The sequence below is a fragment of the Aythya fuligula genome, chromosome 3, assembly GCF_009819795.1.
Source record: "Aythya fuligula isolate bAytFul2 chromosome 3, bAytFul2.pri, whole genome shotgun sequence".
NCBI lineage: Eukaryota > Metazoa > Chordata > Aves > Anseriformes > Anatidae > Aythya > Aythya fuligula.
The window spans coordinates 38,347,358-38,470,999 of NC_045561.1; the positions used below are offsets into that span (position 1 = coordinate 38,347,358).

The following is a 123,642-nucleotide window of genomic DNA, read 5'->3' on the forward strand; positions in this document are numbered from 1 at the left end:
CTGAGTGATGGGGTGACATCCCGAGAAAGCCAGCTGTTTGCACACTGTGTTGAAGGTATCACAGGTAATATTTTAATTTCTAAGAACTTCCAAGGATTGTACATAGAAAAGGTAGTATGTGTTTTTCAGGCATAATCAAAACACAATTTGAGCAAGATTTCACAATACTGTGGTCTGGAAAGCATCTCGAGATCATCAATGCCAATGCAATTAAACCAGACCTTGAACTCTGAGACCTCACCTCATAAATGGGCATTCAGCCCAGAGGAGCGATTAGAGCTAGTCAAAGGAACCTCCCTGAAACTCATCTTGCGTGGACATTGGATCTTTAGCTCCATCCATTTTGCTCTTTAAACCCGATACTCTTCTGCCATACTAGTTCCTAACATAGACCACTTTGCCTAGGGGTTATTGAAATTATGGATTTTTCATTCAATGATCAAATCGAGAAATGTCTTAAAATATATATATATATTTTTATTTGGATCAAACCAACATGAAAAATGTATTTCTAATCCCCCAGTATAAAAATAATAGATGGTGGAGATAGAATAGAGGAGGAAATGTCAATTGAAAATAGTTATGCATCCAATTTCTCCTCTTTTGATGAATTACCATTTGCTTAAAAATGTTACTATTCTTAGTACTCTACTATTTTCATTTGATTCTGCTTTAATTTCACTATTATTTCAGTGATATTTTCTTTCCACACAAAAGGATATTTTGAAAAAAATCAAACGCTATAGAAAGAAGCAGGCTTTGGAAGGATCACAGGACAGAGATTTCAAAACAACTAGGCTGGCCCAGCTGTGCTCTGTAACATCACCTACCTTTGTTTTATTTTAAAACTGCAGGGAAAAAGAGATCAAAATCTGCAGGTGCTTATGCAACCCAAAGACATGCAGAACTGGCTGTGATCCTGAGGCTAAGCGTGCCATCTAGTGTTGGATATTGTTTGTCGAAAGGGAAGGATTAATTAATCTCCTCACCGTTTACAATAATTGTAATATATCCTTCATCACTTACTGGACAGGCTACTGCTACCACACATGTATTAAATGCAAAGCTATCCACTAGCAGTAATTTTGGACCTCCACCATATTTAAGCAGTATGTGTGAAGTTTGTGAACGACTTGTGTTTGAAAGCTGCTGATCAACACCCAGTAACAAGCACATGCAAAGAATAATGAGCCTTCTGTACTAAGACACGGTACATTTCAATGAATACAGTTGCCCAAATTTACAGGATCTTGGATACCTGATCTTGTAGACCTTGCATTGATCGCTTAGTTTAGGAAATTGCTGGAACCGTTGTTGCTGTGCAACAAATTGTAACACCATAGTTTTCCTGAAACTCTGGAAAGGAGGACTATATAACCCAATTACCACCTTCACACAATAGTGAAAAGGGTGATGAAAGTTGAATAGGTGCAGACTGCTATTTTTTGTTCTTTTGATTCTTGTCAGCTACTCCATAATCACTGATGAGACAGCAGGAGTGGCAGAGATGCTGACAGCCAAACCCATTGCGCCCCTTTCATTCTGGAAGTTCTCTTAGCACAAATATTCTCTTATTGCTGAAGACCAAAAACTTCTAACGCTTGTTACCATAAAGTCCCCCTAAACAATTGCTGGAACCTCTCATGGCACAGTAAGGTCAAGTGTGAATGCAGCTTATCACCCCTCAAATGTAATGCATTCCCACAAATATGAAAGAGGGGTAAGGTGTCATTTGTCAATTGGGGTTGTCAATTGTCAATTGGGGAACGAGGGGTAAGGTGTCAATTTGTCATTGTCATTTGGGATAAGGTGTCGTTGTTTCTTTAGTTGTTCCATTTTGGGCACCTCAAATAAAGATGCCAGAAATCGTGCCTGAGCAGGGCTGGAGGCAAGAAGTTGAGTGGCAGTCAGAGAGATGTTAAAAAGACTGCCTGTAAAAATCTATGGAAACAATTATTTAAGCACCTTTCATTTTCTTGATGTATTGATAAAATGAAGGCTGGTGTGAATGCAGACCCCACACTGGAAAGCAGAATAAGGAGAGAAAAAGGAGGGGAATTTGAGGCATTTAGTCACATTTCCCTGTTTGTTTAGTGTGATAAAACAGCACTATTATTATCTGCAAAGTGATTTCACATTACATCTTATCCTCTGTAAGTCAGGCTGCTGCCAAAAAAAAGTCATTCAGATTGCTCTCCTGTGGTGCTGTGCTCTCACCACTTTCCTCATGTCGGATCTAGTGATCCTGCAACATCAGATTTTGCCAGGTCAGTGAGTTGATCCAATGAAAAACTAACTGGGGGGAAAAAAAGTTTTTGATCAGATAGCCACCAAACCCAACATCCTGCGGCCCTGCTGTATCACTGTATCAGGTGCTGGGGCAGGACGAGCAGCACATCATTCAAGGAAAATCACCCCTTTTAGCAGCAGCCCACATTCAACTGGTTTAAGAACAAATGAAACTACACCAAAGAACATGCTACTACATGCAGAACAAAGTATTCACGAATGGATGTGAGGTATGTCCTTTCAAGAAGCAAAAACTACCAACACAGGGGAGTAATTTTTTTTTTTGGGGGGGGGCACATAAGTATTGAAATTAGAACTATTTGTAATACAGAGAAAGTGATATTTGTGGATATTTAAGCTGCATCCTTTGAAGGAAAAAAAAAATGCTTCTTAATCAAATTAAAAAGATAAAATGTGTTTCTTTTCAACACACTTTTTTTTCCCATTTCATTAAGATTTTCTTGGTCATAAAAATATGACCAAGAATATAAATATAAAGAATATATATTTAGAATATAAATATAAAAATATGACCAAGAATATGACAGAATATTAAAAAGAAGGAAAATAAAATTTCTTCACTGGGGAACATCAGTCTTGTTATCTTCAGTACAGCATTGTTTTTAATCACCCAAGATTCTGAAGCTGAAAGCAATTGGAAACATTAGGAGATACTGAATTTGCAGTGATCTTCTCTGGATTTAAAGAAAACATATCTTTGTGGGTAGGAGAGCACCCTAGCAGCAGTGCTCAGCCCGACTGTCCTTCAGGAACATGCAGAGCACCCAAATCAGTCCCTGACTTGGTCAGAAGCTTCTGTGCATGCTCTTCCCAGCAGTGATCCAGTTCAGCTACTTGCAGTGAGCCTGAATGGCAAGGTCAAGCAGGCAATGCACAGCAATTTGTCATGTCCCTCACAGCAAATACTTCTGGAGCGTGTTAGAGCAGGACAAGCGTAGGAAGCACTATTTCAGACTTTGATGTAAAGATACAGGAGAACCATCATATCCTTTCTCAATTTCATTACCAGTGATCACAGTAGTAATTCAAAGACCAAACTGAGGACTCATTTGCACTGAATATTAATACAGGTGTAATAGATAAAAGCTGGCAGGAGTAGTTTTCAGAACAATGCACCTGCCAGCAACAATCTTTGAAACAAATCCAAGTCTACTTGAGCAGCTTCTTTCCCTTTCTTGACAAAGTGACTCACTATGTTCAGCTACATCTTTTCAAAATAAAACATTTGGACTCCTTTATTTTATAGACTTTGATCTAATGTCAGAATGGTAGTGATTTCAGTGGAGGTAAGCTCTTAAATAAGACTCGGGCATTTAACCATCTTTCAAGATAAGGCTTTAGTGAAGGAACTTACTTGACAGTTTGAAGATGAAAACCTCCTTTCATGCCAAAAATAGAAAGAATGCACCATTTTGGAACTGCCTTGCCTACTTGCCTTACTATTAGGTTGCAGAAATCGCCTTGACTTTTACAAAGAAGCTATTTCCCATGTCATTTGGCTCCTCATCTCCATTAAAAGGGGTAGTACAGGTGCTTAAAATATAGCAGGGGACTTCAGTTCTGATGTCTGCTGGACAGAAAACAGACTAGTGAACAGTTCGTTAAATACCAACAGTCACCATCAGTTCATAACCAGAGCCTGCACAGATGTAGCTCCATTGAAATAAACGGAGTTCTGCAAGCAGAACACTTGACCTAAGGACTGATTCGGAAGCAGTCTGATATCAGTCCTCTGAGACATTCAATCTACCTACAAAAAATTGCTCTTAACCTGAAAAAAATTATGGAATCCAACTTGCTTGACATTTTAATTTTCGTTTAAAAACACGTTCAAAACCTGCACATTCAAACATGCAATTTTGATAGTAAAATACTGAGAATTAAATTGCCCTTTTTCTACATGAATCCTTTAAGATTATCCTGTCACAAACTCAGGATACCTTTTCCCATCAATATCCTGAAGCACCCTTTCCCTCACTTGTTATACTTTGGTAAAAGAATACTTCATGTCCTCTCCATTACTTTCATGCTTAATGGCATTGCAATGAAAGAAATGACACCTTACAGAATTAGGACCCAGACTAGCATCCCTTGGAGGCTGAGTTTCAGATCATTATTTCTGCTGACACCGTGCAGCTGTTGCAGAGATTTTTTTTTCTAGGAGCAACTTCGATTTTTTTTTTCATCTTTTTTTTTTTTTTTTTGCCACAGAAGTCTTTAGCGGGAAGAGGAAGGCACGGCTTGTTGGATCAGTGATGTAACAGCAGCTGACAGGTGGGTTTCAGGGAACTCTCTGGGGCCATGGCCTCTTTAGTGGTTTTACCACTCTAAACTCAATTACAGCGGAGTTTCACGCTCCACAGCAAACTCCAGTCCTTTTTTGATAAAAACTCTACAAAGTAAATAAGTCATGATGATGATATGGGTCTACCATTTAATATTCATTGAAGTACATATGTTTGAAAATTGGAAGCAGAGTTTAATCCATTTTCATATTTATATCAACATGAAGCTTTAAAAAGGATATCTTTCCTTTTCTCTGAGAATCCTGACAATTTCTGGTCTGACAAGATAAATAAAGATGTACAAAATTCACTTTGAATATAAGGAGAAGACCCACAGAGATTTAAAATGCAAACCTTGAAGTATATATCTTGAACCTATTCACTTTCAAGAGAGAACACGTCTCCCTTCTGTTTGATTTTCTGTTTGATAGAAATGACATAAAATACTTTAAAGGATCCAGGATTCTTGATGCTGTGTGCGTAATTTGATCACAATCTCCTTATATCTTACTGCAAAGTGCACTGATGGTGTAGCATAGCAGGTTAATAGATTTTATAAAAGGACTTTAAAATTTATGACCAATTTCTACTCTCATTTAGACATATGAGCTAGCACTAACTTTTCTGTCTTTGATACACTTGAAGTTAAAGCACTCATCAGAATTCAGTTGTGTACAGCTATGACAGTTAAATCAAAACACACAAAATGAGTAGTCTGTATGAGAACTACAAATAAAACTGACAAAATAAACAAAGCATCAGTCTCCGCTTCGGAATCCCTAATTTAGAAAAAAAACCACCTCATATAGCATTAAGTTTAATCATTATAATATCAATCCATTTTTCCTGCCCATGTTCATGGATTTTCAAAAATCATCAAAAAATAAAAATTGAAAAGAAGGTGTAGAAAAATTTGCTTTGTCTTCACGTTTTATTTCAGAACTCTAAAAGATAAATGAACCTGGAGAAAAAAGAGTTAACATAATGATGTCGTCTTTTATTTGACTGAATGTTTAAGCATGGTGCTACGGCTGATGGCACCTTGTTTAATAATGCAGTACATCACTTCCTAAGGGGACAGGGCTTGATTTGAAAACTGAATATGGTGCACTCTAAATTCTCTTCCCTGAGGAAGGCTGACTAACTGATAAGTGCCATGAGCTAGCGCAGGGACTGATTCTGTCAAATCAAGCTCAAATGGAAGGCACAATGTAGACTCTTCTCAAGTCTTAGTGAAGTAATTTGAGCAGACGTTTGTGACATTAGACAGTGCATCAACTATGGAATGCTGTAAAAGTTCACTGTCTTACTACAAGGTGGTCTTTAGATGACAGGATAAAGAAATCAGTGCAAATTTGTTAATGTAACAACTTGGAAAAGCATGCTAAAAATGTCACTCTATTGGGATATGTGATAAAATGTATAGGGAAGTGACTGCCAATTGGGTTTCCTTGAGTCCTTTATTAGAACTCATGTAAAAGGCAGAAAAATAAAGAAACGCAATAAACACACAATATATATTAGTTGCTATCAATCACTTAGATTTTTGGTTTTCCTGAACTAGAAAACAATTCCAATAGACAGCTTAAATCTTTGAACATCTTGTCTAAACGAGGACTGAAGAATAAAAATCTTTCAAGTCAGGAAGAAACTCACACAGGTTGAGAAGGGGATAAAATCTGTTAATCAGACATAAATAACGTGACAGCATGAAAGGACTGACTTTCAACAAACCTGCAAGAAACTGGAAATGAATGGAAATACCTCAATAAATAGAAGAGAAAATGGGAGAAAACAATAATTTATCCCTGGCCAGTCATTCTTGCCTGATCTCATGTTTTTCTTCATGTAAGTAATTGGTTTCTGATAGTATGAAATGAGGAAAAATTCTGCCTGGCTTCCAGTAAAAAAATTAACAAATTGCTACCTGGGAAAGTTAAAGATGAAATTAGTGAAGAATAACATGGTAGATTAGGAACTGATCAAAGAGGATATAATAGCAAACAATGTTGAAAATCAGCATTTCTACTTAGAGCAAGTATGCGTCTTAGAGCAGTGTGTGTCTTCCAGGATATTTTTGAAAACAAACTTTATTAGAAGTTCTGTGACCTTAACAGAGAAGTAAAAGGGTACTGCTGAGATGGGTAGGTAATGCCCAGCTAAAAGGGGGAAAACTGGGAAGAAATGGTATATCACCAAATGCAAGACTGTGCATCTGGACACTAATAATATATATATACATATATACATATATATATATATGTTTTTTTGTGAGCTTAAAATTCATCATCTTGGTAAAGACTGGTGTAACAAGTGATCAGAGGAGGAGTGGCAATGTCAATCCGATGCCAGTGTGAGAAAGGCATCTGATGCCAAGCTGGTACCAGATGAGGTTTTTCTGTCAGAGCACTATTAATATAACGGTGCAACACAGCTGGTGATACCCTACCTGGAATGATACCCTACCTGGAATTCAGACCCATATTCCAAAGGCTCCATTTCAATAGTTTTAGGTATATTTTATTAAATAACAACTCTTCACGTCTGTTTTGCAAAGCTACCGGCTCCTTGGAGGTGTCACAGAGAAATGAGTGATCCTTTGTATTTGATCCTTTCCACTCTGCAGGATCAGACTCTTAAAGTGACTTTTCCTTGAACCAGACGGATGTCCTGTCCTCAGTGCTATTTATGACAGGACAAATTGTGATTGCTTCAGGAATGGAAATACTGTAATACTAACAAGCTTTATTTTATCTCCACCACAAAGAAAATATTTTGTAGAGGAATGATGAAGTGTATATGCTTTCTTTCATTTTCTTTCTTTCTTTCTTTTTCTTTCTTTCTTTCTTTCTTTCTTTCTTTCTTTCTTTCTTTCTTTCTTTCTTTCTTTCTTTCTTTCTTTCATTTTCTTTCTTTCTTTCATTTTCTTTCTTTCCTTCTTTCTTTCTTTCTTTCTTTCTTTCTTTCTTTCTTTCTTTCTTTCTTTCTTTCTTTTTCTTTCTTTCCTTCTTTCTTTCTTTCTTTCTTTCTTTCTTTCTTTCTTTCTTTCTTTCTTTCTTTCTTTCTTTCTTTCTTTCTTCCTTTCTTCCTTTATTACTTTCTTCCTTTCTTCCTTTCTCCTTTCTTCCTTTCTTCCTTTCTTCCTTTCTTCCTTCCTTTCTTTCTTTCTTTCTTTCTTTCTTTCTTTCTTTCTTTCTTTCTTTCTTTCTTTCTTTCTTTCTTTCTCTCTCTCTCTTTCTTTCTTTCTTTCTTTCTATCTTTCTTTCTTTCTTTCTTTCTTTCTTTCTTTCTTTCTTTCTTTCTTTCTTTCTTTCTTTCTTTCTTTCTTTCTACTGGGGCTGTACAGAGCTCTATAACACCACTTTCATGAGCAGCGTGCTCAAAGGAACAATTTAGGCCAGTATCTGAGAAATGTCTTCAGCCCAAAGTACTGGTAATACACAAGTAAATACATTAATAATCTTGTATTAATGGACCACAGAGAGAATTTTCAAAGGCATTCAGCATTTGTAGAACTTGACAACCAGTGATATTAATGGCATTAAATTAAGAATTTGGAAGAGGGAACATCAGCCACCTTATGCTGCAGAGATGGAGTAAAGATGCAAATGTACATGTACTTTCAGTGCAGGTGATACTGAGAAGTTTTGCAACAAACTCATACTCAAGTTTTAATGATTGGAATTCTGCTTCTTTACAGTGCACAAATGTGTGTTGTTCACCACCCTAGTGATCCTAACCCTTTTTAATCCAGGCAAGAGTCAGGAAACCATACAACTTATTATGAACAAGACAGACCTGGCGGTGAGGTACACGTACAGGTTGCCCAGAGAAGCTGTGGATGCCCCATCCCTGGAGGTGTTCAAGGCCAGGCTGGATGGGGCTTTGAGCAGCCTGGTCTGGTGGGAGGTGTCCCTGCCCATGGCAAGGGGGTTGGAATTATATGATCTTTAAGGTCCCTTCCAACCCAAACCATTCTGTGATTCTGTGTGAGACCTGTGCTAAACCAGGCCCTTCCGGTTATAGTACATATTACCTCACTCCATAGGTACACAAACCACTGAAAGGCAGTGAGAATGAGGGAGGGAGGCAGGCATGGACAGTCCCCTGGTGGAGTCTAATTGTTGAAGGTCTCACACAGAGAATCCACAGTACTGAGGCTCATAAACACTAAGCTGGAATACTGTGAGTAATCGACATTAAAAATTAATTTTTTTTTTTTTTTTTAAATCTCTGTCCTTTAAAGATAATAGAAAGGATTTTCTAAAATGTGTGTCTGGAAAATTCAGAGTGTATTTATCATTAAAATATCAAATGTCACCAGTTATTTTTTGATAACCTTCTATGACAGGACGACTAGCTGGGTAGATGAGGGGACAATGATGGATGTGGTCTACCTTGACTTCAGCAAGGCTTTTCACACTATCTCCCTGAACATCCTCACAGACAAGCTTCGGAAGTGCAGCCCAGATGAGTGGACAGTGAGGTGGGTTGGCAATCGGCTGTACGGCAGAGCTCAGAGGGTTGTGCTTGGTGGTGCTTGGTGGTGTGGAATCTAGTTGGAGGCCTATAGCTAGTGCTGTCCCCCAGGGGTCAGTACGGTGTCCAGTCTTATTCTACTTATTCATCAGTGACCTGGACAACAGAACAGCGCACACCCTCGGCAAGTTTGCTGATGACCCAAAGCTGGGAGGAGTGGCTGATGCCCCAGAGGGCTGTGCTGCCATTTAGAGGAACCTCGACATGCTGAATGGTTGGGCCAAGAGGAACCTCATGAAGTTCAACAAGGGCAAATGCAGGGCCTGCACCTAGGGAGGAATGACCCTAAGCGCCTGTACAGGCTGGGGGTGACCTGCTGGAGATTAGCTCTGCAGAGAGGGACCTGGGAGTCCTGGCAGACAAGCAGGCTGACCATGAGCCAGCACTGTGCCCTTGTGGCCAAGAATGCCAATGGTATCCTAGGGTGCATTTGGAAAAGTGCTTCCAGCAGGTCAAGGGAGATGATCCTGCCCCTCTACTCAACCCTGATGAGGCCACACCTGAAGTGTTGTGTCCAGTTCTGGGGTCCCCATTAAAAGAGGGACATGGAGCTACTGGATTGAGTCAAGAGGAGGGCTACAATGATAAGACTGGAGCACCTGTCATACAAGGACATGCTGAGAGAGCTGGGCCTGTTTAGCCTGGAAAAGAGAAGACTGAGGGGAGACCTCATTAATATATATAAATATCTGAGAGGAGGGTGTCAAGAGGATGGAGCTGGTCTCTTTTCAGTTGTGTCTAGTGACAGGATGAGAGGCATCGAGCACAAACTGAAGCACGGGAGGTTCTGGCTCAAGAGGGGGCACTACTGTACTGAGAGGGTGACTGAGCACTGGGACAGGCTGCCCAGAGAGGCTGCAGAGTCTTCTTCTCTGGAGATGCTCAAAACCTGCTTGGGTGCCATCCTGTGCAATGTGCTCTAGGTGATCCTGATTGCCAGGGGGGTTGGACTAGATGATCTTCAGAGGTCCCTGCCAACCTTGGCCATTTTGTGATTCTGTTTTAGAAAGCCATTTAAAAATTATATTTGCATGTGACTGGACGTTATTACAAATCATAAGGGTCATAATATTTAATATGGTATATTATGCAAAAAATCTGATAATATTCATAACAGCCCTTTCCAGCCAGTCTGAAGTGATTTTCTTTGAAATCCTGAACATCTTCCTAGACTGCCACTCATTTTGCAAAGAAAAACAGAATAGAGAAGTGACAATGGCATCATAAAACTTCTTCCTTGCACTTTCACGAGTTTGATAATGTAGTGTAGTTGCACACAGAAAGAAAATGGAAGCATCCCCAGATAATGCCAGTGGCTACCCTTGAAGCATTTTGCTTTAATATCTCTATGCCTCAGTTTTCCTATTTTTAAGGTGTTGATAATATTCACACCAGCAGGCTGCTGTAAAGCTAAATTTATTATTGTTTGTAAAATGCTTTTAGAGCATCCAAGTGGATGAATGATAGATATGCAAAACAGAACCTCTTGTAGCTATTATTCTCAGACAATTTCTGTTGAATTTATATAAAAAGAATACTGATTATTCTCAGTTAAATATTCTCAAACAACTTATGTTGATTTTTTTTTCCCAATAAAATGGAATACAGTTTTTTGTTTGTTTGTTTGTTTTGTTTTGTTTTGTTTTGGCTGGTTGCTTATTTTTTGTTTGTTTGTTTGTTTATAACATTATAAATAAAACTGCTTTGGCCATTAGTCGTTAAAAAAGTACAATGTCCTTTCTTTGTTTGCTTGTTTCCTCAAATAAACAATAATAAATTGAAAATACATCAGATGCACTCAGCCTCTGTCAAGATATACAGGCACTGAACATCTACGTCATGTTGACATCTGTTTCATGAGCATGGGCTCACAGTCATCATTGCCTCTTCTTGTCAGTAAAATTTTTAAAGCTTTCCAAGCACGTATTTGCTTTTGATGTGTAACTTTCAGCAAGAGAAACATGCAGAAAAAGACAGTGACCATTACCTTCCATTAATTTTTTTAAAAAAAAAAAACAAACTTCTGGTACTCGTCTAGTACTATTCAATCCTGTTGAATTCACACATTAAAAAGAGTGTTTTAGCATATTCTTCAGAGTATAAGACCCTCACTTACTCATTCCAGTCATGTTCAAATAAAATAAAAAGAGGCAAGATATGCTCTGATATGCAGGACTGGAAGTCAACAGAAGTCTGTGTTTAGCTCTGCCATCCATTCGCTTTGCAAATTGAAGTTCAGTCATAAAACTCTCAATTTTCATTCTAATGAACATAAATGGGCTGCTGCAGTTCCCACAGGACAGCCTGACCTCCTCCCACACAGAGTAAGAACCAACCCCTCCCTTCGAGCGTTGGCATTTAGGGCACAGTGAACCATCCAGTGCCCGGGTTCTGCTCCTCATCACTTGCACTGCACTGCCCACCCTCATCTCTCCTGAGCCCCTCTGGGCACAGCACCAGGACCGTCTGCCCTGAGGTGGATCCTCTGCCATGCTCCCGCCCAGCTCAGTGCAGCCCCACTGCTGAGCCCAGGCTCCAAAGCCCCCAGCCCCTCCTGCCACCGTCTGCCTTTGCCATGAGGCCATCCCACATGCGCTGGCTGACCACTGCTCTAATCCATCAGACAGCCATCTTATAAGGGACAGAGAACTACTGGAGTGAGTCCAGAGGAGGGCTACAAAGATAATTAGAGGACTGGAGCACATGTCATACGAGTACAGGCTGAGAGAGCTGGTCCTGTTTAGCCTGGAAAAGAGAAGACTGAGGGGAGACCTCATTAATGTGTACAAATATCTGAGGGGAGGGTGTTGAGAGGAGGTTCCAGCGCGATGAGGGGACACTTCTTTACTGTGAGGTGACAGAGCACTGGGACAGGCTGCCCAGAGAGGTTGTGGGGTCTCCTTCTCTGGAGATACCCAAAGCCCGCCTGGATGCCATCCTGTACAGTGTGCTCTTGGTGATCCTGCTCGGCAGGGAGGTTGGACTGGGTGATCTTCAAAGGTCCTGCCAACCCCGGCCATTCTGAGATTTTGTAAAGGAACAGTTGATGGTGTCTTGCCCTTTGCAACCATGCCATGATGTAACCTACAGTAAAACCAGCAGTAACAAATTCCCACCTATGGCCAGTCATACCTTCTGGGCATAAGCCTGAGCCACTGCACACCTCCATTTAATAGAGTCAAGGAAAAAAGACTTCTGGAGCCCCTATGGATATGTGCAAAATACACATTTGTTCCCTGCACTGAGTAAAATGCCCCAAACTGAATGATTGACAAATTGTATGAATATTTGCTATATTTTCTCTCAATTGACCCATCTAAACCCGTAATTTTTATGTGTCTAGTTCTGTACACTCCCAGAACAGTTGTTGTTTGAGATTTATATGTAAGCTTTTCATTCCTTCTAGGCCAATCTGCAATAAAAACTAATACAGACACACAGAAAACACATGAACTTCATTTAAGGTCTTACCTGGGTCAGGCCCACTCACTGCTACTTTAACATACAAGACCAATGGGCAATGCCCAGAATGAATATACGAGCTCAGAAAATTTGTTGCTCGAGAACATAAGGACTTGTGACACACCCAGAAATCTGTGTTTAGAAACATCTGTATAGCCTACATCTATGCATAAATGTAATAATTAATAAAAACTGAGTGAACAGGATTATTATTTTTTAATTGATATACCATGATCACCCTACCTGCTGGAACTCTTCACACCCACAGAGTATGAGATCCAGTGCTATAAAGTAGCAAATCAACTGGGCAGCAGTAATTACAATGTGATCCAGGATTATCCTTTCTGTTCCGGCGCTTAGAGTAAGCCATAACCAGGCTGGGTAGAATAATCTGCACATGTGAACACACATGCAAGTAAACATGCCTGCAGATTGCTCTGGTCTCCTTTCTGAAAGTCTGGTTTCTGACACTGGCAGCAGAAGTACAGACTCTCTCTGCTTGGAGCGGAAAAGGAGACATGAAGAGTTCTTAACTGCAGGAAGTTTAGGGGGAAACCAATAATGTGGCAGAAGGAAACTAAGAGAAAAACAGGTTTCTCATTCTCCAGTGATTCTCCACATTTATACAGTGAAGATAGGCAGTGAAGGCTGTGAAACCTTATGGTCTAATCCCAGGCACTATTGACTTGGCACCATACTGCTTAGTTTTCCCTCAGATCAAATGAAATGCCTAAAAATAGCAACACTTGCCAAAACATTTGTGTTTTTAGCTTTGCTCAGTTGTCTTAACATTCATACCTCTTTTCTTTCTCTATTCTACCTTCTGATTAGATTACACTTCTCTTAGTTGTGGGACCTAGGATTATGACTGAGCTGGAACTGGAGGGAATACAGCAAAGTACTCAGAAAGGGAAGGGGGAATATTTCTGACATTCCTACCAGTAAGAGCAAGTAGCAATTGACCAAACATGCTGTATGTCTATAGCCAGCTGTTACACACTGGGTGAATGGCCCTTGATCTCTCCACGCTGCCTTATTGCATTTCCCGCATGGCATTACCTTTGCTGACAGATTCCACCCTCCTCGTCAATTAGGGTTGTCATCTTGTCCCTCAGGCTGCTCTCTGGGCTTCTTCAACTGATCTTTGTTTTACTTTTATTTCTGGATGCCATGTTATCGCTGTCGCCAGAATTTTGTATGTGCAGTTGAGTCTTTATATAAGCCTAAACCATAGCTCCTCTGTTAAAAAAAAAAAAAAAAATAGACATTGGAAACAAAATCAGACTGTATAAATTCTCTGGCTTTACTTTTGATCACGCCTCATGTTTTTAAATGATACATCTTATTCTTTACATTTTTTACCCCTTCCCAGTTGCTCTGAATGACTTCCAACCTCGGTGCCAACCACTGCAAAAAGAATAAATCAGGTAGCAACTGGTTTCAGCCCAAGTCTACAGTGATTCTTACTGGCATTGCAAAGCTTACTTGAATTCACAAGGGGCTTAAAAAGCACTGAGATGGCAGAGATTGTTGTGGCAGAAGCAACTGGAAAATGTCCTGAGATTGAAACACAGACATATTAACATCACCCTTGTGGACGCTAATGACTTGCACTTTAAAATGCCAGAGGCTTATACTGCCAGCTAAAACAAAGAAAAAACACATTTTTAGTCTCCAAAGACTTTAGATCTTTCCAAACTCTGAGGGCAAATTCAGCCATAATGTATTTTTGCAGTAGAGCTGGGCAGCTCATGCATGCCACTGGGGGAATCATTGCCTGGAGTTGCTGTAGGCAGTGTAGTCGGTATAGCTAAATAAAACAGCAGCTGAAAACCTTTGAGAGGTTAAACCAGTAATGAAGCATTCTATAATGCAATGCAATCAAACCTAAACAGTCTGAAGGCATATCTTACTGACACTCACAACCCCCGTCACTCTCGCTGAAATATATTTAAGAAAGAAAAACACCAAAAAAAAAGCATTTCTACAGGAACTTTACAATTTAAATTGACGCATAATTAAAAAAATATTTTAATGTTTTGATGAAGTAACAATGTCCTACATAGACATTTCTAGATGGAGAATTCTTTTAAGAGCTTAGTAGTAATGGCAGATTGGAAACTTTCGGAAACTGTAAATGTTTAAAGAGCTCTACTCAAAGAAACAGAAAGGTAACAGGAAAGAAAGGAAAATAGATGCTGAGAATAGAAAACGCTAAGAAAAGACTTATAAGCAAACACATGGAATAAAAATTTAGTGATTCAGTGGAAAAATAAGTGTAGGATAGTAAAAATACATAGGCCAAATTAATCCTCAGTGTAAATGTAATGACAAACTAAGTCCAAGAAACTTCAAGCAGACTCGGAAAAAGTGCAATTCCTTCTTTTTTAAATCTTTTTAATATGCAAGAGGAAAAAAAAAACAAAAAACAAAAAAAAACAACACATTTTCTTTGTTTACATTTGAAATGAAAGCCATGTGTACTTTTATCTTCACAGATTCCATGAATGGCTAAACAACTGGCAGGGTAAGATGTGTGCTATATGGACTGCATTAAACCTGAGTTACTGAGAAAGTAATTTATACCTTGCCTAACTGAAAATACATTTTCTTCTTAAGAATGAAAATACCTAACTCATGTTTTAGAGTTTCCTTAGGGAACTACTCCTACCCCTAAAATTAAACACAGCATTGCCTTCTATAAATTTTATGACAAAACAAATGAATTAAAATAGAATTGCTTTCTTTTACTTCCAAATTACATTTCAAGTAATAGTATTTCTCACAATAGAAAGAGAATTCTCAAAAAAAGAATGTGTTGTCAAAGTCAAGTGAGAAAGTATTAGAAAAAAAGGCAAAAAAATCACATAAAAATACAGAAGAAGAACTTCATATGGTCTTTCCTGTATATAAAAATTCTCACAATTGAATTCAGTGGTGGTAAGTGAAAAGTATTTGCTTAATTAACTTCTGGGTCTATGCCCCACAAATGCTTAGGCACATCTCATGGCTCATGTACATCTCGGTAACAAGCTGCAGGTACAGTTAAATCTGGAGTTGTCAAGTCAGTGGTCTAAAGGTGAAACATTAAAATCTTTGTGGAGTTCCTCTTACTCTGTAAAAAAAATGTTTTTCTTCTCAGTTTAAGATTTATATATATTTAAAGGAATTCTCATTCCAGTAGCACAGGCACCTGGGTCATAGCCATCTAGCAGAGAGCTCCTTCTGCTCCCTAGCTGAGAGCCAGGGAGTTGTGCGTGGCCTGACTTGGATCAGACAACCACCAGTGTTAGCACTGATTTCAGTACTGCTCAATGAGAATCTACACTTAAATAAGGACCAACACCTGGCTAGATCACATTTGAAGTATTGAATTTAATGTTTAATTGTAATTTCATGAGCACTTTAAGACAAGATAAAATAGCGTTATTGCTAAACACGACATCTAGTTGCCATCAGCCTCTTTGCTTCCCATTTCTGCATAAGCCCACTCCCTTTCATCACCTTGTGTCGGCACAAGCATTCGTGTGGCCGTGCAGTGTAAAGTTAGCTTACAACTAACCCAGACCGATACACCCACCTGGTTCGTTGAGCAGCTATGTAAACACTTGTGCCAGACCAAAAGGATGTGGTGGATGAGGACTCTGAGGCAAAATGCATGTAGAGGGAAACATTTTTAGTATGTCCTTCCTGCCAGTTACCTCAGACTATGTTCACGCAATAGCCTCGATTTATGATACATAGCCCATTGCCTCAAACAGGACAACCACTTCCCACTGTATGAAGCTTATTTATTCTATTTATCAAAATTCTTTCAACCTTTTATATAATTTCCCTGACTGCAGCTCTGTCCTTGCCTTTTTCCTTTCTGGATTTCTCCAGGAATACTGGAGGCTAGCATTCATTAAGCGTGTGTAAGGATTTAAAGCATGCTGGGGATGGATGTGGCGCGGCCTTGTCCTAACACGCTCTCAACGCAAGGAGCCAGCAGGCCACAACCACCCCACCTCAGGGTCCTCTCCCTGCTCACAGGGAGCAGCCACAGGCAGGTCCCAAGGGGGTAACTGAGTCTCGGGACAGCCCTCTTCCAGCAACCCTTTCCTCATTCCAACGTACCCAAATGTACCTATGCTGAAGTAGCATGGCTGCTGTCCCTCTCTACCAGCTGACAAGACCCAAATCTTTATGTACAAATGAGCCATTTCCACCACTTATTGCTCCGTGTTTTCTTCTAATTTAGTCAGTGACTTCTTCTTTAGGTTTTAAGTACTAAGCTGAGAACCGCCTCTGAGGAACCTCTCAGTAGATTATAATTTATTTTGCTGGCTCCTCCTAGCAAACACACTTTGTGCCAGATAACCACCCTGAATTTACTGCTGATGAGTAGCAACCATTCCCAAATTGGTGTCACTAAGCCACATGCCTCACGGAAGTGTTCCAACACAGTTGTCACCTTTATCAACTGCGCTGGTCGTCCTGTCAGAACAATACCAAATTCATCTGACCAGGCCTAATTCCTGTGAAATCAAGCTGCTTAACACTAACTGTACTTAATACACAGCTTTTAATTCTCTGGAGATGAAGTCAGCCATCAGTTGACCTGCTACTTCCTTCAGGCTCCTTGCCTACAAAGCTGTCTTGTATTGCATTTCCCCAGTCACCCATCTCATCGCTTACAACCACGGCAGATCATTCTCCCAATTCTCTGCAACTTTTCACATTTTCATTTAAAATCAACATCATTAGTCCAGACAAGTTCATTAAAAAACTCTTGGTATGATTTGTTTCAGCCTGATTACATAAAGATGGTAATGCTAAAAAGCAGGCCTTGTATGCTCCTCACTGTAGGTCAAAATTTTTTTGTTGTTCTTATATATGGACACATTGAGCTTTGTTATGAATTATAACTGTGACGTTATTAAATACTTTTACATCTTCTGCACTGCAGAAGAAACACACCTTTTACTAACAAAATTCCTCCTTTTTCATACACATTTTTGAGAATCTGTGCTTAAACCTGACAGCTATGTTGCTAATTAGATAGTAATAAATATATATATATATTTTTTTCAAATGGTGACTACAGAGTACCCACCTAATGTAAAGAGTTACACTAGGTAGTGTCCACAGAGGAGTTCTGAATAACTGACGATTACACAGCACCTAACCCTCAAAGAGGATGCAAGGCCATTTAAGATACCATTTAAGAACTGCTTATTTTGTTTTTTCCTTGCTAACATTTATTCCACTCATTAGAAATTATGTGGGAAGAAATTCTTACTGCAAAGGATGCAATATGCTCTCCCCTCTGGAAACAAGCAACTTTTACTGGTACTTTCTGAAGAACAGCAATAATCAAGAAACAAAACAGATGAGGACAAAGCTCTTCGCTAAATTTTATTTTAAGGCCAATATTCAAAGTCACTGATTCAGTAAAATAATCACGAAGTATTTCATGCCTTCATTGGAACATGTATTTGCCAACAATAAGCAGAGGATTTTGAAGAGTGAGCCCACATTTGTAATAATTCTTTCCACACTGCTAAAAATACCACCTCTTTTGCATGTTTTTGATTAGCCACACAAGCCTACAGAAATACAAAAATAATTTTATGCCACAAGAAGTCAAGTATTTAAAGTGGTTTATTAGACAAACTAGGGAAAAGTAAAAGGGTTTTTCCCCCCTTTTTTTCCTCCTTTGCAGGGATCACTTGTGATGCACATTGGATATCCCAATAAATTTGACTGCTATTTTATCTTGATTTATCCAGACAGTATCTGCCCTATGGGAAATACTTGAACTTTTCAGCCTTCACACATTGTAGCACTGGGAAAATATCAGCAACACAACCCATGTTGCTGAAACAGGTTATTCTCTCCAGTTGAATGATACCCACTCCAGCCAGCCTAACTGACACTTACAAAAAAAATCTGTTTGATAAAGTCTGCAATATTTTATGATAAACATTTGAATAACACAAACAGTAAGCAGTTAGGAAAATATAAGATACTCAGAATGACAAAGAGATATCAAGCTGAATTCACACTTGGATTTCACCTTCATTAAGTGAAAATTTTCACTTGAGCTGATATTTTGTCCCTAACACACTGTGTGCACACAGGTCTGGCTAGAAAGATGTTTTACCATAGATGTGCACTTCTGGAGAAAAAAATAACTCTCTCTCTCTCTCTCTCTCTCTCTCTATATATATATATATATATTTTTTTTTTGATGATGCAACAAAAAAGTAAATAAAAACCAATGCAAGGAGCTACAGTAACATGAAAAAAGCCACCACTTACCCCTACTTATGGTAAAAATACCTATTTATTTTTTAAACTCAGCAGCTCTGGAGTAAAGGAGAAAAAGCTTTCAAAAACAGAGTCAGGGGAACAATACCAAATTCCCCCTAATTTAATCTATCAAAAATCCGCCTCTTTACAGAGAATGTCTACCAAGTTATCCGATTTGTAGAAATTTTCTACATAATTGACTTGACTTATAATTTTTTCTTGTAACACAACCAGTACTTGAGCTTTGAAAGAAAAAGTAGAAAAATAAAATTGCTTCTGCCATGCCTTTACAATTGGAAACATTATCCTTCAGGTAGAGCACTGCTGTACCAACATTTAATTTGTCATTTGAGTTTACAGGTGGGGTACAAATACCTAGAAAGGATGATGGAAAAATTAGCAAGAGAAGAATATCTCAAAGCAGATAAGCTGTGAAAAGAACTCAAAACTTTTTCCATCAGTGGCTGATTTGTGATCAGATTCTTGTGCTGTGCCCTTCCAGATGTTATTTACACCTCTCCTGGTATTTCTATCTTCTCAGTTTGTCGCTTCAGTCCAAGGGAAGGGAAACCAGACCAAAAGACAGTAGGTAGCTCTTACCACAATGAAAGCTAATTTGGTTACAAAGGTAATAACCCAGCTACCGCTTTTGATACCCACACTTGAATGACCTGACTGAAACTAAATAAAGTGTTTTTTAGACAAGCGAGTTGTATAAACGTATAGCAACATCTGTGCTGCATGTGTCTCTGGCATGTATATCACTGCAGTAGACATGCATGAGGTGTACATATACCATATGCTTACACCAGGAGATTTAACACTTATTTGGAATGTTTGTGGGTTAGGTTTTGCAAACTCAAATTTCTGCCCAATTTCTGAAAAAAATAAAATAAAATAAAATAAAAACTCAGTAGCCATTAAGATAAATCAGCGTATCTGTAAGAAAATCTCAAATATTTCTAACCAAAGCAGGAGCCTAGATTTTAGATGCTCTCACTAGATCTGTCTTACATCCAGAACTCTAAAAACTTGTCATTGTTTGGGATAGGAGGAGACTTGGCAGAAAGAATCTGCCAGTGTGCCCACTGATATACAACAGTATAAGGATTCTTATCTAAAATTAATGCTGCAAGTTTATGAATCATACTGCATTCTGTTTCCCAGTCCAGCTAGCAATCTCTGTGATCTCTGAATCATTCCACTCATTTCTCACCAAAACATGAAGCATGCATCAGAATCCAAAAATGATTTGACTTACTGCAGCTGAAATAGTTTTACCTAGTACCCTACCTATTATTTTTACCTAAAGCCTGTCTTACCACTTTCTCCCCTCCAGCCCTCAAAATAGCCAAACTCTGGGACGTGATATTCTTTGCAGTACAGCACGCCCACAGTTAAACATGTAAAACAATGGCAGTGAAAGAAGAATCACAATGTGATGCACATGCATCTGCATCTTAATTCTCACTTTGTTTTTATTTAAAAGCAATAGATTAAATGCTGAAGGACTACTAATCACATACAGATTTATGACTGTTTTGCAGTCTTCAGTAACAGTACAATATGCAAATCCCTCAACTATGATTCACGGCAGCTCTAAATATACCTTCTGACAAAAGCAGCTACCTCAACTTCTCATTTTATGCAGCTTATAGAAAAATTTCAGATGTGACCCAGTTATGTCACAACCATTTTCAAATTGTGATCCTTTGAAAACTAACTGTACAAAAAAAGCACCTTCTTACTCATCAGATCTACTCCCCATAGATAGCCAGGATAAGATCTGCTGACTTGGTTACAAAGATAAAGGCTCTACTACTTATTAAAATTTCTACTAGCCTTGCAAAACTAACAGAGCTGAGGAGAGGAGGGAGCTAAATTCTTTTGCATTTGGACATAATTATTCTACAGTGCAGCACAGCTCTAACTCCTGAGAACCACATTGAAGATCTGGGGTATGATCAAGTAACAGCAAAAACATAAAAAGGACTTTTGCCTGCAGAAACATTTTAACTAACACGTATATATGATCAGCAGGGAATTTAGCTCCTTTGTTAGGGATTAAGTCACCACTGGGAAGGCACTGGTTTACATGAAAGCCAAGCAGACTTTATAGGCAAATCAACAGGACCCTCGAGCAGCAATTTTCCATTCAAAATTGCCTAGGATCCATCTCTCTCCAGTTCCCAGGCTTGCCTTCTTATTTGTCATTTCAACATGAAACTTAGGTATTAGCCTACATTCTCTAAGACTTGGTGCTTTGATTTTTTCCTTGCTACCTAATTCCTGCCCCAGTACCTCAGCTTCATTTTGTCACTCTGCCAGACCCAGAACAAAGCAAAACATTCTGCTGTACTGTCAGAGCTCAGGCTTCCTTAAACCCCCAAACTGGCTTAAACTTAGGCACTCTTACAGCATGGATGAGGGCAGCTTTTTTGTGTGTATGTGTGAGGGGTAGCAGTTGATACTTGAGAGACCAACAGCCACAGGCATCCCAGCAATAAAACTTAAACGTCCATGAAATAAAAGCATGGATCTTCCCACTGTTTTCTCACAAGTGAGCTGTGCTTGCTTTCATCTTGTTTCTGTGAGGTGAAACAGCAATTCTTTTTCCATCCATAGTTAGCACCCATAACAGTTGTTTAGTTACTCTCATCTCACATATTCGTCCTTCCTTTCTATCTCTTCCTTTTACCTTAAATCAACAATTCTGGTGCCACCCTTCTCTACTTCCCTTCTAAACACATCACTTGTACCACCTCCATCTCATTTCAATAGCTCTTGAGCTTCTTCACTGTCATCCTCTTGAAATAAAGTCTGACTGGTTGTGAAAACATGTTGACTTCAATACTATTTGCAGCCAGCGATTTTTCATGGAGAAGCTGCTTTGCAATATATGTTAAGTAACTCTGGCCAAATTACAAGACTTGAAAGACACTGAAATAAAAGCTGGAGGCTATGCAGGATGCTGGAAAATACTGCTAGCCCTAAGGCACTAAGCAACTTGAACTCTAAAAAGTCATAAATTTGTTTTAAAGCAATTACAGATTTTTTTTTCTCTAAATTCTTTGGACATGGTTAGGTTATGTTGTAAGTATTCTGCAAATTAAACTGAAAAATGCACTTTCACAAGATACCAGAAATATCAAGAGATTGGACAGAAAAATGTGAGGTTTTGCAGTAGCATTCCTGAGAGCACTTTGAAGTTGATCCCAATTTCTCCTCTCAGACCAAAGTGAAAACAAGGCATTAAAAGCATACAAAAACCTCAGCAAGTGTGAATTTAGACTAAGATTTTCTTCACTTGTGCAGAAGAACATCTGTACATACACATACCTATATCTAGATAGATATAAGCACACTGAGAACCACTTTCATCACGATCCTTCTGACCCTCACTGCCTTAAAAACAATCTCTTTCAGAGGCCCTATTGCTTCAGCCTGAATTACATGAGTGAGATGAGGCAGGAAGCTTAAATCAACACATTTGGTCAGTTTTGGAGAATAAGATATATAAGAAAGGTCACTTTTTGATTTCTTCATCATATTCCCTCAATATGTATTAAGACTGCATGTTCTTCAAGCCAGGATTTCCATGTGTTGTCTAAAATCTAAGGTTATCCTTACTCAGACATCAGAAATAAAACCTATATTGACCCTAACAATACAAACATAAATGTATCTCATCATCTCCTCGATTCTGTGACCTACCTTCCCTCAAACACTCGGGTAAATCCCAAATTACTCCCTCCATGGCAAACTTTACTGCTAGCCCATTTCCCACGATGAACGAAGCCATCACAGGTGTGTTGGAAACTCTGCTGCCTCTCCCCAGTGCACAGCAGAGGCCACGCACCACACTGAGCTGTGACCGTGGTGGGAGGACGGCTGCTCCTACCTCGCTGCGCTGGTGTTGCCCACACAGAGCTGCCTCTGGATGCTGGCCCCGTAAGGTTAGGGGGCGAGAGAGAACAGGCAAAAGTATCAGGACATTCCCCACTGCTGACACCGCCACGTTTTGTGCCCATGTGAACCCAGTTGTTCCATGGGAATTCAACTATTCTGCCAGACAGCTCAGACTGGTGGAGGACACCTCCAAGTCCTGGAGGGAAATGTGGAAATAACCTGGGCCCCATCACACAGCTTGCAAATGGAGACCGTGTTTCATTTTTTTCAGAGGTCAACATCTCAGAACCCTCTTAATGTGATAAATGCTTTCAGCCATGGTCCTTGATATCCTTTTACCCTCTGACACGCAGCAGTCACATCCCAACTGCCTAAAGGCAGTGAACAGTCCTAGGCCAATGCTGATTCTCTTCACTTTATGTTACAGTTATGCAAACACGTTAGAGCTGCTGGATGTCCTCTTATGTTTCTTCCACCATTTCAAAGGCATTTTGACAAAGCCTGAGCCATTCACTCCAAGAGTTTTTAGTGCTCAGATTCCAGGGATGCATTTATAGTATATTTTTAACTTTGTCTTTTTTAGATTTTTCTAAAGCCACCTGTGGAATAAGCCACTGTTTAAAGCTGTTTTGTACATATGGACTTCTATTTCAAAGTATGAGGAGTGAGTGAAAGGAGCTCTAACTACTGCATGTTATTGTAAATAACATGCTTTGAAAATTCCACTTCAGTTAAGTCTTTGACTAACCAAGGTACACCACATTTTCAATTAATTCCTCAGGACCTCCTTTCCTTTTCACACCAAGCAGCTGTCCCACCTTCTGCAGTGGGGTCACATCTACGACCTCTCAATTGGCAGTGAAAAGACTCTCAGAGAAGCCTGTCACTTCGGATCCTGTTACCCACTTACTGGATTTTCAAACAAACACCTTTACATGTTGTCCTCTAGAGGGAATCCTTGTCAGAGTCTGCCCCCTTGTTCTCCTTCCAAACCTTTCTTAAAATTGTTCTTTATTGATTCAGTAGCAGTGAAATCTCTGCAACAAGAATCTATTTATTATGCTGATCAAGGTCTTCTCATTCAAGGTTGAACTCAATGATCTTGATGTCTCTTCCAACCCAGACAATTCTGTGATTCTGTGATTGTTTGCCTTTACTCTTCTATTCACTTGCTCCATCTTTTCCTGTCCTTCTTGGAAACACCTCTGACATCCTTGTACAGTCCTTACAGCAAGCTCCCAACACAATGGGGCTCTATTCTTTAATCCACAATCAAGTTTGATGAGCACATCCAGAAGACAACCTAAGGATTACCATGTACATATGCTACTAGGTTGGTACTTGGGTTAAAAGATTCCTCCATTTCTTCCTTATTAAGACTGAACTCTGCCTTCTGTGAAATAACAGATACAGCAGCAGACATGGTAATTTCTAATATCACAAGTACCATCTTACTAGCTTTAATTCATGCCTTAAAGCTTGACTGTGAGAAGTGCTGACAATCCAGGGCTTACTTATAAATAGCAGAAGTGGGTTTTTGTAACTTGAAACAACTGGGCCCTTTGCCTCTTGGTGAGACTTTTACACCTCTTAGCAAGTGTAACAGAAAACAGATGATTAATTACACAGGTTGTAGTTGACTTTATAAAAATCAACGTTCTGATGCCAGTTCTGCTCCTGGCATATTTACAATCTGTGGCAAAAAGGTGTTTTTTTTTTTTGTTTTGTTTTTTTCTTTTTTTATGTGTGTGTGTGTGAAAAGACGCACTTAATTTGTGAACATCCACCTAGTGCACTGTTTTGTAATTGTTTTAGGAACCAGCTCTAATGCGCGTGCCAAAGTATCAATGCAGATGGCACCTGCTTGAAGTCAACAGGCTCAGGCAGAGAACTACAATTAAAAAAAAAACTTTAATGCAGATCCTTCCCCCAGCCCCTCAGCCCCCTTTTCCCCTGAGGGAAGCGGCGGGCGACACTTCAGGGGCTCCCCCCTCACTCTCACGGAGGCAGCGCCCGGCGCGGAGCCGCGCTCCCCGCCCCAGCCCTCCCGCCTAACCGGCGTGCGCGCGCCCGCTAACGGCTGCCAACAGCCCTCCCCCAGGCGCGCGCACGTGCGAGAGGTGACCCCCGGGCTCCGCGCTCCCCCCCACCCCCCCACGTGACTTCCTCCTGCCTGGCGAGGCGGGCGGCTCCCTCCCACCAGCGCCGTAGCCAGGGGGGGGAGCGGAAGGCGTGGCCGCGCTTCGCCAGGGCTCCTCCGCCAGCGCTGCCCGCGCCTCCCCCCTGCGCGAGGAAATGGTTTCTCCCCCCGCCCCCGGCACGCAGGTCCGGAGCGCCGGCTGCCCGGCGGCGCGCATGCGCAGCGGCCGTCCCCGCAGCTCACGTGCTCCTCCGGCGCGCGGCGGGGCCATGGCTGCGCTGCTCAGCTCCGCCGGGCGCCTGCGGACGCTGTGCGCGCGCCTCCGGCCCCTGCTGCCCCCGCGCGCGCCCGGCCCCGCCCTCAGGTGAGGCCCCGGGGGGGGGGGGAACCGGCACGAGCGCGGCCCGGGCGCGGGGGGCGCGGGGCCTGAGGCGGCCTCGGGTGTGTGGGGCAGGGGGGGGCGGCCTCGGCAGCGCCTTCAGGCGGTCTGGGAGCCTGGCAGGGCTCGTCCCCGTGCAGAGTGGGAGCGTGTAGTTCGCTTTCTTTCCGGGGGTTAAACCGCAGCCGCTCCCGCAGCGCTGCAGGCCGTGGGAAGCCTGGGGCAGGCCTGCAGGGGGGGACGCAGCAGGACCGCAGGGCTCGTGAGTGGCGAATCGGGAATAAAACTCCCTAGGGGGTGTCATTGGGTGTCATTCAGCTGGTCTTTGTGCTCACCAGCTGGAAGCTAGCTTCCTGAAACAGCTCGTTGCAGGGTGCAGTGCTCACAGGGCTTCGTACGTGCCTTGGTGCAGGTCTGAAAGGACTTGCTTTTAGGAACTGGGGTTCTGTAAGGAACTTGAAGCGCACTTTGTACAGTGAGATTTTGGGTCTAGCAGCCAGGCGTTGTCACAAATGCTACCTTAGGCTTGCTCCAAACGATGCTCCTCTCTATCCCTAAGAATGAATGGGGTCACCTGTGGGATGGTTTAGGGATCTTGCGGAAACACCTTTAAATTCTTTGTTAGATTTTATTAAGTACGAAGGAAATGTGCTAGGTAGAGAACATGTTCACACAAAACAGCTGTGATGTTGATTTATGTTTCAGTCTAAGCTGTGAATTTTATTGCAGTAAGACTGGGGAACAGACCTACCATTTTGCATTTTTTCTGTCCGGTGATTTCATTCCAGAGATGATATTTTTACACAAAATCTTTGTCTTACTATCGCTTTAAGGTGTGGGTTTAGGTATCGTGATGTACAGGTGATGCTCAAACACCAAAGTGCAAAGAGGTAATGCATCTGAGCGGAAATTACACGTACAAGCGTATAATTTCGGTTTGTTTTATAGTGTAAGTAACTGTTCATTGTTGTGTTTTTCTACCTAAGCCTTAACTTCTGGAATCGGATGCCTTTTGAAGAACTAGAGTGACTTGAGCGTATGGACCACATTTAGACTTCTCTGCTTGCTGCTGAGGACTCAATTAAAAGTGAAATGCAGCCCATTACAGTAAATTACAGAGAACACCGATGAAGCTATAGCTGTTATAGCAGGAGTAAGGGGAACTGGCGTAAGAGTGAATAAATAAAAAGGAATAACTCAGCATTTGCCACGAGAACTGGGTATATGATGGGCTCTGCACGTTTACCTGTTCTTGGTTCAGTTGCTTTAGCACTGAACACAGTGAAGTCAGTTCAGATGCAATTTCAGGACTTTGATTACAGACGTGATTACAGAAAAGTTGCAGGTCCATTTATTGCTTTGAAGATGTGAAACAGCAGCTACTCCCATTCAGGCAAGGGTTTTAATTAAAACATCAAACTGCTCTTGGATTTTCCACGGCAGTCCGAACTACCACCCGCAGCCCACAGAGTACAGGAGTGGTGGCTGGACTCTGGGTTGTGCCCGTACAATTCTCAGAGACCCCCAGGGCACTTTGCTTATCTGCTCAGAGCCAGGGTGACAGGCACTGGAGAGAGAGGCAGCTTGTAATGTAAGTAAGGCTTCAAATTCCATGTCAGGACTTTGAAGTGCATCTGCGTCTATAGTAGAGTGAGGAAGATAAATTTTAGTTGTTCTCTTCTGATGCCCTCTGTTCCAGGAAGCAGTTCCTGCTTTACTGAAGAGGGAAAGGAAGCTGCAGGGTGACCTTTGGTGGCTGTCAGAAATGGACTGTAAATGGCCTAGACGCATTGTCCTGAGAGTACAATAGCCAAAGTACAAAGTCCGGCAGTCTTTACTGGCAAAGAAAATAACATACAGAGTACCAAAAGTACTATCTGTACGTTGCTAGGTAGAATGCACCCATGTAAGCCTGGCAGGGATGCCTGGTATGAGCTTGGAGCCATAGTGGAGAGGCGCAGATAGATGCTCAGCCACAGCAGAACTCTCAAGTGACGTGCTGTTAGCTCTCTCTGTAAGTTTAAACAGTTCAGTCAGACGTAAATGTAGATGCTCCATAGAACGGGTAATGGCAAATAACTTCTGTCCTGTTTGCTGGATAAGCAGCAGGTGAATTTTTGTCAATAGCAGACCTGCAGTAAAAGAAAAAAAAAGATCTAATTCTGTTAGCCATGTGCACAGGGCTGACAGTCAACTGAAGTTTCTCAGAAGCATGGCGAGGGTATCTGCTGTAAGTAAGCAGCTATGCAGGATGTCAGAGGACTAGTTGTGTAGTTATCAGGGTCTGTTATTGAGACTTCATAACCTGCAGTCAGATTGCTGGTGTTTCTCACGACATTACATTAAGTTAGCAGTTGACCATACTCTTTTCTCAGTTTTAATACTTTGCGTAGGGCCTTGGATATACCAAGGTGGTGTCCTTCTGTGACCCTATCTATACCATTTCTTGCTGGCTGTAAGAATCTGTACATGGAAGAAAAAGAAGAAATAGGACTGTACACCTTGACTACGGGATTGCACTTTGGTCCTCTGCATGAGAATTTGAATTAAGGGACAGATCAGGGGAATGGAAGCGATACTGGGTGTACAGTCAGAATGCAGTGCTAAATGTATCTCTGAAAGATGGTTTTTCTGGCATTGTCTGTGCATTTTGCTTCTCCGACAGAGCCAGCTGGGATTGCATTTGGACGGAATGGATGTGCTGCTTTCAGGTGGTCCTCCTGCAGTGACTGATGGCTCCTGGTGCTCTGCTGCGTGCTGCCACGCTACAGCTGAGCCAAGGGAATAAACTCTGGGAGTATTTCCCATCTAATTTTGTGTCGATTTAACCTGAACTGACAATAGATGGATATCCAGTTGCATTGAGTGGTTGAGGAGCAAAAGCCTCAGATAAAATCTAAAGGAAACGCACTGTTTCACTTGTCTGCCTGTAGTATTAAGTGTGAGATACACTGAGCCGTGCAACATCGTTGTCACATTATGAGACTATGAGATGAATGAGCTGTGACAAACCAATGCAGCATACTTCAGATCTATGACAGTAAACTGTAGTAAACATTATTTCCAGAAGAAATCCTTTTCTGGAACTTTGTTCGTGGAAGTTTCACGATGGGAAGAAATGTTAAAAGTGCAGCCCGATGTGCAGCAGTTAAGAACGCTGCAACAAACAATTCATCTGATGAGTGTTCAGAGGATTTTGAGTTAAGTTTATGTTTTGGGGAGTTCATTTTACGTGCTCCAGGTGATTGCCATGATTCAATGATACAGCTTGCTGCTACAGGAGACTAAGTGTTGGGGGAAGTGTACCAGCTCCACCCTTCCCAGGCTGCCACCTCCCCCTTGCCAGCCAACTTGTCCTTGCTCTGGAACAGGGTGCTCCTTGGACCTGTCATGGGGTGATTGCATTTGCTGGGGTGCAAGGAAAAGAGTTTTTGGGCTGCACTGGATCAGTTAAGGATCTTATGAGCCCCAAAAGGGTGGAACTGTGGGCCAAGGGAAAAGAGGGACTGGAACTGGTGCTGCTGGTGACTGTGTTAGATCAGTCCAGGTGTGTTGCTGCACTGCACTTTGAGGTGTTACTGCTAGGGTATTCCTCCTGAGATTGGACCCCCTAAAGTGAGGACAGTTAGGCTCCTGAGGTATGGATCATAATAGTACTGCTGAGAAAAAAATCTATATGCAAGTGTCTTACTTTGTGTCTTTGGCCTTGCTGTCACTTCTTTAGTTTAAAATTCTCATCTTTCAGGTCAGATGGCAGTTTCCATGACTCTGTGGAACAGAGCAAACCGTTCTGCTTGCTAATTTCCCTGAAAAGCAAACTGTTCTGGAGTAAAAACTCCTGCTTTTTCTTTGTTGTTGTTGCTGGTAAAGTTGCTAAGAGTACCACAGGCACTGCTGTTGAAGTTGTCCTTGCCAGGCCTGTTGGTTGTTGATACGTTGCAGTGAGCTTGTACGGGACTGGGGCGTGCTGGCGAGATGGGAAGGAGAACACCTTTTTAAAGAATCCTGGTTTAGATCCGGGGGACTTGATTTGAGTTTTGGATAAGCTGCAGTTTAAAAACCCAAATGACTCATGGTTTGCTGCATGTTACAATTTTAACTTGTGAATTAGTTATGCAGAGTTCTTAGATACTTTCCAGGAACCGTGTCATTTCTCAGTCTACATGAAAAAACATAAAATCTTCTCTCTTTCCACAGGATCCTGCTGTGTGGCCCTGAAACAAGAATGCAGTGGCCTAAACACTGGCCTTGTATGTGACCATAGCTGAGTCAGAGGAAGCACTGAACTTAAAAAAAAATTCAAAAAAGGATTGCACAGCCACCATATGGATATTTGCCTCTCTCTATTAGAGCTGCAACTAAGTATTTGCTATGCCACATAAAAATACTGAATATTCAAGTTCTTTATAAATTAAAGAAGTTAAAAGTATAGGAACTAGTTTTCAGAATACAAGCCATGCTCAAAGTAAAATAACGGAAAACCTAAAAGGGTTAAAATTCATCACTGTATGTAAAAACATTCCAGTCATTGATTAAATTTAATAGAGTCAAGAGTATATGTACTGAGTGAGACCCCAGCACGATCCCCTATGGTGGCTGTGCAATCCTTTTTTGAATTTTTGGAATCCAGGCTTTACAGAAAGTAAACTTTCTTCTGTTGCCAGGCAGACCACTGGAACCACCACTTTTATTTATTATTATTGAGTTTTGGGAAAGACAGGATGCTTTTTACTCAGGCTGCTGTTTAAGATCTCCGTTGTTTCAGAGAATCAAACGCACTATGTTTAGACTGCTCCAGAAATACGGAATACAAGTACATCAGTGCAGTGCTGGGATTCTCACTAAACCCTTGCAAACATAAAAAATAAAATAAAATAAAATTAAATTAAATATTACTAATTAAATATAAATTCCCAATGGCTACTTCATCTCTGCATGAGTTATTCACTAGTTTAGCTACAACTTTTTTCCAAAAAACTATAAACCACAGTGGAAGGGAAAAGTTACTGTTGAAAAGTGAAAGTTGTATGTTGGGTTTATGGGCGTATAATTGGTTGATCTTGCCCACACAGGAAAGGTTTATGTATTTAGTCCTCATAATTGTAGAAACAAAGCTGATAATGATATAAAGGTACAATTATGTAGAGGCTCCAACATGGGAAGGCTACTTGTAGTCTTGCAGTAGTGGCAGTAGGAGAGAATTCACCTCATAGAGTTTAATCTATTCTTTAGAGCTTCTCTTTGTAGGTACAAAGAAACACAATTCTGAAGCATGCTGAAGAGAAAGTAAACATTTGAGGAAGAATGCTAATCGAAACAGATCTGAAATTTGTCATGTAGCTCTGTATGTTTGCAAGTGAAATGTTTCACATGGAAAGGATCTTAAAAGGCTGTTTAAAGGCAACTGCTGAAATACTTACACCTGTTTCAGCCCTTGGAGTGCTGTCATGCATTTTGTTGGGTAGCATAACATTTAGTTCTGAACACAGTCAATTAATGTAATAGAAAAAATACGGCTATACCTTAAGATTATGTAATCTAACATCTAGCACTGAGGCAGGAACAGGAATGTCAACGTCATACATGATAGATTTTATCCCCCTCATCTTTTTCACAAGCTTCCAGATGAGAGTTTGTTTGTCAAAGTATCCTGTTCTAATATTTCCTAACAGTTAATATTATTAATATGATGCCTAATGGATTATGTATAGTTGTGTCCATCCTTGCGTAGAGATGTTCAAACCAGGCTTCCTGTGAGTAACCATACCATGACAAGCAGAGTTATTTCCCCGTGTCTTATCAGGGTTGCTTCTGTTAGGAATTCTGTTGTCTACCTAATTGTATGCCATGTAATGTTTCTGCCTTTTTTTTTGTCCAAATTGTACAACGTTATTTTTCATTGAATTTCCTCTGTTGATTTCAGACCATTTCATCAAGTAATCAGGATGACTTTGACGTCTGAAATTTTCTGTCTAAGAGTTTGCCGCCATTACTGGTGTGCTCTCATCTACAAGTTCTACAATTTTCCTATCTCCTCTGCCATCCAAATTGTTAATGTAACTTTTGAATGGGCATGGGTCAAGGACTGGAGATTAGTTGAGTGAGGTCCATTAATATCTTCAGAATAGTTAATGCTTCTAAAAATTACTTAGTCCATTCTTCTGTTGTCACGTTCTCATCTCCTTGTTAAAATGTACTTAGTTATGGTGAAATGGTTAAAAAATTATGTCATATGGTTTTAATTAACATTTTTTGAAAGCTAAGCAGAGTATGATGTCATTTTTTTTTCTATTTTAAGATGCATCTACATTTTCTAAAATAGTTGCTCATCTATTTAGAAGCCTTTCTTGCTGCCTTTTTATGTGACTTCCACACTGAGATGTCTAGTCTGGCTTTTTTTTGTTTATTATCATTTTTTTGTTGTTGTTTTCTTTTAATTCTCGTAGTCGTGTGTTTCTCTGCTTATAAAAGTTACGAAGAAATTGCACAAGGTTGCTAGAGATTCCTGACACATAGATAACTGCTTCATTAATATGAGTTCCCCTGTGTTCTTTCATCCTTCACGTACTTGTCTCAAATCAGACCTGATACTGGTACCCTTAGTTGGTCAAAGTTTGCATTTTTGGAAGCTTTCTTCGGTGCTCAATTTGTAGAATAGGGAACTCTTAATGTGTTTTTTTTTGTTTTTTTTTTTTGTTTTTTTGTAATTTTCTCCTGAGTTTTGTGTTCTTAGATGACTTGTAGTGATAAGAACCAAATTCAAGGCTGTGGATTCTTTCAGCTTCATCCTGCTTGTGAATCCACAGGAGTTGTTAACAAATTCTTACTATGGATGTAAGCACCCTAGCATTATATGGTTTCTTAAGCCATACTATGCTTTACACAAATGCTGAAAGCCTACAGGTGATAAGAAGCACTCAAGTCTTATGCTATGTGTTATACTTGAGAATGATAACAATGCTTTAGGTGGATGCCAGTGAAGGCTGAAGAGTTCCTCAGCTTGTTTTATACTGCAGTACTCTTCTCCCCTGTGTGTCAAAAACTTGGACTTGGACTCCCATGTTGCTATGCCTTGAAATGTCTTCAGTCATGAGAAATGAACAGAAAAAACAGATATTTCAATTGTACTCTGAAAAACATTTTTTTTTTCTTGCTTGTACTTTGATTGCTAATGGGATTCAAAGTGTAAATTTCTGTATTACAGAGACAGTGAGCCCTGTGCTGCTGCTTGCATTCAAGGTGTTTTTCCTAACCTGACTTGAAGTACTCTGAAACGATTTCATATAGCTCTTTTAATGGCTGTATAATAGCAGATGATACAATTTTCTTTATATCTTTATGAATAAATAAAGAATTGATGATCATTAGTTTCATTCTTACAGTTATCCAGTGGATAGCTTATAGTTCTGTAGTGTTATTTATGTGTCATTAAGGAATACATGTCAGAGCCATCTCATTTGATTATTACACCTGAGGGGGTGGAAGTTTTCATATTTTGCTGTTAGTCTTACCTTGTACTACTGGATTTTAATCCAGCTAGCCTAATGATTTCTGGTTGAGGGAAAGTACATTGTGTCTGGTTATACGATGAAGTAGGAGGAAAAGGAAGGAAGCAGGGAAAAGGACGCCTTTGGAGATGGAGATTGTTAGTGAGAGATGGCATTGTTAGAGTAAGTTTTGCTAAGCTGACAATTCATTCACTACGGAAAGCCGTGTTTCACTTCCCTCTTTTTCTTCCTGCTTCCTCTGATTTTTACCACATATTCCTAGTCAGTTTCTTTTTTTGTGGTTCACTGTGGTGGGTTTTGGACATGACGTGCTGTTTTTCCACTTGCGGGAGCTGTGTGTGTGTCTGAGCCAGTGTTGTGCCAGCTTGGCCAGGTGAATCTGATCAAAGAGTTTGCTGAGGAATGTGAGGGCTGACCCGAAGGAAAGGGTGAGGCTTTGCATCGTGGATGTAGAATTGAGACTGAAAGAGAACTCTGCTTTTTGGCAATCTTTTCTTTTAAATTATTTTTTCTTTTCCCCTTTTTCTTCCTTCACCTTTCTCTGTTGAAATGCTACACAGGTATGCTGGCCGCTGGAAGTTATTCAGGAGGATGCTCTCAGTAAAATCTGTCTGCTTGCAAAAGCTAAATCTGAGCAGTAGTGCTGGTCCTTGTTACTGAAGGACTCCTTTGAATGCCTTCATAAATCAAACACATTTTCTACCTCACTGTTCTCACAGCTCTCTTAGGAAAGAGAATTGGCTACAGGCTGGCTGTGTTTGAGGAGTTCAACTTGAACTTACCTTGGGGCCTGCCCGGTTAGCAAACCAGGATTTCCAAGGGCCGGGGAAAGGGCATCCCTTGGGCTGCGTCCTGCTCACGAGATGCAATCCAGCCACCCATCAGGTTCTCCACCACACCCTTACCTGCCCCCTGCTTGGGCCTTTCTGGCCATTTAGCCCTTTTTTGGCCATTTAGTGGCTTGCAGCCAACAGCGGCCTGTCTGCGGGCCTCTTCTCTGCACTGGGGTGCCTGCGCTGGGGCCTTAAGCTTGCCCATGTAGTTATGCACATCAACTTGTTATTTTTTTAAATAGCTAATTAAGTGGTGGGCTCTTAGTGTTTTGCTTGAAATAAGAATACTTCTTGATGATATTTCTTGCAGTTGCACTTTATTTTGAGAAAATAAATGCTGAAACAAATCCAGTGTATGTTTGGTTTATGTTGCAAGATGACAACAGCGTCATATTTGCTAATAGAAATCCTTCAGAATGGAGAATGATCTCATTTTGCTTTAAGCTGTTAGATAAGCTTTTTTGTCTACAACACTGGCCTCTGAATTAGTTCTGGTGTATTCTAATTGAAAAGAAAGATACGATTAGCTGCCTTCATTTGGTGTGTTTTGGAAGAGTTGTCTGTGACTGTTTTTGGAACAGGTTTTCAAAAGCATGTGAGAGCTGTTGTGAGATCCCATAATGGGACTATAGACTTACAGAGCACAGAGATGATTTTAAAAAAATTATTTATGTAGGAATAGTACTCAAACCACTTACCACGAATTGGATCTAACTGAAAATCTCAGACGAACAATTGTCACTTCGAGAAAATAAATGTGACTCTATTGTTTGTAGTAGAAAGGCTTACTGCGTGCAGTGAAATCAGTCACCTGCATTTGTTTGTTTACATTAATACAGAATGTTTTTGAGAAACTGATCATCAGCAAGAAGTAAAGAGCATTACCTTCCTGACATTAAGTATGACTTGTGTAGTTGCAAGATGACTCTCAGGAGTGTAATCTCTATTCTCCTTTTTTCTTCTTTTTATTTAAGCAGAAATGTAGTTTACCAACCAAGGTTCCTTACAGTTGCACCTCAACAGCAGGGAAGCGTTACAGAAGAACCAGTGTCAGAAGGTCTGAACAGAAGGGCATGGCAGTTTGACTGGGCATTAAATAGACTGGATAACTCTGTCAGAAAAACTGGCCGCATCCCGAAAACCCTTCTACTAAAAGTCTTCCAGGAAATATGCAGAGAAGGTAAGCTGCTTCCAATTCAAGTTAAAGCTAAAGCTGTGATAAAACAGTTCATCAAAACAAGGAAACTTCTGAAGGAGTTATGATTGTATTTTGTCTTTTGGATGTTGTTTAACCTTCCGCATGTATTGATGAACAAACTTTAGATGCTGTATGGATACTATTCTGCTTTAAATGCACACATTTTCTTTTCAAGGGTTTTTTGTCTTTGGAGTTTATACAACTTGTAAAAATTGAGTGTACTTCTAAGAAATCTTACTATGTTGCCCTGGTTATTACAGTTTATCTTTTTTTTTTTTTTTTCTGTTAAACTTTTCTCATATAACAGTGTTCTGAACTCTTAACAGGGATTGTATCTGTCTACTTTATACAGTACATTTTGTCTGTCGGAAGCCATGGTGTCCTTGAGAGGTCATTTGTTTTAAAATGGAACTATACAGGGCAATGTGGAAATCTGTCCCCAGGTTTCTCCATTATCAGGTAGCTGTGGATATTCAGATTAACAAAGCTTTATTTATTTATTTTTTCAATAAAACAAAAATAAACAATCGAGGCATTATTTGTTCTGACAGATTCAATATTCCTTTGTCTAAAAATAGCCAGACTATATTAATCTTTTGCAAATCAGGTAGCACAGTTGAGATTTGGTACCTGTTAGGTTGAGTCAGCGGAGATATTTTATGAATTGAGGTGTTGAATTGAGTTGAGAACTTCGAGTACACTGAACAATGATGTGTATTGTTTTGTTTTAATTTTAAACTTTGCTGTCTATCCTGGAAGTTACTGGCTTATTTATATATTTGGATAGTGGTCCTAAAGTTTTGAAGCTCACTGGTTAAAAGATGAGCTTTCAATTCATTCTCTCTTTTTGTTGAACATTTGTAGTTTTGTCTTTCTGCTTGTGATATCCTTTCTGACTGTTTTTTCGTTTTTAGGTATAAATTTATTAATTGCAAATGTGGATAGGCAAGGATTTTATGCTTCCAAGCTTATCTGCAGCCACAGTTTTAATGATTTTTGATCAGTTAGTTTTTTTAGGAAGCATGTTAGTAAAGAGTTTAATCACTCATAGTGGTTTCCTTTAGTTATTTAAGTATTTTTTGTTTGGGTGGGCTTTGGAATTCATGAAAACAACAAGCTTCAAAAGGTTTCCATTAAAATAAATGACAAATCTTAATTTGAAAAGCAGACCTTATTTTATTTTTTTAAACAGCAAATAATTTTTTTAATAAAACTTATTTTTGCTTTTTTTTTTTTTTTAATAAAAGCAAACTTACCAAAGTGTGGAGTCTTGTTTATTTTTTAAAACTATGTGTGTTTTAATGTTCTTCCATTTATAATCATAACACAAAAAATGCACCAATGTGTTTGATGCGGATCTCGTCTTGCTCATTTCTGTACTCATACTGCTGATTTTTTTTCCAGTTTCTTTTGACTTTGAAGTACTAAGCCACTAGTATAAAGTATGTGTAAAACACTGGCATCATGAAACTGGAGATATTGGGATTTTTTCCACACTAACTTGATTGTATGCAGAGATTTAGAAGTTAACGAAGTATGTTTCGTTTCCCGTCACTCCATGATGTTTTCACAAGCTCAAATCATCATTTGCAACTTGTACCTGCCCTCTCTCACTATTTTATCTTATTTATCATTTCTCATTATTTATTTTTCCCCCACTCCTGTGTGTTTCTTTCCAGATGAGCTTACTCTGATATAGCAAAAAATACTGACAATACTCTGATATAGCAAAAAATAACATTTTTTTACAAAAAATAACATTTTTTGCTATAGATTTTTGTAGTGAAACCCACTTTACAATAATGATGTGATATCCCACATTTGTTGGTCCTTTTGTGTATCAGAAGATCTAATTCTAGACTGCCTTATACATTTCTGTTCTTGATTTTTTTTTTGTATTTTACCATTATTTTATAGTTGTGTAGCTGTTCTTATAGCTCTGTATAATTGTAATATAACAACAAAATATACCTGTAACATATAAAATCTACTTAGAATAATAAGCAGCAGCTGGAGATAACTTTAGTGACTACAGTTCCTGTCTCTATGCTGGGCTGTACACAACTTCAAAGTGTTGGCATGAAGACTTGGAAGTCACTTACAGAGCACTTGTGATGCTGCAGACTTGAGGTGATTTTGGAAGTCTGAGTCATGCAAGTCTTCATGTGTGTTTCTGTTTGGGATAGGAAACCTTAAATAACTTTTTTTTTTTTTAACATTTAACTTGTATGCAAACATCTGTGGTTTTTTTTTTTTTTTTTTTTTTTTTTTTTTTTTTTTAAGTATTCTGCTTTATACAGGAACCCTCCTTTTGATTATAAATGTCTGTGTTCCCTTATAAAGAAGTGATTGAAAAAATCTCGTCTCCAATATACTGGATAATCTGATAATCTGCAGTTCTACCTAGTTTTGCCTCAGGAGTAGTAGTGAAGTCCAAGGCAGTCAGCTGAGTCCATACTTCAGTTTTTGACATCTCTAGGGTTGTGTACAGAAGTTGGACGGTGTAGATATTTCTAGTTTTCTTCATTTTCTTGATATAAATTAACTCATTCACTTTATGTTGAGCATGGACAGAAATGAAAATGAAAACCTGTTTCAGAACCTATTTTCAAAACCTGTCTCAGAAAACCTGTTTTGAAATAGTATGGAATTGATACAAAGTGTTTTGCAATTTTAGAGATTTGCCAAAAAAGTTGCATCCCTTTTAATTAGTGGGAAATACAAACTACCTGACCACCTGAGTTCAGGGTTTTGTGTTTTTTCTGCTCAGCAGAACTCAGTATTGTACTAATTGAGAAGTTTTATCATGAACCTTCTGAAGCATATAGTAGTGTCATTTTTTAATCATTTGGGTATCCTGTACAGTAGAAAAGTTCAATCTTGAAAATTGTATCATTTACATAGGAGGGGTTTTTTCTCTTTCTGTTTTTCACTTCCATTCCTAATGATGGTCTAATGTTGGCGCTGGAGATAGGATTCTGAGATACCATTCATACTGCTTGCCAGCAACATCTCTTTTCAGCCTTAAGCTTTATGAATAAAATTTGGAGGTTAACAGCACTAGCATAGCAACAAGAGAAGAACCTGAATAAAAAGGCAAAATGAGTAGGGATATAAAGGTTTTCCCTTTCTGGGCAATTTGAAAGCTTGTTTATTGATCTTCATTGATGCCACTAAAAAGTAAAAACAGCCTCTGTCAGGTGGGTGAGTTACAATAGTGTCTTGTCATCTTGTCCATGCTTGTTTCTGTTAAGTCCTGACGTGACACACGCACTTGTAGAACTTGGTAGGTAAGGTGTGACTTGCGTATGGGTTCATTCAATGTTTATTTCATTTGAAGAGAGATGCATTGCAATTCTTAAGGAGTGTGAACTCTTCTCTACTGCAAGATTGAAACCAACTTATTCAAGAGCTATAAATAGATGAAAAAAATAAATAATTTTTGTAACACTATTTGGAAGGATGGGTGCCCAGCACTGCATGAATATATATACAATTACTTGGACAAGTTGGCATCAGAACCTGTAAGTCCTAAATTTAGACAGTAATATTCTATAGATAAACTTAAAAGTTCCTTCAATGTTATCTTTCAAATGAATCCCAAAAGAGTAAAAGTTAGAGGAAAAAAAAATACACTTATTGAAATATATAGTTCCCCGTGGTTCTTACATCTGACAGACTTGTGGCATTGTTGCTGCTGTGTGTGTGTTTGAGTGACTACTTCTGCTTTACTTGAGTTAGACCTATTAATAATGTTATTTTTTACTGCAGGGTGTCCAGGGAGTAATCAGATCTTGCTTTTGTTGCGAAGTTGTGGTGCTCTGTTACCAGAGGTATTGTCATCTGAAAGAACAGAACTAGCCCATACGATATGGGACAAGATGAAAGAAATGGGTAGGTTAATTTTGTCAGTCCATGCTGCTGGAATAGCAGTGTGCTTTAGTTGTTTACTTTGTAATAGAAGATGGAATGCATCTTAATAGTGTTTCAATGTTACATTATAATGGCAAAACCTCAGTAGTAAATAAATGCTAGGTTTTCTTATTCAGGTGAGAGTTATTTCCTATTCTGGGAGTTATACTGACATCTAGGGGTGTTTATAATAAATCTAAAGATTGCTTTTTCTGATGCTTAAATCAGACTTTCAGTTGATTTTGATCGTTGTAAGAATGTATTGTACATCTCTTTTAGATGTTATGTTGATATAGGTAGGCTGAGTATTCCTAGTGCTACCAGCTATTGTATCAGATGGTTTTTATTTTTAAGTTAGGCATTTATCTATACATGTTGCATAGATTAACCAATTCTTGATAGTGAAATTACTAAATGTGTAAAATGAATACATCTATAAAGGCTGCAGAATAGTGTGCACACCAGCAGCAGTGCTTCTGTGCTCTTTTTAGGTTTTAGCCTTTTACAAACGTGTGCTGTTAAATAGATGCCTGTTACTGTAATGGTGGATAAAAGGAAACAGACTGATTATAAATAAAGTTTATCCAGAATAAAATTGATAAGAAATTAATTACCTAAGAAAGCTGTAAAATCATGTAAAATATAGAGCATCTACATTCAGTGACAACGGTTGAAATATTTCCTTAGGTGCCGTCTATGACACAAGCCATTATAATGCTTTACTTAAAGTCTACCTCCAGAATGAGCATAAATTTTCTCCAACGGAGTTCTTGGCCAGAATGGAGGAAGCTAATGTGCAGCCCAATCGAGTAGGTATTTTTAATAGTAATTTTGGTTAATATTTATTGGATAGAAATCATTAACTTCCCTTTTTTGTTTTTTATAGGTTACATACCAAAGGTTGATTGCTGCTTATTGCAATGAGGGTGACATTGAAGGAGCGAGGTATTCTTTTGCGCTCACATTTAAAGAAATCTCTAAGAAACCTGTTTATTATATTCACCACCATTATTGTTATAACTCATTTCAGGGTAATTCTTAGAAACTGAGTAAAGCAAAGAGGATTCATTATAATTTATTTGAGTACTGAATAGCAACTTTTTAGAGATAGCTGGAACCTGCATCACAAAAATGAAAATAAACCATAAATGTGTGTTCAGATCAAATTGTATTGAAGCTGCTAAGAAAATAACTTCTGACATTTTTAGAGCAGGTGTGGAACAAGTATGAAGTTATAAAGGCTTACTGCCTGTATAAGAAAATGGCTACTTGCGAGGGCATTTGAGAACGAAGTGGCTTAAGGAGCAAATAGTAATGATTTTTTTTTTTTTGTTACACAGGGCTCACTGGATATTCCATCTAACATTAATTGCATTAATTTTTAGCAATGCTAAGTTGCAACAGTGAGATTGCTGGACATGTATAATAAGGAAAAAGGAGAATAAAAACAAACAAACAAAAATCTCAGCCCTATTCTTTTGCCTATGCATATTTCAAAATGACAAAGATCTTTAATATGAAAAAAGACCACATTATGCAGCATGCCTAGATAAAATAGCTCAGTGACATCAGTATTTGTTTTTCTTTAATACAGTACTTGTCCAACAGCACAGTTATAGCTCGGTAGTTTATTTTCAAATTAAAAAAAAAAGTCTTTTTTTTTCTTGTTTCAGTAAGATACTTGGATTTATGAAGAACAAAGATCTCCCAATCACTGAAGCAGTATTCAGTAGCCTTGTCAAAGGTCATGCAAGATCAGGGTAATGTTAATACCTTTTTAAAAAATAATAATTTACTTTTTACTTTTATGTTTTACTATAAAGTAAAGTGACATTGTACAGGAAATTTGCATGCCACAAAATAGCATAATGGTTTTGCATAATGTAAAAGATTTTCTTTCTACACATTTTTGAAGCAAACAAGGCTATGTAGCAAAGGAAACAATTTTTCTTATTTCTGAAAATATTTTATTTCAAGATAAATTACTGTACTTCTGTAATGATTTGTGCTTTGATGTTTTAGGGTTTGCTTAGTTAAATAGGTTTCTCTGTACTTGTTGCAGCCTTTGTTTCCGATTCTTTAAAACCTTAATGAAGTAAGGTGGAAGTGACAATAAACAGTTGTGATTAAATCCACTGATACTCTTTCTTTCGAATTCTTTTAGAGATATCAAGAGTGCAGAAAATATCCTTTCAGTGATGAAGATGGCTGGTGTTGAGCCAGGTCCAGACACCTATTTATCACTGCTGAATGTATATGCTGAAAAGGGTGATGCTGATAGCATCAAGAAGGTATTGTGAGTTTGAGTTTAAATACAATTTGTTTGATCTTGTGTTCAATTTAACTTCAAAATGCTTTTTATCTATACAGGAGGAGTCATACTGATTTTTTTAAACTTGTTTCCTCATAGCAAAAATTATTTTATTTATTTATTTTTTTGCATCTGAATAGCCAGTTGACTGAAAACAGTCTCATACTTTATGAAAAATACTTGTTTATTGATGCTTGCTTTTGACACTAGGAGAAGATCTCGTGAATAATGTTTGCCAGTGAGTGATTTAATAATTCATTTTTTTTTCAAGGGGCAATGATTGTATATGATACATATAAAAGTAAACCTTGATTATCCTGCTCTCGTTGAAAGCATAGAATCCTTCCAGTAGAACTGTGATTTTTTTTTTTAAGGAGAGTTCATACCTGCAACTTACATATTCATAGTGTCTGAATAAGATAATGCTGCTTTACAGCCCTTTGTGTAGTTGATCATTTCAAGTTTTGGACCACAACCACCAGCTTTTGTAAATTTTACTATTTTAATGTATTCTGTTTGAAGTCAGTATAGAGTTTATTAAAGTTAAATATCTTACTGTTTTCAGACTCTAGAAGAGGTTGAGAAGACTGAAGGGTACCTTATGGATAGGATTTTGATGCAGGTGATTTTTAGCCTTGCCAAGGCTGGATATCCTCAGTACATTGAAGATATTAAAGAACGCATAAGATTTGAAAAGGAATTAATTCCAGGTATGTACTTGGTTACTGCAATGATACTTTGCTGCTCAGGATGGTGAAGGAAAGCTTTTTTTTTTTTTCTTTTCCCCCAAGAATACCTAATGCATCCAAAAATAGGTAATTTTGTATCTTGAATATGGAATGAAAATACTATTTTGGCACTAGTTTGTAGATTAATTTATGCTGTTCTTAATCGTACTTTCTGAAGTGTAAATTATAAACCAATTTTATAAATCAATTATATTTCAAACTAAAATATAAACCAAACGTAAAATACAAAGCAATTCACATACTAAAATCTATGTATCATCTTTTTAACTACTAAAATTCATTAAGACTTTAAGGAGACTCTTAAGGAGAGCAGTAATTGTGGAGTCCTTTCTTCAAACAACACTATTGTAACTCCTGTTGTGACAGCTCTTTGTGAATATCATAAAAAGGGAGACAGTAAACACTGACTATAGTTTTCTCTATCTACAGTTAAAGTCACTTTTAGATCCCAGTATGTGTAGTCTGATTGATAACTGTTAATTATACTCATCCCTTTTCCTTTTCTTTTTTTTTTTTAATTTTTTTTGACACGTCTAGATTTTTTTTTCTCTTACCTGGTATCCAATCATGCTACAGTGGTGATGGTTTGCTAATCTTAGGAATGGTCTTTTTAGTGCAGTAAGTGAATTTTGTTGACAATATAAATAATTCTGAAAGATGACGTTTCAGATTTGATTGGTGAGTCATGTTAAAAGGTATGTCAGTGATACACGAAACTTACTTTCCTAGTTTTCACTGCTTTTAGTGTATTTTAATATGAAAATAGTTATATACCCTATTCTAATGTTGTTGTTCTCTGTCTTTCTGTCTCCAGATGCGATGAACCTCTGTTTGACTCTGATAACTCATGGCTTTGAAGATATAAGTTTCCGTATTTTGAAGTCTTACAATCATTTATCACGTGATAATGCGGACCAGGGTAGCTTCTTCTTACAACACTGTGTAAATAGAGATCTGGTATGCAGTACAGTGATACTTCTTTTGTAATGCACTAGTGATAATATATTTAATTTAATGAATCCATAGAAATGGAAAATGGTAGATTTTTTTTTAATAGGTCTTACAGAATCAAAGGATTTTAGTATTTCATGCCAATTTGCATAATAAAATGAAATTCATGAGGGAAGCCTGTTTGGGATGTGTAATATCAACTTCGTAAACATGAGAAGAATCTGATATTGTAAACAATTAGAGAAATGTAAAAATACATTAATTCTTGAAATTCTTTGCAGCCTTTGAGCAAGCTGAAGCAATTTTGTAGTGAGTTAAAAGAAACAAAAATGCACTCGGCACCGTTAACATTTGTCTTGCGTTGTGCTTTGGAGGCCAACAAGTCAGGTACTTTGCTTATTTATTTATTTTACGTATGCTTATTTAAAGTACTTGGTCACTGTTTAATTATGTTGTGAATGTTTTTAGCCCTGGCTATTGGTGTGATGAAGACCATGAAAGAGGAAGGCGTGCCGCTCAGACCTCACTATTTCTGGCCACTGATGGTTGGGTTCCAGAAAGAGAAGAATCTTAAAGGTTAGCAATATGATATGTGCTCCTCTTGCTTTGTTGTAAACCTAAGATAACAAATCTTCACTAAAACACCACTTCCAAGATTCACCAGGCTCTTGAAAATAAGTGAAGACCTTGCTGCTTTTCTGTCTTTGTTGCAAACTTTTTTTTTTTTTCCTTCAGAAAGGCTTTTTAACCCCCCCCCTTTCTTTCTCAATTGTGATACAAATTTAGGTGGCTTACCTTTGTATAGAAAGATGAGCAAAAGAGTTTATCTTTTTAACTCTTCACATTCTTTCTGCCTTTCAGTGGTTCTTTTCACTCCTCATTACTTTGAAGAGCTTACTCTTCAAGGAACTGAAATCTGAGAGAAGCATTTAATAGTAAGGTGGTGTTATAATAGCTCTCCTGGACTGCAAATCCAATTCTTTTTTTAAACCATCTTATTATATAGCTGATAAGCCAAATGTGAGTTTAGTTACAATAATAAAAACTGCAGGAGAACTTACGTCACTGAATGTACGAGCCTGACCTGACAGCATCCTGATTGAAGGACAGAAATGCTCAATCTTTTGGATTCTTAAGTAGGTTCAAGCATTTAGCATGCTTTCCCCTGTTACACATGGGGATGTCTACAGGCTATGAATAAGAATTGAACAAATATTAAATTTTAGAGTACAGTATCTAATTCTTTGGTTTGCGTTATTGGTAATTCAGAAAGAATGGTATTGTAAAAAGATGCTTTTAACAGAAGTACTTCCCCCTTGGGGAAACAAAAAACTGTCTTTTTCATCTTATCTCACAGTATAATGTGCTTTAGAATGAGATGCAGAGTTGTTAGTGTGACACTGGGTGACAAACAAAATGCACAAACAAAAAAAAAAGTGCTTTTAGCACTCTCTTCATATCGCAATTTTATCTTAAATATACAGTCACATTCCAGTTTGGAAGAAATGCTGAAACAAGTATTCCCTAATTGTTTCTGGCTATAAAAATGTCTCAAATCTTTTTCAAAAAGCCTTTGTGAAAACAATATTCAGTTTTTATTAACTCTTTAGGATCTGTTCTGCTAGACTACTACCCAAGTTTATCTTCTTACAGGTTTTCAAGAGCTTCAAAGTTCAACGACATTTTAAAAGTATCTCAGTGTTGGTTTTAGGTTGGTCATTTGTGACTTACTCGGAGTGCATTATTGCCACAAATAAGTAAAATTAAGTTGTGTCATACTTCTGTATAGGCAGCGGGTGCTGCCTACTGAACAGAAAGAGGTTGTCTGTTACTACAATGAAAGTTTCACCTCACTGACACAATTCTAAGAGACGCTGAAAGTGTTAGATTTAGACTTCGCTCCCAAAGCTGAAGCTGTGTCTGACCATTGAGAGAAACTCAAGTTTCAGATCAAGGTCTCTGGCAAGTTCAGAAGTTTCCTTAATTTCAACTCCTACTGTAGAAATTGACTGTACTCTGGCTAGGAGTTACTTCTGGAAGTCATGTAAACAAATTGAGAATAAAACTGTTGCAAAAGCCCTTGACTCTGGCTTTCTTTAACATGCCCTAGAAAGCCTGTCTTCTTCTGTCTGTAAAAGCAATGGATACATAAACTTCTGTATGGCTGTATAATAGCAGTGTGGCTTTGCAAACATGGTTTTGTAACCTCATACTTAGTCTCTCAGTTTGAATCGTCAAGTGTGAAAGTTACTACTCCATACATAACTACAAAGGTCAGTGATTTTGCAGTTCTTAAAATATGTGAGAAGATATCTAAGCATTTTTTTCTGCAGTGAAGAATCAGTGGAATCATTCTTGCTGCAGTAAAACAAATTGTCTTTTTTCCCATTTTTGAAATTTAATTGTAATTAAAAAGAAAAAATAAAGAGACCCACTATCTAAAACACATCCAATACAGCTGAGGTAAAGTAAATAGGAGGAGAAAAAAACACCCTGAAATTTTCATAGAAATAACAGAGAATGCTTCAGTGAGAACTTAAAGGTGACAACAGACAGTAAATGAGCAGAATGGTGCTTTCTAGCAGTGAAAAATAATAGGGCTGTACTAAGAAAGGTACAGACAGACACTGCATCACATCTCCTACTAAAAAGGAGGTAATAATTGCTTCATCTACAAAGTAGCAATGCCTGGCCTAATGTGTATAATTTTGCATCTCAGTATTGGTAAGGCTGAAAATTGAAAAGAACTTTTAAGGGGGGGAAGAAATGGTAAAAATCTGATAGGAGGTAGACAATGGACTGAATCATTAAAGGACACAGAAGAAAAGCAGCAACATATCTAGAACTGCAGGGTACAAATGCCTTAATATAATGCATATAATATGACTCAAGCAATTACAGAACTAGTAACAACATTTAATTACACGTTTATCTGAGGTTCATTATAACAAAACCTGACACACTATATCAAAGAAGGTTTCCTAACTTCTGTATTTTGCAGCTGAAGGTGAAAGAAGTAACAGTGAAGTGGTGGCTAAGAGGAATAAAGCTAAGCAAGGCAATTCTTTAAATGTACTGCAGAGAACTTAACCACTCTGAACTAGCAAACCGATCTTTTCAGTCATTTTTTACACAGGCAGATATTTCAGGTGGAATATGCTCGCTTTTATTTGCATTTGATATGAAACTTGATAATTACTTATTTCTGTAGTATTTATCTAAATAAATGCTGTTAGGCTTGGCAATGGGAAAGTATATAAAAGGGTTTAAAAGAGGTATATGCAGTAGATCAGAAAAGGTTTTTGAGATTCAGCTTGTATCAGATCATAGTAACAGGAGAGTTGAGCAGAAATGTTTGGCTTATGCTGGTAACTGGACATATTGCCTCCCTTCATATTTGTAGAATCACTTCAGGTATTTTTGAAGGCAATTTTTAAAAGTCAATAGTGTATTTTAATTTCATTTTCTATTAAACTGTTGTGGTTTTATACACAAAGCATGGCTTGTGAATGATAATTCAGTTTTTACTTTGCCCCAGGAAAAAGAAGTTGGATGAATAAGGAAATAAGTCTCTTGAACTCACTGAGAGCAAAGAGTGCTGGTTTCCTGAAGTAATTACTTCAGGTCGTGTTTTGTAGACAGACCTCTCCAGCCAAGAATTTTGGAATGCATCTCAGATTAACAACACAGCAAAAATACTTAAATATTACGTTTTTTTCCTATACACGTCCTCCCTGTACAAGTTTTTTATTTGTTTAGAAAATTGCTCTAAGCACAGTTATGCTGCACTTTCACATATTGAACTGTACGTAGCTGCCTTAGTAATTAAATTCCCCGTGTTCTGGTGGGACCATATTAGATATAAGGTGCTACTTCTTGTGAGGAACTTAAGAAATGAAAGGGGGTCTGAAATGCGAGCCTCTTTTCTCTCCTTAAGAAGCAGCAAGTTGCTCTGCTCTATCAGAGGAATATTATGATCATCTTGTGATAAATCTCTTATTGTATTTCTTGGTGTTTGGATGTACTTATTTGAGGCTGGAAGGATGCTTTTCTACTTCTGCTGGGGCGTTCAGTGCTGTTTCCAGTGCTGACAAAAAAGGAGAACGGAAGTGTTAGGCTGTGTTTTGTTCCCTATTTCTATCGTCTTATAATTCACTTATATAATTGTGGCAGTTCAACCCCTGGAATCCATACATACCTCAGCCCATCGTCTCAAAAACCTCTTCTTGATGAAGCAGGGAAAGGTGACTGAAAAAACTCTCTCTGAACCCATACAAGTCCAAGGAACTATTGTACATATATGAAAACAGGACTCCATCAAATTTTGATTTTTTTAAGCCATGAATAGAAATTTTAAGACTTTGTGGATAGGCTGCCTTTCATATTACTCACATGATTTTTTCCTCAAATGCAGAATACCACTACCACAGTATCAAGTATTCTATATAATTTCAGGATTTAGACAATTGCAAAATATTTTTAAATACATCATGTCTCGTGCAGACCTTTTGAATGAACTGTTACATGGTCCCCAGGGACTAATCCTTAGTAAAAAAAATAAATAAAATAAAAAATTATTTCTCTTAGTAATGCTTTTATTTACAGAGTCTTTAGAAGACTATTTGATTGTGATTTTTCTTTGGTATCTTTGTGTGTTTTTTCGTTACACCCAGTTTTCTGTAACCCAAAACAGGATCTGCAAAGCAACCCATTGAGGTATGGGTGTACAGTTGATAAAGAAATAATTATTTTTAAACTAGTGTTTATTTCATTTTCCTCATTTTGTGCTTTGTTTTTGTGTATGTTTTGTAATGTACATAATATATTAGTACAGTAATACGTGTATGCAGTTTCTAAATACACATACGTGGGGGAGAGCACATTCTCAGAAAAAGTCCAGAGACCGGTGTTGTAGCTAAATGTGGTTGCACTTTTGTCCTTTGTAGTCTGATCTTTGGTAGCTGGGAGAGAGAGAACACAATAGTGTATTTTCCAATACTGTTACGAGATGAAAGTGGTATCTAGAAAGTCAACGTACAATAATGCTCAAACCTTTACTCATCCATCCATTTGATCATATTGTAGTATTCTGATAGAAGTGGGGATGTTTCACTGCTTTGTGTTGCAGAAGGTATTTACATGGTAATAAAGCATTTCCTCCTCTTCATGAGGTAGGAAATGTATGTGAAATTGTAGGATTCGGTGTTGATTTTCATTAATCTATTCCAAAAAACTCTCCACATCAGCTATTGTAGGTGTGAAGAAGTGTGTGGCTGTTCTTTCAACTTAATTTGGCTATGTACAATGGTTCTGTTGGTATACCTCCTCAATTTCCATCCCAGTCTTCTGCTGGTGTCCTAATCTTCGTACGTGCACCTACCTACTGAGGTGTTGTGCCAGGCCATGTAACTTTTTTGTGACTGGGTACTTGGGAATGGCTGTGCTTAACAAAGCAGATGTCTGCTCCGTTCTAGGTACGGAGTTAAGTATCTAGATCTAAATCTCCTGAGTTCACCATACCTTGTTCACTGTGTTAGACACCTTGCAGTCTTCAAATCGTACCTTAGTGATGAGGACTCGAACTCAGCTATTTGGTAAAAGGCAACACAAGAGGGCTTAATACATATGCTGAGAAGTTGAAAATGTGGAATTGTAGCTAGCTGTTAAATTTTGGAAGGTATTAGGAAAGACTTACTGTAATTAATTCTTTATTCATATTTTCACAGATTCTGGGCCAAAATCAGAGTTTTGTTTAAGGCAAACTCGAACAGATGATGCGATTTTAATCTAGTGTGACTTGCCTGCATGTATTTGCAAGTGCTCAAAGGGAATTCACATTTGATTATTTGCACCATAGTGCACTGCATAAAATATTCATGGAAGTGTCACTTTTCCATAGGTGGCACTCCAGGGCAAAGACAGGGACTTTGGGAAACTTTGCATTTTTAAAGTAATAAGTATGAAATGCAAGTTGAAAAAAACATATGCTATTTGGAACTGGTGTCCTGCAGCAACTGACAAGTCACTTTTAGACCAGCAAAAAATGATAATACCTGTATTGATTTTGACGGGTTCAGAGTTTGCTAGCTAGGGTTATTGTAAGAAGTTTCTCCAAATCAAAAGAGAGTGAACGATTAAAAAGCATGAAACATACTGTAAAACTCTATGCTCTCATTGTTAAGCGTCAGTAACAATGTTACTGGATCCAGTAAGATCAGGTATTGTTGTCTTCAGATGCTTCTCTACAGCAGCAATACGTGTGTAAATTGATCCAAAACGTGTAAAAGTTGTAGTTTCACTGGGGCTTGGAAGACTCTACCCTTTCTCTGATTTCCTGTTTGAGTCTGATGCGTTAATACAGAAAGTTAACACAGACCCGTTTGTTTATGAAAATGTTGTTTGCTTTGAACAAATCTAGAAAGAAATCTTGAAAGCTTGCCTCCTTACTAATGTTGGGAACAAAGCTAAGAATGTTGATTTTGTGTCTTGAAAGTCATTATATTCATTACGCTAAATTCCAGGTCTTTTTTATGCACAATAATATGGACCTTCTAATATATAGCTTTAAAAGATGTTTTGCAAATATAATATAGAAAATAGCTGTGTACTAGCAATTTCCAAGCTAATGAAGACTTTCTTGGTTTTGATAGTGCATCATGCAACAGGAAGTTTAGTAACTCAATTTCAAGCTTCACAGTTTTGAACTTTATTAACACCTCAGATAGAAATGCATTTTTTTTGCATAGTAGTTTCAAGAAAAGAAACTGAGGAGACAAGTCTGTTTTTGAAAAGCAACGTTTATTTTTGTGTGTTTCTCAAATTTTCATTTTTCTGCAATGCTTAGCTTTACCAATTCTGTTTTGATAGGTGTCTTTGAGATCCTCAAAGTGATGCATGAGTTGGGGGTGGAAATCGATGCAGAAACATACACTGGCTATGTTCTTAAAAATTTTCCAGATTGCAAAACCGCCTGTGCCCAGCTGAAGGTGAGTTTACATTTAAAATTCGTAAAAATGATCATTGCAACACTTGTTTTTCTGTGAGAGATTTGGATACTAGTAGTGCTCTAAACGTGAATGTGTATGATCGAGTCTGTTTAATATATTGAGAATACTTTTGAAGCAGTTGTTACATGGGTGACTTGTTTATAGTGTCTTTCTCCTGCCATCTTTTCTTTCTGTTTCAGTTAACCAAAATATTTTCCTTGAATTTCCTTGAAACAGCTTGCTGTTTCTAGAAGTCAGAATAAATACATGAATTACATTCTTTTTTTTTTTTTTTAAATCAGTAATACTTGTTTCCAGTGCAGTTTTGTTTAATGAAGAATTCAGAATTGCAGATTAAAACAACTGTACTGTTCTAGCATATCTAGCTAGCCATGTAGACATCTGTAGAGCACTTGTCTAGGTTCTCAACAGCTACCAATACAAGAATGACAAGGTCCTTTGGGAAGGAAGAGTTTAAAATACAAAGTATCAGAAAGTCTCATTGTGTGTACTTAAAATGTTTTTTATTGTTTTTGCTGTAGGAAAATAACTGCCTTTTTGAAACTGTTGGACTCTGTGTAGCACAAATTAGACATGAAGCAGCACATGGAAGACTGAATAATGTTGTTTCTCTGTGTAAGTGTATTTCACGTTGCGTGTTACTATATTCTCAGTGGTAGTGCTGATAGGTTGGTTGTAGGTGAAGGGATTTATGTGCACAAAGAAACAAGGGAAATTTGTGCAAAGCTTTTGTTATGTGAGGTTCTCTACGACAAGATGTCAGACTTGAAACCACTAGTTCTGGACAACATAGTGTGGTTAAATTGATTTTTAGGATTGAGACTGGCCATAACGTGAAATACATGATATTTAGCAAAGCTGTGTTTGTGATATGGTTGTGAATCCCACATATTCTAGGAGTGCTTAAGGAAGCAATAGGCATGGACAACAACTGTTAAGGCTTTGGTGCAGGGATTGTTCTTGTTTTCTGTTTGTGGCATCAACTACAATGGGATGCTAGTTTAATAGCACTGCTCAGAAGTACTGCAGAATAATTTATGAATGAATCAGCTTTAAATAACTGACTGCCATTGATGTTAACCTGAGTCTGGAAGTTGGGTAGGAATTTGGCAGGGTAATTAGGTCATGAAGTTATTTGCCTACTATACTGAGTCCATAATAAAACCCCTTAATCTTGGACTAAATCTAATACAAAAAGTTCTCTTTTTAAACAACAGTTTTGTTTGTGTAAGACTGAGGGAAAAGTTAAGGCAGTCACTGACTTATTTAGCTAATACTAAAAGATAGCATGCTGTGACCCAGCAAAGCTGTGCTACGGCTTGGAAAGAAACGTTAACAGTAAGCTTGTACTAAAACAGAGTAGTCCTATGTTAATCTAAAGATGGAAAAAGTTACAGTAAAAAGCAGTTTTTAATACTAAACTTGAAAACAGAGTCTGTATAAAGGCTTAAATCACTCTTTTTGTATTACAGTATATAATGCAAGTGAGTGAAAAGGAGAAAATGAAATGAGTAGGTATTAGTGATTGATTAATTGTTGTAATGAAGATTTATCAATTAAGTGAATCTTTTAAGGTTCACCTTACATTCTGCCATTACTGTTGTTAGTTCTTACTACAACAGAAATCTTAACCATGAAAAAGTAGTACTTGAAACAGCCGTGAATTCTTTTTTGAAAGGCTAGTTATTTATTAGCAATAATTTTTTTTTCTGAAAAGTGAAGTAGGATTTGGTAGGTTTTTGCTTACATGAAAAATTATAGCCCACCATCTCTCCACACTCATTTTGGTGAAGTAAACTAGTTGCTTTTCATTGTGTTTAAAGGCACAAACGTGTTTGTACGTGGTATAAGATAAATATATGTGATCCGGCACATACGTAACGTGCTGCATTTTGTTTTACTGTCATGAAATTATTCTCACAGTATATTGCTTAGCTGTTGTCTGTGTCTTGAATTCAAATTTTGTAGTGGTGTTTCTTTTTACAAAGCCTAGCGTTAATAATTCATAAAATCATACAAAATTTCTTTTGAACTTGAGCTTTAAAGGAAGGTACTACGGTAAATAGTTTACCAAGCTGAAATGAATGCTAGTAAATCTAATTAGCACCTAGGAAATGATAAGGCAAAGATATTAAACAGCTGAATTTTTTTTTTTTTTGGATTGGCTGCTTCTGCAGTATTACAAAGAGGGAAAAATAGATGCAGTATGGAAAACAGTTTAAGATTGTCTCATCAATGTAGTTAGGGGAGGTGAAGGCTGGGTATGAGTGCTGGTTGCTATCTAGGTGTATTGATTCAGCTTCTCATACCTTATAACGTATAGATTTCTGCTCCTGACAAGATGAAAACCAAGAAGCATCAGCTGAGGAATCTGGGCGCATAAGGCAGCGTACATGAGAGCTGCTTTTCCCCTTTATCATGCCATTCCATTCCACTTCATTGTCAGCCTCTTGATTTTCTCAGACTTGTTTGTTGCTAAGGAAACCAGGTTGCCGATTGTCAGCAGCAGCTGAGCATACTAAGATGCTTTCTGCTCGTCTTTTTATGAGCAAAAAGTTTCATAAACCAGCGGAGGAGGGTTTGTATTGAGGGTTGCTTGAAAACCAACTTCACCTGAGATTTTCCGACTAAAATAAACATTTAATCATTTAAAACTTAGTTTTCTAAACGCCTGCTCTTAGACTAAGGTGTAGTTTTCGTATGTTGTTCCTGCCTTTTATTTTGCAGCTTCGCACAGAGCTGGTGTTTTTATTTTGGTTCTCCTCTACCACCTACCTACTGTATTACAGCCCTTGCTGATGGGACCCAGTGCATTCAGGTTTTCAGAGGGTTTAGGTGTGTTGAGATAGTGAAATCAAATTAAAATAGCTCCATACAGGACTTAAATTCACCTACTACTGTTGTTTTTTCTGTTTTTTTTTTTTTTTTTTTTTTTGGTTTGTTTGTTTTTCCAGCTGTACTATGACACTGGAATGAGAAACAGTAATTTTAGAGGAAGAAGGTAGAATTATTTCCAGTATCTAGCAAGGAAAAAGTCTAAAGATGAGGATATAAGTATAACAGTAAATGACCTCTCAGATCATTTAAGTTAAAATTACTTTAGTTACCTTTGTGTTCATCCAATGTTGTAACAATTCTACATGTTCATGTTTACAGCTCATGGTTATTCATAGGTGTGTCTTTTTCTCCCCTTACATGTTATTTAATTTAGTGGATAGTGCTTTAGATAGAACTACTTTTTGCTTCTTGTCAGGCAGTTTACACCAGCAGAAAGAAATGTTTACAGTCTCGTGGTAAAAAGCAGTAGCATTTACGTTAAACCTATTTTAAAGCAGGTATTCAGTTTGAAACATCCCAGTAAACTGTTTGCCTGTGGGCTATTTTTTTGTTGTTGTTGTTTCAGTACTAATGACTCAAGTTTTCTTGGTTAGAATTGTATTTTGTCTTTTGCTTTTTGCAACAGGGTATTTGGTCTTGTTACTGTTTTGCAGGGATGCTTATTTCTATTGCTAATTTGTAATAAGTATATGTACATTAACTGGCATTAAAGGTAGTGAAGAGGCAAAAATCTCTTGGAATATTTAATCTCTGGAAAGGAAGCAAACGTAGAGCTGATAAAAGTCAGGACTTTTTCAAATAGCATGGTATTTGAAATTTTGAGTTTTACAAATGTTTGTCAGTATTTACTAAATAAACAAAATAGTTCATCTACTCAGTCCCCGTTTATGTGACCAACTGACTTGCTGGTGTTCAGGGTTTTCTTGGAATGACTATTTAGAAACATTGCTTTCATTTACAGTGTCTTCAGCAAGCACACCTTCTGTTGATTTTAACCAGTTTAGAAACAGCCTTATTAGGGGATTCAAAAGGTAAGATTGTTTTGTGAATATCCCTTTTTTTTCCCCCTCTCTTTTGCCTTGTTGAGCACAAGTCCGTGCAGTTTTCCCTCCCCTCTTGTCCCCAACTCGGTGTTTGAGAATTTTAAAGTAGGGTTCCAGCTGTGGCAGATCTGAGGAATCTGGTTTTTCTCTGCACTCCCTGGTTTCCTTACCCCTGCTTTATCTGAGCATACTGCTATTATTGTTTGTTATCTGATATTTGATAGCATATAAACTCCTACAGGTAGGAAATACTTGGAATTTTATCTTTACTTTTTATGTTGCTAAACTGTTGTGCTAATATGATTTCCCTACAGATCATTGTTAACCATTAGAGTAGACAGGTACTTAATGAAAACAAAATACCAAGAGAAGCCAGGCATACTCCACTATACCTGATAGCTTCGTTGTGCTACATTGCCACGACTTCATATTCAGACCTGTTTGGTCCCATTTTGAAAAGAGGGCTTTATGCTACTTGCAGGGTTGACGTAAGCTTGTGGAAGTATGTGTGAATTAACAAGCACTTGTATCATCCTCTTTTTGCTCCAATCAAACATTTAGGACTGAGTTTTTTTCTGTAGCTTTACACCACAGGAGTCACTTAACATTACTTAGGACCAGAGTCTGAAAGCTGGTTTTATTGACTGACTAATTTACCAAAATTTCTTAATGGCTGTGATGTGACTATGTTTCGGTTGGGTATTACTAAAACACAGTGGATGAATATAGCCAAAATAATTACCTTGTAAATAGCAAGTTCTGTCCAGCTGATCATGCTCTGTCAAGGGAAAAGGAGGAAGAAAAAAAAAATCAGTATTAAATCTGGGCTTGTTAACCTGGCACTAGATAACCTTGACTTCAAAAGGATAAGTGCAATAATATTTTAGATAATATTTAGATGATATATTTTCAGCCCCAGAATAATCTGTTTCAGATGTTTAAATTGTTACTTTAGTTAATACATATTTTTTGTCTGCAAGTACAGAGAAATAATCAGTTAAAGTAGGGCTTGCCCTAGAAAACAAGCCACACCAATGTTTCCATGCACCACCAAGGAATGCTGGCATGAAATAGCCTGCTACAAGAGAGTAGTGCAGGTGGTCAGAATGCAATTTGCAGCAAATTGAAAGCATTATCAGCTTGTATCGTAAAAATTAGCTGCTGAAGATTCATACTCGGTGTAAGCAAAATAGTTACACTCCTAAGCAGTGGAACAGTTTCTCCTGTTGTGATTTGAAGAGTTATTGAACATTTGGGCTCAAAACTCAGAATTCTGGGGCAAACGAAATATTTTTTAACTTGCTTCAGCTGACTGTTGTTCTCTCTCCTTGCCACTTCTAACTGCAGCATTTATTAGTTTCTTGTTTGTTCTTATCGTTACCTGGCTTCAGGAGCTATATATGAGGTTGGCTGTACCTGAATTTTACCTTTCTATAGTTCCTGAAAGCATGCCCAATTGATGTTTCCTTCTCTGTTTTAAACTTAATAGCGAGAACAGCCTAAAAATGAAGCTTGAACATGTGGTAGGAGAGAAGAGAATATTGGTTATCACCATACATTTTTTAAAAACCTGAACTCAGGAGAATTTGATGACAAAATGCTGGTCACAAATGTTCAAACGAGCAGAGTTTAGGACTGGCACAGGGTGTGGACACATGAGGGACACACAAACAACGCCTGCAGCATACTAGCTGATGGATTTCTGTTGAAGCTGCTCTTTCCTAGTTATTGCCTCAAAGTATTCCCGTTCTATCTACCTGAACTACCATTACTATTTCAGAGTCAAGTACTTTGGGAAATTGATGCGTTTGATATCTGCAGTTCATTGTCATGCTGTCAGTGGTGGAGTGAGTTCACTCAGGAAAGCTGAACTAACCTCACAAATAGCATTTCTTCCTCTTTGTGGACCTGTGCTCCACTCATTTTCAAATACCTGTGGCAGTAGCACAAAAAGAATAAATGGTTCCTAGGCTTGAACCTCCTAAGTAAAATAGAATCCTAAACTTCTGTAAATGCTTTGAAGTTCCACTGCAGCTGTTCAGACTGACATCTTATTTTCTCCTTAAAAGAATTATAGGAAGATAAAGTAAGGTCAAAAGCTTTTGATTTTTGTTTTCTTAGCCTTGTCTAGATTAATGCTGCTTTATAGTTGTTGAGATGTTACAGCTTTTAGATAGAACTCAGATGTCCTGTAAATAACAGGAACACGTCAGGTTTTTTTTTTTATACTTGAGTGAACTGGTTAACATTTGGTCTTTGGTTGTAACCTGATGATGTGCAGAAGTGCTCTCCATTCAGTTGTATGGAGCATCAACAGAAAAAGGAGAATTCTTTCATGTTGAGTTTGTGCTTAATATGTTACCTATTTATCTTACTCCAATAAACAGCTTAAGTCAGATATTTGATTAATTTATTCTTTGTTACAAATGCATTTAGAGGTACCTGTAGTTGTCCATCTATATTAAAAAAATTAATTTTAATGCACAGAAGTATACATTTTTATTCTAAATTTTACATGTGGTTTTCTACGTTGTAAAAATTCTTTGCTTGAAGCTTATTTTCTCGAAATATTAGACTGCAGAATAAAATTAAAAATGTGCAATTAGAACATGTTAAAATATTAGATTAAAAATAAAATTAAATACATTATTTTTAGTTACCTATTAGGAGTGCTGCATTATTTTAGGATGTTTACTAGAAACAGAGTTTATTATAATAAAAAGTACAAAACTTACTCTGTACCACATAGGTTTAAACAATATGTTGGAATTACTGAGTTTTAATAATTTGCTTTAAATACCAAGATCCACAGTGTTAATATAGTTTGTGGGTTTTAAAAAAATACACGAGACCAGAGTAAAATCATTTTGTTCCTATTAATTTTTTATCCTTTGCTGCCCTCTTCAGCTCAAATGATGTACAGCTTTGGAGCAAGGTAAGTGGATATAGTGATGCTGTAAATAAAATCAATTTCTCTGCATACTTACGATAAGTTAATGTAAATCGGAATTCTGAGCCTGGTAATTGTAGAACTCATTAATTAGAGCAAGACATTTGTCAGTAGCAGATCATACAACTATATGAAATTTGGATTTCATACTTGATAAGTGCAGTTGTAAAAATCAAATGTGTATCTTTATTCTGATTTGTAGATCAGTGCGATTAGAGCTGAAGGTAGTACACAGTTGTAGCTTCATATACAAAGCCAGCCATGGTTTTCCTGACACTCCTAAAAATCCTTTTCTTTCCTTCCTTCCCTAAACTTTCTTCCTATCCCCATACCAGTGCAAATAAAATAATAAGGCATGATTAGGTTTCTGTCATTTTACTTAAAATATTGAAGGCAAAGACAGATAAAGTCACTTGAATGAAGTCAAGTGAAAATTGGTTGATCATGCCCTCTCCAGTATAGGCTACCTTAGAAAGGTGCCCCATATACCTTGGTTAATAGATCTTACAGGGACCTAGAACAGAGGAGATGTTGGCAAATGCTGACTGGTTACCAAATTTGGGAAGGGAATTGCTGCTTTCTGTCTTCTTTTTAATTACTGTACTTGCTGATTAATATAAGCCTGTACGTGGCTTGCAGTATATTCAGATTTTTTTGGGGAAAAAAAAAAAGAATGAAATGAAAATTGCAGTTTGGAAAGTTGCTGTTTAATGATATGTATAAATAAATTATAGTCATGAGGTTCAGGGTGTTTTTTTTTTTTTTTTTACCTATCACCTTCTGTTGTATGAAGATCATGGTCAGTGGATGTTGTTGTCCTCTGCATCTATCCTTCTTCCTTGTGTGTGGAGAGGGAAGGGGAAAAAATAAAAAGGGAAGAAAAAAGGGGATCAGTTTCATTACTTCCTTTGTGGAATTAAACTTGAAAGGACAGTTGAGGGCTAAAATAATGGTGGTCTGCGTGTAAAGCCATATCTACAGCTACTTCTGCTATTCTCCACAGTGGAGAAAAGGTGTATTTTAACATCTTTACTAAATTTTTGAGTTAAATATAGGTATTAGCATTTCTTATTTTACAAAGGTTAACTGGAAAAACAAGTAGTTACTTATTAAAAATAATACCATGCTTTTTTTTCTGCAGTCCATTATTTTCAGTGTTCTTTGAAATTTGATTGAGAAGGAGAATTGTGTTACCATGACTTTCTTAGTTTTTTATTAGTTGTGGGTTCGTCAGTGCATTGGTTCCTCACAGGGAGGATAAGGGCAAAAGGGCAGAAGCCCACTGTAGTTTAAGCATTCACAGAGTCTAGGCTGTTGGTAGAACGAGAAGTGATAGTTCCATTGCGCTTTTGGTGCTTTCTGGATTTATTTATTCATTTTCATTAACAATTAGGTGAGGATTCATTTTGTTTTGTCATTACTTAAAATACAGCTCTCCGACATCGAGAATCCATCTCCCTCCTAGTTCTCTCAGATTGCATTCTATTGTCACGTCAGATACAGCAAAATTCTTGAAATAGTTAAAAACTGTGATTTTAAATATAGATGATATAATTTGCTTAAGAACAGTCAAATGGATTTTTAAAAAAATGTGGTTTAGGTGAAAGTATTTGTGGATAGGATGTGGGGGGCTTGGGGTAAATGCTTCTTTTCCTCTGAAGTAAAATCCACGTGTTCTTTCAATTTGTATGAGACTAATGGAATACATGCTAAATTTAGTCAAACTATAAAGAACGCAATTAATTTTTATGGATGTATATGTTGTCATTCAAAATTGCATTTATTTAGAAGAGCTATCCTAGTTATCTTAAATCTAACAGAGCATGTTAAATCATGTTCCTCTGTTTTCTTCATGCATTTGCTTCTTTCAGAATTTAAAAAAAGGAGAGGAAAAAAAAAAAAAGCTTTATGGGCCAATTTCAGCCTTTCAGTAAATTGGAACATAATTGTAGCATCTCCAGGAGCGACATCAGTTATTATTTGCTTTAGGCAATGTCTTATGATAGTTAACTTTCTGTAGAATGATACACAAACATACTAGAAAATCTGTCTTACTGCCATATCTCAGAAAGCATTTCAGTTTGCAATATATATTTTTAAGAAAAACCTATTATTTATCCAAAAAACACACACCAAAAAAGCCTACCTTCCTTGTATTTTTTATTTTTTTTTTTAAGAGAATTACTATGATGTGGTAAAGAATAATACTTAACAGCGAGATGCTTTATTATTTTGAGAATTCAATTTCAGGTACTATTTGTCCTTGCTTCTTTTGGCTGCAATGTACGATTATTCTGTCTTACCAGATAACAGAACTGTTGTACAAGGATGAACGTTATTGCCTGACGCCTCCAGGACCAACTGGTAGAGTTTCAATTTCTATGATTGTAACTTATCCACAAATCCGTTCTTCTGTGTAATGATGGGTTTGAGGGATTACAACAGTAAACACTGATTGCTTCTTTTTGAAAGTGAAATTTGAAAACGTGGGGTAAAATCCTGATTCTAATAATCACAGCATATTTTTGAGATACATTAGATCTTTTCCTTTTTAGAATTACAAACAAATCTTGCTGATAACGATTTATTTTTCTAATTTTATTGACCAAAATACAGATACAGAATGAGCACAGTATCAGTGCTTAAATACTTTGAGAGAAAATAAAAGCCATCTTTCAGTCTAGTTTTACCTTTAGTGATTTTGCGCAGTACAATGGTACTTAACATCCCAAATCTTCTACTTTGAAGTATACTTTTTTTCATACATGAATAATCTGTATTTAAAAAAAAAAAAAAAATTAAAAAAAAATCCTCCTGCTGGGGGAGGTTTACGGGGAAAGATAACCATTTGAGAAGAAAATTAACTAATACTATTCCAATTCTTGAGTACAGGTTCCCATATATTTTTTTACTTTTATAGATAAAAGCCTAAGCACCATTTGATTAAAATCTGTTAATCTTGGTTTTCATTGGTTAATAGGCAGCTCCTTCAGTACTAGTTATGTAATGGTTAAAGCATCTTCTATGCCTTCATATCAATATTACAATACTTAATGTAGCTTGGTAATGGAATGTAATGGGTAAAATGTACAGAAAAAATATGCAAAGTGGTAGAAATCAGTTTTTTCTTCTGAGCAGTGACAAAATATTTGTGGCAACTATTTGGGGTGGCGGGCAGGAAAGGGGGGGAAGGCCTTGGGCAGTACCACTTCTGTCACACAGCAGTGGAAAAAATAGATTGAAGTAAGATTCTGTACTGAAAAGCTGTCACTGGGTCTGAAAATAATTAATATTCCTTTCACTCACCAGTTAGATATGTGCTCCCAAACCACATAATCTCTATGCCTCAGTGATCATTGTTGCCATTTCAGAGCCTCTCATCAGGGTGACATCTCACACCAAAATGATTTCTTATAAATTAATCTTGATAACATGACAGTCTCGGTAATTTTAGTGGAATGCTTTCTCTTGTTTTTTTCCACAGAAGCTGTTGGCTATTTTCTTTATCACTTGATTGACAGCATGAGTGACTCAGAGGTACAGGCCAAGGAGGAGCGTTTGAGACAATACTTCCATCAGCTGAAGAAGATGGTACCATTTCATTTTTTGCTACATAATGCCTGTCCTGCCTGACATGTATCTATTAGATTTGAAATTGCTGCTTTTAAGTACAACCAGACCACTTCTCAATGACATGCAAGAGCTGGAGACTTGAATTACGTCTGAGATAATTTCTGTTAGACAAATTTCAGTTTGGTTGTGTTTCAAAACTCATATAATTTTTTCCCCACCTCTTGGTACAGAATATAGTTATCCCTACAAACCTCTGCAGCGGCATTTGCAGACTGCTGGACTCCTCTCAAGTACCTGAATTAATTAAGGTCTGTGGTTCTATGACAATTACTTTGAAGCTAAAAAATAGAGTATGTGTACTCTGTGTGTACATATTCTCCTTGGCAAAACAAATGCCTTAATGCAATGATTTATATGTAAGCCTTTTAGCCTTTCTGTGATTCTTCACTAACTGTTGAAATTATTTTCATTCTCATGTATGATAGCTTAGAGGGATACATTTAGTATTCCTTCAAGTCAGTGAAATAATGCTACAGATTACAGGGTTTTTAAATTGCAATTATGTAATAAACTCTACAACATTTTTAGCATCATATGCTTGCTTATAGATGGATTTATTTTATTTTATTTTATTTTATTTTTTTGAATTAGTGATACCTTTGTTTTACTGCATTTTAGGATGTAAGGTCACTGTCTCCTAAAAAACCCGTGTCTACAGACAGCATTCCAGAAGTAAGTAAATTCACCAATGGCTATGCTTGTTCATACCAGAATAATAATAATAATGTTTGGATACGGGTTTTGGATGAAGTATAATCACTCGCTTTCAGGTCATGCAAGTATATTGACATTCTTAAAATATACCAATTGGAGTTCAGAGGTTTCTTTGCAGAGTAGGAATAAAGGCTGTCCAGATTTTCCTATAGACCTGATGCTTGACCCCAGAGTTAGCTGAAGTTTCATGCCTCAGTTTCCCTGTCTGGTAAAAGATACGTGCTTTGAAAGTTCTAGTTAATTAACAGTGGTGGTGTGAGGCTTAATTCATGCTTGTAAATTACAGCAGTCTTCTTGAGTGGCAGGAACCATATAAATCCATACTGTCTGTGATGCTGGAATGTCAAGTCTTTACATCCCTGATCTGAGCAGAACAGAGGTGGAAAAAGAAATAGGCTTCTGTTACCTACTTCCTGAACACAAGAACAGAATACGAGGAAAAACAGTAGTGTTGACCTTTGTAGTTATGCTACTTCATGCTTTTTTTTTTTTTTTTTTTTACTGTATTCTGACTCAAATCTTCAATTAATATGTACTACTTAAACAGATAAAAGCATCTTAAATGATTAAAATTTTTCTTATACTATGGAAGGAGAGGATTATTTTGTCTGTCTTTTATTAAAGTGATCCGACAAGTTGTTCGGGGAAGGCTGTTTTTGAAATTGACATTCTTTCTGTTACCTCCATTTAGAGTGCTAAATCTGACGTGTCTGCTTTGGAGAAGAAACTAGAAAAGCGAAAAGCTGAAAACCAGCCTATTACAGATGTCTTGAAACAACTCATACATGCTCTTTGTGAAGAAGAGGTATCTTAACCAATGCAGAGATAATTGGAAACACATAGCTATATTTTTAAAGGGACATAAATGACTGTATTATGGAAAGACAATAGTTAAGCAAAGACAAGTGCAGTGCTTGAGGTTTCATGGTTTGATGCTTATAAATCAAACATAAGTGCAAAAAGCAATTAAATCAAAAGGTTAACTAATTTCAGCAACACCTTGAATGGCATGTTTTGGGGTTGCTGAAGTTTGTTTACAATAATCTGCAAAGTGAATGATAGTAACAGCTGTGATAGGTTTATCATACATGCCAAATGTCCTTTCAAGCCATGGCTCCGGTCTCTTATATCTAGATTGTCAAGCAACTGATACATGCACTAGTCATTTGCAATTCAAATATTACTAGGTTGTTAATGCAGGGATTGAAATTCCATTTTCCTGCAGGAGGAAAGCTCTTCTGAGATAAAGGGTCTCTTGCCTTCATTCGGCAGGCGTCCAGCTGTAGTTTACATTCATTTAGTGTGTGTCTGTAATTTGTGGGGGTATCACCACACTTTTATTCAGTTTCTTGTTCAGTATGATCCTGCCTATAAAGCTGTATATGTAGGAACAGTAACAGTCGTGCAGATTATAACGCAGTATTCACTGCTGCTAAGGATATAGTTCAGAAAGAGTGATTCTCAGCTGTCTGTTTCTATGATTTTGCATATGAAACAACAGCAAACACCATTGTAAGTTTAAAGTGGTCAAATGTATGAATAGGGATGTATAAAAAAAAAAAAAAGCTTTCTATGGGATTATTAAGTAGTTTCTTATTCTTTAGGAAGTGGTTTTATTGTATGTTTGGCAGTACACTAGGTGAAAAATTGTTATGAGTTCCAAATAAATAAGAACCATATTAGAACTTGGATTAATAATGTTTATAGTGTCTGTGTGGATTTAAAAAAAGAAAAGCCTTATTTAAAGCATGGTAGCAATGTTAACTAGAAAATTGACTTGGAAACCTACGCTGAAATTAACCTATATAGTGATTTAGAAAGATACTAATTTCTGCAAAATAATCTTTACTCTGAAATTTTTCTGAAATATTACAGCTATGTTTTCAAAATAAGGTCTTCTGCTATTAAAAGCACTAAAGCAGTCAAATAACCGCACACGGAACATATAAGATTCATAATGTCATATTGACTTTTCCTCTAGTTCACATCTTTGCTTTGTTCCTTTTTTAGAATATGCAAAAAGCCCTTGAAGTGAAAGCCAAATACGAACCGGACATGGTTGTCGGTGGCTATGCAGCCTTAATAAATTTGTGCTGTCGACATGATAATGTAGAAGATGCAATGAACCTGAAAGAAAAAGTGTAAGTACACCGGCACTGAAACATGTCACAGAGATTTATGCTGATACACAGACCTTGTTGAATTAAGTAGGTTGAATATTAACCCCCTCATCCATTTTTAATTAGTTTTCCCCCACCAATGTATGTGCATTTAAAACAGGGGTGTGGTTTTTTGAAACAATTTTTTCTATAATTGAACATCAGAAACAGCTACTTTGTATGGACAATAACTTTTTTTAAATTGCAAATTGTTGTGTAGGATCTGTTTTGTTGTTATTTTAAGCATAAGTAGTGTATGAATTGAAGTTTGGCTTAAGTAGAAGAAAAAAATACCTGTATTCTGTGTTAAAAAAGCAACTAGAATGCTTTTAGAATACATTGTACTTATATTGTCTTCAGGATAACAGTGCTGCTTAGTGGCATTGTATTTTAGGATTAACAACAGGCATTCTACTTTAAATTTTTATTTCCAGAGCTATGTATTTTATCTATGAAAATTACCTCCTGGCTAAAACATGTTATGCCTGGCTTATCCGGGAGCAAATTCTTTCAGCTCATCCTTTCATTTGCCCCTTTCCTTCCTCTCCTCTTCCCCTTGAAAACCTCCCTACAGTCCAGTGCTACAGGGGAGAAAACAAGTTGTGTTACTTCGACGTTCTCTCTGTCTCTCATATGCATTCATGAAGTGTTTGCTTTGGTTTTACAGTAGGTTAATAGGCAGGTGCTCATTACGCTTTGCTAATGTTTGAAACTGAGAAATAATTGAGCTGTAAATACCAAGAAATTCACCACTCTGCAAACACTAATGTATTGATTTTAGCCGCACTAACATTCTCCCACAATCCCCATAGTGAGATTGTATGAAGTAAAATTGAGTCTTCTAGTGGAGCTTCCCTGCAGTAGCATGGTTTTACTGATCTGCCTTGAGTATAGCATAAAATTGCTATGAGGCAACTCTTAAAATTGTTGCAAAAACAGAGGAGGAATTGGTTTTTAAAATTCCAGGAAAGAGAAAATAAATACATAGAAGTAACTTTAAAATAGTAGATTTTCACTTGTTACTGTAGGCGAATAGCTTCACATTCTTTCCTTTATAGAAAACAGTACAGCACTACCCCAGATGTGAGGACTGAGTTTTCTTTCCAGGCTTATGGGAAACAGATTTTTCCTTTCCAAAAACTACCAAATAATTAATAAGGATGTTTGTCTCTTTAAAACTAGGTAGTTTAGTTTTCTGTTGGTGGGAAGCTGCACAGAAAATATTTAAGGTACATCTTTTAAGTATATCAGATTTTTCTTTTAACACTTAGAACTTTTACCTCTTAGTGCTGTTCTTTTGTTACACAGTTTTCTGGGTTTTTAAATTAATTAATTTTTAATTAATCTGTATTTATAAAATATAAGTGTCTGATACAATTTTTATTGTTTTAATTCCTAGCTTCCCTAGGAACTCACCTGTTGCTCTTGACACTGGAAAGTACATAGCACTAGTAGAAGTCTTAGGAAAGCATGGTAGACTAGAAGGTAATCCTTTGGCTTTTATTCTGTGTTTCTGCTATATAATAAAGGTATCTTGCTTCAAGAATAAAAATGTGAGTTGATATTAATGGTATATCATGTCCTGAAAAGTGCTTGAACATTTTGCATACAAATTTGCATGTGAATTCAACCAGAGATGCTTGGACAGTGCAGGCCATTAGTTTTAATGGATTGGCAAGCTTGTCATTTACATTTGCACAGCTCAGTGCTTTTTGCATTTCTGCAGCTAGTTTTTATTAGCATTGCTGTTTGGATTGAGTTTGAAGATCATGACTTATGGCACAAATTGCGTATGTGCCTAGACTAATGGCTTTGTTTTTGCTTAAGAAGGTCTGAAGGCTGAACATAAAACCTATAAACATAACCTTCTCATGAGAGCCAAGTACTAAAAAAAAAATCATTTAACTTTTTATAAAGTATATATTTTTCTGTTCCTGTTCTTTTATGTGTTTGTTACTGCGTTTTAGAGTCATTCTGTCAAACTGCCTGGAAATTTTGGCTTTTAATGAGTGTTCTGCCAACTGCCTATTTTGGATTGCTAGATGTTTGCATTAAGCTGTTAGCTCTTTAATTTCTGTAATTTAGTCTAATATAATTCTATTATTTACATGATTTGGTTGATCTTTAAAAGAACCCTAGACTGTCATCAACTTTAAAACATGACTCCGAATATCGAGGTCTGTGATTTTGTAGAAGACCTGACACAATAAAAACATGGTCCAAGCTTAAATAACACCATAACATTTTGTATCTAAACAACTGTACAACAGAAGTAAGAAGCTAATATATTTTTTTGTAAATATAATCTTCTTTGAAACTTGTGTTACACACCTTTTAATCTTACTGTTCAAAAAATAATAAATAAAGCCGATGTTCTCTAAACCACAATAAATCAGATCATTACTACCTCTACATTAAAGCACTTTGAAAAGATTAGCTTGCTTTTAACAGCGTGAGTGTCCTTCGGAAAATAAAACAATTCATAAATGTAGCCAAATGCAAAGTGGTCAAAACATTCTATCTATGCAATAATTAAGAACATTATAAAAATGCACTTATTCCATATACCAAAATGTTTGTTTCTGCCTTACTAATGAAGCTTAATGAACCTAATGTTTTAACATGCAGTCTGTTAGAAAGCTTTCATTGGCTCTCCTTGGCTAATTAGTATCGACACAGCAAACAGGCCCTATCGGTATCAGACCATTAGTCTGGCTGTATATACAGTGTAAACATATCTTTATTATCTGGCCTCGTGACAAGCCATCTGCTGAAGAAACAATGGAGTGATTTAGCAGATGTTAGCATTGAACGATAAAAGCATCCATTTAGTAGAATCTTGCAGCTATAGGGCAGACTATACAGGGTTATGTGGTACAGAGTGGGCACACAGTTCCTATCTATAATTTGTAGTCAAAGTTGCAGCAAAATGATAAAACCATGCTATTGTGGATTTATAATTGTAGTCTCGTTTAGAAATGCAAGTAGTAATTAACTTGAAATCGGCATTATACGCCAGAATTTACATTCCTGCTGGGTTTGAAATGCTGTTTTAATAGCAGTTTGTTTTCCCTACATGAAATTACCTAAGGGTCTTTTGTGTTGTTTCATTGTAGATGCTATTAACGTCCTAACAGAGATGAAAGAGAAGGACGTTCCGATCTCTGATAGAGCGGTTGCATCTTTTTTTCGCCTTCTTAATGCCGCTGCCATGCGAGGTGAAGTTGAAACAGTGAATCGGTTACACGAGACCATTGTGAACCTGGGGTTGGCAGAAACTGCTGCCCTTTATTCCCCTCTGATTACAGTTCACCTTGAAAAGTAAGCTATGTTTGAGTTAGAGGAAACAAGTTATGATAAAATATTTATTTGTTGTGTGACCTGTGTGTGCTGTGTGCAGTGGTTACACGTTGGTGTGTGAAAGTGCTTTTGTATGTAAACCTGCACATGCTTGCCATTCATACTTTGAGTGATCTCAGAGTACTGTGAATGAATAATCTGTTTGTAAGGTGCTTTTTGTCAGTTAGACGTCACATGATGGTATCGTTGTGGGAACAACAGGTATGTTTTATGGACGCACCAGAGGTGAAGTGGCTGTATTTTGAAATATGCTTGCAAATAAGATGGTTCTGAAGTCTGTTTGACAGGATGGCTATTCAGAGCATGCTAAGTACACTCAGCTCTTGTGGTTAAGTATGTGTTTTTCCCATCAAAACTATTATTTTACTGAGCTATACAATTGATCTCAGGTGAGCTGAAGGGGTGTGTTTGGACATTGAAATATTTCCAATTCACACAATTATTCAGATAATTTGATATTACTGCCTATAGACTATGTCGCTGAATTTAAATTCGAGGAAAGTACTGACTGATTTCTCTACTGTGATTTTCCCATATATACTATTAACACCTTTTACCACAGAAAGGGAAGTTGGTGCACTCATTCTGGAAGGAAGTATCTGTAATTCCATGAGCGCTGTTCTATGCATAACCTTTTTGATGAGGCAGGATGTTTAAATTAATATATATATGAACTATATAACAATTTCTAACTGAAATTGAACCAAGGATTCCTTTTTGCTTTCCTACTGTATGCACAGTCTTTTTTTTTTTTTTTAAGCATGTCATTTATGTACTTGTTGGATTTTAATCTTTTACAGCTACAGTGACTGATAAGTTTATTGCAGTTTGTTTCATATATGTATTAGATGTTGTTGGCTTAATATTATATTTGATATTAATATAATGCCTATAGAATACCATGAAATACTCACTTTTTTCATGTGTGTCAACCTCAAAGATGGGTTCACAAAGTCTTTACAACATTTTCTGTATCCAAAAATTCGTGTCATAAAGGTGGAACTCTTGGTGGATGCATGCATGTTCTCTTGTAAAAACAGTATTTTAGAGAACTAGTCCTCTAGTTGCGAGTGTACAGAGTACACCTTTGCAGTCAGCAGCACTGCCTTGGTTATATCACAAGACGAGGCAGATGTTTAGGAAGGTAATTTAACTGCAATCATATGTAACTAATGTGTTGGAAAAATATCTTTGCTTTACAGTGCACAGCAAGAGTGGTTGCATATTACATAATTGCTTTATGCACACTGACATGTGGTAGTACTGGGTTCTGTTCACTGGAAGTGGTATGGTGATGTGATGTGATCATGTGTGGATGCAAAGGGGAATGGGAAAGAATGCTGCTATTTTATCTTGATTCCCAGATTCCCACATTCTTTTGTATTATAAACATTTGGTAAAACTTCTTTTAAAACTTTGTGTGCTCTTTATAAAGAGACTTAATGAGACTAGACTCTCTTTTAAAAAAGAAAGCAATTCCTTTCTGTGGAGCTGTAAGACTACAAGTCATCAGTACTCAGCTGTATAACTTAATATTTTTCATTATATATAAATACAGTACAAAGAATGCTAATTTCCAATGTTTTTTTCTGCCTTCTTACAAGAGGAAAGACTTGCTTCCTCTCCAGTGTTAGACTGAACAGAAGGGGCAAGCTTTTTGCAGATAGTTTGCTTTGAAGGAATGACTGCATTTCACTGATTTTTATTGTGGAGATCTTGAGAGTTTTTGAAAGTTGAGTGACTGAAATAAGCATTAGTCATTTCTTTCAGCAGTAGTGCTTACTATTTGCCATCCTGCAGTTCAAGTATCATTACTGAAATGCTGTCATTTAGCTGCAGATCATCAGCATGGCTCTGAAATTAGCCGTGAAATGTTTTTTTTTAATGTTCCACAGCAGCGTTTGAGCTAGTGTTTTGTGTTCTTAAATTAATTCAAACTTTTTAATTGCTTGTAAAGGAATCTGGTTTGCTTTTGAAGATCTCGACAATTTTGAGTTTAAAATGTTTTCATCTAACCCTCTTCTCTGTGCCCACTCATGAATATTCTGAAATTCTTGTTAAGTCCTAGTGCTTACAAGTGAGACTTTGTAGTGGAACGTGGAAAAGAAAAAAATAGAATTGTTGATTACTGCCTGCTCTTGTGCTATACAGTACTTCGATAATACCTATTTACAGCAGGAGAAATTAACAGATACAATAAGTACATGTAATTCTTTTTCTTCCAAGAAAGCTGCACAAGCTAACTTTCATAAAACCAAAAATAGGAGTTTCGAACTTTAAGACAGGAACCACATCAAGTTTCTTATTACCATGACTTTATTAGTGTTCCCCTTGTTAAGTATTAGCTCTGAGAAAGGAAATAAACAAGAACATCCTCAGGTATGAAATTTACACATTTTACTGTTTCAGGAGAGGGAAGAAAATTTGAAGGAAACCACTGAAAATGTAGACTGCATGAAAAAAAATAATTCTGTAGTTTTAAATCACTGAGCACAAGTGGTGAATAGCTGTATTTTTAGAGATCAAAAGGCTATATAGCTCATTTGTATTTCTTTAAAAATGATTGGTGCATTTTAATACAGCATTGTCCATTAAAGTATTGTGTGCTGGGTTGTGATTAATTTCATATAAAGCCATATTTAATTTCTTATGTAGCAGATGGCATGCATCCAGTGCCTTGACAATTTTTCTTCTTGTTTTCACAGAGTTAAATTCACCTGATTTTGTTTGAGGTGATGCTTTGGCACGTACAAGTTACTTGACTTTTAAATTTACTGTTAAAAATAGACATCTTTTTAAATTAGGTGGTATTTTTTGGCAAAAACATCTCTGATAGGGACAGTTTTTCAGATTTTCAGCAGCTTTATTTTAGATATTTGCATTAAAACTCTGTAGGTGTTGCAATGAAATTAAGGATGTTTGGCTCTCTTACTCCATTATTGCAATTAGGAATTTAGCATCATCAGTGCCAAAGGACAAAAGTGTCTCATTTGCCCTATGGGGACAGGACAGTGATAAGATGATTTTTCGTCAAGGATCATTGGGTCGTAATTAAGTTACATTCATGGCTATTGCTTTTTGAAGGATGATTGGTAAATGACAGGCTTCATGTGCTCGGTACGGACAGTGTTCGCTGGGGTTTTTTCTCCCTCTGTCAGAAAATCCTGTTGAGTCTGATAATGTAAATGTGGCATTTTATTCTGAACAAAAGAGCAGGGAAATGAGCTATCTTGTCTAATCATTCAGTTGTTTAACACCGACTTCCAGTTTAGACTCAATTGGCTGGAAAGCACTTGACATGTGAAGTTAGTGCTGTTCGGAACGCATGTTTGAGTAAATTTTAAAGTAAGTGACAGCTAAATTGTACCTAGGGAAATTACAAAGCCTTCAACACAGTTAATTTTTTGGGGAGGATTAGTTGTAATTGCAACACCAGTCTCCTTGAAGATTCCTTAGTATAGCAAATGAACAGAAAAACATTTAGCTCTTTCAAGAGCCCGTTCTCTTTTAACAGAATAATTTTTGTAAAGCTGATTGTACCTTGCTGAATTGACTTCCCTCTACACTAACATCTGCTTCAGATTTGTAGAGAGGGATTTGTTTTACCCATCTACCCTCCACCCCCACCCCAGAGAGTCCCTTTTTTCTTTCTACCTCTCTAGTGGTTTCAGGTTTGAGAGCTTTTCAATCAGTAAACCCCTTAGGTAAATTGCCACTTCACTAAAGCTTTATGCATAATGTTGCAGCACTTCATTCCAATTAAAATCAATATTTGGAGTCTTAGTTTTATCAGGCAGACTCTCTGGTTGGGAAAGTTGTTTATTACAAGTAAAAGGGTTAGCTTTAGTGCTGCCTTCTTGAAGCAAGAGGGGAGTGGCTTGCTGAAATTGAAGGGGGCTGTTATAGCCAGGCATGGTGTTTAGCCAGTCTTCTGCAAACGCTGAGACATTTGACTAGTTCTGTCTCCTTAGCTTTCTGCAAGCAAAACTGCCCATGCAAATGTTTTTGGAGGTTTGCACCCCTGGTATCTTGGACTTCATAGGCATCCCAAACAGAAAACATGAATCCAGAAACTTCTGTGATCTTAACTCTAACTCCAGTTTAGTTGAAAGATAATGCTGAACTGGGACTCCTGGGGGGTTACTTAAGGGGCAAGCATAATAAAGTCATGACTGAGGCTTCTCCTGTCATTTGAAGATAATCGTATAGCTTTGGTTTTAAGGGAACGTGTTTCGACACGGGGGGGGGAAACATACAAAGCCTTAAGTGTAATAGATATTAGCTTTGAACAAATACTGTCTGTGAGCAACTGGAAAAAAAAAAAAACAAACAAAAAAACCTGTAGAGTCTGGCCAACAGAAAATGAGGCATGGAGCATATCTGTTCACGTTTTAAATAGGAATTTTGTGCAAACTGCCCCTGGAAGTAAGATTTTCCTATGTGGCTAAGAGTATATGGCTTTATTTCTTTTGTGACTTGATCCATATTAATTAAATAGTAATTTTGGACCAGGCTTTTAATCTAGTTGTGTAGTAAGTAATCCTTTGGTGAGATAAAAGGGTATCTGACATGCATAAGTTTGTACAGAAAGACTGCCAAAAGTTTTCAAATGCACAGCTGTTTATTAGCTTAAAATCCTGGTGCCTAAACAGAATTTTCTTAAAATGTGGAAATTCTTTTTTGTGCAGCTTTCTTTTTTTTTTTTTTGTTTGTTAGTGAGTCATAAGAAGCAGCACACTAAGATCTTACCTGTACTTGAAGTTTGAAGCTTATAGTAGGTTTCTAATTTTCTTTCTGTTTTTCTAACAGGACTGTCTTACAAAAGTAGTTGCCGGTACATATTCAGAATTAATTGCAGGCAGTGACAATTGAGAAATAGTGCAGGTTGTTAAGTAAATCATTTTAACTCAAGTATAAGCGTAAGATTATTTTTTTAAATAGTAGTACAAAGATTTTTTGAAGAAATACATCGAAATAAGGCTGAACTTCTGTACCTCTGCTATACATTTGTTGGTTGCCAGTTTTGTTGTTGATCGGATTTATAGATGCTGTTCACTAGAAAACTCTGGATGACCAGTTGGTTGCTTGAATGCAACAGAACAAATATGTCAGATTTTGATAGATTAAAAACAAATGCCTGGTAAATGAGCGTACAAGATACTGACCTCCTTAAATGCAGAGTTATTTGGGAACCTGTGAGCTATGAGTACCAGTAACAAGTACAATATTTCCGTTTTTGTAATCTTGGTCCTTTGCTGACTTTTTTCTCTGCATATACAGTATTAATGCCTCCAGAAGCATACATTTAGAGACTAGAAAACCCTTAATGCTTCTTTTTGAATGACATTCAAATTATTTGTTCATTTATTGATAGCTTTGACCTAAAAACAGTCACTTTAATCCTTTAGGAATACAGCTAAGACAATACTATGGCTGTTTGAGCATCAATCTGAAAAGCTAGATTTATCACTGAAAACTTCAATTTGAATGTATAAATGTTGTTGTGCCTCCTTAGAAATAGAGTCGTTCTCTGTAAAACTGTTTTTTTAAGATGTTAACTGAACTTGCATCTAAAGCAGGAGAAAAATACTGATTATATAAAGCTTTATATCTGTCTATGGTAACTACCATGGTATTTCTCTTTTATGACAGTAATCTAGCCTGCAACATCTACTTGCAGTTTTGAAATTAACCTGTAATTTAGTCTTCACCCCAAATGACAAAAATTCAAATGACTCCATGGGGTGCCAGAAGATGCACTGTAAACAGGGCTCAGTAAGGGGGATAAGGTAGAAATCCGTCATCTTAGGTGTATTTTCAGGACGCCAGTATCAGTGAGCAAAATGAATTCCGTGTTTTACTCAAAAAAAAAAAAAAATAAATAAAATAAATAAAAAAAGAGATGAGATAGTATGTAGTAATCTAGATAGTTCATTCTTTGAAAAAGCAAAATGTGTGCTGCACAAGAAATCTCTGTGTGAGGAGGAGACATCTGACTTAACGTGTTTTAACAGAATAACTTAATTTGTTAAGGCTGAGATGATCGATAATAAAGTTGCTTCAGGAATGCAAAATCATCATCTCAAGTCACTTTTATTATAGCCTTTGGCTGCTTCTATTAAGTGATCTTTCCTCTTACCTTCTTCCACCACCCTGTATTTGATAGTCTTTTTGAAATCTAAAATGCGGTCTTATTGACTGTTTGTACTTATTAAATTTTGTGTGTGTCATCTTGGTTTGACTCATTTAATTGTGAATTTCTTCCTTCAAAGAGTAACTTACATGTTGTTTACCACTGTTTCAGTGGTGGTCCTCTTTTTTTTTTTTTTTTTTATTGGTTTGTAATTCTTTGAAAAAGGGTCTGCAGCATCTGACTTAGCTCTGTTAGTTGTACAGTTCAGGATCTTAAAGGTTACATTTGTTGGTTACTTTTTACAGTTCCAAATCTGTTTGTTTTTATGGCTTTTCAGTTACTTATTATGATTAGCTGTACTTCTGAAGGCATTAATATTGTATACACAGCAGAAAAAAAGTCACCAATGGACTGAGATAACAAAAGTGGAAATATTGTACTTGTTACTGGTATTTACTGCTGAAAGGCTTGTGACTAAGTCTGCATTTAAGGAGGTCAGTATCTTACGCACTAATTTACTAGTACCATGACTCTGTGTCATGGATAGGTCAGCACAGAGTACATTTTGGTACCTCAATATATTGTTAAATTCAGTGCAAAAAAAGTACACTTTTATTACAGAAAATATGCATTGGTTTCTGACCTTTATATAGAATGGGTAAATGCTAACCCTGCAATTGTAATGGAAGAAAAGGAATGGAAATAAACCTGGTGATTTATAGCTAGTCTGTAAAGGTATGAAACAAGCATAAAGCAATCTCAAGAGCTTTGTTTAACTAGGTTGACCCTGAGGATTTCTACTGAAATAAAAATGCTGTGGAAAAATTTTAAAGAGCTTAAAAAATGAAAATGTCTAAATAGAGACGTTTGCAGGCAGTGTATTCTGCACAATATTACATACTAACGAGAAAAATGGAACTCTGGAATATAAACAAATTGCTGTGGAATTGGTATTTTGTCACAGTAACATACGACAGAATTTAAGAATTTTAATTCAAAAATTAAGTGTATCTAATGATGATGCAGAGCATTTAAACCTTTGTTTAATTTGTAATGAACAGTGATTGTGAACTCAAAAATTACACAGCAAGGAGCTTTGAGCCTAAAACTGTAATTCTGTTTTTATTTATGTGGCTATCAAGCATACATGATATTTGCTTGTAGAAAAACTTTACCCGTTATTTGAAAATATCTGGAATATTGGGGGTGGTGGGGAATAAAATACTCTTCTGTATTACAGATCTGTACATAAATTCTCCTTGAAATTTTCAAGACCAAAGTGGATTCATAATAGTCTACTCCTGCTCAGTTTTGCTATTTACTTATTTTTATTCTTTCTTTTTTTTTTTTTTTCCATGAGGGATGACATGCCTGCTGCTCTGGAAGCTTTAATGGGCTGTTATAAGAAGCACGGGAAAATTCTTCAGCTTCATAACATCTACTGTAGACTCATAGAGAAAGGAGATGCTGATCTTCTGCAAAAAGGTTGGTTGTATGTAGTCAAGTACTGTCTGGTTATATGGAGTGCTTTCTGGAGGTTTTTCTTCCATGATAATTTATAGCATTTATGTCATCGGGAAGAACAAAATTTCATACTTTTGTGTTAGTTTAAAGCATTTAAATGATGCCTAATGATTGAAAAATGGATATTGATTTTAAATGGAGAAGAATTCTATTGTTCGGGTAATACAGCAACAAGTTTTCAAAGATTAGTGTTAATACTTGTTCTATATATATATATCACTTCTAAAAAACAACTTTTCCACGCGTATGTTTCTGAAATAGTTGTGTAGTTAAGAAAACTTAAATTCACACTTGGCATAAGCCAAGGATGCCAGCATACAGTCTGTTTTGTTGAATGTAATTCAAAATGTAGTGCAGATCAACAAAAAAAAGCAGTTTAAGCATGCTTAACCACAAAGCTACAGCAGATTGTGCAATATGTTGTGATCGTGCCATACGCTTCAAAACGTATTTGATATATATGTGTATGTATACATTAATGTACGGAGTTTTGTGATGCTTGGAAAACAGAAAATATTAGTATTAAGAAAATTCAACATGTATATTAAAATGCTTGAATTCATTTAGTAAATCATTTTTGTTTTCTTTAGTTTCAGATTTTATAAGCAGAGAATATGGTGACATGATGGCTCTCTATGATCTCTTCTTTGCCTTCTTGCAAACAGGAAAATACAAAGAGGCTAGGAAGGTCATTGAGGTAGGATTTTAACTATAGTACTCTATTCATGCAGCCATTTAGACTCTTAATTAGAAACATTTAAAGTTTTTAACCTTTAATTAGACTTGTTCTGATTCACGTTAATAGAATTCAATCCTAATAATGAAAAAAAAAGACTCGACCAGCTTTATTTTGTATAATTACAGTTCAGAAGAGAGACAGTCTTGTTATATATTGAAATTGTTTCCTCACGTTTTCAAATTTGCTGTTATATATCAAAATGATATTTGCATATTAAATATTGGATTGTGGAACAATTAAATTAAACTGGCATTCCTGGGTGTAAAGTTGCTAATCCTCTTTCCGAAGGAATTCTTTGTTCTTAAAAGCACTGGAATTTAATTTGCTGCAGACCATGCTCAGATTTATTTGTAATGCTTGTCTACAAGTTAATCAGCCAAACAAGAGCTGTCTGCTACTGTTTGGCATTTAATTTAGCATTTCTTCTCTCTCTCTTTCTCTCTCTCTCTCTCTTTCTCTCTCTCGTTCTCTCTCTTTCAGGGTAGTAAGCAGCTTATAGGAAGTGGTAGGTGACAAACTTGGTCTATTTAGGATTAGTATATTTTATCTAGACTTGATTGAAATTGTGCTTACTGAAATTGATAAGTCAAAGGGGCAGCTGCAGAGTCTGCCCAGATTGTGATTATTTTTCTTCTTAGCACAGTTGTATGTTGTTAAAATGCTGCATAAGTTTACAAGTTAATGTGTAAGAGGGGAGGGATCTTGCAGAAAAAGTGATACTCAGTCCTTATCATTTTTGTATTATGTATGTAACTGTAACCTATTTTTTCTGTTTGTTTTTTTTTCCTTCCTAAGATAAAACTTGCCTTTTTTTCTAGTTCTGTTAAAATATTTGAGATACCAGTTATCCTTACTTGAATTACTATCCAATAGAAATCGTTCTTTTAAAAAATCTGTTAACTGAAGGTCTGCTCTGTGATAGAACAATACTTCTACTGCTTTGAGGACAGAATTGCTGAGCATCCTTTGAAAACAAATATTTTTGCTCAGGGATAGTCTTTTGGAGCTTAATCTAATAATACAGAAGAACTGAAATATCGGTATCTAACAAGACAGTGAGGAGTTCAGTTCTTTTGATAGTGATTAAAGCATATAGGATGTACAAATCTCAGAACTGGAAGTAAGAGTTTCTTAGACTTCTGTATTTAATTTCTCAACCCTTCTATTGATGGCTACAGTTCAGCATTCGTGAATTGGATAGTAAGCAAATGAACAAAGTATTATCAAATTAGAATAATTTAATAATTATTTTCAAATTATTATTCGAAATTGTTGTTTTAATAGGTGCCAATTTTATCTCTGCACATATTCACTATTTGGTGTTGAATTGTCAAGTGTCAGTAACCACAGACAGACAGAAGTGTGAATCTGAGCACCTGGTATCTGGAGATGAAATGGAACTTGTCCTGTCTCTTTAGGCTCTTTAGAGTAGGATTTCCTGCTCTTACCTAGCTTCCACGAAGTATGAATTTCATCTTTGTATATGTTGTTGAGGAACAAAAAAAGGTTTAAATTTTTTAGGAATACAGAAATTTAGCTATGCATGTGATTTACCAGTAAATCAAGGGGCACAAAATCAATCACTGTATCAGGTGTTATTTTTAGGTATTTTTATGTAAGAATAATTTAAGAATTTTCCAAGACTTCTTTTCTTCAAGGGCAAAAAAAATCTTAATTCATATCTTGCTGGGGAAGAAAATAGTTTTAGTCCATCAACAAGTTACTGTTCGCTTTTTTTGTTTTGTTGTGAAGTTGAAGCCATGCTGTGTATAATGTGGAAGATGGAGTACTGGCTGTATGTATATCATTTTCTCCAGCAGTGTTTTTTGCAGCTAAATTTCTTCTCTTGCTGGCCATCTCAGATAGTTTTTCTATTTTCATTTCCTGTTGAAGAAACATTCAGTAAAGGTCGATCAAATTTGGGGTCACTTGATCTTTAGAGAAGTAGTTGCATGTTAGACATCTATTGCCTGTCAGTGTACACTTTATCATGTACTGCTGATTATAGTGATCAATTCATTTTAGTGGTATCATTTGTTATTGTAGTATCTGAAGAATTAATAAAGAGTATCTAAAAAGGTATGAATGAAAACGGGAAAAAAAATATCTATAGGCGCTAAGGAAATATAAGACCATAACCTCCGGAGTCTTCAAATGGGGTTCTTTTTATTGGAGACCACTGCCTCAGCTTTCTCTTGTTAGTTTGAGAAATCAGAGATCTGTTGGATGCTCCTGTGAAAGTGACAACTGCTGCTTTGAAAAAATTGCAACTCAAAACCCTAGGAAAAGAAAATAACTCTTAAATCTCAATCTCTGGTAAAATACAGCTGAATGACAATAGTGGAAAAAGAAGGGGAAGATTTGGGTGCGGTTCTTTTTAAAAAAAAAAAAAAAAAAAAAAAAGGTGGGGGGGTCAGTTGTGTATGTACATAATCTGGTAACAAAAATGTGCATGCAAAGATATACATAAATATATATCTATATATATTTATATATATTTAAAAAAAGCTCGTGTTAAGGGATGTTGCCATAGCAAGAAAGCTCAAAGCTCTGAGGCACAGCTCCTTGTTGGTAGGGCAGGAAGACTAAGTAGAGAATGATAGCATAAAAGACAACTAAAGAAGAATCAGTGTGACCAAAGAATGTGCCTGACTAATACCAGACCAAGTAAATTGCAGCGCATAGTTTGGTGCTGTGATTCTCTCTTTGAGGCAATAAAAGAGAAGACTTGAGGCAGAAGGGCTAATACCACTAGGTTCTGAGGCTTCATAGCGTGGTTGGTAAGCTAACAGTTTGTAGTGTTGCTAGACTCTGGTTAAGGTTTTGAAGTCTATTCTCATTTGTTTTGTGGCAGGTAGCTAGACAGAAAGCCTTTTTCAGAGATCAGACCTTCTAATGAGGTAGCTTCAGTTTCTCTGCAAAGGGAAGGTGTGCTTTGTTTTAGCCATGTCTGGTGATCACAGAGTGCTGGTAGAAGGATGTACTGGGAGATGCTCTTTTACCTCACGCTGGGAAGTTCTACTGTTGGGTTCATCACAGCGTGATTTAGTCTTCAGTTCTTAAGTATGCATCATCTGATGTGTCAGATTTTGCCATGAGTCCTTCAGAAGTGATCATATCAAAACAGACCTTGGTACCCTTCTCTTCTTGTCCCTTACCATGAAGTCACCTACTAGCTTGCTTTCCTTTGGAGGAGCATCATCATCAATTACACCATTGTAGCCCTAGTTATATAGAACTTCTTCCCTTACTTGTAAAGGCCGTTTAGTTGCCTTTTTGACTTTGATTTTTTCTCTTTTTTTTTTTTTCTCATAAAAAAGAGATGATTAAGTAAATAATTTTTTACTTTTAATACATGATACTTAAAGACTAAAAGAAACATGAATTTTCCAGTAAAAGGGATTCAGACACAATTACCTTCTAGAACAGTATTTTTTTTTTACTTGTTTTCTAAAATGTTGTCTCATTTTGATAATATCTAATTGAATTTTCTCATGGAGGGTCATCTTCATACGTGTTGTTCCATTGTTTCAGGTAGTAGAACTGAGAGTCTGGAAGAGTTGCATGGCCTGGTATTCTTTAAGTGCAGCATTTAAGTGGCGAGAGTATTTTCTAGAGCCTACTCCCCAGAATCCCTTTCAATCCATAGCTGCTTACCTCTTGTAAGAACTGGAAATTCTGAATTCCCTTGTTTTTACTCAGTTGTCAGCTGCCACTGTTGCTGTTTTATTAAACTTGATCTAGCTGATGGTTGAGAGCTGGACTGATGTGAGAGTCATCCAGGAGAGAGGTGAGATGAAAAGGGAAGTTTACACCACCTTCAAGGAACCTGCTTCCTTCCCCCCACCCCGTTTACCCTGTTATTTTCCTTGCATGGTGCATGGAGACTTAAAAATTAATTAGCTAAACAGTTATAGTTGTTCTTTGTCACTTGGGATCAATTTTAGCTGTTCAGTCATCTCTGAAGTTTTACAGTAAGATCCGTAGTTCACCTGTGTGATGGTTGAGTGTTTCTAGACTTGCACTTTTTCCTTCATTTATTATACATGCTGAATGCTATTATCAAAATAGTCTCTGAATCTGTGTGTGAAGTCATGCCCATGATCTAGACTACCCACTTGGCTCTTTGTGGTAGACTCGCAAGACTTGTACATGAGTAAGCACTGTAACAGTCCTGCAGCAGAGCTCCAAGGAAGCTGTTCTTTAAATCTGCTTTGCAAAAGCAGGCTTAGTTCATGACATTTACAAAGCAAAAATGAACATTTTACACCTATGGCTGATATATGCACAGTTTTAAGCCATTTTCCAGTTGAAATCAGACTCAGGTTTACAGGTCAATTTTTGTTACTGTTAAGTAACAAAATAGAAGGCAAAATAACTATCTCAGGTTTATATATCAAGTCTGTCTTTAAAACAAACAAACAAAAAAAAAACCTAAACCCTACCACAACCAAAAACAATAAAACCACCACCACCACCAATGTAAATTATTATCAGAATCTAAGAGGAAGAATTCAAAAGAATAAAGCACATGAAAGCATTAATGAGTGTTAATCTTAAATTATTAATGATTTTTTCATTGCTTGAAATGGAAGAGTCAATCAATTCCTCTTTACTCTTTAAGTAAATTTTAATCTTTTGTGATGAAATAGTTAAAGCAATTTGATCTAATCTTATACACTTCATAAAAATGTAAATATAGTGGTAGCTAGTACTTGGAATGGCAGTATGTTGCAAACATAAACCAAAAACATCAGTAGGCTTTTACACCGAAAATGACACAGGCAGCATTGCTAACAGCATCTGTGTTAAGGTATGTTAATATGGTAAAACATTGTACATGAATGCACCCGAAGCTTCACGCTATCATGACTGGCAATATTTTTCTAAAATTTCCTTTCCTTGTCTTTTCAGATATTCCTGTCTATTGTTTTAGATAGCTCTTCCATTAAAGGAGACACTTGAAAAAGTATATAAAATTTAAAGCATCTTGGAGCTGTTATTCATTTTCTGTAGATTCTCCCATGAATCAAACATCCCAGTATCTTCTATGTAAAAATGTCAGCATTGTTATACACAACTTTTTAGATTATTTTTTTCAAGAGCACCTGACTGTTCTTTATGACTTATCTATATGCTGTTATCTAATGACTTGTACGGTTTTGTTTTCAATAAGGTGAACAAAAATGGTTCATAAACTAATTTTTGATAAACATACAGATATTACCTCTTGTGGAATATTTAAAAAATTTTATATATATATATATAATATATATAATATATATATATATTATATCTCCAGAGTACTCTTAAATCTTCTTTCATTTTTCTTTGCTTGTACAAGTCCAGTGGAAAATGTTGTTCAGAATACTGGCGTTCCTACTGCTTCAGTGTAGTTAAGAAATGTTCATTTCCTAAGGGAAATAACCTATAAACTTGGTTTCTTCTTTTTCTAGATCTTCCTGGGAAATAACATGCATATTAGTGTGTACTTAATACTAGTTTTCTGTTAGTACTGCTCTGTAATGATAAAATGTATCTTCCTAAACTGCATTCCTTTGGACAGCGAAATACTTTTTTTTTTTTTTTAATATGATACCTTGATACCTTTGAAATGGGTATCAGATCACTGGCATTTTTAGGTACTTATAGCCTCTTCCAGTAAGTTGGTAGAGATGTTTTAATTTTTTTCTTGACAAATAATTCTTGAAGTCATTCTAAATTAATGCACTAGCTCATGCGATTTAAAACAGTTCCTTTAATAAAACAGTAAAAGCTCTTGTTTCTACTCTGTAGTTCTACTGCAAATGAAGGCTGAGAGGATTACTGTATTTAGGAGATAGGGAAAGATCACAGAACCGTATGGCAGAATTTTTAATAGAAAACTAACCTGCACAAGTTTGCTATCACAAGCGGGAACTCCCTTGAAAATGTCAATGCAGAGTGTATGGCTTCAGAACTCCTTTTACTAGATTTTGTGTGGAGTTCTCACTCACCTACCCTTATATTAAATATATCATGTATACTTAATAGGTGGATGTATTACACCATCTCTTGTGTATCAAGATGTTTATGTGAAGAACTGAATAACAAGTATATATGAAATATCTTTAATGATATGTATTTATGGTACCAATACATACAAGATAAGGTATTTGTTGCTGAAATTCAAGACCTGACAAAAGAACTATTTTAGGTGAGTTTAGTGTACAGGAATATATCTATCAACAGATGTCAAGTTAATTTAGGAGGTAAATAGATTTAAGCAAAGAATTGTGACATCCACTGTCAGCAGACCTTGAGATACCAGTTGCCATTGGATTTAATCTACCATAAAAACAATGATAATATTTCTACTTGATATTGAGAGATTACAACCTTCTTTCATCCAGATTGCTTTTTATAAGAATCTACATCAGAAAATTGAGTCTTGCTGATTTTATGCCAGCAATAAAAACAAAAGAAGAAAACAAACAATAAATCAACAACTACTGGGAGAAGATGCTTTCTTGATTTGTCACAGCAGGATTTTTTTTTTTTTAATGTATGGTTTAATGATGGTTACCTCTAGTGTCTAAATTTACCTACAAAAATGTATGTTTGGTCTGCTTATGAAAAAGAGCAGTGGTGATTAGAACAAAATTTAAATGTCTGTGAATGTGTAATGCAAATTGTGTTAGGTACTTAGAGATACGGTGGTCTGAGATGGAGTAGTTTGTAGGGGGTGTAATAGCTTTTATTAGAGTAACTGTATACAGCTGGGAGGGAGGAGAAAGGATGAAGAGCTTTTAGACACACAAGCCCTATAATTACAAGAAAAGATTATTTTTTTTCTTATTATTGAGTCCTATTAGTCTAATAAGAGCATTATTTCTACTTATGAAACTGGATTCTGATACAGCTATTATTGAAGCTGGATTTTGTACCCATGGATGTGTGCATGTGTTAATTAAAAAAAAAAAGTGCTTACTAGATCAGTGCATGCTACTCAAAATGTCTTACTTTCTTCTAAGAAGTTAATATTTAAATGAATATATCCCCAACAAATAAATTTAATTCATTGATTCTAGTGGAAAAACGGAAGTGTTGACTAATGAATAAATTCATTCCAGAGAGGTAGAAAATACTGTGTTTAGAATGTGGGATCATGGCAAGAGTTCTTTCCTTGGGTCCAGGGATTGTGTTAGAGAGAAAATACTGCTACCCAGACACTAATGGTGTCTGGGTTCATCATGCAGTGTAAAACCGTATTACAGTGCAAAGAAAGCAAATTTTTGCTGTTTTCAGTCTAGAACAGCCTAGAGGATGGATTTTAGAGCAGGGTCTTTGCAGATTTTTGATGTCTTCTTTCAGCATGATTATTGTTGTGAAGTTCTAATGAATTTTTGTAGCAGTACTTGACTACATAGTTTCACTTGGAAATCTCATTGATAAATGTGGGCTATTCCAACAGCATACATAGCGTTAAACATACATAGCATCAGTCTCTGTTGTCAGGAGTAAGAAAAAAATTTACAACTTCAGCATTGTTTTTCTTCTGGTATTTACAGAAAATAATTTTGCATCTCAATGTCTGCCTAGCACAAAGCAGGATATATTCCTGTTTCAAGAGAAATAAATAAAATTGAGTATTTACTCAATAGGTACTAATTGTGTTGGTTAAGTCGGCAAGAACTGACAGAAGCTTTGTGGCAAATACATATTTAAGAAAAAAGTGATAATATATACACAATAGTTGGGTAGTTTTTGAAGGCATAATTTTAAGTGAGGCAACTCAAAATTTTCAAAACTACTGCAACAGAATGCTTAACCTAGTCATTGAACATTGAAGTAGTCATACTGAAGGTACAGATTTAATTTAAATTCAAGTTTTCACACAGTTAACCCTCCCCAAAAATTTGTGCAAGTGTGAGGATATTTTAGATTAGCTTCTCATCAAAGAAATCAGTATTATGTGTTAGGATGTATTTAGCCATGTTATTTATTTCTGGGTAAAATTGTTTACAAAGAACAAAAGCAATTACTTCTTTTGTAGAGGAAACCTGTCTTAATTAGAGCAGTTCTCAAGGTTTTCTTCTGTTTAGAAAGAATAAAGTAAATGAGGATCTCTTTCTGTACCATCACCAAAGAATTATTTATTTGAAATACAGAGGAGCTGAACTTCTTTCCAAGTGTAAGGAGCTGGTACAAAAAAAGTATTACTTTGCCTGCCGTAGATGGGCCTAGCTCTAATGCTGTCCTGGTAGTAAAATAGCTTAAAGAAGAGCAGAGCTAGAGAAGTAATGTATTTTATTAGGTATCTGATATGATTGCAATGGGAATGATGCTTTTTGATGCAGAAATTATTTTTAGATTCCTCAGTCTTTAAAGCAGCTTCTTTTATAAGCTTCTGGACTATTGTGTAGAAGTTCATATGTTAAGAACCAACAATTAAATCAGATGTATTTTTAATATAAATGTTTTAATTCATGTATTTTTGCAAAACTAATGCATTGTAATTTGAAGAAGGAGCATTTAAAAAGGTGGAAAAAAAATTAAGATTACTTTAACCATTTCATCTATAAATGGGACCTTGATGGCTTCGAAGGGTACAAAAACTTGAAAATATTCTTTTACCATTCTGGTCGGGCAATACACTCACTGCTTACTAAAAGTGAGGAATTTTGCTAAGAGTTTTCACATAAGGAAAGACTCAAACGTAGCATACAGTGTTTACACTGTAAAAATAATAAAAAAAATAATCTTCAAATAAGTTGCTGTGCAAAGATATCCTAGGCTTCACTGAAGCTGCATGGAATTTGTGTGATTTCATAGGCACTTTTGTGGAATCAGGGAAAAAAATCTGCTTTTAAATCAAGAATTTCCTATCAGCTGTGCTGTTTCACTAAGGCTTATGTTAGAGAGAGCTGTTAGAAATGACATACATCGCTTCTCATAGCTGTCTGTTTAAGGCTGTCTCTCCAGAGAAGTAACGTGACTTCTTGCAAGACATTTCTTTGGCATCTAAATCTCAGTAACTGGTTCTGGTACTGGTAACATAAGTCTGTTTCGGCTGTCAATGTAACTCATCGTGAAGCATTTTTCTTCCTTAGCAGCATTAGCTGTCTCTTATTATTACTGGCTTTTTCAGCTGCAAAGAGAAGGATGAATGGATCTACCTGTCCAAAAAATACTGTCAGAAAGCACAATGTAGATAGGGTTTATACATTGTGTCTGTTTCTTTCCAGTATTCCTGGTAATAGTTGGATGGGTGATTACTGTAGAACTGTTTCTCTAAGAAAAGATAGAACATTAGGAAAAAAACACAAGAGTTGAGAATAATATATAGATCATTTGAAAAGGGTAGGGTTAAGCAGAGGTAAACGTGAATGTTTAAAATCAGTGTTACTCACAGTGAATTGTAGATTGATAGAGTTCTTTAGGTTGGAAGAGACCTCTAAGATCCTCTAGTCCAACTTTTAACCTAGCAAAAGTAAAGTCACACTGTGCAAGGCTAGAATAAGTTTTCAAGGAGATACCTAGGATTTGTAGCACTTGTTTTGCCAAGCATCGTGCACAGCAGTAGTTCATGGAGGTGTGGTGTTGGAAGGTTAAGACAGTAATTCGTCTCTTTTATGTTATGAGTATGCCAAATCAAAACGCTTTTGATGACTTTCAAATAGTTGTGCATTCGAAGCCAGCTGTAGCAAAAGAGAGACCATTCTGGGATGTTCTCAACACCTAAGTTTTTTGAAAGTGTTCCTCTTTGAAGAGTGCCACAGGATGTTTTCTGTCTGTCTCTACATGATTTTTTTTTTTTGCTGTTGTTTTTTCATTATGTAAGTTTTGTCTTGAAAGAGAATAAGGTTGTTTCAGGCAAGTAGAAAAGTGTATGTTTTATGCATCTCTTCTGTAAACTATTTGGCTTTTTTTTTTTTTAAAGGTTTTCAAAAAAAAGACAGTATTAGTCTATTATCTTTAATAATACAGAACACAAATGTAGACAAAACTTGAATGTCTTTATCATTCTCTAAAGGTGTGGGAAAGTGTTGAATAGAATCTTCTCTGACAGGTCAGGATTTCACCATATAACCAGTTTTCTTTCAGCTGTAATAGGTAGAAGTTAGTTCAACTAAAAATGTTAGTACAGAAAAGAATTTCTGGTGATTGGACCCCTTCAGTCACCTGTCTAAGATGACTGTTTCTAGTGGACAACTGAGATGTTTTCTGTGGTTTAGGATTGTTGCATTCACATGATCCTTGAACGCTTCTTGTCAATAGTTTTTCTAAAGATGCATTAGGTTCTTTCCCATTCTGGTTAGTTTTCCTTTCTGTGTGTGAAGGCATAGAATCAGTGAAAAAAATAGTGCAGGGTTGTATGTAAAGTATTAAAAAAAAAAAAAAAAAAAATAGTAAAAAAGGTGATCAAAAGTAGGAGATGTGACTAGTTAGGTGAGGATGTCTTAGACTGGAAAAGAAACAGTGAAACGGGGAATTATTACATATATCACTCAAGCATCTGTGAAATGAAGAGGGTAAAGGGTAATCAACTGTATGGTGTCCCCCAATACAAAATTAAGGAGGCTCCAAATGAAGCCCATAGAAGCTAGTCTGAAAACAAGTAAAAAGTGGTGGTACTTCATTTTTTTTGTAGGAGGTAGTTGAGGCAACCCTTTGCCAGAAGCTGTTATGAATGATAAACCTCTCTGTGTTCAGAGACAATCAGAGAAGTTCATGGAAGACAAATCATTTGCTATAGAAAGTCTGACCCACTGAACCCCAAATAGCTGGAGAATGGAGGGGCACTGAGGGGAATGTATTGCTGGGTTTTCTCTCACTTCGTGTTCTCTCATAGGCAATGTTGGGGAGAGGATGAAAAGCTAGGTGGACCTTTGGTCTGGTACAGTACAGCTCTTTCATGTTCCAAGAGTATTTAAAAGCTGGAAAACCCCCATATTTAGTTTATAAGCTATATAATTTTTTGATAGACACTCAGTAGTTGTTTTGCTCTTTAAAACAGTGAATGCCTTAAAAATGGAAGGGGGGGAAAAAAAGGAAAAAATACTAAGACTCAATACTACTTTCTGGCCATGGAAACAGACAAGGTCAAATTTAAAACAGGAATTAGGAAGAGTAATTAAAGTAACAGGTTTTTACTCCTTTTTTAATTATTATTCCTTGCTTTATTTTTATTCTGCATTTGCTCTACTGTAGGAAGTCTGATTCCTGCTAAATGCAATGCTTAAAATTCCCTAAGATGGTAAGGGATAAGCTACAAATATGGACTATCAGGCAAGCCCTGGAGATTTAGTTAATCTGACCTAGATGTTCTTTTGATGATTGAGACCTGCAGTATGTGAAAACACTTCTCAATTTCAAAATGAAACACAAGGATATCTGTTGTATAACTCAGCTGTCCTTGTAGTGACAGACACATCAATCATTTCTGAACAGGAAAGGATTTACTATAAAAAGTTTGTAGGTTTGGAGCTGTTGAGTTCATTGGCATTCGGATCAGCAATGATATTGGAAGTTGTAAGTGAATTCAGCATTTGAATTTTAACATGTCCTAAAGAGGATTAGCTACAAATGCAAGCAACATACTTTATTTCTTTTTCATTTTCAAGAGCCTGTTGTGTAAGATGTGAATTCTTGACTTAATTTTCAGCATATTTTATGTGAAACTGCTTGCTGAGTCTTTAAAAAGCACTGACTGGATACCTGTAAGCATGAAAAACAGTGATAAAATCTAAATGGAAAAATCAGCAAGTACCTGGAAAGCAAAACTCTTTTTAATATACATCACTTTGGAATACTTGAGGAGTCACTGTTTTTCTATAACCTCTTGGATTGAGACTTTTTATAGTACAGATAAATACATACAGAAGATTGTTCATGTTAAGGATCTAGGGGTTAGCATCCTGGTTTTTGTTTTGTTTTGTTTTTAATTATTATTTTTTAACTTAGAACGATTGCATAGACTGTTTTGGATGATTGGCAGGATTATATGCCCCAACGTTTACTTTGCAGAGCACTCAGTTTCGTGTATCTTCAGCAAATTTTTAAGTCTTTAACTGAAGTTTAGCATGCTTGCTTTTTGGTGTATGCTGAGCTATTTCAGCATGATGTAGTGGTAATAATTCTGCTGTTGGAGGAGAAGACAAGGGAAAGGAAATTATTTATCTGTGTTAGAGAAGACAGAAGGTTAATTGACTTGTTCAGCAGTAATTGTTTCCACTGTTTTGGAATGGAGACTCAGTATTTGTCACAGCTTTTTGTTCAAGCTGCCTCTTACAGGCGAAATTGCATTTGAATTTTGGAAATCACACTTCAACTGCAGAGACTTCTTACAATATTAACAGCTAAAACCCTTCAAGAGTCAAAACACATGTTTCTAGGTGGGGATGAACAGACATTTCCTTGGAATCACTTTGAGTTGTGTTAATGTAAATCTGGATGCATGAAGTGAAAGTGTAGTCCTTTCTTTCTGTAAATGATCTTTGTATTAAAATGAGAGAGTATAAAGAAAGTGAATTCAAGTAGTCTTGAAACAGCGTGTGAGACATGAAAGTGATGATGGATGCTTTGCTCACAGGTTTTCTTGTATCTTTTTTCTAGATGTGGTGGACCTGAGCTACACAGTGCCTATAGCATGTTTCTTTATGAAATTTTGAGTTTTCCAATGTTTATCAAAGAATTTTGCTGTTGACATTGGAGGAACTGTGGTACAATTGTTGTGGTCTGTAGTGTTGAGTGGGTGCAAAGTGGTAGCGTATACTAGATGGAGTTTGCAAAAAAAAAAAAAAAAAAAAAAGACTTTTTGAGTACGTGTTGTGTGAATGTAGACCACTCAAAGCAACAAAGGAATGAACAAGCGAAGTCTCATTTAACCCGAGAAAATGAGTAATACAAAGAACTATGGCTTATTAACTATTAAACACTGATTCTTTTGTGGACACAGTAGGTCTTTGCTCTGCTCTGGGATGGGAGTTATCTACAGTTAGTATACCTTGCATCTTCGTTAGCAGCTGGCTACAGTATGCTTAGTGCACTCTAGCTTCATGATTTTCTTAGTGAGCATAGCAAGAGAGGTCACAACCTAAAACTGTTGGTTTAAGATGCTAATAGCTGTAAGAAAACAGCTATTGTGAGCCAATGAAGGGCACTAATTGTCAACATTGCCATTGTGAGAAGCATGGTTTTCTAGTTGCTAATGATCACTGCACTGATGTTGAATTTTTGATGTTGAACTTCTCATTGTGAAGCCAGTTTGGAAACATTTGATATAACTTTTTGCCATGAGTAATAGAAATGATTACCCTGGGTAATAGTAATAATATTCCATTACTGCGGTGATGGAAATTATTTAATACTCCATTTCATCTGAAGTATGTTCTATAGCACCTGTCTTTGTCAGTGCAGACACAGCAATTTTTGATCAAAAAGGAAAATGTCTTGAATAAAATGACTGCAATTTTTAAGCCTGTCATAAATGCAGCTTAATTTGATTATTTCTGAGCTTGTAGCCTCAGACTTCAAAAAACAAAACCTATAAACTGTTATTATGAGGACATGTATTATGCCTACTTTAGCTTAGAATGTTCTGTGTGAAGTAATGTGTTTTTTTCTTGTGTAAATACTATTTTGCAGACTCCTGGTTTAAGAGCCCACCCTGGAAGGTTGCAGTGGTTTGCAAAAAAGTGTATATCAAATAACCAGGTATATGGCTTGTATGTCGTCTTCTGTAGAACTGTCGTTATGTTCCAAGAATAATTGTTTTGAAATATTTCATTGCTAGACGTTTTTTGTGTGAAGATGTGTGACAGGCTGATGAGGTGAACTTAATGCCATGTGTAAACACTGGTATATACTTAAACAGGAATATTTTAGATGAATGTACACAGTATCGAAGTGCACATACGTAGGAAATAATTGTTTGGCTGAGATGTAATGATCTTCTTTCTTTCTAAAGATGGAGACTTTGGAACAATTGGTAGAATTAACTCAAAATCTCTTTGAATGTGATAGAGATGAGATGTACTACCACCTGCTTCAACTCTGTGGTAAGTTAACCTGTATTCTTTTTCATTTTCAATTGGAGAGGTGTTTTGTCCGTAAAGAATTAGCCTGCATATGGTTTCTGAGGCATCTTGCAGGGGAGGAGAGTACAGGTAGTTTTGTCTGTATGTTTGTTTGTTTCTACCTGCAGAGCTCAGCATAACAGTACCCTAGAACTTAAATAGTACACATCTTCCATTCCATCTTACTCTGTTGTGTCATAATTCAAAAGTTTAATATGCATATGTATGTGTATATATATATTTATACATATATATATATATATATACACATATATATATTTAAATGCTTGTAAGAAGAAAAATTGCTCACTTTTTTCTATATTTTTAGTCATTCAAGATCTGCATTCTACTTTAAATGGATCTGCCTACACCTTCTGGAAAGGTGTGGGATTTTTTTAATCTACCAGTTCCTCACCATGTATAGCCAGACTTGTGTATCACTGATGGAAATTGACCTTTTTTTAAAATTGGAAGTTCAGTTCTGTACTACAGATTTGTTAAAGAATGTATCCGTAGTTACTTTCATTTATTTTCTATATTTTTCTGTTTGTGTTGGTTTTGTTGTTCAGTGTATCATACTGTAATATACACAGTAAAAATGTTTGAGTCTTTAGTTCTAGTTATTTAATGTCTTGAGAAAATATTTTGCATTCTCAGTATTGGATATTGAATACCAAATAGGAAGTTAGGACAAAAAAAAAAGCATTAGAAGGATTGCTACATATTTCAGAAAGATGACAGAAAACCTTATATCATGGTTATATATTGAGGAGTCATTTATTTGATATATTTGGTCTTGGGAGAACTTGCATTTAAGCTTGAAGTAACTTTAGGCTGTTTTCCCATGTATATTTTTCATTGACTAGAACTAGCAATGTTATTATGCAAAATAAAACACTATTAGAACCCCCTTTTAATAGAGCAACGAAAGAGGCTGCATCCCCATTGCATTTAATTACAAGCAGAATGTATGTTTCCTCCTCCTGCCCTCCCCCAAGAGACTTCTTGTGATCTTTGTACGCTTTTGTTTCCTGAACAGTCGCAAAAAACAACAAACTGTGGTATTACCCTGTTCTGGCTTTCCGTTTATTGGTTGACCCTCAAATATCACGTAGGCCTAAAACAGAACCTTGCCTCAACAGGAGGGGGTCTTCGTGTTTGCCACCACCATCCTGTTCAACCTCTAGCAGTGACTAGGTGTGACAGTGTGCCTGCTAGGAAGAGAATCCGAGAAGATAGAATTTATCAAATTCTGTCATACAAAATCTTCAGTCGTCTTTGAAAAGACAAAACCAATTCCATCTACTCAAAGAAGTGGAAAACATTTGTGGGTTTCTGTCACTGTAAAAGACAAAAACCATGCACATTCCTGCTTTCAACCATTTAAAATTATCCATCAAAGCTGCCCAGTGAACTAGTACAGTAGAGAATTGTCACTGTGCACCAAAGCCACAACTTCAGATCTTTTTTAAGTATTAAAAAAATGAAGCATCTACCATCTAGTTCAAGCTGTGATCAAAAATGTTGAAAATGTGTTTGTTTATGTAGAATAAGAGAAAAAAATTACGCTTGAGAGAGCTTCAGGAGTTGTGGGTCTAGCTCTTTCTCAGAGCTGTGACAGCTTCAAAGTTAGATCGGTCTGTGGTCTTGTTAAGTATAGTGTTGAGTGCCTCCAGGGGTGGAAATTAAACAGCCTTCATGGGCAACCTGTGCCAAGGTTTGACCATCCTCATATACTCCATTACTGCAACTTTTAACCATCACCTTTCAAACTGTGCTGTGTGCTGCTAAGGAGAGACCTGTCAATTAAGTATCTGAAAACAGCAATTAAATTCCCCCATTAGACTGCTTTTCTCCAGGTGGTACAAAACCCAGCTTCTTCAACTTCCTGTTTTATTTAATCTTCTCAAGCACCTTGTCTGTCTTGAAGTCTCAATTTGTTGCAGTTCCCAGCTTTATAGTTGCGGAGCCCATAACAAACATAAGAAAACGTATCAAACATTCTCCATCCTCCATTGCTTACTGCCATAATAACCTGTGTTTGAAAATGTTAATTTTAGTCCTTAAGTCAAATGAAATGATCAGTTTTAAGGTAGTTTGCTGCCTCTTCTAAAAAGCTGAAGTGGTACTACAACCTTGTGGAAAGTGGGTATGGATCTTGGAATTTAGAAATGGTACCTTAGAATGTTTTGTAAACGTTTTGAATCTTTTTTCCAATTGTTTTAGCAGTTAATAAGGAGGAATATTTGAGTTGATGAGATGGGGGCAAACTTCTGGAGTATTTTTTTGTTTTCTCATTCATTTAAAAATTTGTACAGTCTTTTTTTTCTATTTGCATCTTCCTGTACCTTCTGAGTAGCACCAGCAGTTAAGAACTTCTCAATTTGATGGTCATATGAAGCAGAAGTATATGACTTTCTAAGTATTTTCCAAAGATATGACTCTAGATATGTACATATACTTTAAATGTGCTTTTATTTGGAATCTTAAATCTTGTTTCAGAGAACAACAGTGACTGGTCAAAGGCTGAAGCAATTTGGACTAAAATGCAAGAAGAAAATGTTGTTCCTCGTGAGAAAACACTAACCTTGCTGGCTGCTATATTTGAGAAAAATGGTCAGGTTGTCCCATTTGAATTACCTAAGGTAATCTGACTTTACCTGTGGTAGCTAACAGTGCTTCTGAATGTATACTTTTTCAATGAAAAATACTAACAAATAGCATTATAGCAATTTAAATAAGCTTTTTGTTTTAAAGGCTAGACAAGAAGAAACAAGAAGCCCAATCTCTTCTACTTCGGAAGAACGAAAAATAAGGATGCTTTGCAAGAAAAATAATGTAAAAGGTAAACTGAAACCTGCCACTGCCCCTCCCCAGTGCTAAGCTTCAGATTTCTGTTAACTACAGAGCAAGAGATGCTTGCTGCTGCTTTCTGTTGGTTTGCTAGTGTGTTACAAAAGTTACACAATAAGCTTACTTAGCAATGTTCTGCTTTGAAAGTTGATGAGAGAAGCAAATGCTAAACTGTTTAAAGTGTCATTTGAAATACTGACTTTAAATGCATGTTTCAAAGTCAGTCTTCAGTGAAGTAGGTGATTTTCAAGTTTTGGAAGTATTGCTGGTCTGTAGTTTATATTGTTAGTTTAACACCATTTTCTAGACTTTAAATTCAATCTGTTAAACATAAGTAACTATGCACAGGGTCAATGCTGAAAATATCCTTTCACCATTGTAGGCGCCTATGTGGTTCCCAATAAATCTAGCTGTTTGGCTGCAAGTTTTATGGCAAAGACATGAGTAGCATAGAGAGAAGGATTATTTAAACAGATTTAACAAAGAAAATATTTAGATGAGATTAAATTAGACAAGTCTGGACTATGGGTATTAGCATTGGAGCAGGCTCGCCTTGAATACAGTGTGCAACTTTGGGCTCCACGTTATGAAAAGGATGTTAAAGTACGTGAAAGCATCCAGCGGAGGGCAGCAGGGCTGGTAAAAGGGTGGAAGGCCTGTCCTGTGAGGAGAAACTGAGGACACTGGGGCTGTCTGGTCTAGGGAAAAGGAGGTTGAGGGGCGATCTCGCTGCTCTCTGTGGCTTCTCGATGCAGGGAAGCACAGAGGGAGGTGCCAGGCTCTGCTCGTGGGAACTGATGGCAGGATGCATGGGAACAGCATGGAGCTGGGCTGGGGAGGGTCAGACTGGGCACGAGGAGAAAATTATTTACTATGAGGGTATCAGACACTGGGACAGGCTTTCTAGTGAGGTGGTTGATGCCCCATGCCTGTCATGAGGCATTTGGATAATGCCCTTGTTAATATGCCCTAAGTTTGTTAGCCCTGAAGAGGCTAGGCAAGAGGACTTCAAACTTTGTAGGTCCCTTCCAACTGAACTGTTCTTTTTTACTGCTGCCTTCCTTTCTGGCTTTTATCTGTTAGTCTGTTTTCTTTCTGTTAATGTTGCAAAGTGATCTGTGTTCGTCTGAAGGGAGGTATGTCTCCTAGTATCTTTAAATTCTTTGCAATTAAAGTAGTCCATATTTTTCCCTAAAATTAGTTAACTTCTCCACCTGATCTTCCTCCTACAAAGACAGACGGTACTAAAAACATGTGGTTATTTGGGTTGTAATAAATATAAACAAAAGATCAAAACAAGTGTCCCCACAGCTCACTATTTCCAGCCCCCTGGGCGTGTGGCTGTCACCCAACAAATAAAATGGCCTCATTGAGAGATCACTTCAAATCTTCTGCTGTGAGAAATAAATAGTTTTTCTGCAGAAAATTCTCTGCCTCAGATAAAAACAGAATTAACTTGTGCTTGGGTATTTGCCTTTGTGTATAGAAAGGAAGAGTGTACTGCAGTACAATTCCTCTGGCTCAGTCTATGCTTAGTTTAAATAATTGGAAATCCATTCTTATTCATCTCATCCCAAAACACTGTCACAGAGTCAGAATTAGCATAACTGGGTCATAATTGATCCATTTCTAGCATCTGCCAAGGTGCAGATCATTTTAATATTCTTGAAATCTTTTTCTTTGCCTATGTTACCATAAATAACTATCTCTCACTTGAGAGATCATAAACATAAAATTAAATGGGTTAAAATAATTAAGTTTGCTGAGTTAGGAGGATTTATAAATACAAGGTGCTTTGTTTTCTTCTCTGGGTGTTATCAATGTATTTTACAAGTTGGACTCACAGATTAAGCTTTGAGTTTAAAAGCAGAATCTGTTAGTCATTGACAGTTACCTTCTGTTGTTAGTAAAATGACCCTATAGAAAGAAGTACGGAGTCCCAGGTGCACGGATTAGAAGTCTGAACTCTGCATGTTCTGTAGGTAGGGGGTACAGTCGTGGGTGTTGTGGTAGACATAACATTAACATGCTTTAAGGAAATTCTTCATGGTGGTAAATTTTTGTAATCAAAAGACAGAAAAACAGAAATACTTTTAATTGAGCAATAAACAAAACCAATGGAATGCATTTTATACGTATTTCATAGAAAAGTGTCCAGTGTCTTTGATAACACAAATGAGCAAGCAGAGAGCTGGTGGAAATTAAATATAGCTTGGACTTTGGAGGGACACTAGTTTAATATAAAATTATAAACTGTAACTGCTACTAGTCTGTGGTGACACTTGATACTGAATTTACGAATAAGTTACTCCTGCGTATTCTTTTATTCAGAGCAGCAGTGTTTAAGAGGAGGTGGTCTACAGCTATTGGAAATTAGGGGAAACAGACAAATTTGGGGAAACGGTTTCTTTTCGTCTTAAACTAAGTTGTCACTTTTGTATAACAGTATAATGTAGTTTTGATATAAATATAATAGGGCAGAATAAAGTTTTTTATCAACGCATTTCTGATAGGAAAAAGATCAACTTAATCGAGTTATGTAACTAATTTCATGAATTTATCAGCTCTGACAAGGGGGTGTTTTGAAAATCTGTTCTCTGAAGTGCTTGATTTATGCGAAGTCACAGTTGAGTTTTTATCCCGATTCTGCAGTGTGAGAGCTTGACTCAAGTGGATCATGTTACACATAGCCCAAACAGTTGCAATTCCTGAAACAAATTTGACTGTCTTGAGAACTGAGACTTTCTTGGCAAGTTGTCACTAACAGATCTTTCTACTTGAAATAGCTTGTGTAACACTGTCTGGTTCTGAAACCAAGAACTTTGTCTCCTGAATGCTAATATACTTGGGTAATTTTAGATAGCAGCTGAAGAATCAATAAACTGATAACATCTGATCAGGTACATGAATCTCCGTTTGAGACTCCTTTAGGTATACTTTAACCATGCTGCTTGCATGGATGCAAAATAGAGTTAAGAAAATAGTCTAATCTGAATAGGATAATCATTCTGAGGTTGGGATTGACATATACAGCAAAACATTTTGCAACAGGAAAACAAAACTGACACTAAGATTTTTTTTTTTCATTGAACTAGTCATTACAGAAAGATTTAAGTATATTTCCTTGTAGAAACAGATCTTAAGCATCCTGGACCAAGATTATTGATGATAACATATGCTTGACATTATATCCACTGGTGGTAAAGTCCACTTCTGTGCCCACCTAGTGGAAAGGAGTATTCAAACCTGGAGTGAAATCTTAGTTCTGTCTGAAAACAGTAGGAGTCTTCAAACATACGGATTTTTTTGTTTTGTTTGTTTTAAAAAATAAAATTTAAATACGCTTTTACTGTTGGAAGGAACAAACATATCACCAGTTGGTTACATTTTTCTAAATGAAAAGTGGCACTTGTGATAGATTGTACCAGTGAGAGAGTTTTTGTTACCACTGAATGTGATGACAAGTCTACCAGTACCGCACATTTCAGAAAAGCAGAAAAAAGGTGTCTTTCCTGCTGGTTTTAGGTGTGAGCACTCCTTTGCCATTTGTGGTATTCGGCATCTGAGCAGGCAGGAACATTCAGCACATTGCAGCAGGCCAAGTGTTAACCTCAGACCAATAAGTGAGCATGGAGGGAGGATTCCCAGGCTGTTTCTGTGACATTCTGTTGTTGTTTTATGGTCCTTTGGTTGACAATGCAATCACTGTTGTAGTGTCAGACATCAATCATATTCTTTCTCCACCTCTCTCGTATCTCTGTCTCATACATTGAATTCACAAACGTGGAAGTGGACTTAATGGTTAAGAACACTACAATAAAAATTATCTCAGTTCATGTATGTTTAATGTAGCTCAGTGTCCAAAGTAGATTATGGGTGGCAATGTTAATTCTAATATAAACTCAGTGCAAGTGTGTGTGTGTTGCAAGTAATTATTTTATGCATGGTCACTTCTGTGCCTGCATTTCACCAAGTTTTTATATATATGTTTTGGTTGAAGAAGTTTAAGACCAACAGTTTAACACCAACTGTTGTAAGGCTTTTGTAGTATTATTTCTGAAAAGTTGTTTAAAAGGTAATTGTGGCTTAGTTTTAAATTAGCAAAGGGATTTTTTTTTATGTTTTATTTTTTTTTAAGTTTCCTTGAACGAAACATACAATCACAGTTTTAGATGCAAAAGATGATTTCTGGTTCTTAACATGTTAGACAGCAGTCTGAGCTGCAACACAGCTACCTAGGCTGTATGTTTATAGCTGCATAATTTTGTTTCAGAAAAATAAATGACTGAAAAGTGTGCTTATCATTTTTTTTCCTTTTTGGTAACATCTTTTCATACACTGACAGTTATTGTGAATGCATGAAATAAAACTGTTAATCAGTCAAACAAATGCAGCGTAGTTTACTTGTTAAATATCTGTATATTTGTAAATTGTATGTTTTGTATAAATCTTGTCGTAGCCAAATAATTTGATCTCCCCATATTGGAATCACTTCCTATATTATTTGTTGAATGCTGTTGTGATCATGCACCAGATACTGTAACTATATACCCCAGCATTAGGTGTTGCTTTAAAAAATCTTGAGTCTTCCCCTTCTATTGGTATTTAAGCAACAGCTATATATAGAAAACTAGTAGTAGCAAACTTTTTGTTCTCTGGAGGCTTGTGTCAGTTGATTGTTGTGCACAAGCAGTTTTGAACAAGCTGTGACCAGCAGCTTTGGTCTCAAAGATGTAAGAGGATGAAATGACTTCAGATGGACCTTTTCAATGAAAAGATGACTTTTTATGACCAACAGTATTATAACATGACACTTTGTTTGGGCTCTTTGTCTTCTTTAGAGGCCTACGATTTTTTCCTGCAAACACAAGAGAAGGACTATCAGTATCGTACGTATGTCGCCCTTATAAAAGCATTGTTATCCCAGGATTCTTTTGAAGAAGCCATCCAAGTGAAACACATGTAAGGTTTTTCTGCATTTGGGGGATTTTATTTTATTTTATTTTATTTTTTTTTTCTGATTTGGGGTTTTTGGTTTTGGTTTTGCTGTTTTTTTATTTACTTTTTTGTTGTTCTTTAAATACTTTGTGGATCATTTTCAACTAAGTACTTAAATTTCAATGGGAAAACAATTCACCTGACTGGTAATTAGGAGTTATGGTAAGAAATACACCAGTGCTTCATATGACAGTCTGCCATATATTAAAAAATGTGGTGGAGAGACAGTGTGTATTGCTAATAACTCATTTCAACTAACTGTATCAACAATTGCACTTGGCATCAGAACTGCAAGTCTGCCCTTCTGGCAGTCTGCCTTTTCCCCTTTAGAGCAATATCCAAACAGACAAGATTCCTTCACTGAACTGCCCCTTAGCCTTCTCAATCCCCATCCCTGCTGGTACCCTACCCTATCCACACTCTGGCAGCTGGCTGCCTGCCAAATGCAAAATGGTACATTTGACTGTTATGCCAGTGGCTAGGAGATGACCATAAACCTTAGATCCAACTGTTACACTTCTGAAATAAATCCAACCTGCTGTCATACATTATTAGAGTCATCAGTATTGAATTAACCTTCAGTGAGTTGTGTGGCACACCACTTGCTTTAAGTATTGCCTGTAATGTGCATTCTGGCCAGATTATAGACTTCAAATTAAGTGTTACTATTCATCAAGCTAGAGTTAAGAAGAACAAAAATTCAGGTAATTTAAGTCATTTCATTTCTACAGCTAAAACGAGAGTGGTGGCTGTCTTCATTGTGTTCTGACTGAATACAGTGGATTAGAAAGTGGCTGTGGGTAACTTAGGTGCTGCATAGTCTAATCATTTTTAGAGTTAACTTAGTTTATTATCTTAATGATTATCTTTACAAGTATGTAGATCAGTGAAATGTTTTCTGTTGAAAAATGGTTAAGTTCCAAGTTCAGAAGCACAAGCAACACTTTTCCAACTTGGTGTCAGTAACTGAGCTTTGTTAAAAGGAATGTTTGTGCTTGATGAATAGAAAGCTTATATCAAGGAAAAACTTGAACTGCTCATCAAATTCTGCTCCTTGAAATGAGAATAACTGATAAATGTTTGTAAATAAAAGATGGAAAGGGCATGTTTGAAAGTACAAATTATGGTGAAAAAGTTTAGCTACTTGGTTAAATATTTAGAGAAAATCTTTATGTGTAGAAAGAGATATAGAAAGATTCTTCAAGGAAGAATTTTGAAACTTTTCACTGAAGACTTGTGCATGTACTGACTGCCTCCCTGCTCCACAGCTCAAACATGCTTGTAAGGAAGATGCGCAGAATATTGCATGTTACAAGCAGTAATTTGCAGATCGTAAGAGGAGAGAGAATGTGGTGGTTTGTTCCTGGTGCTGGTGATTCAGAAATCCTGCTTTAGATAATAAGTGTTTTAGAATGTAAAATGCAGGAAAGAAAAGAACAAAAAAAATGTTAAAGACTAAAGAAGTTTGAAATGTGTTTTTAGGGACAAAGCCTCTGAATCTCGAGATGTTTGGAAAAAAAGAAAATAGGATTTAATAAGAGGTTCTGGTCCAAGCCAACCATAGTAATAACCACCGTGCTTTTCAGAACTCATACTCAATCATGTAGCATAGAAATGCCAAATAATGACATTCTAAGAAGCCCATAACAGCTCACTGTTACATCAAGACAGAAAATGCTTACTATTACCAGTGTTTATAGTGTTTATCTGTGTATCTTTTTTCTAATAACAAAATCATGCTTACATTAAGTATTTTCAAAAGTCTGTAAGCTTTAAATTATTCACTGAAGTAGAGGAAGCGATTTTGTGTGTACACATGGTTGAAGAATAGCAAATCTATTTCGCACACATTTCTGCATGCTTGACAATTTTACCAACCTCATATTACAGAGAGATTATTCCTACAAAGCCTAAATGTGTGCAGTGGCCTGAAACTTGTGCAACTCCCAATATTTTCATAAAATACATGAAAGCTACCTTAATTTGTATAAGCTAACATCTTTTTCTTTTTACTCTGCTCGAAGCCAAACTTGAAATTTAAATAATATGTAGAGAGCTTTAGTATAGGCAACAAAATAAGTAATTTCTCTGTTTAAAATGGTTAGATTATTTTAAAACTTCCTTACTGTCATCAGAAGTGAGAAACTTTGAGAAAGTGGTAGAAGGAAATTGAACTCCCAGTCTGCGTTTGGAAACAAACAAAAACCACAAAAAACAAACAGAAGGTTACTGATCTGTAGGTCAACCCAAGTCTAGTTGCTTTGGCATCCTAGCACTGTTTTGAGGAATATTTACTGCATTTAGTTCAAGTTTTAAGTAGAAATATAGGAGTATGGGAATGATGGATTAGTTCTGTAATAGTAGCTAACATCTATTTAATCACACTAAAGATTGGAAGATTGGAGAAAGTAAATCCTTTGTTATATGTAATTTACAGTCTCATGCATGAATTGTTGACTTAAGGGCTTTGACAGATGGGACAAAGGGAAAAAAAAAAAAAAAAGAAAAGGCGGAACTGAGCAGTGGGTGCTTAGGCAGGGATTAAGAGGATTGGTTGGGAGAGTAAGAAAATCCTGAGTCCAGTGACTGCATTTGTGAGCCCGGGAGGCTGAAAGTGACTGAGAGGATAGTCATATTGTGTACTATGTGAAGGATTTTCTTGGGATTGAGGGGAATAATTTAGCAATGACCCTGCTTACCTCCCAATCCGCTCAGCCTGTAAGTTCAAGTAGGTAGGCTGCTCAGTTGTTTGCCACAAGATGATCAGTGAGGTTTATCTTGATTGCTGATATGGTAAATGGCGATGCCCCCCTTTTCTGTGTAGAGATTTTGTAATCTAGAAATGAACATTTGTAAAGTTATCCATGTGTATTAAAAATGTGGCTGTATGGCATTGAGGAATGGGAACATTTTGTTCGCATCGATGTGAAGGCTGGTTGGTCTCTCTTGCCTAATTTCCAAAGTGTTAGAAAAGCTTTAGCAATGTTCCTAAAGTAAAGATCCTCTTTACTATAGGTATGTGATGTGTAGTATTGTCGGAGATAAAGAATTGATAAGCCAAACACAATTTTAACATAGCTAAGGCAGCAAACGTAGTATGTTCACTTTAAAAAACTGTATACATCTAGATGACAGAAATTTGAAAATTAATCAACCAAATGATATGGTGTTAGTTCATAATATGCTTTAGTTTATGTTTAAAATATACAGTGCTGAAAATAAATGTTTCATTTTTATTGCTGAAAGAATAGTTTTACATTTTATAATTATGGTGACTATTGAAAAAAGAAGAAAAAGTATCCAGCTTAGGATACAACAGAACAATGCAGGGCATGCAGTTATTTTAGTCATCTAATATGTCAGCATTCAAGAATCTGAACCGATTGTTTAAAAAAAATCTTGTACTTTGTTTCTTTTGTTGCTCACTTCCAACTTTGTCATCTGTCAGAATGCAAAAAAAAATTATCCTTCTATAACCATTGACAGGATAACACAAAAGCTGTCTCCAGGTCGATATTTTGCAGCAATATTTTTAACATACGAACAGTAGTTTTTATAATTTCACCTTGGTGCTCAACCATTTATTATCGTATCAGAAGCATGTCAGTAATTCCTTTCTAAATGTCTGCTTCTTTTAGTGCTGAGACCCACATCAAGGGCTTCACACTGAACAGTGCTGCCAGCAGCCTCCTCATCATATCGCAAGTTAGGCGGGATTATTTGAAAGGTATGTCACAATGCTTGACCTTTACGTCACATTAATGCCTCTGCAGATTTTTCTTGTAACGCCCTTCGAATACTTGGATAAAGGAGTCCATTTAGCAAATTACCTGCTTATCAAGAGCCTTTTGTGGTAGCTGAGAGACGTAAATTACTGTACATGCATTTATAATACAGCTTGAATATGAATGTACTTGTCATTTGACCACTTAGTCCAGTTTCCATTCCATTTAACACAAGATGGGTTTTCTTAAGATGAATCACAGCTCTTCAGACATGCAAAATTTGTGCTCCAGAACGAGAGAAAGTACAGGCTTTCAAGTGCGTTAAAATTCACAGCACAAGTCATTTTGCTTTGGAAATTAACATACTTTAGAGCATCTGAAACAATTCCCAGCAGTTGTTTCTTGCATATTGTGGTGGTTGTGTGAGATACCAGATGAGTTAAATTGACTGTTAAATGTGCATGATTGTGCACTAAATGATTATAATATTGATTTAAAAACTTAATCAAATACTTTTTAATAGTTCTCAATACCAACAGTAACAAATATTCGGTTTGTCTTTCTTTTTAATGTAACAATCACAATAGAAAAGAAAATGGTGGCTGAAGAGTATTTGAGGGCACACAAGAAGATGGTGGATAAAGTTCATGGTTGTGTTACTTTACTTCTTGGCATTAGCTGTTCTGCAGCCTAGAGCATTCAGCTCTACTGCATTAGATTGTACTTATTCAGTTGTTCTGTAGAACTTGTGTGAGAAGAAAACTCTGCAGGCACATAGCTTTACATGCAGTGCTTTTACCCCTTTGCAAGTGGATGTACGGTGTTGATACACATTGCCAACGATATCTTTAAGCATTAAAGTGGCTACATATGAAAATAAGTATTGCACTGAACTGGGTTTCACTTTCATACCAGAGGGCATAGCAGAAAATCCATTTTTGATTCTGCCATCTGTTTATTTTCTTCCATTCCACTTCGTGTAGTTGTAGTAGCCCATACACATGTAATAGTAACTACATGAAAGATGAGCATTTAGACGCCTCTTCTCACTTGTACTCTTTCTGGCAGCTGATAAACTTCTCTTCTTTCAAATTCCTTCCCCCTTCAGTCTTACATCACTGCTGGGTGTCATCGACTGAAGCATTTGCAGTTAATGCAATTGCTTCTCTTCTGTGTTGGCAAGTCTTTCCTTTTTTGCAGTTTTCAAATCCTTCACCTTAACTTTCTGTTTGACACTATTCTAGCAAACTTTCTGCTTTTGCTGCTGTCCAGTATGCCACTAAGTTTTGTTAGTTCTAATTCTAAACATTACATTCACAAATCTTCTTCAGAACATCACTGATATTCCTGTATTATGACAGTCTTTCTTTAACTATGCATTTTCTTTTTAGCAAGCAACCTAGATAATTTGCCACCTCAACTGAAAATGTTACCTTTTGTACAATAAAAAGTTTCTTGAGAAACTGTTGGGTTGCATGATTTTGCACCATTATATTTTCCTTGATTTTGTGCATTGAACAAGCTTTCTTTTGGTAATTTAATTGAATACTTAGTATTGATCCTTGCTTCTCTTTTTCTAAATGAAGCCTTGAAAATGCAAGCCACTAAATGTTTCAGTTACATTGGTCATTTTCTGAGACTCAAATTTTAGTCTTGTAATCTTAATTAGTAAGATTAACTATTAAACCTGCATCTTGTGACAGCAGACATAACTCGTGAGCTTTCACTATTGTAAAACTTATTTTATTGGTTGCTTAGATAGCTATTGACATCATTCTTTGCTATTTAATGTGGTACAGGTTTAAAAACACTAATTATGTAGCTTCCTAAGTAGCCTTGAAAGAGCTGTAATATCTTATAGCAAGAACTCTGTTTAAACAAACAAACCAGAAAGTTTTTTTTAAGAGTCAAAAGTTCAATTTTATGGTACAGAATTTGCAGAACTTAGAGTAAAGCCTTTTAAAAGATAAACAGTGGGTTTTCACAAGCAAAGTTAGCTTCTTTTAAGTATTGAAAAATCAAGGGATTAAATTATGAATTCAGATTAGTAGTAATATATGTGCTTTTGCAAAGGAAAAGGGGTACCAGCAGAATTACCTAATATGCTAATAAAACAGTTCCTTGCAGTAGTGCTGCATGCATGCAACTTCCAAGCCTTTCTCTTTCCTTGTTTTTTGAGAAGGCTAATTACGCTACATGCTAAAGGGAGGTCCACACCTAAAGCCCCAGGGTAAAATTTTAACTTCACGTGTGTTAAGATTGCTTTTAGATTTCAGGAATTCCACCCCAATGTATTACTCATTTTTTCCCCTAAACAAGAAGGAAAGAAAGAAAAACAAAACAACAGGGCAGAAGGGAAGTTGGCTGTGAAGGAAGGTTAGGCACACAGGATGTTTTTTCTTCCTCTCTTGTGAAAGGTAATATTTGGTTTCTGCAGTACCTGCATATTGAATCAGAATGCTAATACTGTAGAGTTCATGTGGTGGGTGTATATTATGTTAGAAGTGTTATCCCTTGGTATGATAATTATTATCTGTGATTAATCCTGCCTGTGCTGGTAAGGGCTAAGAGGTTTTTACCAGAGGGGCATGTCTTTCTCTGTATGTTTACTCGTGTATAATATAAATCAACAAGAATTCTGGTTAGAAAAATGAGAGCGACTGTTACAGATGCACAGAAGACTGATTTGGGGTATTTTTAGCATGTGACTCCTGTTGTTTCAGGAGTTTTTAAGGTAACTGTCCAGTTCGGAGTTTTTTTGTTCTTCTGTGGACACTCATATTAAGTACTTATATTTAAAATTAAATGTTGGTAAACAAAGTTTTGGTGCACACTTGAAATACTAGACTTAAGCAGTTTTGGTAATAAATTGCATCTTAAACTATTGGTTCTTAAGTGTGCCACGTTTTTCGTTTCCAGTAAAGAAAAATTCATTATAGCTTGTTTGGAGAAAAAACAAGCTTAAAACATTACAACTTCATGATCACAAGAGAGGGCACTTGTGACATAGCTGCTTTCCCTGAGCTGGATACTCAAATGGGATAACTTGATGTTAAACTTACTCTAATACTTTCTGTTACTGAGCACATTTTAAAGCATTGTATCCTAAATTGCCATTGAAAGTTTTGTATATACATGTATGTTGGTTATTATTTCCTATATCGATTTTGGGGCATAACTTCAGCACGAGAATGATTTTCGATACATGTTTTTATAAAGGTAAGGTTAATGACCCTAGCAGTGTGGTTATCTTCTCAACTAAAATCTCAATTCCTTTTTCATTGTTTCTTCACCTTTATTAGATGCCTTAGCTGCTTTCCAAGGAATGCTTGACAGTGGCTTGTTGCCTACTAGACCAGCAGTTATTGTACTTGCTGAGGCTTTGGCAGTGAAAGGAGACATGAAGAACTTAAAAGCATTTGGAAATATGATAGAAGACATCACAAAATCGATTGATTTATCTCCCTCACTAATTGCCAATGCCATTGCATTGGCTCATGCTAAGAAGTAAGTATTCCTATGACTTCCAAACTTTTATACAAAGTGGTGGGAAATCATTAACATTATCCACTTCATTCTGTTTCCATTCTTAGTGTCCTAGATGTTAAAATGCAGGGCAAGATGAGAACTGTGCTGGTCAGTCCTGTTCTGGTCTCATTTTACAAATACATTTGGGGTTTGTAATTCATTTAATGAAATACAGGGATAGCTGTGAAGCATTTGGGAGAGCTTAAGGCTTTCTCTGTTGGTGTACTTAGCTTTGATACTTCTGTTGAAACATATTACACGTCTCGTAAAGTGTTCTTGGTGTGAGATCAAAAGCTCTACAAGTTCCGAATGTCAAATACAACTAATTAATCAATATAAACTTAAAAATCTTGGAATTTAGCACACATATTATGCATATACTGTTGGTGTGGAAACAAAATCTATTACTTGTTCCAGTAACTGAAATGATAACGTATGATTGTGTTTACCCTCAAAATGCGAAAGTCAGGTATGTATCTGTGAGGTGGTTTATACTTCTTGTCAGTACTAAAAAATTGGGAAAAAGTTTTTCCTATGCTGCTTTAGGCCACAGTTTCCATCATGATAATTATCCCCACGCGTTGATTATCCTTTCATTCAAATGTTTAATTCAGCATCATGTTCTGCCTAGCCTTTTTTAATTGATATGTTGGTACTTTGCTAGTTTATCCTTTGCATAAAGCTGCGTGGGGGAAGCACTTCTTCACAAACTGTGAACTTCACAAATGCAGTTTGCAGGAATCAGTCTTTAGGAATCCTATGTACTCTGCTGTTTTCTTTCAAGACAGTTTCATCAGGTAGAGCTCCTCTGTGTAACTCAGCAGGATAGCTGTGTAACTGTGTAGTACGTAACAGATACCTGATCGCCTTGGGCATGCCAGACCGGAGCTAGTAGTTACTGGAACAGTTACTGGGTAGTAGTGTCTGCAACAGCAAGATGATTTAAACTGAAGGATTTAAATTCAAAATGCAAGCCAGTTCCAGTAGCGAGCTCACTATATTTTCAGCCACTGAAAAACAAGGAAGGACTGTAAATATTGTAAATATAAATGACCCTGTAAATATTTAGGTCCAAGTGGTCCTTGGCAGAGGATTCTAGTGAATTGGCTTTTGCCTATTTCTATGCCATGAAAGGGTTGCAGAGTCATGACGTGTTCATAAATGTGAATCAGGTTGACTGCAAGAATAGATAAGTAAATCACTGTATACCGACACAGGTTAAGCAAGCAGCATCAACTTTTCTTCTGCCATACCAAAATTAGCTTAGCTTACCTGTATGAGAAGACTTAGCGGTAGCATAAATAATACACACCTCTATTCTTAAATGTCTTGCAAGTTGTACCTTGCAAACTGTGATAAAGAGTATAGATTTACATGTACTTCAAATAGCTGTTCACTTACTGGTAGATTTGTATTTCTAATAGTTTTCAAAACATTTTTATAGCTTTTAAATGTGTTTCATCTAAAAACATTAATCATGCTCTGATTTTTTTTTAAATTAAATTTGTTATTAGAGTGGACTGATCAGAGGAGATGTCATCTGAACTTTTTAGAACACTAGCAGTAGACTTTTCACTTGAATGAATACTTTGTGTTATTTTATTATCATTTGCTATACTTAAGCCTGAAGATGAAAGAGTTTAGGAAAAGGTATTGGCCAAATGACACTTAGTATCTTTTTATTTTTTGCTTCCAAAAAGGCAGGGAAGAGTTGGCTAAATAATTAATTGAATAGCATAAAGAAATACTTGAGTTGTCTGCATTAATTATTAAGATACCTTCCGTTACTGTTTTGATTTTTACTTTCTGGGTTTGCAGAACACTTCCTTGAAGCAGCTAGCCAGAATTCTGTTTAGTGAAGGAAGAAAAATGTGTCAAAATTACTTACGTGTCCTGAAGGTCAAAGATCATTCAGAAATTTGGCTTACAGGTTAATTTATTAATTCAGTCATAAATAGTTTCACTTTTAAAATATCTGTTCTCAACTGTTCTTGGGAAGTATAACATTAATGTAGGAAGTAAAAATTTAAATATAATGCTTCTTTAGGTTTAGAAATATTGATTTCTGAAACTAAGCCAGTTCAATATTTTTTCCTAGCAATGACCTTGATGCTGCAGTGGAATACCTTGAGCCTCTGCTTATCTCTGGTGCACAGAATCCTGATCAACCTGTCAAAAATATTTCCTTTTTGTTAAGAAAGGTGTCTGAGGAAGGATTAGAGCCAGCTTTGGAAAAATGTAAGTTAATTGCAGTTGTATTTAAATATTCTGACTAGACAGAGGTGTTACAGAAGAGCTGTTACATGTAAAACCTGCCCAGTCAGCATAAATCATGCCAGTAAAGTTTACAAAAGTGCCTTTTCAATCAAAGGTTTTCCTTATTTCCTTTCCTTTTTCCTAATATTTTCTATCATTTGCAGTTGGCGTGATGGCAGAACGACTGGCCAATCAGTTCGGAATTTACAGACCTGTCACAGATCTTTTCCTTCAATATGTCAGTGCAGGCAGAGTGGATGATGCCAGATCTCTACTACAGGTAATGACATAACAAGAGAGGTACAGAAATGCATAGATCTCTTCAAGGGTAAACTGACAAATTATGGAAAAGAGGTGTTGTACAGCATAGGCTAATGCTAGTTTGCTTTTGAATTCTAGCACAAATATCAATATGAGTTAGATTATTAGCATTAGACTACTATCTGATGGTACAAAATAGTAGGAGTGGGTGCCAAAGTTAGAAAGCTTTTGTCTTCCAACAGTCTGAAGGAAATGAAGACACGTTGCATGAATTTTCTATCCAAAGCCAATATTTTCATAGTTTTTCATATATTTTCAAGTTTCCTGTTAGACAGCATTGCTTCTTGCAGACCATCTCCTCACATAATTTTCGCTGTGCTGTAAACCTTAATACATCTCTCGTAGCTATACAGTTCACAAAATAGAAGTGGGCAGTATTTGCTTTTTGTAGCCACGGTATTTCACTTTTTTTTTCTTTTTTTTTTTTTTTTTTTTAACTTTATCTAAGCTGTATTCAGTGTTTGTTAAGAAATGAATTCACCTACTGTTCACTTGAATATCACAGATGTATTAAAAGACAAATGCTGGTCTCTCAGCCACAGTATCAGCTAAGTTAACGATCTTCAAGGTGTATGACGTGACTGCTCACAATGTTTTTGCAGAGCTAGACACAGACCATGCTGGAGGCAGAATAAGCTGCAGCTGGTGAGTGCTGGTGTCTCCATCAGGTCAGGCAGCCTCCTCCCTGCAGGCAGCAGTCAAGCAGCCATGCGATCCTGCCAGCCTGCTTGGGGCATGTAGGCTCCCTGCCTCAAACTGGGGCCTGTTACCAGCTCCTGGTAGTGAATATGACTCGATTACCAGTTGCTGAGTTTTCTAATCTGTTACAGAAACGCTTGTGTTTCACATATACCAGAAGCTTTATGATATCCCAAGACTTTTGTTTTGGGGAAAAAAAAAAAAATGCATGCTAACAAGTGTGTTCAGTGACTTCGGCTCTAGAGTCAGATGTATTTTGTATATTTCTTCTCTGGAATATTTTTAATAGTTTTGCCGAACTGTTCATCTGAGTGTTAGTTTAAAAGGAGACAATGATTTTAATATAAAATCCTATTTTTTTTATAGCATGAAACATGAAAATGTGAAAAATTCTTGCTAACTTATTCTTGCTTTTTCTCTTTGATTAGGAAATTGAAATCCGTTATAATATCCTGCCTTTGTGAAAATAGTGTCCTTTGCATTTTTAAGTAAAAGCTGCATGTCCTCAAAAACAAAACCAACAAAAAACAATGAACAATTTCCATTCTTAGTTTCGTAAAACTTTTTATTACAACAGTGTACAACTGTTGGAATTAAGTTCACAGCTCTATAGCATAGTTGAAATAATGTTGTGTACAACATCTCAGAGGAGAATTTTTATATGTTTCATGTTAAGTGGGCATTCACATGTAAGTTTGAGTTAAAACTTTGTAAGACAGTTTTTCCTATAGCATATATGAAATAAAATTTGTGTTAACATTCTTGAATGTTATTGTGGATCAAATATTCTACTAATAGGTAACCAGAAGATGGTAATAATCAAAGTCTACTCTTAGCTTTTCTATTAAAAAGTGGATAGTAAACCACAATCTAAATAAACAATTTCTCTTGTAATAATCTAAAATACTGGTAATACAGACAGCAAATCTTTGCATTCAAAAATATAACTCAGAGTCCGTATAAACTTCCAAGAAACAACATAATCTTTTTTTTTTTCTTTTTACTCTCTGGAGGGAGTTTTGTATTTTTTGATGAAAGTCAAGCGTTTGATACTTTGGCATGAAAGGGGGCTGAGGAAAACCTTTTTGTGACTAGACTGTCTCTTTCCTCTTACTATACTGATAGTAGGTGAGAATGTCTAAAATTAACATACAATGTTGCAAGTTTTTTCCATGAATGCTTTGCCCCTATTTATGAAGATTTTGTCAGAGCACTAGCAGTACATGGATGCGAATACTTTTTTTGTCCGTTTCCCTTACTGAATGAAGCTTCACACCTTTTTACCTGGATCTTAAAGAGCTTGTCAAAAATACTACACATTCATAATGGAACAAAGCAAGATTTGTCATTTGCAGATGTCTAAAATACTAATTGAATGTGGTAAATTAATTGTACGTGTATGTCTATATGCACAGTACCTGTCTGCCTGTGCATTCTGGTACCAATAAAATATCTTGCAGCTTATAAAAAGCGCTGTGTACTATTAGAAATGTTAAGACTGGTACCTCTGAGGTGCATAAATGAAAATACTGTCTTGTATGTTTTATTTTGCCCTCATCTAAAGTAAGATAGATTTTTGATTTATCTGTTCTGTCTCAAACTTTTTTTTAAGTTAAGCTTCTCTCTCTCTCTCCCTCAAACACTGTCTATTGCAGTGAAAGCCTTTTATAAAATAGAGAGATTGAAATCAGTCCTTTGTATGCATAAGTGTAGGTAATTATACTTTAAAGAGAACTTGCTTTGTACATTTTAATTTTTATAAAGAAACGAGCAGTTATCTCCCTGACACCTTATTAAATGTATAATTAACCTTATGATCCCTAGCTCACTTGTGAATGCTTGGCAGTATAATTGGAGAGGAATAGTGTTTCTCTTTTTCATTCTTTTGCAGTCCTAAACCTCGTTTTTGTGGTGTGTTGAAGTATTAGTTTAATTCTTTCCCCTTTTGTTTTAAACAAACTTTATACCTACCATTTTAAAAACAATGTTAGCCAAAATGGTGCACAAAATATACTTGTTTCGTGTGTTGTTTTTTTTTAAACTCATGGTCAATTATTTACCTTTCAGATAGTTAATATGTATTAAAATATTTTAAAAGTCTATAATTGGAAATTTTCACCTTAGTCGTTTTGTTTTTTGCTAATCTGGTCACAACAGCTGCATTAACTACTTCTTTTTCTTTAGAGGTGTGGTGGATTAGTTGAGGAGAAGAGAACTTTTCTGAATTTCATGGGTAAAGCAGCAACTAAACCTGGACAGGTACAATATTTTTTCATGCTTATCATTGTATATGTAGCATATACATATGTAGTATATACTAGTTAATCATCCTTTGAAATGTTTTGGATCTTGAACTTCACAGTTGACAGCTTTATCAGGTTTCTCAGGGTGGGGAAGAAAGGTTAATTCGCAGAGCTAGTCCCATTTAAAAGAACAGCTTATTTTATGAGGCATAATAGAAAGGAGAATGTAATTAATATTTTTTCTATTATTTCAGTAATTTCCTTTATTTTTGATGTTGTAGTTTATATGCTACAAATATTATGCTTTAAATTTTTATCACTTCACTATCTAGTTTCATATCGCAACCTGAACATATTTATTTTGTTGTCTGCATTGTATGAATACAAATGCAGTGAGAACCTCAGCCCTTCTAGAATGATAAAAGGTGCCTATGTTTACATTAAAAGACTCATCTTGTATTACTTGCTATACTGTTTTGGGCATGTATTGAGTTTGAGCATCTGTTTAGATTACTGGCTTTGTGCTCAATTGCTTTAATTCCAACTACTCTGATTTATGTGCCTGTCCTACTCCTGTCCTTCCCTTTTCTCCTTGCCCCCCTTCTTCTCCCTCAGGTTCCTCAAAGTAATAAACGAAACAAAACAAACAAACAAAAAAGGCAAAAACACACACACATTGATTTCTCTTCCATAGAGGGGTAGCATCAGGAGACAGTTAATACAAAAACTAGAATAAATGCTTCTCAAATGAAGGAAAATGCACTTTTTTTTATTTTGCAGAAGTTGCCATTAGATACTCATGGATTAAAAATTCTACTGTAAAAGTGACAATGATAAATACCATCTTTTGGTGTGTGTGAAAGAAATTTAAAAACTTGGAAATTTCTAGCTTTTAGAGCTGAAATTTTAATAACAGAATTTTCTAGTGTGTGATAAAGATGTTAGTAACTTCTGTACACTTTTTCTTTAAATTCAAGACTTGAGTTTTTGAAACTGGAGTCAGAGGTTGAGGGAGGGAGACTCCAATTTTAAGCGCATTAGTCAGTGATCTGACTACTTTGAAGCACTGATCATAGCTACCACTGACCTCTAGGTCATTGAAGGCTGCCAAGTAGTTTGAATTCTTCTTCAATTTGGTTGAAATCCTGACATTCTCATTAATATATGGATTGCTTCCTTCAAAAAAGAAACTATTGTATAGTCTCCTTGAATATGGGATTTTAGTCCCTTATTGTGTTCATTTTATTGCCTACCTGATTTCTTTGGCTATTTCTTATTCACATCAGAATTTGGGCAAGAAATATTGTCTTCATTCAGTTGAACAGTCCATTTCTTGTAATCAGTAGTTTGTTTCACTTAAAAGATCTGAAATAATTGTTTGAACTTTATTGATTTTATTTGAAGTTAATGTTCTTTTTTGTCTGTGCTTTAAATCTCATAGGCAAAGAAGATTGAGACACTTCTAGAACTGATTCCTGATCACCTAGATATGGAAACTGCATACCGTTACCTCCTAAAATGTTACGGTAATTTACTCTTCTTAGACTTTTTTTTTATTTAAAAAAAAATCTTTCAGTGTTCTTAAAGGTCATGGAAACCTTTAGAATAGCAGGATCTACACTGTGCAAGTTGTCACTTTTATTTGGTTTATTTGTGTGTTTTTTTTTGGCTTTGTTTTGTTTACGTTCACTGGATCTGTATATGGTCCTAGGTGTTAGATTGGAAAAGCAGCTAACAGACCTAAGCCTTGAATCCTTGACAAAGGGAACTGTATTAGTTTAAAGGATACTATTACAAAGAGGCTAAGTATGGGCTTCATGGAATGAAAAAGAATCTCTCCTAACCCATGGAGAGAAACATTGTAGAAATGAATGGCTCTTAAAATGAATGTAGCTTTTTTTCTGAAACATATAATACATATCTTCATTTTGTATGTGTGTGTTTCAAAATCATAATTAATTCGTTCTATCAGTAGTTTGCAGGGTTCTTACCGTTACTATTGTGGATTCTTTATACTTGTTTTTATTTAGCGGAAGTTGCTTTATTTAGATTTAGCTAAATAGCTGATTTGAAGTGCTAATCAGTTTCTATTGTTGAAGTCAAAGGGAAACAGCTCTAAAAATCAAGTTGCTTATTTAAATACATCTCTTTACAACACTCAATCATGAAAAATGAGGACATATAGCCCCCTCAGCACTTGTTTAGTTGAAAGGTTGCCCTTGAGTCCTTTGTGTTGTGTATTCTAATATGATACTCCAGTTTTATTACAGGGAGGAAATATAATCCTCTTCACACTTGTAATACAAGTAAAATGATATAATGACAGAAGCCCTTGTGTTCCAATCTATCACAGAGGAGATAAATAGGAATATTTAAATAAAATACTTCAAAAATAAATCTGAAGTATGGAGTTAAAGACATACAGACTTCAGTATATTTGAATCAACCTGTGAAAGTTTTCACGATGTAGTATCTACCTTACAAGTTCACTTGCTTAGTAATGTTCAAAACAGCAGTCACTGGCAAAATCCTTTAGCTCCATGGTTTCATTCACAGTATGATAGGTTTTCTGACATGTTTTTATTTAAAAAATAAAACAAAAACTTATATCACCAACACTGGACTTGCCACCTTACAACATCACTGGCTCTTCACTGGCTGTTTGCTGTTGTTACCTCAGTAAAAATTGCATAAGCGAACTGATTCAGCATCTTTAATGTTCTGTCCAGCGACATCATCATACAACGATTTTATAAAGAGATTGCACAGAGACTTGCTCGATGATATCTAAAACAGTGGTTAGAGTATTTAACATGGGAAGCTACATAGTAAATGAAGAGATGGTTGCTGTAGTTTCTTTAGGCAGACATAGAGCTGGTTCATAGCAAGTTCTAGAGGAAGCATTCCCTACCATGTACAGTATGTACAGACTTGTACATTTTAATAGCAATGTAGCTATCTCTTCCCCTCACCCCTCATCTTCCTTATCTGATGTTTCCTGTGGTGGCGTGTTTAGTTTCATTTGTCAGTTTGAGATCAACAGTGAAGTATAACTTCACTTCAGGTAACTAGAAGGATGTGCTTTTGTTGTATTCTATCTTAAATAAATGGAAAGTTCATAGTTTCTGTTGGATTTCTAATAAAGCATTGCTTCTTGCAGTTTCTGCAGTAGCCTCCCACATTCAAAAAGTAGCTCAGCCACTTGCCAGATGTGAGTGGGAAGCTTTCTTATGAGAAGGGGATCCAAGCTATCAATTTCTGCATAATTTAAACTCAATTTCTTTAAGAACCATTGTTTTTGTAGCCTATATGGTTGTGAAGATGACATTCCAAAAGTGAAAAAGAAAGAAGCTGAGACAGCATCCCATATTGCAGATGTTTGAGCTTTCCCAAGCAAAAAAAAAATGATACAGTGGCTTTCTTCTTGTTCACAAGATGCTAGGAACTGTACTGCTTCTAGGACCCTGAAGACAATGGGGAAAAATTGTTGGGGGTCATTTCAGTTTCATCCTGATGCTGCTCAAGCAAGGGTCTGAGCAGTAGAAAAGTGCATGGTTAAGTGTAATGGAAAAGGTTAAGCAGTGGAGAAGGAAGAATAGAACAAGACTGCTCTGTTTTTCCCTTCTGCTTCAGAGTAAGGAGAACGATATTCCGCTCTTCTATAGCTAAAAGTGAACAGGGCTTTAGATAAATAAAGAATGGGTTTGTTAGAACCCATCGTGATGGTGTCATTTATGGAATATCCAGCAAAATGTAACTGGATACCTTTGCAGTTAACGTTTGTAATAGTGTTAGTGGGTCAGCAAAAAATTTCTCCTGCTCTTTAGGATGAAACTAATTTCTGTTATGGTCTAAAATAAGCATCTGACCTTTGTTTTGTTTGTTCCTTTAGGTTACACATTTGACATAGCCAACACCTATAACCAGAATAGTATTTTGTCATTACTTAATGAAATTCTGTTCAAGAGTTCTCACAAGCTGAACATCTGTGGCTTTCGGTTTAGCTTTTGTTTGTATTTTGCATCATTTGCCTCAGAAAGAGGCATATAACTTTGCATCTCATATCTTGGAGTGGTGTTCTCATTGTGCAAGCAGCTCTGTCCCTAGTGGTCCCAGAATATTCTCAAAGGAAATGATCATCCAAGCCTCAAATGAAAGGGAAAGCTGGAATGGCTGGAAGTTCTCTTCTCTTCTGGTGTGAACTGTCAGTAGGATATGAAGAATATCCAGAACATGTAGAATTACAGAATCACAGAATGGTTTGGGTTGGAAGGGACCTTAAAGACCACCCAGTTCCAACCACCATGTCATGGCAGGAACACCTCTCACCACACCAGGCTGCCCAAAGCCCTATCCAGCCTGGCCTTGAACACCTCCAGGGATGAATGGAGCATCCACAGCTTTTCAATGTCTGATCTATGTCTCCTCTCTTTTAGTTTAAAGCCATTACCCGTTGTCCTGTCACTACGCTCCCTGACAAAGAGTCCCTCCCCAGCTGTGCTGTAGGCCCCTTTAGGTACTGGAAGGCCGCTGTAGAGTCTCCCTGGAAGCCTTCTCTTCTCCAGCCTGAACAATCCCAACTCCCTCAGCCTGTCTGCCTGTGGCCCCCCTCTGGGCTTGTTCTAATACTTACCTGTCCTTTTTGTGCTGGAGCCCCAGAGCTGAACGCAGGGCTCCAGGTGGGGTCTCACAAGAGCAGAGTAGAGGGGGAGAATCCCTTCCCTCACCCTGCTGGCCACGCTGCTTTTGCTGCAGCCCAGGATATGGTTGGCTTTCTGGGCTGCAAGTACACATTGCTGGCTTGTGTTGAGCTTCTCAATATTATTACAGAATATTGTATACTAAAATATTTAATATGCCTTGGGAAGTGAAAGGGAATGAGTAATGTCATGGAAACAGATGAAACAAGGAGCATTTAACTATTGGGGATTTTGTTTTTGATTTTTATTTTTATTTTTCTCAGAATTAGATGGGGATGTTGCATCCGTAAAGGCTGTGTATGAGAAATCAAAAGAAAAGAATATACAGCTTCATGACTTATCCCTGAAATCTTTAGCAGTTTTTCTGAAGAAAGCAGGAGAGCCGGTCCCTTTCACTGAACCCCCTGTGAGTATTACCTAATTAAGAAATAGATCTGCGGAATTGTGTATGTTTGTTAATAAAACAAATTGCATGAATAATTACACAGGGATTAAATCTCTGCAGAAGCTCCTCAAAGGAGGCCATGTAGGAAGTACAGAGTGTTGTAGGAGCTATAGTAATCCTGCATTGGATTTGACTTGGGGAAATAAAACTCTTGGGACCTACTGTGTTTAAATTACACAACCCTTATCAGGCACTCATCTACAGGTGTATGTTTATCAAATGTCCTTGGGGCATTTAAGTGCTTGAACTTTAAAAGGCTTATAGAAAGTGTGTTTTGTTAACAGTTAATGGGTTTTAGTTTTTGTTAATTACTAGCTTTATATCTAATACAAGTTGCTATTTTGCTATGACGGGATTTTAGAACTGCAGGAATTATTTTTCTAGCTTTACTTCTAGTTGCCTTGCCAAAAGATACATGCAACTGTGCAAATGTATCTTATTTGAGGGTGACAGGTGGCATGACACTACATCTGTCAAGACTGCAAATACTTCTTTCACATCATTCCTTTGACTAATAGTCTACTAGTATCATTTCAGCAAAACATTCTTTAAATAAAGACTTACTATATTTTCTCTCTAACCAAAATTTTATTGCTATCTGCTAGCCACATATCATAAAATTAGTGTTTTTCTATAGTTTTCTGAAGACATAATTAAATTTTACTTTCTCCATCCTGATCCATAATAAATATGGTTCTTTTTCTCATTTTACAAAAAATCAGAGGAAAAAAATTGGCTCAAAATGTTTGTTTTAGCCTGTTAACAGCTTCAGAGATTTTTCTACAACTTTAACTTAATTTTAGAAGTAAATTTTTATTTAGGTATGTAAATATAAAACCTAGAGTGTCTGTTTCTTGCATGTAGTTAGTGAAAATAAGTGTTTATTTCAAAGTCACTGAAATGATTCATCTTCTGATTTTCCTGCTCATTTTTCTCTGATGCAGCTTGGTGTTTAAAAGCATCTTAGAATTTTTGACACAATTGCAGATTGCAGTTAAAAAGTATTTTCATTTTTAAAGTGAAATTGATTATATTATTGCATTATGTAATAGAAGCTTCATTATGCATTTTTGGCAAGGTTTTCCTTCTCCTTTTATTCTCTCTCCTTGGTATTTCTCTTAATTATACAGGCTTCAATACAGATCTAGTTTTATGACAGAGAATAATGGATTTTGCTTTTGTCAGGACGTAAGACTTTGTTCAGAATTAGTAACTTTTTCAGTTCTAACAACGTTGAACTTGTTTATTCCACTCTGTTTTATAGGAGACGTTCAAATTCTATATGGAAAAATGGAGGAAAAGAAGATCAGAAACATTATGAACAGACGTTTTATGTTTTAGTTGTTTATGAAATTAAGTATTACATTCAATAAAAAATTAAAAAAGCATGTTGTTCTGTGTAATTTTTAATATAAATACTGTGTTAAAACAGCACTTTCCATAGCTGTAGCTGGTGGAAACTCATAGGCTTTTCTTATGTTAAAATTGCTAATGAAATATCACGATGTCACTTTCTAGGCTATTTCTGTTTTGATGTATGATCTGCTTTAACTAGAACTGTACTTCAGCTCCTGTTAATTCACCAAATATATGTATATTGAGAAAATTGCTAGAGGGGTGTGCAACTGTAACTTCAGCAAACTGCATTATTTTTTGTTGTTGTTTGCTAGGTCAGTGTGCTTTGGCATGAAAGTAGAAGGGTAAGGAACAGGATTCATCTGTACCTATAAAAAAAAAATAATAAAATAAACACATCTTTTTTTTTTAGATTCTCCTAAATGTACGTCTTTTGTGTAATGTATCTTGTTATGGGATTCAATGGTATAAAGACAAAATACACCTTTTAATCTAGCTTGTGCATTGTAGTTTTACTGTATCTATCATTCATTCTCATAACTTCTAGTAAAATGTTACTTTTAAGTAACATTTCTAATTAGTTAACTAATGTATTAAAAAATACACAGAAAACTCCTGTGAGGAATGAGGCATAACTAACCCTGTGTTGCAGAGAATGTTCAAGTTTATTTAAAAAACAAAAAACTGTACGCATCCTATCTGTGTCCACTAAAATGTCAGCGTGGTTTTACGATGTCTTTCAATACTTTGCTTGTGCATGCTATGGAGATGTGGTGCATTGATGGTGCTGGGTTGACTTGTTGGGTTTTGTTTGGTTGTTTTTTTGCTGCTGGGGGGTGATGTCTGGTTTTTGAATTCACCACAGAATATAATCCTTTCGAAGATATTACAGTAATCTAGAATGGGGTGGTAAGAGACGAAAAGTCTTGAAAAGCATCTTGTCAGGAACGTGGGTGGGTTATGTGGGAAGCAGACCGTACCTGAGTGGTTCTAGCCATCTGGCACCCTTTGTTCCTATATTGTCAGAAGGCATTAACATTTGAGGTTTTATTCATAGCCTAGCGGTTTCATGCCCTCTCTGAAAGCAAGCCCAGGCAGTGTTCATCTTACTTCATTTCAAAACCAGAGATGCAGCTTTTTCTAAAGCCGCAGCCACATTACACGCGTTTCAGTGTAATAGCAGCATAATTGAAGACTGCGTCAGCTAGTTTGCGGCCCTTCCTCTAGTGCCACAGCTCTTGTTTTTAGAGGTCATCTCACGCCCTTCTCTGTTTCACAGCAGTGGCTGTGTTCCTGTAAGTGGGGTCAGACTGAGCGTAACTCAAGGCAGCGAGGCCTGCGCGTGCTTGCTGAGGTAGCGCAGGGCCTCAGGAAGGGGAGGACTTCAAGCACGCGCCACGTCCACACAGCAGCCGAGGTCTGTAGACCTGAGGTAACTGTGCTGACGAGGAGCTAGGATCCCATGTGTCATCAGGTCTTCTGCCCACTAGGCTGGGTGCTGTTTGTAATCAGGTTCTGCAGCCTTCGTTATTCGGTGCTGATGCTGGCAGAAGGCGTCTGCTGCCTGCTGGCAGTGCCCACGCCTGATGTCTGACCCTGCGAGGTGCTAGTTAGTGTCTGCATGTTTTACACCTACCCTGCTTGGCTGAACTCCTACAGATTAATGCCCTGAAATTTTGTAGATGCAATTTGGAAAGTAAATTTGATAGTCTGAAACCGGTAACATTAATTACATCATTCTTGGCTCTGAAATTGCATTTTGAGGGACCTCAGGGGATGCACTGGGCTGAATGAGCCCACTGCTGAAAGGATCAAACAGCGGGGAGGCACTGCCAGAGCACAAGACCAAATGGTACTAGGGTTTTGTGGCAGCAATGACTGGCAATAGGTGGTAGTACATGCTGACCACCTGGGATTGTGTTGTGCAATAGCCTTGGCCATGTGTTGTGGGAGGGCAGACATCATTCAAAGGATAGGCAAAGCCTGCTGTTGTGTGGTAATGCTTCTGACTTTTCTGTTCCAGTAAACGTTTCCAGTACAACTAAAGAATGATTGCACAGAGGACTAGAGTCACTCCTGTCTTTAAAATGTGGGACAGTGAGGGATTGGTGCCACCCTGGGACACGGTCACTTCGGTCTGAAACGATGTTTTACTGGGAAGGTTTCTGCAGAATCGGCATTTGTGCCATCTCGTCTAGAATACGCTTGAAATATTTCTTGTGAATCGGTGTGCTGTAAGACTCTGCCATTTCAAGCATGAAGAGCTGAGTTTAGAAGGTTTGTTTTTTCTTCACCAAATAGGTAGGCAGCCTCACTATTTCTTTCTTCGTATTCAAGGAAGGAAACCTGTGAGATGACAAAATGCAGAATGGCAGTCCTGCAAACTTGTCAGGGTGACTTATTAGACCAGTTACAAAACTTCCTCTGTCATACTGACCGTAGCACTTATCCCTTTAAAGCAGAAAAGAAGTATTTGCCACTGGGTAACTGGAGTTGGACAGGTTTTGGAGCAGGTGTGGTGGCTGGGAGGTGGGAGCGTGCTTCTCTGTGGGGCTCCCCAGGGAGCTGGGAGCGTGCTGACGTGAACCGACCCGACACGTTACTGGAGAAGGCAAGCTGTGCGAGCACGTACGTGTTTGCATACCAGCATGTCCTGACTGGGGCTGAGAGGACTGGGAAAAGCTTGCTGCTTGAATTGAGATAGCTTCGCGTTGCTCCTGTGCCACGTTAGGGGGTTGCCTTCCTCCACCTTCCCTTGAGACCGGGCAGGAGGAGGCTGCTTCTTGTTGGTTTGTTGTTTTATTAAGCTCAGCATGGAAAAAGTTTCTCTGTTAACTACTAGTATAGTCGTTTTAAAGCACAATAATTATATGCTGTAGTACTATCCTTATCTACTGAACGAGTTTGTTCAACTTGCTGTCTCCCAAGACCCTTTTCTACAGAAAGAAACGGAGCTTGGTAGGTTAGTAGCTGTCTCTAGACTCTCGTAATGTGTACCCACTGTTGAAAATTGAGTAGCTGAAGGCATTGCATCTTTGGCAGCAGCAGCTCAAAAGGTTTTTATAGATCGAGTGCCTGAGTCAGCAGGAATCCATCTGCAGTTTATAGTAAGAAGGTAGGATTGTAGCAGTGATGGTAGGTGCACCAAGTGCACATACTGACAGAGAAATAGTCTGGAAACATGTTCACCAGAGCAGCACTGTCTTTATTGCTTTTCTTAAAGGTGTGATACTTCCAGACACTCCAGGAACATAGCTTAGGAGGAAGTGACAGGAGTGATGAATGCGACCAGGAGGTTTTGCTGTTCAGTGATTGTTGTGAGAGATCTGTCAGCATCTAGAAGGAAAGGCCAGTTTCCAGCACCAGCATATTGTTGCAGTAAAGGTGAAAAAGTGAGCAGGTAAGAGAAAGCTGGTCTGCCATTGATTTTAGCCTTTTTAGTAAAGATTTCTCTGCTTCTCTTAAAATTGTTCTCATAATTTCTGTGTAAAGTCAGTACAAAAAGAGATTATTCTTCCAGACTGATTACAGCTTCTGGTGTCTTGCCAGTGCTTTTGGGAATCGATAACCAGAGGAAACCTAATCTCCTTTGAAGTTAGCAGCTCCAACTGGGACCGCAATTTAATCCAAGGACGTCTTTCGAAGTATGAGCATGCAGATCCTCAGCTACACACCCAAAGTTCTGGGTTTTCCATTAGGTATAGAAGTAAGAGCAAATATGGATGGTTGCAGTTCGAGTTTTCAGTGTTTCCTCTAATTACAAAAATGAGATGATAAAAACTGTCTTACACAGTACCTGCTGTAGATAAGAGTTCCACACTGCACTGCTTTTAGATAAAACTATTAATGCAAGGCTTCTCTTTGATGCTCTTCACCCTCTATACTATAATTGGCTAATGCTTCGCAGTTTCTCATGTGATGATAATCCTTGTAACACTGTAGTAAAGCAGTGGTATCTATAGAATTGCAGTTATCTGCAGCGGTAGTTGTTGAAACACTAGAAACACTTCCTACATAAAACAAAACTAAATCAAACCATTGCCCTTGTTATTTGCACGGTTTCTTGGGATTTCCCTCTGATTAGTGTAGCTAACAGCTCGAATAGTTCATGTGGGGAGGTTAGCTTAACTGTAAATCATCCTTAGCTATCATCAATTTTTAGGGCCTTCAGAATGCTCTGTAAATAAAATTACACTCTAAAAATCTGAAATGGGATAGAAAGTGTGTGCTCATTGGAAAATCCATTACGAGCCATAGATCTGCAAGCTTTGCTTAAACAAGGCTTTTGCTTTCCTTCATGATTTTGTTGACTTAGCCTGTATTTCAAACATTAATGTTCAGAGAGAGAGCTGGTAATATCACAAGTCGCAGATGATTACCTGTTCAACATTCCATGGAGAGGAAAAAAAAAGCCCTGATCTAGCTGGATATATGTGTGTGTACAGTGTTAAATTCATTAAGAAAAAAAATCAATTTTATCTTTTCCTTTATGTTTTTAATGACATCCATATTTTTCATCTATAGCACCTATAAAATATTGAGCTCCAAATTGTTTTTATGCCTAGGAATGCAATTTCTGCATCTGAGTGTCTTTTTCACTGTCATCAATAACATAAATTTGTCTAAATTCAGCAAGTAAAAACAAGGTTGAAAACTATGTTTTATACCACTAGCTGCAGGGGGCATAAAATTACGGTAATTTGTGGCTTTACTATTGTCAGTCATGTACACGGGGTTTTTCAGTGGAAATTTATCATGCGCCCGGCACTGAATGTGTACTACAAAGCTGCAATACAATTTTTGATGTAAAAGGACTGAGAAATTCCCTCTGAAGTATACGAAGCTAAATATTCATTCACCTTTCTTTTGTCTACCTTTTGGAAGGGAAAAATCTGAAGCATGCATGTCCAAAGCATTTGGCAGTGTTGAGCTCCGCTGTAACCAGAAAGCCTGCTGTTGTAGGTAGCAGTAACACTTGGCCAAAAGGCTTTTATTTATTTTATTATTAGTATTTTTTTACAAGATTGGTCATAGGAGATGGGGGCTCACCAGGGAGGTAGGGAAGCGGCTGTAACCTGTGATGCACGCCCAGAGTTACCACAGGGGTGGTGGGACAGTGCCACGGCAGCTCAACAGGGGATGGCAACTCGTGTCTGTATTGCTGGGGACTATGGGGCAAAGCGTTTGTATTCAGTGATGGTTTTAAGGGTGTGCTAAACCCACAGAGCAGTCCCACCTGGAAATCTGGGTGTCAGCTCGTTAGGACAGCCCGTGTCCTGGTTTGCAGAGTTTGAGCAGCACGTTTTATTGTTGGCTCTTCGCACTGTTTTCTGGCTTTCTGTCTTCCTTCAGCTAGTTGAAGCAGTGCCACAAAGCGATTAGCTATTTTAAGAGCGAGAAGTAAATGATGGCGGGTGTTTGTTGGAAAGCGGTTCTTTCAGGGCACCCCTTAGCATCGTGATTTGCGTGGTGGGAGGGCAGGTGTTTGCCTTGATCCCGTGTCAGGGAGGAGCTGCTGGCTTAGGCTGGAATGGCAGATAGAGGTGCTACGTTTCGATCTCCTGCCTTTCTTGGTGAAACATGACATCTTCCCTGTCATAAAAGTTTCTGTAGTTGTTTGCTAAACTTCCTCCAGCCCCCAGTAAGTGAAAGTGAGCAAAGATAATGTCTCGAGGAATGACGCTGTGAACTGGTGCCTTGTATTAGCATCGCAAGGCACTGGCAGTTCATTGAAAGTGACCTGTTCTCTGCTTCATGCTTCTGCCTACTTGTGAATTTCATAGATTTCCAGTTGCAGTGCATTTGCTTGAAAACCCAGTTCAGTAGCAGCCGATGACTGTATTGTGGGCTTACTTGCTCACGTACAACATACACTTTTTTTGATGCAAGTGGTTTCTTTTTTTCCTCACCATGTGAATTCTGGCCAACATGTAACCTATTCCTTAAATGTGAGAAATGTCAGTGAAGCAGAAGTGGTACTGACACATGCTTAGTAATGTTAGCAAAATATGAGTGACTCTGATTAGATGCTTTAAAAGGAGCAAAAAATCCAAATGTGTTGTTGAAGGTAGACGCTTGTTCTGGAGCTGTGAGGCGAAGATTGAGGGGGCAGTCTGTAAAATTGCAGTTTCTTGGCACTGGAAACATTAAATGTATTGAGTTGGGACCACGAAAGTACAATATTCCCAACAGATTTTTCAATTTGAAATAAAATCATGTTTGATTTAATGAGAAAATGATCAATAATTAGTTTTATAATTAATTACATAAATTGGCAACAACATTTTCATAAGTGATGGATCTGAACTGCTTTCTGAATATTCCTTGGGGAAAAAAAAAAGAGCTGCCCACCTGCATTTTATTTGAGTATATATATATAGACAGATATGTAATCTAATCATATGGGTATCTCTACGTGTATATATATGATTACAACACACGCAGCTCCACACATGCTTTTTAAAGCTCATCAGTTCTTAAAAGGGTTAAGCAGTTTTAAAATTGCCTCAACCCACTGCTTAAACATTGTTGCCTTAATTAATAGCTGCTAACATATGAAGGGCTTGTCTTGGCTCTCAGAGGGGGGAAAAAAGCAGCGTGCCACAGAGCTCGATGTACACTGCTTCTTGTCTACTGCCATTAAAATTAATCATCGTAGCTAAAGCTGGGAAGGTTTGTTATTTCTGGTCCAAGTGGACATACCAATACCTGTAATTTCTTACTGATAGGTTCTCCCTGCGTAGCATGTTGTCTGATTTTTTTTTTTTTTTTTTTAAGGCATTTTGTGGTTCTTTTTTTTTTTTTTTTGATGGTTGGTGGTGGTTTAAATAAAAATGGATTGCTATTGATACTTGTTACTGATTTAGCATTTCTGAATGCCTTTTGCAATGAACAAATAAGGGATGAAACTTTCAACAGCTACTTATTAATTTAGCTTAGGCAGACTGAAAGCTAGTCCTTTCCAAATGACGAGTTAGAAGTATTTTGGAGGACTGCCACAACCCAGGAGCCAACATGCAAAGCAGTGCTTCCATAACCTGCTTTGCAGTGCTAAGAAAGATCGTCCAATTTGCCAGCTGGAGAGGCTGCACAAACTTGGAGAGGAGGTGGGGGAAGAACTTCCCACCTCTCCTGCTGTTACTGAAAGTTACTTAAAATATTTTAAGTAATAAACCCATTGTTATTATCTGTCTCTTTACAGAGAAGACAACACCTCTAGTACACAGAGGTGTTGTACCAATGCATGAGTTCTGTTGTCCACATGCGGGTTTATTTTTATGACATCCTTACAACCAACACAGATTTCTTTTTTATTCTGAATTTGAGGTGCGTTCCTGCCAGCATTTGATGCTCCCACTCACACTTATGATGTGTGTGTAGACTGAAACCCAGTGGCCTGCTGTGATCAGGTCATGCACTGGGCAATTCAAGAGCACTTGGGCAAGCAACTTGGGATCTGTCACCGATGCGATGCGGTGTCACTTCGACATTGGGTTTGTGTTGACTCAGTTGCCTTCAGCTACAGGAGCCACGACACAGAGCTGAGGAGACCTCTTCAAGCCTATCCCCGGAGGATGC

The 123,642-nt window shown here is 36.9% G+C and overlaps 1 protein-coding gene across 1 annotated transcript; it reads left to right on the forward strand.

Moving 5' to 3' along the window:
- Nucleotides 1–25,188: 25,188 nt before the first annotated feature.
- LRPPRC (leucine rich pentatricopeptide repeat containing) lies at nt 25,189–116,446 on the forward strand. The gene is made up of 38 exons (XM_032184030.1): nt 25,189–25,303; nt 34,637–34,839; nt 38,629–38,751; nt 39,457–39,578; nt 39,656–39,714; nt 40,443–40,529; nt 40,934–41,060; nt 41,646–41,790; nt 42,644–42,786; nt 43,062–43,167; nt 43,249–43,356; nt 49,648–49,766; nt 50,309–50,402; nt 53,587–53,656; nt 56,576–56,603; nt 58,925–58,982; nt 60,103–60,209; nt 60,422–60,499; nt 60,870–60,923; nt 61,657–61,770; nt 62,976–63,106; nt 64,524–64,609; nt 66,241–66,445; nt 73,978–74,102; nt 74,732–74,838; nt 88,510–88,578; nt 88,832–88,922; nt 91,443–91,585; nt 91,698–91,785; nt 96,635–96,755; nt 100,430–100,518; nt 103,819–104,023; nt 106,143–106,282; nt 106,465–106,580; nt 109,505–109,579; nt 111,005–111,089; nt 114,527–114,669; nt 115,973–116,446. The coding sequence occupies exons 1-38, from the start codon at nt 25,209–25,211 to the stop codon at nt 116,027–116,029; spliced, it is 4,116 nt and encodes a 1,371-aa protein (XP_032039921.1). The 5' UTR covers nt 25,189–25,208; the 3' UTR covers nt 116,030–116,446.
- Nucleotides 116,447–123,642: the final 7,196 nt, after the last annotated feature.

Coding starts and splice junctions, on each gene's coding strand:
- LRPPRC (XM_032184030.1), top strand. CDS start 25,209: ATGGCTGCGCTGCTCAGCTCCGCCGGGCGCCTGCGGACGCTGTGCGCG. Junction 60,210..60,421: donor TCCATCAGCTGAAGAAGATG/GTACCATTTCAT, acceptor CTCTTGGTACAG/AATATAGTTATCCCTACAAA. Junction 88,579..88,831: donor AGTGTATATCAAATAACCAG/GTATATGGCTTG, acceptor TTCTTTCTAAAG/ATGGAGACTTTGGAACAATT.